At 46.4% G+C, this 137,838-nt stretch overlaps 2 protein-coding genes, 1 long non-coding RNA gene, 1 other non-coding gene and 1 pseudogene across 13 annotated transcripts in view; 1 reads left to right on the forward strand and 4 right to left on the reverse strand.

Annotated features, from left to right (window-relative positions):
• The window catches only part of Tbc1d14 (TBC1 domain family member 14), a 94,447-nt gene extending 75,936 nt beyond the window's left edge, over positions 1–18,511 (reverse strand). The window contains exons 1-3 of one of the 5 annotated variants that reach the window (XM_028882333.2): positions 18,267–18,511; positions 17,127–17,181; positions 2,741–3,479 (exon numbers count right to left, since the gene is read on the reverse strand). In XM_028882333.2, coding sequence (XP_028738166.2) covers positions 2,741–3,479; positions 17,127–17,181; positions 18,267–18,281 — 809 coding nt within the window. In that variant the 5' untranslated portion in view covers positions 18,282–18,511. Of the gene's footprint in view, positions 1–2,740; positions 3,480–5,588; positions 5,843–14,860; positions 14,920–17,126; positions 17,182–18,266 lie in introns of those variants that run through there. The other 4 variants (XM_028882335.2, XM_037208880.1, XM_037208881.1 and 1 more) reach the window with 4 other exon arrangements.
• A 13,316-nt stretch (positions 18,512–31,827) lies between these two features.
• Positions 31,828–99,919, reverse strand: Kiaa0232 (KIAA0232 ortholog). 5 transcript variants are annotated; one of them, XM_028882337.1, is made up of 10 exons: positions 99,763–99,919; positions 77,534–78,030; positions 63,158–63,292; positions 51,240–51,306; positions 50,256–50,337; positions 44,906–48,206; positions 43,614–43,682; positions 39,612–39,720; positions 35,886–35,983; positions 31,828–34,113 (listed from the first exon to the last, which is right to left on the reverse strand). In XM_028882337.1, the coding sequence occupies exons 2-10, from the start codon at positions 77,762–77,764 to the stop codon at positions 33,934–33,936; spliced, it is 4,272 nt and encodes a 1,423-aa protein (XP_028738170.1). In that variant the 5' UTR covers positions 77,765–78,030; positions 99,763–99,919; the 3' UTR covers positions 31,828–33,933. The 5 variants fall into 5 exon arrangements, with proteins under 5 accessions (XP_028738170.1, XP_028738173.1, XP_028738172.1 ...); XM_028882340.1 differs by lacking the exon at positions 43,614–43,682; XM_028882339.1 differs by lacking the exon at positions 43,614–43,682 and having other exon boundaries at positions 39,612–39,759.
• Positions 69,904–70,005, reverse strand: LOC114702094. The gene has a single exon (XR_003735924.1). It is a non-coding gene; the product is annotated as a U6 spliceosomal RNA (small nuclear RNA).
• A 10,046-nt stretch (positions 99,920–109,965) lies between the features above and the next one.
• On the reverse strand, positions 109,966–119,912 carry LOC114702066. Of its 2 annotated transcripts, XR_003735921.2 has the most exons (4): positions 119,369–119,912; positions 118,334–118,438; positions 117,718–117,875; positions 109,966–111,127 (listed from the first exon to the last, which is right to left on the reverse strand). It is a non-coding gene; the product is annotated as an uncharacterized LOC114702066 (long non-coding RNA). The 2 variants fall into 2 exon arrangements; XR_005092268.1 differs by having other exon boundaries at positions 118,334–119,912.
• A 4,176-nt stretch (positions 119,913–124,088) lies between these two features.
• Positions 124,089–124,214, forward strand: LOC114702096 (annotated as a pseudogene).
• Positions 124,215–137,838: the final 13,624 nt, after the last annotated feature.

A 137,838-nucleotide genomic window follows, 5' to 3' on the forward strand; every position in this document is an offset into this window, starting at 1 on the left:
TCACTGAGGTTGTAGAGAGCAGAATGCAGGAGCGTGAGGGGTCAGACAAGGCATAAGATGGTATGGCCTGGCCTGGGATCCCCATAGGATCAGTTCTAGCCCTGGTCCTCCCTGCACAAACACTGTTGCAGTCTATAGTACTCTGAGCACCTGGGCTAGGCTCTGGGCTGCATTCTTGAACATTCTCTGTGCTATACTTACTTGTCCGTGTTCAGTGTGTGTCCCACTGACCCTGTCCCTCAAAGTAACTCGAGGGCGGAGCTCTGCTCTAAGACTTTGAGACCCTAGAAAGGGGAAGGGGCACCACGAGGCTCAGTGCACTGCCATATCACTTTGGTTCATTTGTTTTTATGTCCCACCTGCTTCAGTGTGGCTCCCTATAACAGTGTCAGAGCTGGATAAAGAGAAACAGGCAGGAACCAAGGAATAAGAGGGTCAGAAACTGCAAAATGAAGCTATTTCCCCCAAAGGGGAAGAGGCCTCAACAGACAACTCAACTCGACCTTCTCCCTACAAGACAAAGGTAGTAATAAATCAGGGGACAGCCATGATCACCCCTAACAGCTGATATGTAAAGTCATCTGTGCTGGATAGTTTTATGTCAACTTGACACAAGCTAAAGTCAGCTGAGAGGAGGGAACCTCAATTAAGAAAATGTCTCCATAATATCTAGCTGTAGGGCATTTTCTTAATTAGTGACTGATTGGGGAGGACCTAGCCCATTGTGGGTAGTGCTATCCCTGGGCTGGTGCACCTCCATCTACAAGAAAGTAGGCTGATCGAGTCATGTTAAGCAAGCCAATAAGCAGTAGCCCCACCACCACCACCACCACCATGGCCTCTACATCAGCTCCTGCCTCCAGGATCCTGCCCTATTTGAGTTCCTGTCCTAAATTCCTTCAGTGATGAACAGTGATGTGGAAGTGTAAGCCAAATGAACCCTTTCCTCCCCAACTTGCTTTTGGCCATGGTGTTTCATCACAGCAATAGGAACCCTAACGAAGACATCATCCATGTGTTAGAATCTGCACTAAGCCTTGCACATATTAACCCACTTAATCCCACAACCAATCCTGGGGAAAATGAGCTAGGACAGCAAACACCCTGACGACAGGGATAACAGAGGTGAGTGAAGAGAGCCAATGACACACCAGGCACCCAGTACCCCGTCTCAGTACTCTGCTAGGGATTCAGAAACCTCAGTGAGGGTAAATGATGTTCAAGGTCACATAGCTAGGATGTGACCTGTAAACCAAGCTGGTCCCATTATGCTACATCACCTCCATTTCAAAAACGGTTTGCTAAGAATCCCTGTCTCCTAAGTGACTGAATCCCTGTCTCCTTTCCCCTTTCCCCTCTGAGACTGGTCTGAAGAATCACATAAGGCACTCTGGAAAACTACAAACCCTCGTCCAAGAGAACAGGAACCAGCCAGCTACACAGATGAGATCCCCAGCACGGGATGCCTCAAAAGGACTCTGACACACAAGGGCTCCCGAGGGCTCCTGAAGGCAATCACTGAATACCAAGTTCCGTGACCAGGACTCCACTGGAGGTGCAGGGTACCCACCAGCTGGCACATCACGAACAAAGGTGTCCCCAGAAGACTGCATGACATGTGAAGACCACTCACTCAGGACTGGTCCTAGGCTGATGGGGGACACTCCACATTTGTCTGATGAAGCAACTGGGGAACTCTAGGTTACTACAAGTTCCCAGATCCAGATGTCTCTGGTTGACACCAAGAACTGAAAATTCTAACACTGACTTGCTAGAAACATGTGCTATATGATCCCACCTGCCAAGCTCATGGGCCAAAAGCCTCCAAAGAAAAAAATATGGGGCTGATTATAGTTCTATACATATGATCTGCAGTCTCCACACCCTTATGCAGAGCATCTCACAGTTTCTGTAACTGGTTGGGGTATCCCAAGCCCAGATTATTAACTCACCCGCCTTCGTGACCTAAGATCATGTCTATCACCCTGTGACTCCCAGATGACCTGCCTAGAACAGAACCTTAGACAGACTCTTGCTAAATAAATGCCTAACAACACAAACAAGAAGCAAAAATGGAAGCAACTCTCCTCCCAGGGCTCTAGAGGACACACAGGAAGCCCAATAGGCTTGTTGGGGACCTGGGTGACAAGGGCACTCAAGGAAGGGTGCACATGGCAGGACCAACACAATAAGGATTGTGTGGCTGCACGGTGGCCACGGCACATGCCTCAACAGCGGGGCCAAGGCCAGAACACATGAAAAGGCCCAGGCAGGTGCCCTGGAAGTATGACTGGAGCACTTAGAAATGCCAGCCCCAGTGTCTGCCACTAGGAGAAGTATTAGAAACAGAGTTGCTAATGCTGGTACTACTCTCGACAGCATCCTTTTGTCTGACCCAAGAAACTGAAGTAATTAGTGAATGGCAAAGTAAGGGTAATAACCACCTGTGGGCGACCCCACCCACAAAAGGCAGGAGGCCAAGAAGCAACAAAGAATGTTCAAGTGAGCCAAGGACACAGAAGCAGGAGATGGCAGTGAGAAGCCAGCCAGCTGATTCAGTAGCAGACATGGCCACACACGCTACTCCACGGTACTCTGAGGCACAGGGGAAAGGCACCCCTGTCTGTAGGACACAGCTCTTAATAATGCACAGGAGACACACTACAGTTAGAGCAGGAAGCACAAGGCAACAGGTCTGCATCTGATGCCCTAGCTCTGCTCCAAAGAGCAAAAGTGTTACCTTGTAAAGAAGTGACTGAATGGCTGGAATAGTTTCAATTTCTTCCCCTCCTCAGTCTCAGCAACACAATCCTGCTGCTGTACGTCACTGGTTTCCTTGATGGAGCTCAGAGTGACATCAATAAACTGTGGGTCATCATCATTCTCTAGGGTCACAATGGCGCTGGAATTGCTTGTGACCATGAGGTCCAAGATGTCCTCATTGCTGACCGACAATGTAGTTGACAGCTCTGTGCCGAGACTAGACACACTGCAGACAGAGACATTGTCACTTCGGCTCAGGGCTTTGGAGGTGGGGCTATAGAGTTTCACTGAGTCATAGCCTGTCCTGGGAAATGTAGAAGACTTCCGCACAACTTGCTCCTGTTCACTGCTGGTGAGAGCCGAGGGTGCACAGGACGGCAGGGGGCACGCACTCTGGAAGGCCCGCTCAGGGATGACCTCTGACTCAGACTGCTTTCTCTTCACGTGGACCACACTGCAGGGGACAGGCTCCGGGTTGCCAATCTCCAGGGTAGGAATGCCTGAGTCTACTGACTGAAGGCTGTGTTGATCTTCCAAAGTACCAAGTTTTAGTGTGGGTCCATAGTCAGGCACTGAAAGGGATATGGGTGTCTTAACACTCAGGTGCTGCAGGTCCTGAAGGGAATCTCCTGGCCGACCATCTAGAATGCCCATCAATGCTACACCATTCATAGAGGTGGAAAGGCTTCCATCAGTCATCTTGGTCCAAGAAGAAACTAGAGAAATACAGACATGGAAATTACAAACGGGTATATAAATCCAAAGATACCATTCTTCGGGCATCTTTGGACACACAGCTCCAAAGGTTGGGTTGTCTTGCTAAAAAGGATGCCTTTGAAAGAGTCCTACAAGTTGTGCATGGTAGCACACACTTGTAAAACCAGTGCTGGGAGACTTAGGCATGAAGCTTGTGAATTTGAAACCAGCCTGTGTGATAACCCATGTCAAAAAGAATTAAAGAAAATGTCCTATACATTCAAGTTCTGAGGCCCAGAACAAGAGTTTTGAACACATTCTCACAACATGAACTAGCCAGGCATAACCCACACACAAGATCACCTAGGGAAAGCAACCAGTGTCATCCTCAGGTCCATCACCCCAGTCACATCTCTGGCATCCAGACCAGCAATGGAAGCCCAAGAACTGTGCTGGGTAGGAAGGAAATGTTCTTGTGGGAATACGCTACAATCTGGATCTTGTATGCCCACATGTTGAATGCTTGGTCCCAAGACTGCCGTGCAACAGAGGATGGTGGAGCCTTTAGGAGGATGGATGAAGTTAGATCATTGGAGGTATACCCCTAAAGTTCATATTTAGACCCCAAGCCCTTCCTTTTGATTGCCTTGTTTCCTGGATGCCACGAAGTAATCTGGATTCTTCACCTGCTCCTATTATGACATTGTGTGCTTCCCTGGGCCCAAAGCAACAGGGTCAAAGGACATGGACTGAAGAAATCTCTGAAACAAGCCTTCCATTCTTACAAGTTGTTTATCTCAGACATTCTGTCACTGCGGTACAATGATAACACAGGGGACAAACTATAAATGGGATACCTCTGACCAAAAGATGTGAATTAGGGCTGCGATGGAAATATAGTTCAGCAATGGCACTTGGCTAGATAGACTGAGCAAAGCCATGGGCTCAATCCTAGTCATTAGCTTGGTTTTTATGCTGTCTCACTACTTCGTAAGAGAAAAACGGCAGAGGGAATTACACACACACACACACACACACACACACACACACACACACACACACACACACACACAAACATGCCATCTGCAGCAAGACTGCCCAAGTATACCCCAACTGGCCATACCTTTCCACAGCACTACCATGCTCACTCAAGTCCATGACAGGGCATGCTATTCCTTTACAACAGAAGTCAAGCACTCAGAACAGTTCAAGGACAGACTTAGCTAGAGAGGTAGAATTTGGGGTCAGAAGGGAAGGTCATGCCTAGTTTTAATCGGCTTGGAACAGGCTCCTTAAACTCAGGACAGGAGGCTAGTTCAGTGAAGATATGTTAATAATAGAAAAGCAAAGACCAATGCTTGAGAGAAGAGTCTAAAGCACTGGCCACACACATACCTCAAAAGCCATGTCCAGAGTTCTCTGGCCAAAGAGGCAGGCACAAGCCAGGAGAAAATTTCAGTCTGAGGAACACAGTCCCTAGCACATTGTCAACCCTCACCTGTGAAAGGTTACCTTCTTGTTTTCTTTTAAAATGTCAAAACTAAAGAGATCAGATGGTACACTGTAACCTGACCACAGAGTAGAGCATAAGGACCAGAACTCCAGACTCCGGCCACTCCTGGACTGTAACCCCACTACAGACAACCTTGGGGGTGGGGGGGGGTGGCAGCTGCTACCATCAAACAAGAAGTTGCTGAAGGCTCCAAGGCACAGCAGACACAGCAGTTCATCTGTTAGGGGGGAGCCTAGCTTCTACAAAGAGCCTCCTGCAGCCCTCAGGAAGCCAGTCTCCTTAAGTGCAGCAAGCAAACTGATAAAAACAAAAAGGGGGAAGGGAAGTAATCTCCCCCTCCCAGGAACTGAAGGAGTCAGTCAGACAGAGCAGCGAAGAACAAAAATAGAAGCAGGAGGGAGTGAATGGAAAGGTGAAATTCAGAAATAGACTGAGCCACAGAAAACTACGGACCTGAAAGGAAGGTTCATTTAACTCCAGAGTTGTACTGACTGATAACCCATTTTTCTTACAAGCTAGAACCGCAGTGCACCACACCACAAGAAAAACACAGGCAAATTTAGTTTGTTACAGAAACAAAATCATATACAGGCTGAAAATAAGTTTTTAAACCTACAGACAAAAAGTCGGTTCATTCTCCACAAGGATCTGGACGTCACCTCAGCAGGAGTTGAACACCTTTTCATTTTCATGGCTCGCACTGCCCTGATGTCCACCCTGAGTCCAGCAGCCATGTACGCCTCAAGGACATCGAGCACCATCTCTGTGTTTCCTGCTGTGGGGAAACCTAACCAACTGTTGTTAAGAAACAAGAATCACAGCCTGGCGGTGGTGGCCCACACCTTTAATCCCAGCACTTGGGAGCAGAGGCAGGTGGACTTCTGAGTTCGAGGCCAGCCTGAGATCTACAAAGTGAGTTCCAGGACAGAAAGGACTAAACAAAGAAACCCTGTCTTGAAAGAGAGAGGAATAAGAATCACAAGGGGTTGGGGATTTAGCTCAGTGTTAGAGGCTTGCCTAGCAAGCACAAGGCCCTGGGTTCCTGGTCCTCAGCTTGGAGGGGTGGGGGAGGGAGGGGGGAAGAATCACAAAAAGATTCAAATATATGCCAACTGGAAGTTGCACTCTTTAACTAAAGCAAAAATACAATAAAAAACATTTTATCACATAGTTAAGAGCTAATCTTTGTCAAAGGCAAAGGTTACTAGATATTAAAGTACCATCAGCCTCCAGCAGATCAAATTGGCACAGAGCCTTGGTCAAAAGAGGAAATCTTTACATGCGCAGCTGAAATTCTGACTCTGCCACTTACCAGCTGGGGTGACCTCAGGAGAGGTGCTTAACCTTTCTGAGCCTCAACTTCCGGCCTCCCCAGCAATGAACCTCGGCAATACTATACTACAGGCTGGTCTGAAGACAAAAGGAACAAGAGGTGTGCTGAAGCAGGCCACCTGACCTCACAGGTGCTTGCTCCATAGACATAGATCTTTGTTTTCTAGCCACATCGGGCCAAAGTGCCCCCAAGAGATGCTGTTCAACTGTTAACAAGAGATTCTGCTCCTAGAGTGCACAGAAGTCTGTACCTGGGCAAACATAAGGTACCTACTGCTGCCTGTGGGGTGAGAAGCCATCTCATTCAGACAGCGGCATCGTGTTCATAGAACTGGTTCCAAGGTCCCTCCTCCAAACCTAGTCAAGAAGTGGGGAAGAAAGCAGGGCTCTGAGCTGAGCCAAGGTGTTCCCTGACCCTGAGGCCTCTTACAGGGGGAAAAAAAAAAAGATGAACTCTGAGGCCTCTGGTGATTCATGAAGCCTCGGGAACACAGTGTCAGTCTTTGAGGAAATAAGCCTAAGGGGAAAGAATGCTCCAGCTTGCAACATACTTGTGCTGCCTGGTCTGATGTCGACACACAAACGATAGTTATCTGAAAGGAGGGAATCTAAAATGAGGAAATGCCTCCATAAGATGTAAGGCATTTTCTTAATTAGTGATTGATGCAGGAGGGCCTAGCGCATTGTGGATGATGCCATCCCTGGGCTGGTGGTCCTGGAAAGCAGGCTAAGCAAGCTAGGGGGAGCAGGCCAATAAACAGCACCCCTTCATGGTCTCTTCATCAGCTCCTGCCTCCAGGTTCCTGCCCTGTTTGAGTTCCTGTCCTGATTTCTTCGACAATGAACAGCAATGTGAAAGTGTAAGCCAAATAAACCCTTTCTTCTCCAACTTGCTTTTTGGTCATGATGCTTTGTCACAGCACTAGTAACCCTAATGAAGACAATACTCTAGAAACAACTTCTGCAAAGGGCCAAGGCTACCTGGTCCTTGAGCCCTTTGACCTGGTGCTACCAATGCCATAAAAGCAGAGGTCACACTCCGGGCCTCCCACCTTCTGCCAGTGCCCCAGAAAGGGGAAGGCTGCACAAACAAGGCGCATGCTTTTGAGACGAGGCTGTAGGTGAACTTTGGAAGCTGGCCTACAGCAAGTGGCCTGCCTCCTAGTCACATGCCTTCTAAACTGAGACTGAGCCAGAAATCCCCACACTAAGCAGACTCAAAGGCCCTCCTCTCATCTGTCTTCCCCACCTTTCAACACGCAATCCAACTGGGGCCGCTGTGCGGAGCAAAGAGCTCCAGCCAGCAAGGTCATCGGGGGCTTTGGAATCCAGCAAGGGGTTGAGGCACAGGGAGTTCCCACCAGCCACCTCCCCCCTCTACACAGCTCCCCCAACCCTACCCCCACCCTTGCAAGCCCCTTCAAGAAGCTGTAGAGCTCTTTCTAATGCTCTTCTGCCACACCCTACCTAAAATGATGGGATTCTACAACTATTTTCCTGTTTCTTGCCACCAGATTCCCAGACTTCAGAGCAGGAACAGCTCTACTCACTTCTGGATTTCAGTGTCTGGCCACATGCCTACCATGGATTAAGGATTTTAAAAAGTACGTGCTGAATTAATTACTAACAGCCAAGTCCTCAAGTGGGAAGGTTTCCAGGACGGTCCCATGCGTGCACATTCAACTGAAATCTGGGTTATATCTAAGAAGCATTTAGCAGGAGCAATACAAGTAGGAAAATCCCACTGAGTCTTGGTAACTGGGCAACCCACCCAGTAACACAGGTTACATGCAGATCTGACAGTGGGAACCACCATCCAGAAAGTCAGCAAAAGGAAACAATGTCCCTATGTTCATTTTATGACATCTATGTGAGTAACACCAGAGCCACACAATCTGCCTGCAGCAACCACTCTAGCCTGGGCAGACTCGGGCACTGGCTGAGCCCATCTAGGGAGGAAGAAGCATACTGCCAGAAGAGGCACAAAACGCAGGGTAAACGGTGATTAGTCACCACTTTCCGGACTAGAGAAAAACACACAAGATATGAAGCAGGCATAAGAGGAAGGCTGTTTTTAACCCGCATAGCAAGACCACGTGAGTTTCATATGCTCTGCAGGAAGCAAGGAGGAAACTGCCTGAGCATCTGGAACTGCCCAACTATCACCCCATAGGGCAGTTCTTAGTGTAAGACAAGTGACAAAGAAGAGACTCTACCAGTGATATGGAGAGGGCTATGTGAGACTGTCTAATCCAGAGCAACCATGTGATTTCCTCCTCCCCAAAATCCAAGACTTAGAACATGGCCAGAGTCTTCACCCCCCCCCAAAAAAAAATTCTGAAGCCTAGACCAAATGATTTAGTTTTGTCCTCAAAGAAGAAAATCTCCTCCCTGGTGGCTGCAGAACAGGCCCTAGCACCATTCCTGGGGACCGCCCCTCACATAAAGGATATGGACCCAAGCAGGCCTTTCTGACCCAGCTCCTCTCTGGATGTTCCTGGGGAAAGGGGCTTCCTGGCACCATCAGCAAGGGAACACTGCTGTTCTCTCTGACCATCAAAGGACAGGACAGTACACCCACTTTAGCTGCCACACCTCCCCTCAGCGCAGCTCTATCTGATTTCCAGGTCCTTATTCTAAGGGCAAAGCACCCATGGCTTGTTTCTACTCAGCCATGCCTGGAGTCACATAAATCACAGAGTCAGTACAGGAGAGGAGGATCACACCTTTAAAACTAGCACTCAATGCAGACCAGGCTCTGTTGTAAGCTGAATAGGCCCCATCAAGTCTTCTGTATCTAGCATCCACAGCATTCTTCAGAAAGTCTCATGGGGTCCCCCAGGTTTCACAGGGTTCTGATGAGGCCTTTAGCATCCTCACAGAAGCAGTGGCTCCACCAGACTACATCTCAGCCAAGAACACAATTTGTTCATGACAAACTAGCTCAGGAAAGGCTAGGAGCAAGGTCTAACCCCAAGGAGACCCACAGACAGGAGTGGTGCGTTTGTGTGAATTTCCCTGCACTGCACAGAGCTCCACAGGAACTAAGGAGGCGAGTTTCTCCTTAAGTTCTGACTGGCAGGAAAGACAAAGGGATCAGGAGTCCTAGGTCTCAGGTACCAGAGCATTACCAGTTTACAGGAGCAGCCACCTACCAGAGCCTGCTGGGTGCTCAACCTTCACAGCCATCTACCGAGAGATACACTAGCACACCTCAGCTCAAGACTAAGGGCCAGGGATAAGAAAACAGTATGTTAGGCTACCCTGGATCTGACGCAAGAGTGGGAGCAGCCCCCTGGAAGGCTGTTCCCTCTTTGCACTGCCACTATACAGAATGGAAGTCGATTATAAAAGGTCTTTCTTTTTAGATGGGTTATTGGGGGATGTGGGGGGGAGCGCGCAAAAACAGTCCTAAAACAATTCCCTAAACTCATACATTCCTCTGGAGGGTGAATGGCAACTTACCTGAGGTTCCCACGTTCTGGGTGAACAATTTCATCCATGCATATTTCAGCACAGCAGGCTTCAAAGCTTGTGGCATTAAAATGTTGAGGGTCCCAAAGGTTCCCTCAAAGCTCTAAAGAACAGACTCTTAACTTATACGGGCCACAGGTGCCATGATTAAAAGGCCTAAATGAGATACTTTAAATTAAGGACAGGGAACACATGGAGTGTTCCTTCCTCTCCCAAATGTTTCAGCTACATTTAATGACTTAACAGATGCTTGTGAAGTACTGATGCATCAGGAAGATATGCAGACCCCTTCATAAATACAACATAATTTAACCTCCTTAATTCACTATGTACCCCTGGCTGGCCTGGAGCTCACTAAGTAGACCATGCTGGCCTCAGACTCATATTGATCTGCCTGCTGCTGCCTCCAGAGTCCTGGGAGTAAAGGCGTACGTATTTAATTCTTAACAAAAGAGACCACTCTGAGATGTACATTTGAGGGGCCACATGACCAAGTCACAAATATGCCACGTATGCCATAGACACCGAAATGTAGCAAAGCAAAGCAATTTGCTCAAAGTTGCACAAGGGAAATTGGATTCAGGCCAGGTATGACATCAAAGCCCCACACATGACCTGCTGAAATACTTAAGAATACAAGTCCTGAACTTTGTGATAATCAGTAAACTGAACGCTTAACAACTTTTACCTTTTTTTTTTTTTTTTTGGTTTTTCAAGACGGAGTTCCAGGGTTCCTCTGTATAACAGTCCTGGCTGTCCCGGCACTCACTTTGTAGACTAGGCTGGCCTTGAACTCACTGAGGCCTCTGCCTCTCAAGTGCTGGAATTAAAGGCATGCACCAGCACCACCCAGCTAACTTTTACCATTTTACATGTTAGATTTCAATAGAAATGGATTTTTAAAATTATTTTATATGAATGAGTATTTTGCCTCCATGTATGTCTGCGCACCAGGTGTGTGCGCCTGGTGCCTACTAAGGCCAGAAGAGCACACCGGATTCCCTAGAACTGGAGTGTAGGGAATTGAACCTGGGCCCTCTTTAAGAGCAACAAATGTTCATAAGTGCTGAGCCATCTCTCCAGCCCCCAAAACTTTTTAAAATAGGGACAGCAAGATGGTTCAGTGGGTAAAGGCACTTGCTGCAGATGCCTAGCAACTTGAATTCCATCCCTAGAACCCTCCTAATGGTAGAAAGAGAGAACTGACTCCAGAAGTTGTCCTCCAACCTTTACACACACAGCATGGGCATGCTCAATCACACACACACATCACAGCAAACACAACAATAATAAAAATTTATAAGAGTTTTTAGAATCAGAGAGATGGATCAGTTGGTAAAAGTGCTTGCTGCCAAGCCTAAAGACCTGAGTTCAATCCACGAGACCGTGAATAGAAGAAAACTGACTTAAAAGTTGTCCTCAGACCTATACACACACACACACACACACACACACAAATAAGTAAATGAATGTAATTTTACAAGATAGTTTTAAAGTAAGTAATGTGGGAGGAGCTACAGACTCTGGAGTTGACTTCCTGGATCAAATCCCAGCTCCTCCACTGGCCAGTTGTGTGACCTTGAATTAATTTAACTTTTCATGCCTCAGTTCCACTGCAAAATGAAGTCAATACTGGCCTCTACCTTACCAGGCAATTAGCAAGATTAGGGGAAGAAAGCCACATAATGCCTTTAGAACCATGCCTGGCATGAGCTAAGCCTTAGAAGATCTTGGCTAGTGTTATTCTTCTTGGCACAGAGGTGGACAGCCAACTCAGGTCCACTATTTTAACATCTTTGCATTAGAAAGTCCAGACACAGGGGGCTGGAGAGATAGATCAGCTGTTAAGATCACTGGTTGCTCTTCCAAAAGACCAGGGTTCAATTCCTAGCACCCACACAGCAGCCTACAACTGTCTAACTTGAGTTCCAGAGAATCCAACATCCTCAAACAGATACACATGCAGGCAAAGCACCAACTGCATATAAAAAAAAAAAAAAAGATACAAATAAAGGGAAGGAAGAAAGCCCAGACACAGGCACTCTGTGTGCACAGGGCCTGGCTGCGCAGCGTCTCTCCTCACACATGCTATGTGGCACTGACTGAACTCTGGGCCTCAATTATCCCAAGTAAAAATGAAACTAGTTAAACCGATCTACTTCTGAGAGCTTTCCAGCTCGACAGTCTCAATACTCCTGGCTGAGGACACTTTGTTTATATCCAATCCTAAAGCAAATGTCGGGAGACCATACATACTCAATTTCCTAAACTCTTTTATGTATGTCTATTCTGACAATCCTCTCCAAGGTCTCAGGACCCCACATCATGTGGCAAGTATGCTCAGTGCTGAGGCCGAGAATACGAAAGTTAAGGGTCTCTAAGCCATGGGGAGTCAGACTTTAAGGCAAGGCCCCCTGAAGTCATGTCCTACCGACTGTTAGAGAGGCTTACACAAGGAGAGAACTGGTCCTGGTGGAGGAGGGGAAGCCAAGGTGGGAGACAGGGAACTCACTCTCTGTATAACAGGGCCAGGGCTAACTGAGGGTGCTAAAGAGACACAGATCCCCAGGAGCCAAGGGAGTTGCTGAATGTGAGGAGATGGGCTGAGGGCAGAGTATAAAAACTCTGCTGCCCCCAAAGAAAGCAAGCCTAACTCATGTAAGAGAAGTGCTAAGCAAACACACACCAGGGCCTGCTGGGGCCACTGAGGACAGCAGGGTGAGCAGAGCCTTGTCTTGTGATATGCCAGCCTCCGTCTCTACCTACCTCTGTCTCTCTCACCTCATCTTCCATTGTCACACCTCCTTTTAACGTTCCAGAAGAGTGCACCTGACAACCCTAAGCAGCAGGCATATGCCAGGTTCTCATCACAGCTGGGTCTTATCAGGATCATGGAGTGCAGATCTCAATGGGTCAAACCCATACAACAAAGCAGGCAGTGAAAGAGCTGGGGGAGGGGAGAAGCAGTACCAAACCTGAGACTTAGTTTGGCGCTGGCACAGAAGTGTGTCAAGACTGCTACAAAAGCTAGCCCAGTCCCTTTAACGGAGCTGCCAACAGCCACAAGCAACCCATCCTCCAAAGAAGCCGCCAAGGTGCTAACCTCTTGCAGATGAGGGTGCCGGGGAGAGCCCCCAAACACCAGGACTCCCTCCTCAACCAGCCAACATGAAGTAATCATAGGATAGCCAGGGCCTCCAGAAGTGACAAACTGCAGTAGTACATACAGAATCTTCTAGAACAAAACTTCTAATTCCACCTGGGAGATAAAGGTCCCATCTATAAGACAGAGGCAGTTTTGAGTTTCACTAGGCCCAGTCAGGAGATATCTCTGACATTCCCAACTTCATTGTGGCTCAGCAGTCTGTGCTGGCTAGCACCCTCTAGAAAACTAGCCAAGCCCCTGCAGGGTTGACAAGATCCTGGGGGGGGGGGGTTTAGGGGCAGACATCAGCTTGTTCCTCTAGCCTACCAATCTGCCCAATACTGAGGGTCTCTAGAGAGAAAATGAGTCCTACAGTCCGAGAGTGGAAGATCTGAGAAGGACATAGCCCCGGGAATAGGGGTCTGAGGAGAGTGGGGTCTAGGGTCCCTACCTGGATGACCTTCTGCAGCCCAAGGACCAAGGTAAGGAGGCCCAGGAGGGGAGAGGAAAGAGTGGGTCAGGAGATTTAAGGAAGAGGTTTGGCAGTCTGAGGAGAACTCGGTAGGAGGAGGAAGAAGATATGAATGAATACACCACAAAGGGCTGAGGAGGAAGGACTGAGGAGAACAAAGGTCTGAACAGCTCAGGGGTCCAAGGAGGATTCAGGTTCCTGATGCCCAGGGCAGACTCATTTGCAACCCACAGCCTCAGGCAAGTCAGATGAGCCAGTCACAGCCTCGTGTCTGAGAAAACTTCTCCAAGTTCTGGAAAAGGGGGTCATAGGAGGAAGAAGATTCGAGACACACCAGGGATCCGAGGACCCAATATGAACATGCCAGGGGTCTGAGGAGGCCTAGGCTCTAAAGAGAGGGGTTTGAGGAGGACAGAGATCAGAATACCACAGGGGTCTGAGGAGGACTAAGGGCAGAGATCTAAACACGACAAGAGTCTGAGGAGGACGCTGGCTCCGGACGCTCAGGGCAAGACTCCTCTGTGGCTCACAGCACGGCATCTGGGGAGAAAACTTTTCACTAAGTTGTGGAAAAGGCACAAGTCACGACAGGCTCTGGCCGAGGGCAGTCGCGCGCACACACCAGCCGGACACCAGCCCTCCCACCCGCCCCCCTCTCAGGAGCCTGACCGCTCCTGGCCGCTCCGGGCCACGCAGCAGCAGCAGCAGCAGGTGGCAGCGGCTCTCGCCAGCCCTCCTCAACCTCTCAGCCTGACCCCGCAGAGGCCCTCAGTACCCGAGCTACCGCAGCTCCAACGCCATCTCCGGGCCCGTGGCCCGCAGCCCAGGCCCCGTGGGGCCCGCAACTTGCTGGGCGAGGAAGCTATGGACACCGGAGACGCTCTCGGCGGCAGCAGGTGCTTGCCTGCCAGCCGCCCGCCGCTCAAAGCGGCTGGCACTAGGCCCCGCCCCCGCCCCGCCCCGCGCTCCATAGCCACGCCCCCATCCCGCCTCCGCAGCTCTTCCACCCGGCCTCTGCAACCCAACACCCAACTTCAAACACCCGGCTCGGGGCCTCAAGAGCACCGCCACGCCCCGTGCTCCATAGACACGCCCCGCGAGAGCTCACGAGCCGTGCCCTCCGCTCTTCCGGTCCCGCCGTCCACCCTAGTCACACTCCCTGGGACAGCCGGGTTGCCACGCCCCAGGCTCCCTAGCCACACCCCCACGCTCCCTAGCCACGCCCCCACCAGTCCTCCACCGCTCTTCCGCCCGGGCTCTCGTCCCCCGCCGCGCCTCCGCTGAGCTGAAAGCCAGACGCTCACTGGCACCGCTCCTCCGGCCTACCCAAGCATCCGCCCTGGGTTTCAGGAATTGTGTCCCCGACCTTTTTCTGTCTCCAGGCCCAAGTGGAGGTGCGAGGGAAGCCCTGAGGGAGTCACAGTGTCCACACTGGCACTGCAGAAGCCCGGGCCGGGTCCCTTACCTGGTCAGCTCCGCCCGCGGCCATCTTGGAAGTGGGAAGCAGAGGGAGGGGGAAGAAGCGCATGGGGCTGGGCCAGGCATGGGGAGCCGAACGGCGGAGCGCATCGATGGGGTGCCCCTGTCCAGCAGCTGGGGGCATCTTCGCAAGGCCCACGGGCGTGTGTAAGGGGACACCTGAACCCTGGGTATGGATCTGTGACCTCGGAACGCCTTCACGGCACAGCCTTAGCCACTTCATCTGTGAAACGGGCATTTCTGATCACCGACTCATTGCACTTAGTGCCTAGCGCTGTGTTTCCAAACTTTTGTCTTCACTTTAATATTTTAGTACCCCAAACCCAGCAGGCGGGTGGGTCCTCGGGAGGTGATGAACAGGGTTCATTCGTGTGTTTTGAAAGCTGTGTAATGGACTCGTTTAGGAACTAGACGGGGTCTCACTAGACTGCATCCCACTCTGGGCCTGGGACTCAGTGCCTCTTGAGTGCTAGGATTAAAGGTGTGTGCCACCACATCCAGCTTTATATACAGGTTTTGTTTGTTTTGTTTTTGTTTTTAAGTAGCAAAAACTAGGCAGATACAATTTATGAACAAATCCAATTCATAGGGTAGAAGTCTGCTAAACCTAGAAGGAAGTCAGGTGCCTGTAGAGGACATCTCCCTCCAGGTCACTGAATCCCATTTCGCTTCCTGAAATCTTAGCTCACTGTTTCCTGAGCCTGGAGTACTGTAGAGACATGAGTGTTTGTTGGATTCATACTGAGAGTATATACTCTCATAAGTAATACTCAGAATTACTTATGTTTATTCTAGGGATTGTTAGAGTCTGAGGAATTAGCAAAAACAAATCCCAAAGCCTGACTACAGCTCAGTCTTTAGGAAGGCTTGAACCATCATAGGTCTACAGGAAGAGTAACCTCCCTGCCCTGGCAGACACCTGGAGGCATGCAGGAGGAGATTCATTTGTCTTGGTTACAGTTCTTAGTTCATGCTAGCCTCAAAGTTGCAACCTAGAAAAAGATGACTTTGAACTTCTGATCCTCCTGCCTCTACCTCCCCAGTGCTGGGATTACAGGAATGTCCCACCCCTCCTGCTTTCATTTCATTCATTTCAAAACATTAGGTGATGGTCCAACCCCTGTACAACTTTGTTAAACATCTTTAAATATTTTCGCAAATCTGAATACAGTGCAGAGGAAGCACTTCACAAGACTGAGGCTCAAATGCACGCCATCCCTCGGGATGAAAGAAGACAGAAAGAGGCTAGGGAATAGCTCAGTGCCCTGAGTTCAGCTCCAAACGTGAGCGGGGAGGAGAGGAAGAAACAGCAGACTGAGGTGCCTGGCTATATCTGAGTGTCTTGGGTCAGCTTATGTGTTGTGACTTTTAAACTTCCCCACGACCTGTGCTGGTTCACAAGGAAGCAGTGTTTATATCTCACACAGTCACCTGAGGCCATGAGAATGAGGCTCTCAGCCCATCACTCCAGAGCCCTGAGCTAAGTAAACCCAGCCTTGTGCCCATTAGATGAACAGGAAGACACCTACCCAAGAAGTTTTCAGCCCCATAAGCCTAACAGCACTGGCTGCTATTGGGAATGAGGACCACCCAAGCAGGGAGATGGCTGGATTGTGGAACTTCAGACTGCAGCCATTCTTGGAGCCCAGTGGTGCCTACAGGCTATTTGAAAGTCTTGCTAGACCCCTGGCTTCGCTTTCCTCCCTGGATCATGGCTGTAATTGTTCTTAGCTCCCATTTACAATGGCAGGAGGGTGGAGGCTTAAACAGGCAATCTTTTGGTGGCATGCAGAGAGCTGAGAGACTTGCAACGCATCTCTCAGTATTCGGTGCACAATAGAAATCTGTAAGGTGCTTAAGTTGCTGGCAGTTTTAAGAGAGAACAATGCCAGGTTTTCATCACACCTGTTGGTGCCCTCACAGCTGGACTTAAACACCAACTGGAAAGCAGAGACTTGCCTCAGTACCAACTCACACTCTTAACACATTGGATCAGTATGTCCTCTTGCACAGGAGTCCTTGTGACTCCTCACCTACCAGCCCTAATGGTGAGTCTCAGAGTTTAAAAACCTTGTAATGACAAGGGACCATTGTCCTGTTTCCAGAGTCAGAAACTCTTTGTGGTGCACAGGTTTGCAGTTGGCACCCTCTGTCTGACTTTGCCTCACCCTCACCAACCTGGTGCCAGAACTGGTGTCTCCCTGGGGACTCATCATCACTTCCCATACCTTTGATTTGACCTACGGTCTCACCTTTTGTCATCTGTGCCCAGAAGTGGTCTAGATAAAGCCTCATTGTAACTTGAGTCTGAAACAAAAACCATAGTCAATGGCATTAAGGCGTGTGGTTACTTCTAGCCACCTCCCCCCAAGAACCTGACATGTCCAGCTCCCAGATACAGAGAAAACAACCCTGTCAAGTTGATAGCCCTCCATGCAACAACACCAGAACTACCCCAGGGAAGCTGTTCCACCTCTTCCTCTACTGGCTCTGCTGGAGGTCTCCGGGGCTGCCCCTGTGCATGGTTTCTTCGATGGCTGTAAACCTTTCACTTGTGGACAGAAGTACCAGCTCCTTGGAGACTCTGGCTGGCTAACTCCTCAGATTCTCTCCCCATCCCCTCCCTACCTCCACCTTGGAAAGCACATAGCCTCTCCCTTTCCCACATTGTTTCAAGGATTGAACAAGTCAGAACAGATAAAGCAATGGTCATACATGAAGTGAAATTATCCCATTTTATCAGTTTCCAGCATTCTTGAAACCATCCTCGAACCATCCCACCCACCCTAACAATATAATATGGACAAAGATTGCTGGCCAATCAGCATCGGGGGGAAGAGACCTTGCCAGGGATGACCTCCGTGTGTTCTGGTATCTCTTTAGAGAAGCAGAAATGCCTCAGGATGTCCAGTATCCATAGAAACCATCTCTCTGCACCAGTTGTACATCCAGGACACACAGCCCACAACTGCTTTCATGGAGCTCTTGGGACAGACAGATGCAGCTCTCTGCAATTTGTGGCCACAACCTCTTATAAGGAAAATGGTTATCTAGCCAGATGAAGCTCCAGGAGGGTCCTCATCAGCCCAACAGGCCAACCCTCCGACTTAACAGGGAGAAAGTGGGTCCTGAGAGAAGGATGGAGAATCCTCAGTCAGGTGATGGGTGGTCAGCACTAAAATAACTGTTCTATTAGGACCCTCTAACCTCCCTTCCAAAGATACAGAGATCTCATTTCCTGAATCATACCCACAAACCCCATGAATCCCGCCAATTCATGAGCTGTATGAATGAGTCACATCCACAGCTGTCTTTACCTGGAGTCATCCCTGGCATTGGCTAGCACCTCACCTCTGTGACAGAAGTCAATCTCCACAACCTGCCAAGCTTACCTCAGTGTCCCACATCTTACAGGGGAAGACAGGGCTTGGAGGTGAAGCCACTCAGCCTAGGTGTCACACACAGCTCGATTCTTTTGTCCCCAGGTCCTGCCCAGCCCCATCCTGTCCCCCACACCACTGGCTCCTGACATGGTGTGGTTACAGTAACAACATGTTCACATGCCACACTGGGACTCTGCTGGTTCTCTCCAGCTTCTTCGGTCTGAGGGCCCTTGGACCTTTCTAAAAGCCAATCCTTCCCCTCTCCATTCTGTTGGAATGTTACCTCCTTCACCATGGAGACCACAGTTCCCATTTTTAGGACACACCGCTTAAAATCTGGATGTCTCTGGTTGGTTCTTAAAATTGTTCAAGAAAAAAAGAGGCAGGAATTGCTAGTTGAGCTGGTGGTCAGCAACCTGAGGCAGGCAGAGCGCCAACAGAACAGCATTAGGCAGCCAGAGGGGCCACCGAAACCCACCATACCTCACTGTAAGCAGTGGTACTTGGCCTCTGACACACGGCTTATCAACTAGATTTTCCTTCTTGCTTGTTTGTTTGTTTTGTTTCCTGGGTGTCCTGGAACTCGTTCTGTAGACCAGACTCTGTAGACTAGGCTGGCCTTGAACTCAGGGATCTGTCTTCCTGAGTACTAGATTAAAGGTATGTACCACCATTCCCCCCCCCCACACACACACACAGCCCACCGCCCCCTGCCACCCTTTTTTAAACCAGTGTTAACTAGTTCCTGGCCTGCAAGAGGTTTGAAGCATCACGATTTGGGGGCAAAACCCAGCACAGTCCCATCAAAGAACATGAAGGGGGATTTATGTTTGGGAATCCCTTCCGTTTGCTGACATGTTTAAAGGGGGAATCTTGACAATATCCAATATCACCTGCAAACGCAAGCTCTATTGTAACAAGACCTCACCATAGTGTCATTTACAACAAAGATGGACCCTGTAGATGCCCCACAATACAGGGAGATTTACTAAATGAAGTGACATACACAGCCATCAAGAAAAATTTTAGTGGTGTAGCTGATGAGGAGGTATAGTCTCAAATGGTCTGTGACACTACAGTAGGGTAAGGTGATATATAAAATTGAATGAATACTGCGAATGTAATCTATGAATACCACAAATGTGATTAATATCATGAGTATAAGTAATGAATATCATGAATATAATTTAAAAAATAAATAAATAAATAAAAAAGAGAACATTGTCCTGTAGAAAAAGAAATCACCATGCAGGAGGTCCATTACCAGGGAAGAATGTGGAGAGTCTGTGAGGCAAATGTGGTCAGTGAGGCCCACCAAACACTCTAGGTAAGATATTCTCCATCAGAGACTCAAGAGTCACATTTCCAGTCCCCCATGAAAAGCCCGTCAAGGATGAAAACAGATGTAGAAGACCACAGCCTTTATTCCCGGTCCTACTGGCCAGATCATTCTTAGGACAGTTTGGACACTATAAGACAACACAACCTGAGGCTAAGACATAACTAATTCATCTAAATCTTGCTGTTCAGATTCTACCCTACAAGAAGAACCACAATAAAAAAAGAAAGAAAAGAAAAATTTTAGTGGTATAGCTGATGAGGAGGTATAGTCTCAAATGGTCTGTGACACTACAGAAGGATCACCATGGCTGATAATTTTTTTTAAATGACAAGGTCTCACAGAGCTCAGCCTGGCCTCAAAGTTGCTACCTAGACAGAAATGACTTTTTTTTTTTTTGTTGGTTTTTTGAGACAGGGTTTCTCCATGCAGTTTTGGTGCCTGTCTGGTTCTTGTCCTAGATCTCACTCTGTACACCAGGCTGGCCTGAAACTCACAGAGATCCACCTGGCTCTGCCTTAGCTTCCCAAGTGCTGGGATTAAAGGTGTACACCACCGCTGCCCAGCCAGAGATGACTTTGAATTCCTGGTTCTCCTCCCTCTACCCCCAGTACTGTGGTCCCAGAAGTCTCCCATCACTCCTGCTCCAATTGTGTATTTCTAAATTGAGAGGGCTTTGCCACCAATGCAGAAGAATGAGAAATGTCCGAGGAGATGGTTTGACCCCTGGATAACTCTGTCAAATGTTTGTCAGTATGCTTTGAGAACTCTGAGTACCCACGTGTAACAGTGTAACACCGGACAGAGTGCTGGCCAGACTTTTTCACAAATCTGAATACAGTAAAGAGGAAGGGCTTGCATTTTGAGGCTATGATCAAAGGCTATGAAATACACATCATCCCTAGGGATGGAAGAAGATAGAGAGGCTAAGAGATAACTTGGTGCCGTGAGCTCAGTTCCAAGCACGAGCAGGGAGGAGAGGAAGAAATAGCAGACTGAGGTGCCTGGCCATATCTGAGTGTCTTAGGTCTGCGCTCATGTGTTGTGACTTTTAAACTTGACCCATGACATGGGCTGGCTCACAAGGAAGCAGTGTTTATGTCTCACACAGCTACCTGAGGCCATGAGAATGAGGCTCTCAGCCCATCGAACCAGAGCCCTGAGCTAAGCAAGCCCAGTCCTGTCAGGAGATGAACAGGACAATGTCTACCTCAAAAGATTTCCGCCCTATAAGACCAACAGCACTGGCTGCTATTGGGGGTGAGGGCCATCCAAACAGAGTGACTGCTGGGCTGTGGGACTCCACACTCCAGCCATTCCAGGAGCCCAGTGGTGCCCACAAGCAACTTGGGAGCCTTGATCCAGGCCAGGCAGGCCTGGCTCATAACCCAAGGGCACTCATATCCTGTGCATCCCAAGTAATTGACAGGAAGAATGTCACAACAGAAAGAATGGGTCCCCCTAAAGCCTCCCCTCACGGCCTGGGGCAGGTCAGGGATGGGTGAGAGAGAGGTGCAGCTTGCCTGTGGCCCAGCCTAGTGTTCCCTAGGAAGTGACCATGCTGTAAGCCTGCAGGCTCAAGACTCTAGCTAAGAATGAGGCTCTGTGCCACAGCACACCAAAGTGGAATTTTCCAAACAGCTTTGTTTTTAAAAGCATCACCCAGTTGCCGGCTGCTGCCAACCACAGAGAGTAAAGCCCGATTTAGATGTGTGCTGGAAGCAGGTCTCATGTGGAGCATCGTGGAAGTGAGAAGGTGGGAGGAGACAAAGGCCCAGCTCCCACCACCACCTGAGAGTCCACCCCCGAGGCTTTGTTCACCAGGCCAAATCACCAGACACACCCTCCAGGCTCACAGGGATACTTGGGACTCCTGAGAGGGCGGCAAGAACTCCCTCCTGGGCACACCCTTGCACCTGCTCTCCCCTCCACCTGCTCATACCTTCCCAACCTCCCTCCTCCCCTGAGTCCTCTCTCCTTAAATGATTTCTGCAGGTTGTCACCAGGTGCTGCCACCCTCAGGAAATCAGCCCTGACTCTCCCACCACCTCCCTCCCCTCCAGGAGGGTACCCTCCCAAAGACCCTCTGCCTGCTCTATCTGGCACCTGGTGTGTGTGAAGCCTCATTCATCTTTATACTCACTGATTGAGACAGGAAATTAAGGCTCTCTGGGGGAAACTACGGATGTGTGAATCCAGGGCTCTGGGATTCAGAGGCTTGCAGAGAGTGAACAGGCTGTGGTACTGTTTGTGGAAAATGCCTGGATGAATAGGTGCCTGCCATGTCCTAGGCTGGAATCCTAGCTCTGGGATTTTGTGTGTGACAATGGACAAATTATTTAGACTCCCTGAACCTCAGCTTTCTCTTTTAGAAGGGATGCATTTCCTGTCTCAGTTTGGGAGTGTGGCTTGATATCACCCAGAAGAGGTGGTCAATGGGTGTTGCCATGCTTCATGACCTATCTACCTATTCCATCCTCTTCTCTTTCTCCCCCTCATCCTCAAACCTCTCCTTCAACACACTCACATTATTTTACCTGCCAATAGCCCAGATCCACCCTGCCACCCACACTCATAGCTGGCTCCATCCTATGAAAACAGATGCTAGGGTGCAAATATTCTTGGGGTTCTTCTTGCCTCTTCTCTCTATGGGTGCTGCCCATCAATCCTTGGGTCTCAGGCCTGAGCCAGCTGAAGCCAAGGGCCCTCTGTCCCCAACTCCTCCCATCCACCTCTGTGCCAGGCACTGTGCTTAATACCAGAGATAGGAAAGTGACCAAAGGCCTGGGCTCCTCTCTCCTCTCCACTCTCTCAGAATCTCTAGGCAGCACTGGCCACACTGCCCTCAGGGTTCCATACTTATCTGGGGGGCAAGAGAGAGGAAGTGATCTTTGTGTTTTTAAACAGGTCTTCCCTATGTAACCCAAGACGGACTAGAACTTGCCACCTTCCTACTTCAGCCTCCTGAATGCTGAGTTCATAGGCATGTGCCACTGGGCCTTGTTTTGAGGGAAAATGGAGATCCAGAGGCCAGGCCTTGGAAGGGTGAAGAACAGGCAGCCTGAGGAATAAGATGGGATAGCAGCCAGTGTTCTGGAAGGCCTTCCTTGTGCTTATGTCCTAACAGTATCAGGGAGAGGGGCAGGACAGACCAAGGGGACAGCCCAACTCCTAGAAGCTGCTGCTCCAGTTCCAGCCAACCCATGCCGCCAGAATGTTTCCTGGGCTCACAGCTGTAGCTTTCCTATAGCCCAAGATAACCAAGGGTTCATTGCAGCCCTAAAGCACCCCCGCCCCAGCCTCAGCCAGCCCTGTTCCCACAGCCTGGGCCACCTCCCCACCAGCTCCTGCCTTTGACACCCTTGAGGGGAGGAGGCTTATACCTGGCAGATCCAGTGACTCCTGTGGGGTCTGTGGACCAATGTACTTCCCTGTCTCCCCCACCCCCCACCCCCACCCCCGGCACTGACTCAATTAGAAATACCCACCAAATGACTACATCCTCCTCTTCCTTTAAATTCCAAAAGCAGGAGGCCAGGGAGTGGTGGCACACGCCTCTAATCTCAGGCAGAGGCAGGCAATCTCTGAGTTCAAGACCAGCCTGGTCTACAAAGGGACTTCAAGACAGCCAAGGCTACACAGAGAAACTCAAAAAACAAAACCTCCAAAACAGGGGAAGCTGTGTACCCAAAAGCCACAGCGAGGCCTTCTGGCTTTCTCCCAGGATGTCCCTTTCCTGTCCTCCAGCCTGTACTAGCCATCCCAGGCCCCCAAATAGACGGCCTCTGTATTGTGTCTCCTTGCCTCCACCCGTGGAAAGGGTAAAATAAAATAATGGACGATCTCTTCCTTTAGCTATGAAGTCTCACTTCCAGACACCCCAAGCCCAGGGGGATTAGCCCTCATGAGATCCAAGCATCACCCAATAAACAGAAACTAACCTTACCTTAAAGGGGACCAGAGAAAGTAGACCTAATGTCAAACACAGCCTGGCCTGGGTGCAGGAAGGTAAGAGAAAGAGCCACTTACCTGGCCTCCTCAGGGCCCTAAAAACAAGAGAAGAGGCTGACAGCCCCCAGGAACCTCCTAGCTGGTACCTGGGTTATAATTAATGCCAGCTTCTGCTGTTCAGCTTGCAGCTGTCACATCCACCCCAGGAGGAGAGAAACACACTGAGGCTCCCTCCTAACACCTTCTCTCATCCCTCAGTCCAGCTTCCAGAAAGAGCCGTCGTCAACACACGTGCCAACTGGATACTGCTCAGCTTCCCACGGCAGTGATTACTGAAGGGCCTGCCTCTCCTCTGCAGGACCTGGAGACACCTGAAAGCCATTGGCTTGGCTTCCCACTTCCCACCAGCAGGTGTTAGCACTGCTCCATTAAATAGGCTGTTGTGACACAGAGGTTACCACCTCATACAAGGTCATATAGCCAGAGGGGCAGAACCATGCTGAGTCCAGGGCCAACTTGTGGGACCTTCACAGATGATAGGACCCTTCCTGTTAGGGAAGAAGCACGGGACAAGGGTCATCCCAAGGCCCAGGCCCTCCTGCTCACTAGCTGGTTCTTTTCATGGCTGACATAATGGCTCAGTGGATAAAAGTGCTTGCTGCCAAGCCGGACAACCCAGGCCTTTATCACCGTCCCATCTTCTGATGCCTCACACTGGAGACTGGAGGACTCAGCATATGAGTTCGGAGGGAGGAACACAGATGGAAAAGTTATCGATAAAAATGAAATTGCTTTGTCAATACTAAAGAAATCAAGTCAGGAGATTGTGAAGGAGGGCACCTTACCTGCAGTGTCTTGGAAGAACTATATTACTCAGTTAGCCAGGCAAGCCTCAGTCTACAGGAAGCACAGTGCTGAGTGGACCCACAGCGGTCCATCCAACCCGAGACACTCGTTAGCGTTTCGTTTCTACCTTCCCAGGCCCCTCCTGGCCTCAGTGTCTTTGAATCTCCCTTAGATGCTGTGCACGGTCCCCACGGCAGTGACTGGCTAGCTCAGGCACACAAGATTCTCTGGGGAGTCAACCCCTTACTTAAGGTGGCACATTTACAGCTAGTGGGGGGCGGCAATGGGAGGACCTACATGTAGAGCTGTGGCAGAGGAGTGAGGTCAGATTTGCATGATGGTCCCATCCTCCCATGCAGGTAATGGAGAGGACCAGCTTCTACCTGCCCAGAGCTCTGAAGGGGCAGCATCAATGGAGTCACCTGGGACAGGGTGACCTATATTAAACACATCACTATTTTGCATCTGCACAGGAAGGAAGAAGGAAGGTACCTGCCCTTAAAAAAAAAAAAAAAAAAAAAAAAAAAAAAAAAAAAAAAATGCTCCAGAATACCATGGCAAGGAAAAGGCTTCAAAGGAAGAAAAGTCTCTTGGTCTTTTTGTCTCTCTACCTCTGAATTCCAGTTGTAATACGTTAAAATGCGTCCCTGGACACATTATAATGGAGAACCTCAACTGCACTTACGGCGGAGAGCAGGGAGCTCATGCCCCATGCCGCAGAACCATCTCTGCTCACCTCTGGAGGTTACACGCTTTTACTTTGCCTGAACTCTTTTTTTTTTTTTTTTTGTTTTGTTTTGTTTTGTTTTGTTTTGTTTTTCGAGACAGGGTTTCTCTGTGTAGCTTTGCGCCTTTCCTGGGACTCACTTGGTAGTCCAGGCTGGCCTCGAACTCACAGAGATCCGCCTGGCTCTGCCTCCCGAGTGCTGGGATTAAAGTCGTGTGCCACCACTGCCCGGCTGCCTGAACTCTTCTAGAGCACGTCTCAAGAGTTACCAGTCCACAGGAAACGCCTCTGCTTCTCCCACACAATCCTGAAGTAGGACGGCTCTCCTAAGCACAATCCCAACACTGTCAGCATACCTAAGGACATGGGACAGTCCTTTGCATCTTCTGAGATCCCGGTCACTCTTCTCTTCCCTCCCGCTGCTCCTCCTCCTTAGCCTTTTCCTTCTCTTCTTTTTTCTTCTTTTTGTGGTACTGGAGAACAGGCCCGAACCCTTTTTATTATTGTTAATTATGTGTATGTGTGTGGTTTTGTGCATGTGAGTGCAGATGCCCTCAGGAAGCCAGAGGGGTCAGATACCCTGCAGCTGGAGGTACAGATGATTGTGAGACACCTGATGCAGGAGATGAGAATTGAACTTGGATCCTCTGGGAGAACAGCAAGTACTCTTGACCAGTAAGCCATCCCAGCATTTTGGGGCCATATAATATGACCCCAATATTTTTTATTTTTAAGACTCTCTTCCCCTAAGTTGCCCAAGCAGATTTAAACAGGCATCCTCCTGCCACTCACCTTTCAGTTGTCTCTCCCTCTCTCTCCCTCTCTGGAGACAGGGTCTGTGTCTGTTACTTTTCTATTGCTGCTGTAAAACACCATGACCAGAAGCAATTTAGGGAAGAGTTCGGTTTATGGTTCTAGGAATCCATAATGGCAGGAGGGTGGGGGTGGGGGTGGGGAGCCACAGAAGCAGGCGGCTGGAGCTAAAAACTGAGAGATTGCCTCTCAACCACTCAGGAAGCAAAGAGAGCATAGAGAGGCTATAAACTCCTGAAGCGAACCCCTCAGGACTGTGAAGGCAGGAGCTGTGCAGGGTGCAGCACGCTGGGCCCTGCCTTGCCTGATGGACTGGGTGACTAAGTCCTGTGGGCCTGAATGAGGGGTCTACATTCTCCCCATGAATCCCCACATATCCCCCATGAATGAGAGGGATACAACCCCCCCCTGCTGCTGCCTTCATGGGTCCTGGGGTATTGGCTAGTGCACAACAGAGAATCTGCTAGAACTTTTGTAGGCATTTTCTTCCTCCCTCGCCTGAGCTAAGATTCCCTACTCAACCTTGGAGGCCTGGAAGAGAATGCAAAGGCACTTCACCAGCTGGCCACTCCAACTCATTTCTTGTTTCTTCCCCCCACTGAAGCTGGGAATGTGCAGGACTCAAAAGATTGGATTCTGAGAAACTCCCCACCTCAGGGAACCACACCGATGAGGCAATAGAGAGTGCTGCCAGCATGTAAAGGCTGCAGGGGTGAGGTGGGAGGTGTCGCCGAGATCAGCTCCAGAGTGTGCCCACTGCACCATTCCCATCTCACTGGCACCCCTGCTCTTCCCAGCGGTTGACATGCTACTCACTATCCTGCTACAGGAAAATTTGGGGAGAGTAAACATGACCAGACCTGATGCATCATGCAGCCCTGGGATGTGAGTGCACACAGGAGTGATGGTAACCCTGGGTTTGCAGCTTGCTGTAGAATCTCTCTCATGGTGGTTTGGGATCAGTGACCACAAGGAAGCAGATCCCAAGTGCAGTCACAGATAGTGTCACCAGATGCTTACCAAGAAAGCCTGACTATTCACTCCATAAGCACTTCCCCTCTACTAGCCCATCAGCCTGATGTCGTGGCAGCTCCAGGTTCTTCCAATATCATCTTCTCAGCAGAGGGAGGATACTCATTTGCCATGAAGTCAGCACTGGCCTTTCTGCATTTTCTCAGCAAACAGGAGTCGTCCTGAGCTGCTGCCCTTGAGTTCATAGCCTGTGTTCTTCTGAAGGACAAGCCTGTGTCCACTGCACACAGCAAGGCTCTGAGATCTTAAAGGAGACCTACACCCTAGTTCCCTGCCAGCAACAGTGGGGTGCTTTCCAGCTTGGAGTTCTCTGGTGTGGGGTTACAGCCCTGTGCTTGAGTTGCTAGTCAGCCACCTCAGTTCCCCATTCTCAGAACTTGGGGAACAATGGTGGGCATACAAGTTGGATGTGCTTTGTGCAGCTAGTTAAGTAAGGCACCGGTGGGAACATGGGGTACAGGAAAAGAACACTGCCGGCCTCCTAGGATGAGGGAGTATAAGAAGGGCAGGAAGTGCCTGGAAGCCTACAGAGCCCTGCCAAGGTGAGGTGAAGTTTCTGCTGCAGCGGGCAGCAGCTAGTAGGGCAGGGCTCTTCCCATCATGCCATGCAGGTGACAACAGGGCAGAAGAACGGCTGGAGCACCCCTATGACATGGGCTTCTGGTCTTTGGTTTGTCCTGAAGATCAATATCCTTGGTAGCTTGGGCAAGTGCCTCTCAACTAACCTTCAAGACAGTCTGGAATGGGACATTGTCTCCATCTGTGACAGGGCCAGTAGGGGATATAAGGCCTTCCCCATCCCTGGGGCTCCAAGTGTTACCTGGACTGTGGTACAGGTACCAGGCTGCACCACTCAGTCCCCACAATAGCATGGTGTCCTGGGCTCCTCAGCCTGGCTCCACTGTGCACACTTGCTTCCTGTTGCCTTGACCCCTGCCTTCCAGCCCAGTCATTACTCAGTCAGGAACACCCAGAGGAGCCACTGTGTATGGCCTGTCAGGGCCTGAGTGGGCCAAATCATGGCTGCATGACCTCTGTAGGGCCTGACCCCTGTCAGTCAGCTCTGTGGGTTCCACAGAGACTGAGGGCATAGCTCTTCGGGTGGTTTGGAGTTTCAGACCTCGGAAGTACCCTTGAACAATTGTTACTAGAGAAAACAAGGCAGCGCAAGCGCCTATGGCGCTCTCCTGCTGCCCACTCGTGTGGTAACTTGCCCTCTGCAGTTCTGTTGTTCCCCCTCAAGGAACCAGCAGCCCATCGGAAACAGCCCATTGGTACAGCTCTCTGGGGCAGCGGCATCTTGGTAACTTTCGTGTTTTACTGTGCAGGGTGGATGGACTGGTCTAGGTCTGACAAGAGACTACTACTAGACCTGTGGATACAACGCGGGGCCCACACGAACACGCAGCTCGGGGTGATGGGACCGGACTCTCGGGGTCAAAATCCTTGCAAATGGGCAGGAGACACTTACGGGGATCAAAAAAGGGGCTGTCTGCAGAAATTAGGCCAAGCCCCTCACACACTGCATGAACTGGGTCGAGGCAGTTTGGGCTTGTCAGATACACAGGAGTTGAGGAGTCCAGCTTTGACCTGACCAGGTACAAGACCTTGAGCAAGCAAGCAGCTAGCAGCCTCGGCATGCCTTAGTCTTCTTGGCCTGGAACACTGATCCCCAGCACTAGCTGGTACAATCAGTGCAGTGGAGCAGCCAATGCCTGCCAGCCTGACCATGGGGCAACTAACTATTCTGGAGATGCTCAAGAGCCTGGAGTGCTAGGCAGTGCTGGGCCAGCAGGCCTGCCTGGTCTTGGTGCTTTCAACAGGGCCAACCTGGGCAGGCAGCTGATGAGCAGCTTTCAAGGGCTGGGCCTTACTTTCTAGTCTCAGGCTCCTGGGTAGAAGCAGGTTGCAGGGAGTTGTGATTGGCAACTTACCACATGTCTAGAACTCACCAGGTGATGCTTAAAGTGTCAGAGATGACAGTGTTGGTGGCCACAGCAGTGGTTGGCTGCGTAGACAACAGAGGCGGAGGCCTTTATGCTCTCTCAACACTGGGCCAGGCTGGTCATACCCCTGAGGACAGGTGAAGGCTCACTGCTGCCCAGCACTGTCCCTGCCCTTGCAGGTAGAGCATCTGTCAAGTACCTGGGCTGACAGTCTACAAAGAACCCCACAGAAAGCAGAGTGGGTGGTCAGCACAGCCAGTGGGCACATCTGTGCTCAGGGCAAATCAACAGGGAAAGGGGCTTAGCCATGTCACAGGGTGTGCCTGCTGGACACACAGAAGGATATCATGCTTAGTTCCCCACTGAGCACCTGGGGCACTCCTGAGGAAGACACGGTTGTGATGACTCTAAGCTTGGCCAGAGCTACAGTCCAGAGAAGGCAGTTTAGTAGGAACCCTTCCCACACAAGCCCGGGAAGGAAACAGCCGATGGAGCTGTTTGGTTCACTATCCGAAGACGTCCACAGAGGCATCACTGCAAAGCCAGGGGCTTTGTGAATTGTGTCAGGGTGGCTGAGGAGGAGCTGTGAAAACAGAAGCTGAGTCCTTACTCGGAGGTAGAGGCAGGATGATCAGGAGCTAAGAAGTTCAAGATCAGTGTGGGCTACAGGAGACCCTGCCAAAGATCGAAGGAAACAAAAAGGAATATTCTCTATCCGTCATGAGGAACCTGTTCAATCTTCAGTGGGTCACCCTGTGAAGAGTTTCAGCTCTGACTGCAGACAAGCAGGGATTCTCAAGGTGCAGGGCAGGCTAGACTGTCTGTAGCATTACTGTGCTCACATGGGTACTCAGACCTGGAGACAGGTATCTACAGGATCATGCTTAATTACAGTGAGTTTTGCTTCATGCTTCTTCAGACACTTCTTGTTTACTGTTATTGTATATACATGTACGTGTCAGTGGCCACGTCAGAGGAGCAGCAGGTGGCAACTGACTTTAGGGAGTCAGCCACCAGGCAGTGAAACTTGAATGGGTGAATCTCGGATAGGCAAGGCCAGGAGGGCTTCAGCCCCAGAATGTCTCTTGCTACTGCTGTGCCTTTACATGTCTGCTGCTGCCATTATTCTCTGGTGTCTGGCATGGTGTGAATGGGCATGGAGAGAATTCTACTGCCTTGAATGTAGTGTGATTATCTCAATGGAAATAATCCCATTCTACTGGGAATTTTTTACCTATGGATTATTGTGAAGATGACTTCCTCTTAAGCTGTACTATTTAACTGATTAAATGATTTTATACAATAATAGTGTTAGTTTAAATAGGATTCTGATGATTGAGGGTCTTTAATAAATACAGTAACGGACTATGATAGAGGTTAGCTTAGTGGGAAAACTAATATAGGTAAAAGCAAGATATGGCATTGCCCACCTCCCACCCCAACGAAACAGGAGCTGTGGAGGATAAAAAAATAAAATAAGGAAGTGTCACACAGCTAGAACACATGAGTTTCTCTTGAGGAACCATATAGACTGTGGCTTAGACTAGTGATTAAGAAAAACAATTGAGTCCCAGTAGTCCAGCTAGCTCAGGTTCTTTTAATCTTAATGTTGAGAAATGTGTTCGCCGGTTTCGGTGTGCATCATAGCTGAAACAGAGCTTTAAATATGACTTAAGGTTAGATTGAGATGTTTTTGTTAATAGCTTTGAGGTTTAAAAAAACTTGAGAAACCATCTCAAGTTTAAAAAGGCACATAGTTGAGCGAGGGACTCATTAAGGTCAGGGTATAAGAACAATGATAACCTGGCTATTGCTGGCTGACATACCTTTCTTGCTAGAGTGGGTTGGGGATCAAGGGAGATGATTAATTCCTTGTACCCATTTCTGCCCTCAGCTTCCTGATATAAAAGAAACTGCTGATGAGTGGGTATGCACCCTGAGGATTTAAAACAGAGATGACTGTTTTTCATATGTAAAAGTTTAGGTTTGAAGATTACCTTTTAAGATAAGGAATAAAGTGGCTGATCCATCCTTTGTAACTGCAAAATGCAGCCTGCCAGTAAAAGACCTGACTGAGAAAAAGACCTTGCTTGCTTACACTCTTACTCTATAACAAGTTGCTTGGATATAAATGTATGTGGGTTCTTGGGATAATTTGTTTTTCATCTATAATATGTAGGATATTCAATTATGTAAGGGAAATAGGAAACCTGTTTAACTGTATTCATTATAATCAGGCACTTGAAAAATAGAACGTAACCACGTTGTAATTTTATATGGCCTGAAAGATTTTGTTGGGATATATAAAGGAAAAATAAAGAGAAGAGAGAACAGAGACAAAAGATAGAAAGACCTTAAGAGTGTGTGTGTTTTCCCTTTTTCACAGGCTGATGGACCGTATCCATCAGATACGAAAGTCAAGTTGAGTCATCAGACCGCTGACTCCGTGGCTCTCCAATTCCTGAGCTGCTAGAGGCTGGCCCTCACAGCAGTGGCATGTATTACTGTGTATACATACGTGTGTGACTGCAGTACATGGCACACATTCAGACATCAGCGGACAACTTTGTAGGGTTGTCGGTCCTTTCCACCTTTCTGTGGAGTCTGAGGTTTGCACAGTAAGCAGCACCTTCCCCACTGAGCCTTCCTGCTGACTTCTGTGTCCCATGAACACAGTCCACACGAACATGGGAAGACTTGTCTAACAGGGAGGGACAGGGCCACCCCAACCTGCTGGGGATGTGGGTCAGCTGGCTGCCCAGCAGCCCGTACCTACTTTCTTTCCCAGCTCTGGGGAGTTGCTCTGGGAGGATAACTGCTCTCAGGAGGAAGAGTTCTTTCTAGTTTTCTCTTCCTCTCAGTTAGGAAGAGGCTGCTTTTTCACTTAAAATTGCTATGATAAATAAAAACAACAAACATTTTTGAAATTTTTATTTGGTGTTAACTCCACAAGAAAACAAAACAAACAAAACAAAAAAAAATCAGTTACTCTGGTGTACGTGAAATCAGAACAATACAACCACGGAAAAAAAAATCTCAGCCCAGGAATGGAGCTGATACTTCAGTGCTACGGATATGCAACGCGCTTCATACCACAGTGCGTTTCAGCGTTTGCCAACTTTTTTTAATGCTTTTTTGTGATCATCCATTCATGAAACTAAAACCACACTTCAATTCTGTGCCAAAGCCTCTGAACTTCAGCCACTTAACTACAGAAAGGAACCAAATACAGAATCTATTCATCCCTTTGCCTTTTATGACCCACCGCATCCCCTGTGGGGGGCCTCTCCCCACAGCTGAGGAGGTAGGTGTCTTTGCCACCTGGAGCCCTTTCCTGACGAACACTGGCTGTCCAGGTCATCCAAGTTCACGGTTGAGTATGAAATATTTGGTCATAGCAACAATTTCTAGGGTAATTGTGACTGCATTGATTTTAGGAATTTATAACTTTCAATCCTTTTTGCCTTTGATGATAGGTTATATTTCAGTGCAGATGTTAATCAAATTTTAGGAAGCTCCAGAAGAAAAAAAATACATAAAACTTATCTGATGTCTGTAAATAAATAAGAGCAACATGAAACCTTCCACATGCACACACGCACACACAAGCACTGTAAAGTGTCGGAAGATGTGCTGTATGAAAACAAACCCTAGGGTGGTAAGATGCCCCCAGCCAGCCAGCCAGGCTCCCCATGGTGAGGATGCACAGAACTGCAGTGACTGCACAGCCTCCACGGTATTTCCTGTGTTCCTGAGAAGCAGGCAGCAAACTCAAGTACTCGCAGCAAGGCCTCAGGGGCAGCCCCCCACGTGCCCAGTGCTGCCCCACTTACTGGTGAGGCCCGCTTGGCTACTTCCGAGCGCTCAGCCACTCCCGATGTTCTGGACAAGGTGTTTTACTACACAAGTTGGTTAAGAGAGAAAACTGATTTGGATGTTCAGCTTTGCACACTGCTCCCCCCAGCACTGTGGCAGTGCTGCTCTGAGAGCTCAAAGGGTGATGACACGCCTAGACACAGCTGTGTGAGGCATGCCTGCTGCTTCACCAAGCCACACGGGCGACGATCAGAACAGCATCACACAGGTATGTGGGAAAGTCCTCTACCCACCCCAGCCCACCACAAGCAGAACTTGCCCAGAACATTCTCTCAAACACAAAATGAGATACAAGCTATACTACATCACAGCCACAAGAACAGCTAGCTGCAGCAGCCAAAGATTTCTCTGGGGTAATGAGGTGGCCTCACTGCATGTCAAATGTTTTTAAGTTCATTTGGAGACATCAGTTCAATGTTGTCACCAGAAAATAATTTGTAGGTAAGGTCCTCAACTATGTGCTCGAGAGGCAGCTCAGAGAACCCCATGCACTACAGTAGCAGAACTTAACCCATCCACCCCATGCCTCAAATCCTTGGCTTCTTCAGCTAGCAAGAAAGTCACAAGCCACAGTATCTTCCATGGTACTTTAGGGGAATCCTAAGAGAGAGCACAGTATTCTGTAAGTCTCTAAAGCACACCCTTGTGTTCCTACAGCAATGTCCATGAGATCTTCTGAATGAGCCTGCAGATGAGTCACCATGCTTCCCTCCTCCTTCAGCAAGGCCCCGACCCACTGCAGCAGGGGAGAGGACTGATCTCCTGGCTCAGAGAACAGAGCTAGAGTCTCTGGACGGTGGCGGTTGTCGCCACAGTGCTGACAAGGTGATGGCGACACTGCCGCCAGAGGGAGGCCTGCAGCTGCGATGCAGAAGCTGGACGCGCTAGGACAAGCACATGCACACCCATTCCTTACTGGACAGCACAGTCTAGTCTACTTCAGAGAGCAAGAACTTAACAGCTTAGAAACAAATCTTCAACAGGACAGCTGTCCTCAACGCTAAAATAAGCAAGAAGAGAAAGGTAATCACTGGTGTGGATCAGTTAATCGAAGAAGAAACCTAAGTTGCTGCTTTAGACTAACAGGCCTCCCAGAAGGCAATTTCCCATCACAGCATTTTCAACGACTGGTACTACTCTGCAGGGTCAGAGATGTGTTCGGGAGAAGAGCTCCTCTGTGCTGGGGCCCACCCACTCTCCGCCGGCTTCGGAGCCTGTGTCACCCGTGTCAGAGCTGGCGCTGGAACACATCTTCCTGTGGAGGCCGTTTGGTTTTGTCTCACAACCTCTCTCTCCTGTGCATCTTGCTTCATAAACAGAAGACACCTACAATTCAAGAAACAATTTTCAATACACCAAAAATCAGACACACACACACACACCCCTTCCGCCCAAGGGCTGATTCTATTCATAGGCAGAGATGAGCAGCAATCACTGATATGTCCTATGGAGAGCAACAAAGATGTGAAGTCACACTGTCTAAGAGGAAACCTCTTCTCCCTTGTCCTCGAAGGGTCCAATTCTAATTCTGCATGTCTAGTCACAGGAATATTGTGGCCATATTAGGGTAGGACAAAGGGCCTCCTTAACTCCCAACAGGTCTTTGAATACCTGGCTCGGGACAGCCCATGAAGCTTCACATAGGCTCCCGTGGAAAGCCAGACCTGGTCATGCCCATGGGGCTCACAGTTCCAGCAGACAAGCAAACCAAAGGACACAGCTTCCGATTGTAGACACGAGGATAACTGGGAAGGGCATTCTGGACAGAGTGCTTCAGAAGGTGGCACTCCTGAGCAAAGGCTGGTGCTCGGCATTGCAGTTTTAGCATTACCTAGCATGGTATAGAGCATCTTTTTGTTGTGTTCACAGGAAGGCTGGCATCTGAGGACCCTAGGATACTAGGTGCCAATGGTAGCCTTTTCACCAGTTACAGCAACTAGCAACACTACCCAGCCCATCACAACATCCACCACCAGCGCCGCCCCATCATAGTCCCTGCATTTGAGCCAGAGGAAGAAGCACAGAAAAGCCACGTGAGAGCAAAGCACACAGGCTTCCAGGAGGCTGGATTTCTTCCAACTGCACAGGCTAGGAGCATGAATGAGCCCTACAGCCAGACTGTAGGGACAGACAGCTCATGTCTGTGTTCCACCTCCAGATGCCTCCATTTTCTACTCTGCAAATGGGTAGGCCAAGAATACTTAGTGCACAGGAGTATTTGTGAGGTCACTGTCTCGCTGAATGGAGATGATTATCAAGGACAAGCGGAAGCAAGGACAAGAAAGGCTGTGGCCATTGCTGAGGAGTGGCAGTGGTCTGAACCACGTGGAAAGGATGGTGTAGAGGAAAGAGGTGGATGGAAAGTGGAGGTGAGGTGCATTAACAGGCTGGTAGACACACTGCGTGTAGAGGTGAGAGGAAAAGACAGGTAGAGACAGGTGGTGGGATAGCCATTCCCTGAGGGTGGAAGGCTTATGGGGATGCCTTGCTTGTAGGCTGGGAAACATTAACACAACCTGATAGGTCAGCAGGATTAGCACCACATGGTGCTTCGGAGAATTCTTTCAGTGCTTGAGCTAACTCTGACAACTCCGAGGAGAAAATAAGTTTCCTTCAATTCATTGGTCAAGCTGCCTAACAGTGGAAGGCCTGAGACTGAGCTAAAAGTAGGTCAAGGTCTTGAATGTGCCTTCATGGTACTCACAGGCTTGTGGGGGAGACAGAAGGGTCTGGGATGGCGGGACTCCCCATCCAGAGAGTGCACAGGAGCACAGGAAGGGCAAGGTCTGTCCCACACAGGTTAGAAAAGCACACTGGAAAGAGGAAAATGCTGCCCCAGGATTGAACGAGGAGCAACAGGCTTAGCACAGCATTAAACCCCCTTGTACCAGCAGCGTAGGGAAAGCTGGAGGGGTATCAGGGGCTCTCCATGAAGGTCTGGCAAATGGTTGGGGGTGGGGAGTAGGGTGAGGCAGACCCAAAGGAAAGGCCAAGAGGAGAAAGGCAACACCCACAGATCTGGGGAATTCGGGCCAGGGTGGGTCACAGGACTCCCAAGTTTGTGACTAGAGTGGTAGGGAGGAGGACAGTCCACTTACCCTATTAAAATCTAACAGACGCTCTTCACGACTGGGTGTCTCTTTAGCATCTGGATATTCTTCTATACCATTCTCTCCCTTGGCATTTGTATAACATTCTTAATCATTTTGAATGGAGAAGGGAAAAGAGGGAAAGGGGGAAATTCAATTAAGACAGTTATGAAACACACATCCTTGTTTCACCTCACTGAAAAGCTAGGCCTCCCCACCCTCTGGAGGTTTAAGTTGTCATCAAAAGTACAGTCAGTCAGGAGGAGTATATGGGAAATCACTGATGCCAACGGAAAATTTTCAGCCACAAGTGAGTAATGAATAATAATAAAACCCATCCAGCATAAGCATATTGTACTGTAAAACATTCTCTCAACAATTCAACAAATAAACACACAGACCCATGATGTGATGGTCCTGGGAACACAGGAAAAAGACCAACCAGCGAGGCCTATGCTCTCAAGAATAAGTGTCAAAGAGGAGGGAGACAGACGATGTACCACAGATGTGCTCATGGAACAGGAGCAGGGGTTCCAAACCGGGGCAGCCCAATGAGAAAGCAAAGCAGGTAAACAGCTGGCCTGTTAGAACTCAACACCACGCCCACCAGTCTGTATGTAACTCCTACGCACTGGGGAAAGGAGGTTCATGGTCTTGTTGGCCAAGGCCGCCCACCACAGTCTATATGTAACACCTGTGCACTGGGGAAAGGAGGCTCATGGTCTTGTTGGCCAAGGCCGACAGGCTGCGAAGGCAATGCAGACTGTTAGAGGAATCCAACCACAGCAGGGTCAACTGTGCTTCACCCATGCTGTATACTATTCAGCCACCTGGGGAACTTGGAGAAACCTAGGCCCCAGGAGACTGACTATCAGTACTTCTGAGAAGCTTCCAGATGATTCCTGAGCACAGCTCCCATGCTGAACCTAGTCCTTAGCCTAGCCTCTTGCCCACCAACACTATGAAGAAGTCAACTGTGATGGAGTTACAGAGAAGGATGAAGACTCCAACCAGGCTAATTTGAACCTGGCTCTGACAAGAGCTCAGGAATGCTGCTCCCTTAGCAACCCAGCTCACTGGAGTTACACCACAAATATCAATGGGAGGTTATTGCTATTGTGTGCCCAGAGCTACAGAGGACAAGGCCAGCCTTAATGAGTGTTACACTCCTGGGTACCAAGTACAGACTTTGTTTGCCATGTGGGCACATAACCTAACAGTCCTGGGCATTACTTGAATAACCCTGTCTTTGAGTGACAGGAGTCATAACAGATGCCAGGTTCTGCTCTTTATATGTGACATGACTCAAAGCCCCACACCCTACCTCTACAAAACAGAAGCGATGCCGTCTTCTTAACGGAGGTGCTATGGGAGAAGTAGACAGATACACCAACATCTTTGATGGTCACTAACCCGGAATATGGGTTCTGGGAGGGCTGAGAGGCCACTGCACTCTGATGGAGGGGTCCTCATTTCATCCCATTCATTCTACATACAGACACACACACTGAGGCCAGAAGAGGGACTGTGGCAGGGGAGGTGGCTCCTTTCTGGCTCAGGAAGGCTACTGGATAGAAGGATGTCCACCTCCACACCTTCATACAGAGGGTTGGCAAAGAACCATGCTGAGCTCATCCCATGTTTCTTGTGAAGCTTATAGTGACAGCTACTATTTGCTGAATTACCACTGTGTGTGGGTTACAGTTACAGGCCCTTTGCCTGCTGAAGAGGCATCTTTATTCCTCACAATCATCCCAACAGAGATGGCTTCCTTTTACAAATACAGACGACAGAGCACAGAAAGGCCCAGTAGCTGTGCAGAGGCACTAGGCTCTAGCTCAGCCTTGCTCCCCCAGCCTGGGCCCTTCATCACAGTCTGTGCTGCTCCCCAAAGGGCTCACTCCATACAACCTGGATAATACATGCCAATACCAACTGAGCCTCCAGAGCACAGAATGGCCGCAGTGTGAGTACTGGAGAATGCTGCCAACCCCTCTGTAGTCTCTGCCCCTAGCTGGCCTTGTCCAAACCACACTCCTGTACCATCCCATCTTCTGTTAGTTCAGCAGCCCGTCCTCCTGCCCCGACAGCCCCAGCTGCTGTGCTAGTCTGCATCCTACCCCCCAACCTCACTCAGAAGACACTCACCCAGGACAAGCAGTGTGTCTGCACATCCCCAGAGCAGCACTCTACTCAGAGAGACACACACACAGAAGTGCCTAGCACATAGGCTTTCAGCAGGACACACCCTGTCTCCTTACCAGACTCAACAGGCGGATAGAAAGACTATCCCCAGGGATGCTCAGAGTTCTGGTTGGCCAATGTTCAGAACAGAACATCTTGATTACTAACCATTTCTGATACTAGAACCTTCAGGAATGCCTGGTCCTTTGAAGGGGTGAGTAGCTAGTTGTCTTCTTGCATAACCTCCATGTGAGGCTATAGACCCTTGGCATTTGAACAGAAAGAATGCTTCACACTATCACTGCAAGGGAGCATCACAGGAATCTAACTCACAGTTGTCATTCACAAGACTGGCCATCATTCTTTCTCCACCAAGCTTCTTTATTTTATATACATGTACAAAAGCATTGCATACAGCCATTTACTGGCACCAGCCTAAAGACTGGATATTCAAGATTCAGAGCTGAGTTAGAACTGGGCTCCTACTAATGAACAGAATGAAGCAAACTGAGGAAGTATGAACTCAGTGTTTTAAAATCACCCCCAAAGGAAGTAGCTTCTTTGCTACACAGTGATAATCCTCGCTTCCTCTCCTAGCTCTTTGCAGGGAGGGGCTTCTGAGGCCCAGCTCTGGGGATTTCTGACCTGTACTGTAGCTGCCCCTGCATCTTAAACTCACCTAGCTTGCAAACTCGTCGGTCACTCAGGAGATTGGGTCTATACTCCTAGGGCCCTGGCATTCTCCTTGGCAAATGAGAACTCTCATCACCCTTCTCTCCAGAGTAGTGGTTCTAATGTTGCGACCCTTTAATACAGTTCCTCACGTCACGGTGACCCCCAACCATAAAGTTATTTCATTGCTACTTCATAACTGTAGTTTTGCTGCTGTACTGTAAATATCCTGTTCAACTCCAATGGGGTCATGACCCACAGATTGAGAACCATTGCTCTAGAGCCTCCCCTAACTCCCTGCTGTTGTTGTTCCACCTCAGTGTCAGGGCAGACCACCACCACAAAAATCTCTCCATCCTATTCCCAGTACCTAACTCCCCGGCTCCAGTTTCACCTGTGTTGTTGCTACCAGTCTTTCCGCACACATCTGACCTGAACACCCACCCTTCAAACTGAAATCCTTTCCATGACCACCCTCAACACACAGCAAGCTCAAGGCAGCAGCCAGGCTCCCATATCTGTAGCCTCCTTCCTATCAGACTCTGGCTCAGCTGGCTCAAACTATCTGAGCCCAACGGAACCCTGTTCTTTCAACCTGTCTCCCACTCTGAGGCCGTCTTTGCACAAAGATTGCCTGAGGACTTCCTTCTCTATGGTCATGGTAGCCATATGAATTTCACCAAAGGTCCAAACAAACCATTTATGCTTCTTCTAATGAACTTCTAAACCCTTTCACCAGCCTATGGCTAGGTTTAAGAGCAGAGTCCAGTGCTGGCCATAGGAACGTTTTTGGTGTTTCCTGGACTGTATCCACAGCCAAAGAACCTGTTGCTCTTGGTGAATTAGAAATTTAACACACTGATGACACAGTCTCCTTACCTTCACACTCTGAAGAGGGAAAAAGGGGAGAGTACAAGGCTTTTTCCCACCAGCTCTGCTTTTCTTGATTTCTCGTCACTTCTTGCACATCAGTGTTCAGTACGGGAAACTGTTTAGGTGAAGCCAAACATAGAGCATGTTTATAAACCTTCAGGACAGACGGAAAAATTTAAGCATTACTGTAGGACTACATACTTAGCAATGTTAGGTTGGTGTGTTAAATTCTTTTTTAAGTTTTTTGTTGTTTAGGATAAGACAGAGGGAAAAGGCCAAAATGCTCACTATAAGTAAAGGAAGCCTTAAGTATTTCAAATCCAAGAGGAACAAAAATCTTGACGAAAATCTCTTACAAGACCTAAAACAACAGATGGGAAAGGCTCCCAGACTACTGGAGTGCAACAGTGATAGTGGCCTGAGCCTGAAGTGCTGTGGAGAGAAGGGTTCCACCCTTCCCAGTGGAATGTTTGAGGATGCTCGGACCCTGCCCTCCCTCCTGGGCAGTGAGGACTGGCTACCAGCAGCTGTCACTGGTGACCAACAAGTCCTTGGAGTGCTCATGAACCTCAGAAGACACTTTTGTAGATACATGTATCGTGGTATGCTGGTGGTGCCCCCTTCTTCACTGGACCTGGGGAGCCTGCCACAAGCTCTCCAGGAAAAGTCTGGGCTCTCCATCTTTGTACCTTTCCAAGTCCCTATGCTGTGCTCTCACCAGAATGCTTGTGAACTGTGTACAATTTCAAGACATCATCTGTTCAAGTTCAAAGCCTGAACTGTTTCAGGTGTTTTGTTGTGCTTTGAACTGTAAATTATTTTACGTGTCTAAAATTACTTTATCAAGTAAGTTTTTAAAAATCACATAACAAAATGGGAAATACATTTTAAAGTTTTGTTTTCATTGAACATAACTTTTCAGAAATAGTTCTGTATTAGGAATGGAGGAAAATGGTGCCGTCTCTCAGAGTAGTCATTAACCTTTCTCCTCCCCTGTGGTCTGTCAGTTCTACCAACACCAATGAGTACTGCAGAAGGCCTGCCAAGGCTGAGCGAAATGCAAATGAAGCCAGGGTGTACAGGGTCTGCAGTGAAAGTGGCTGCCAGCACCTGACACCAACTTGTAGCACACGGAGGCCTTCTCTATTCTGGGAGGTTACTTGATGCTGTTTAGGGCAGCAAGCGAGAGTAGCCAGAGTGATCTCCATCATCCCCCGGTACTGAAGAGAGAAGAGGCAACAGGTTGCTACCTGAGTTCCTATCTGTGAGGTTAATTATCTTCTAATCCTCTTGTGAAATGGAAGAGACACAGAGTTAGTCAAGGACAAGGGTGGTGAGGCAAACAGGTGTGACAGGTCAAGACACCACCCAGGCACTGGGGCACACACCAAGACGTGGTCAGATGGGAGAGCACTGGAAGCTTAAGGACAAGACTGTTTTCTTGGTCATCTCTGCACCTCTAGGCAGCGCACTCTGTCTACAGACTACAGAAACTGGCTCCTAGGCTAGTCTGATTCCAGAGCGCATCAGGGTCCTCTCTTCCCCCAGCTGTGGCTCTTGCCAACGTTTGCCATTATTTGAGGAGTCTTTTCTGAACCCTTCCTTTGGGTGCCAATTCCTACGGCCAAGACTCACTGTGTTCTCTTTTACCCTGTAGCAGCCACTCACATTCAACAAGCATGCATTATTTCATGACACCTTTCCACTCAGTTATTCCCAGCTTTTGGGGAACACAACAAACACTACCAAAATTTGCTCATATGAGGCCTGTTTAATGTTTTAACTCAATGAATGCAAAGAATACAGAGAGGTGGAGGCAGGAGGACCACAAACCCAATGTCATCTCTTAGTTACACAGAATGAGTTCAAGGCCAGCCTTGGATGGGGGTAGGGGATGGGAAGCAACGGAAGAACAGAAGAAACTGAAAAAGGGCAGAACAGAGCAGTACCACCCAGAGAAGCTGCACCTGCCCACCTCCAGGTAACATACTCAAAAGGAAGCTTGGGAGAAAGCCTGCCTGGCTTCTTTTTTAACACAGAAAGCTCCATCTAGCACTTCCAATGCACCCAGTGTCTGGTCCAGTGCTCCATTTTCCTTCAAATGGTGTTTACATCCTCACACAGCATTAACCTAGCATGTTTGCTGTTAGCACCCAAGCCTGCAGGAAAACTCCACATAGGCCCTTGACTAATGATTCCAGCACCTGCAACAGTGCTGGGCAGAGGGCACTTCATACATGCTCCATGAATGAATGGGACAATGAAAAGGGCGGGGAGGCACAAACTTCATCCAGAAAGACTGACCACAGATATTCTTAGCAACTCTCAGTTCTTTAGAAGCTGGCAATCAAGAGAAGGGACAAAGACTCCATAGTTCACACTCCCACTAAATAGTCTATTTCTGGTGAAGAGAAAGGTGTTGGGGTTTCCTTTCTTCATGTCATTTTTCATCACTGGGTCACAAATGGCAAAGAAAGATTTCTGTGGACCTCTCTTTTAAAGAAACACAGTGTAAACAAGAGAACATCCACTGGAGACTGGAAGGGCCTGCTCCTGCTCTCTGACCCCATTGTGGGATAGGGTGGGTCTCTTCTTGAAACATAAACATTCCTAGCTATCAGGTGGGGAAATAAGTCTCTCTGGATGTATAGGAGGACAATACTAACAAAACTGGTACAGGAAGTATGTGTGCCACAAGCCAGGATGACCTCTGCTACCTCTCCATCCACAAGACTCACTGACCTTCCAGTGTAACATTCCTGGGACCAAATGAGCTCATCTCCTGAAGGACTGGAAAGTCCTTGAAGATAGGGACTAAGTATCTGGCTTCTTTTCTATGTTCAAAGTTCTTGGCATTAAGTAGGCATCAGAACCCAGAAGAAGAGGACACCCATGCCATACTTCTGTACAAGAGACACATGGGGTACAATTTCCCTCTGTGCTAGTTTTTGCCTTCCACTACAACTAGATGAGCTTCATTCAGTAATCAACACACCTCTGTAGCCCAGATTCTTTACCTGACCTTCTACTCACATGGCCGGCCTCCCACCCTCTGCAACTCCATGTCCAGGTGTGCTCAAAACACCTGCAGTGTCCATACCCTGGGAGGATTCTGGTGAAGTTCCCACAGTCTCCAGGCCTCATTTCCACTGTTCCACCTACCACATCACCCACAACTGCACTGGCCCTGATGTCCCAAAAGATAAGGAACTTGTCAAGTAAACTGGTGAAACCACACAGCGGAACAGTATAGGAGACATAAGAAGGGTGGTTACAATAAAGGCCGTTTCAGTTAAAAGGGAAACATGACCATGTGGAGAATCCTCGTGCTGGGGTTTACCATAACTTAGCACTAATGAGGCTGGTGGGAGGAGTCCTTTTCACTGTGCATATGTCCTCCTTCAACTTCAGATGAACAGCCCATTTCAGTTAAGACAGTGATGTACAAACTGGGTTTCTTGCCTAGACTGAACTTCTTCCCACAACAAGGATGGCACCTCACTCATTGGGGCTCTTCCCTTAGTGATAGGCACATTCAGGCATCCAAATCATGTCTGCCTAGTTTGACTTAACTTTAATAAAACCCTATTCTTTCCATGGTCCTAAACGCGAGCTCTACTGGAAACCCTTTGTTTTCATCCTCTTGCACTGAAACAGAAGGGATCTCAGTGAACTTGAAGTGGTGTGTCCATGTCCTCCAAGAGACCGGCTCTGCTTAGGCAAAGGCATCTCTCAGGAACTCCTCAAAACTGACCTGGTGATTATGATGGGGTAGACAGACAAAGGTCCTAGTCTCAGCCTGGTCCCAAACTGTCCCTTCAAAGCACTCTCCACTCTGTTCCTTAAGTCAGCCTATAAAGAGAGCTCCAATCTGCAGCGATGCTGACAGTATGACAGCATCCACACTCTCAAGATGTCCCCACACATCTGCTGCAAGATAGGACCTCTCAAAAAAAAAAAAAAAAAAAAAACCCAGAATTCTGAGAACACGGAAATACATCAACATACTAGAAAGCGAAGGAATATGGTAGTAGTAGGTGGTATCTTGCTTCTTTCCTCATTTTCTTTCTTCCCAATCTGGAACCAGGTGAAATACAAAGTACATAAAGGAACATTTAAGGAGGAAAAATGGGGGCAACACAACAACACATAAAGGCTAACAACATTGCTGACTTTTCCTTAGCAATTCAGATTTCAGGGATTGAAGGGGATTAAACTCAGCCTTCTATGAACCAAGAAGCATGCTGACTAGAGCAGCAATTCTCAAGTCCCCCTGAGGCTTTTGCAACCACCCAAAGACAAGCAGCTGCCCACCTAGACGCTCTGACTCAAACGGTTAGTGCAGTGCCCAGTCATAGAAGCCAACAATCAAGTACTGGGGGGAAAAGATAAGGAATCCACAAGACATAGAAAATATAAGAAAAGGGAGAAATTAATTCTGACATGAGGTGGGATTGAGGACAGCACAGGACTCAGGGAGGTACCAGTGAAGGAGGTAGATGTGAAGGCCTCACAGGATGGGTGGGAGCCAGTGAGCAGGACAAACGAGAGGATAGACAATACATATCCATCTGTACCAGGTGGTTATGACTTGTGACTGCCTCCAACTCTGCTTAACAACCTGACTCTGGAAAAAAGCCAGGCACTGCTATGCCAACTAATCATCAAATAAAGCGGGCAGGCAGCTCTGCTTTCCCGGGGAACAACTTATTGCTGTGTCAGTTCTGGTACAGTCAATTTAACATCAAGGTACTTCCTAGAAATATACTCAAGGGGTATGACGACTCCATTAACAAAACTGCTGACACTAAGCTCACCCAACAGTTCCCCATAAAACTCCCTGCTCGCAGAGCACTGGGGAAGACGTGTCACTTCACTTGGATCATGGGTTCATTCATACATGAACTACAATACACTTTAAAGAACAGTGTCCAGATATAAGGTATTTTTTATGAAATACACAGCTATAATAAAGCTGACTGACATTCTTTACTCAGAGTTGCAGCTTGGCTCCCCAACTCTGAAAGCTAGAACACTTACACACAGGCCTTATGTTTTACCCACAATGCACACATATTACATAAGAACTTTACATCCTGTGAATTATTATGTATGCCTTTTCCACGCAGAGTCAATTATGTACTGTAAATAGCAAATCCATTTACATCCTTAAATGTAAACTAAGAATTTTAAGTTCTAAAATAATTAATTTCCCAGTAATTCAGCCCTGTTTTTCTTGTCTGATAAGGCTACTCTTCATTAATGTCTGATCAAATCCCTAATTCAATACTGACACATACCTCTTCCAGTTGTCCTGAAGACACTGGATTATCTTCACAAGCAGGGAACTGACAACCTGCTTTGCAACTGCAAAAATCATTGATTTCCTCTTCACATTGTGCCATTATTTTACAGTTTACTGCTGAGCTTTCTAAATTTATTTCCAGAGATTCATTAAAATTACATTCCAAACACTGATTTTGTTTTCCTACTGGCAGAATCCCTGATGCCTCCTCCTGGGAATCCAGTGATGTCTGAGCACTCTTTTCCATTCCAGATTTTTTTAACCTGGGCAGGAACTTCCCAGACTCTAGCTCTGATTTCCCATAGTAGTGGCCTTCCTTCTCTGCATCTTCTTCTAGAGGTTTGAGATCTGCTTGTGGGTCTTCAAATACATCAACTTGAGAAGGAATGGGAATATTTGCTTCATCTCTCTCAGATTCAAATTCTGACTCACTTCCTCCTCCAGGGGATAGTTCAGATGCAGAAATTGGGCGAAAGTGAGTTCGAGGAGAGATTCGTATAGCCCTGTACTGTGTCCTGTCAACACCACATATTCTGGGGTGAAAAACTTCACTGTCTGAATCAGAGCAAAGGATTGATTTCGGCTTAAAACTGGGGCTGAAAGATGCAATCCCTTCTGGTTCAAATGAACACTCTACGTGGAGAACTTGTGAGAATGGATTGCTTAGGTCAAAGGAAGAGAATGAATATTCAAGCCCAGGATCTTCAACTTGAAAGTTACTGCAGGCTCCTAGCAAGTCTTCATGGAAGATGAAAGAAAATCCCTTGTTTAATCCATTTTCCCCACTCTTCGGCATATCGTTCTGTTCAAATGACACAAAGGGCTTCCAGAGCTGCCTGTGACCAGGAGCAAAGCTGTTTCCAGGGGTCATAAAGACATCTGTACCAGCTATTGTCACTACATCAGAAGCTGCACACTGTAACAAACTCCCTTTTGTGTGACCAGGTGGTACAACTGCCCACTCCCCATCGCTGTTGAACGTTTTCAGTTCTCCATAAACTCCTCCAAGAATGAATGTGTTCTCTTTGTCTTGGGCCACATCCCAAGGTTTAGAGGGTGTGGTGTAATCACCGCCATCCACCTTGGACAGCTCACTAGAGACAAATGCTCTTTTCTCCAGGTTCTCCTTCTGTCCCTCCCAGAGATGATACTCTGATCTCTGCACAGCCCTACTAGGCTCCTGAAGGCCTTCCATCTTAGCATCAGTGTCCAAACAGCAGCAGTAGTTATTTACATCTGTGGAAAACAACTCCTCCCCAGTTCTTTCTGTCTCTACTGCAGCCACAGAATTTCTATTTGCCATCTTTGTCCAAATGTCTTTAATAACCCCTGAGCTGTAGCCATCTCCATGTGGACTGCTTTCACTACATGTCTGTGTAGTTTCAAAGTTCTTGTTTTCGGCCTTTTGTTCTAGCTGAATACCACACACAGATTCTAGCTTAGATCTTTTTTTGAAAACTAATGTAGGAATTTCTCCTAAAGTTCTACTGTTTTGCTGGCAAGTTTCATCCTGCAAAAAATCTAGAAGTTCTTCATCTACATAATCTGAAGAGACTCTGGGAACTACATAATTAATATCTTCCGCAGTAAACTGTGTTGATTCTTCAAACTGAATGTTTAGTGTCTCGTTGTCCGAGCGTGCTTCTTCTGAATGGGACCACGGACTACAAGTTCTTGTTGAAAGATTAGAACAGTGTTCGTTTTCTTCAAAGGCACTATTTTTGGTCCATATTAGCAATCTAGACTGTGTTTTCCCCAGTATATTAGCACTAGAATCTGTAGGTTCACTTCCCAAGTTGAGTGTTTCAAAAGAAAATGGTAAAACGGAATTACTGCATTGCACTTCAAATACTGAAAAACAAGAGTTTATACCAGATCCTTCATTAATATTGGAAAAGGGCTCTTGATTGCCAGCAAGCACGTGTGAACTGAGTATCGTGCTATCCAAGATAGGAGAGAGTCTAACTGGAGAGTCTCCTCCAAAACTCTCTCCATCAGCATCACCAGAACTGGATGAACAACACTCCCAAAACTGAGCCAGATTGCCAAGGTCTTGCAGGAAGAAGCCCTCAGCACCCACTGAGCTGGTAGAATCTGTCCATATTGCACGTTCCCCTTGCAACTCCATGCCATCTAACACTATGCAACATTCTGCCTCAAAATCTGTATTCTCCTTGCTTTTTTGTCGAATCATATTCAAAATCCGACTTTCTCCTTGCATTGTTTCTGAGGCACCAGGATCCAACATGGATTGATCAATATCCACTTCATAGAAGTGTGTTAATTCTGATAGATGAATATCATCCAGGTATTTATTGTCCTCTGGTAGAGAACATAATGAGGTCCCAGCGAGGTCAATATCCTCGTTTATAACTGCAGGCATTTCTACAAAATGACCATCAATGAAAGTACCTGCTGCGAGGTATGTTCTATGGATGTTACTGTTGCTGATACACAGACCATGCATGGATTCAGACAAGTCTTCCACTGCCTCTGCTGCCAGAGCACTTGAATCTTCCCTGTTGCGGTATGTGGTTTCTAGCTTGCTTTTTCTACTCAAAGGGACAAAGTACTCAGCAATGGGCTCGGTGTACCACAGTGGCTCTTCCTTGTACTCTTTGTTGTTCCTGCTCTCCACATACAGGTCTTTCACTGCAGTGTTCCCGGGGTCACTCCGCCCTGTCTCCTTTGCTGCTCTTTTACCCCGCTTGCACAGCTGCCTGATGGACCCACTGCTGCTGCTGCTGCTGCTGCTGCTGCTGCTGCTGCCTGCATGGACACTTCTCTCTGCCTTCTCACAATGTTTTAGTGACAGCCTGCTTTGCCCATTTCGCCCTTTTTTGTTTCGAATTTCTCGTGCCTTGTGTCTGACTTTAACATACTTCATGGATGCTTTTAATTCTCCCTGATTACCACTTGAACTTGAGCCTGCTTCACTAGAGCCGGATGACCACGAGCGAGGGCGAATCTTCCCTTCAGGTTTGTGTCGGATCTGCTTTTTGTACAAGGCAGGCTTTTCTTCGATGGTGCCGTTGCTCAGCTTGTTCTCCTTCTCGTGTCTGCTCCTGCTCTGGGCTTTCTCATGCATGGGGATGGCGGCGGCAGTGCTTCTTTCTCTGATGGCTTCACTCTCGCTATTGCAGTCCTTTGGAGAAGATGTATCTGTGCTTGCTGGTGGGGCTGTGGATGATGAAGAGGAGCTAGAGTAAGAACAGGGTTTGGATTTGTTCCACACGGTCATGATCTCTTGCAGGCAAACTGGTTTCTCAGAAAGCGGTGGAAATGCTTCGTAGTACCTGCAAAACAGAGAAAACTCAAAAGCAAGCCACTTTTTACAGTCATCGTCTACACAAAGACAGCAATGCTAACCTAAGAGGCAGCACTTCAGCTGACTAGTGTTAGCATTCACATCATCAACAAAAAACAAAATTACCCAACAGTAAACTGTGCTATGCATTAAAGTCAACCCCATAAATCAAACACTTTAGCCTGCTCAGACTGTGAGAGGCACTATGCAAGTATTATGACAATATGGAAGACAGTGTACTTGTCAAAGCTTCAATTTCAACTAGGAAAAAATGACAAAAACAATGTAATAGGAAGAATGTACTGAGCTAATAGAAAATGTCTGAACTTGAATCTCATCTTGGTCACTTACAATGCTTGTGATGCTAAGCTTATGACATTTTTAGTCTATTATTTCCTCTCTCTAAAATAATGAACATATAACAAACCTCACAAAGTTGTGAACAGTGGAAATAAGTGGTGCTGAAAGCTGCTTAGCAAATAACTCAAGAACAGAAGCTCTGTAGCTACATCCCGAGACAGAACCTGGCTCATCTGCTTACTTTCTATGCACCTTAGGCCTATTACATAATCTGTAGTGGCTCAAAACAGGAGTAAGAGTGTCCATCCAACTCATGAGCAGGAAAGATTCCTACAAGAAATGAGTCAGAACATCACCAAATCCATGTCCTCACTTCTGCTATATTACTAGGGCAATAGCATGGAGCTTGGCATTTAAGAAGGCTCTCAGGAATGGCAGGGATCATCATATTCAAGTGCGCATGAATGAGGATACTGGTGCAATCAGAGATAGGGATCATAGTTGGGTTTAGTGAGCATTGTAAGGTATGAGACCTGAGAAAACATACATGCTGTGTTCCAGGATGGAAGCCTGATTGGGTCATAACCCCTGGACATGCTTAGAAGACCATGGAAAAGGGGGAAATACTTTTGACTTGCTAGAAAAACTGGCAGCCGTTGAAGACTTGAGAGCAGAATGGATCACCAAAGGATGTCCAAAGCTATGCTGGCTCCTGAGTGCACTGTTCTTCCAGAGAAAACACTAAGTGGGGCAAAGGCCATGTTTACAAAGGTGCTGAATGTGACAGTCTGTATTAAAGCTGTATAGTACAAATTATTACAAGCTTTATACATCATTTTATTATTTTAATTAATTTTTATTTATGTGTATGTGTGTGTCTGTGTGAGTGTATATCACATGTATGTAGGATTGCCCAAGGAGGCCACAAGAAAACATTGGATCCCCTGGAGCTGGAGTGACAAGAGGTTGTGAGCCACTTGACATGGGTGCTGAGAACTGAACTCAGGTCCACTGGAGAGCAGCAAGTACTCTTAACTGCTAAATCATCTTTCTAACCCTATACATAATTTTCAACATTCTAGCAGCCACACTAGAAGTCTATGAAGAAACTGGTGAAATTAATTCTAATAACTTATTAGAATATTATCACTTCAACATGTAATTGATACTAAACTGATTAATGTACTGTTTTGTAGTTTTTAAATACTGTTTCTAATCTCTATTGAGAATGTTATTCTTACAACAAAATTAATGCAATTTTTTTTCTTTATTAGAGATTCAAAAGACTAAAATAAAACGCATAAGGAAGTCTGTTTATAATATAGGTTATTTTAACATTCATCACAACAGAAGAGCTAAAGACACAGGAAAGAAGTCTGGTTAGGTCCTGTGTAGAAGAGAGTGGAAACCCAGTTTTCTTGTCTGTGTACAGGAGTGATCATGATTTCTTCTTATCGCTGTCTGAGAGACTGTATGTCAGTTTCCAAGGTGCTGCTACAAGTGGCTTCAGTAACCAGCAGCAGTCCCTTCCCTCCACTTCATAAATCCTGACTATCCCGATACACAGGATCAACTCGACCCCCTTACTTACTTTTTTGCACTCTAAGTACCAGCACCTAAGTGCTCCATTTGTATTCTAAAGGAAGAAACCATACGGGTGACAGAGATGGAAGCCTCACAGCAGGAATGAGTCTGGTTTTAACAAAGCATAGTTCATATCGACCATAGGCTTACATACATTTCCACTTGATCCTTTGCTGTAGGGGACAATTCTGCCTCTGGGGAGGGAGACCCCTCTAACTTTTTGTGAATCTTCTCTTCTGTTATGAAACAAAAATTCAGAAAAATTATCATATTATCCAGTTAAAAAACACTATGCTTTAAAACATTTTTCAAGTAATTTTAATCAGATATGATACAGGCTTTTGTGGCTTAGAGAGAAAACTGCATGACCGTGAGTTTCTTCAATAAACATCAATCTACTGAGTGTACAAAAGGCACTCTCTGGCTAACTCACATAAGCACCAGGCTGCAGGCTGAGTTAGAGTCCTTTATCTCATCACCAAAGCAACATTGGAGGCTCTTAACTGAGAGCCTGACAGTCCCTGTGTATTTATTAATTAGACCAGAAGGAGTGAACATCTGTTCATATTCCAAAAATATTTTCTCACAAAATTCTGAATCATGGCCTTTGTATTGACTCATTTTGATTAATACTAATCTGAAAAGAAAACTTATCATTACAGTTAGATCTGTGACTTTAACATGTAAGTAAGTACGAGCTGTGCTTCAGTGCCAACAAAAACAAAGACTATCCACTTACCTTAGTCCAAGGTATTGCCTTAACTTAAAAACAAGCTCTGCCCTTAGCAGAAGGCTTCAAAAGTGTATATATGCTGCACAGTGACCTTGACAAGGACAGGAACAAGGTCCTAAGTCTAAATGCAGCCTCTTCCTGAGGTTCTGCAGAGCACTTAGGAACCCAAATGATTCAATGAACTTGGCAAGTTGGCCTACCCAAACCACTCAATGAAGACAGAGGTTCCTTCATGTCTGAGAGGGGCACCTGTGGATTACAGCCCTCCTTTGGGAGCAGAGATTTCCCATGTGGCCACTAAGGACACCTCACTGAAGCCTCTTGCAGAGCTAAGGGTGATGAGAAATGCCAGCCTGGCAATACACTCAATACTGAGGGCTGTGGTGGCTTCCCCAGCATGCTCACCTTGCTCACTCTGTAGGTCTTTCAGTCTGCAGCAGAGTTCTTCCACTAAAGTCTCGATTCCAGAGCTCTGTGTGAGAAAGAAGATAGTCAACTGACCATCACGAGCAGAGAAGACAGGCATTTTACATTAATACCAAAGATCACAAGTCTTTCATGTTCCAGAAGGAATACATTATCAATTCTTAAATGAATCCCAGAGTTCAAAAACAGTCCACTTGTAAAGCCAACCTAGTGTAAGCATCTTACTAATGAAGGACATTAAGTGAGACTTACTGATAAAATGTGGCAATATGAATGTAGCTCCCAGAATGGCATCTGTCTTGCACAGTAAGGCAGATCTAAGTGTCCATCATCTGACCAAAGTCAGTCACCCAAAGAAAGAACAGCACCAAGACTCTTTGTAATCCTGGTTTTGTAGAAACTCAACACAAAGACTACAAACCTCCTTAGTCCTCTAGGAGATTACAGCCTATAGAACACAGTAGGTGCTCCTGTCTTTCCTTCCTCTTTCCTTCCCTGTCTTCTCTTTTCTCCTTTAAAGTAAACTCGCACAACTCCAGCAGAAAGCACATAGAGAAGCTCTAGGTTATTTATTTTAAGAGAAAGACACAACTATACTGCTAGAAAGACATGCAAGAGGGCCAGTGAGATGATTCAGCTGATGGTAAAGTGGCATGCCACTAAGCCTGACAACCTGAGTTCAATACCCAGGACCAACTCAGTGCGAGGAGAGAACAGATTCCCACAAGTTCCACAGGCATATGTATACAGAAAGGGAGCAAAAGGATCTGGAACTGAGGATAAAAAATGAGTCCAGCTTCAAAGAAAAATGTGCACTGGAAACAGGCACGGCACATGCTCTTTCACTCATTTCAAATTCTTTTTTTTTTTTTTTTTTTTTTTTTGCAAGAAAAAAATCTATACAATGGATAGAAAAGTGAGAGTTTCTTAAAAACCTTTGTATTTACTCAGGGACAAGCTATGTCTTGTTGGAATCTTGTCTCTTTGAAAGGACACAGCTGGACAGATGCACACAGAAGAGCTGCCTGAGCCTCTGTGCCTCTGCTCTGCGCCTCCAGGGGCTAAAAATAAACCTCACCCATTCGCTGAACTCAAAATGACTCAGCAAAGTATGGCAGATGTTCTAAAGAAAAAAGCCCCCCTTACACAGTTTTAGCTACAAGAAACAGATTACAATTAGGAAAGTAAACTGTAAATATTCATAGTTACTTTCTATCTACAGAGTGCCCCAGTCTTTAAGAAGGAATGGAAAAAAACAGGTCAGAGGACAGCTGCCTTTTACTTACAGCTTTGAAAAGCAAGCAGACAATACGGTCAACAGTGACAGCAGACTGCACAACCCCACCACTGAGGTCTGCTTACCGTAACGGTCAAGGTGTGATGAGGCCGGCACTTACAGTCCATTCTCCAGGGCCCTGAAACTAACACGGGTGTCAGCTGACACGCCGCATACTGTCCTGTACAAGTCTCTGTCACTGCTTGCAAACCTGGAGCTATCTCCAGTGCAGAATATGGAACCTCTGGGGACTGCTTACCAAACTCCTTTCAACCTCTAAAATAGGCTAGCATTTCCCACCCCTGCAGAATGGCCATGACAACCTGTGAGCGAGATATACAAGCTATCATGTAGCTAGTATAAACTACACAGATATACAACTAGCTACACATAAAAGCAATATACATGTAACTATCATCCATTCATAGAGTGTATGAATGTATATGCTCTTATATGTATGAATATACTCATATATAAAATATCTATGTTTTCAAATATAAGAAGCATAAAAAAGTGTCTCACTCCTTATTCTATGTGTATATCAAGCTTTACTGACCAAGTTTCTGTTTTCTTTCCTTAGCTCCTGTGCTATCCTACATGTGTACATACATATACACTAACACACACCACCACACATATTTTTACAGTACTAGAGACTAACCCCACTCTAGTTATTATTTTTGTTAATAACCATTATGCCATCATGGACTCCTAATAGTAAAATGAGAAGCATAAAGGCATCCAAAGCTGCAATCATATCATTGTATGCTGACAAGTATTCTAAAGAGTTCATTTAGGACTGTTACTGAGAAATTTCATTTCCATTTCTACCTACAATATATGATATTAAAATTTTAAGTTATATTTTAGCAATCTATCCTATCCATAGGCATGTTGAAAAATACTTAGCTTAAAGCATGTTAAGAAGGAACAAAGGTTAGGGTATACCTATGTTCTAGAAATCCCACAGGAGTACCTGTGGAGAGAAGATGCCGTGGCTCTCCTGTGATACTCTGCCTGGCCTCTCCTCACTGTGACCATACTCATCCACCAAATGTCCAAAACTTGTGGGAAGTGCTCTGCAGAGCAAGTGCACTCTAAAATGCGCAGTGGAGAGCCATGTGCAGGATGGTCCTGTTTCCAGAGCTGCTTAGAAGGCAGCCCCTGGAAGCATGGCTGGACAGTCACTGGACAATCATGAACTCTCACCCAGTAAACAAGTGATACAAGCAACCCACATGTCAGGCAGGTCACATGGAGAATAAGAACCTGTCCTCCTAGAAGTCACATGGTAGTATCTCTTACTTTTCTGGGAACAGAGTTAAGTTAGATAGATTTGGGCTTGGGGTCTCCACACCTGGCTCTGAATTCCTTCCCGGCCACACACATGGGAATCAAGGGCTAATGCTTATTACTCTAGCTCTCTATACCCACAAATACCTCCAGTTCTCTCTCAACACTCACCTAACAGTGATGTACCTGTCAGAGCCCACCTCACCCAAGCTACTTCAGTATGCATCAGTGTCATTTCTAAATTTTGTATGCTATTCTTTCAAAACTGCCTTTAGTGTTTTGATGATCTGGATTTGGAGGCAGACCTAGAGGCTGAGTTGGAGTACTGCCAGTGTCAGTCCAGTCTGTTCAACTGCAGGGCTCCACAGTCTCCTTGGCTTATTCTGTACCTCAGCTCTCCTCTGCTGGTGGTCAGGTCTGTTACTCTGATGTGAACTGAGGCTGATCACAGCTTACAGCTACTGTACTGCTGCTTTTGGGAGTTTTTTCTTTGTTCCTTGCTTCTCAACCCCACAGCATTCTCAGACATCTCCCATTCTCTCCATGCTTCCTGTGCTTTGGAATTTGAAGCCGTATCTGTCAAGAAGAGGTGGCTGGCCTGGTCTCTTTGTTGTCTGCCTTCTCCATACCCAAAGACTTCATAGCTGCATTTAGCATTTTAAGCTACTCATTCAGAGAGAACTCATTGGACTGAATAGTCCCCAAGTATGAGACAGGTAACCCCAAGCTCTACTGGTAAACACCCAGTATGAAAGCATATTCTTAACTTCCATTTGAACATGGCACAGTGAACTAACTCAAAGAGATCTGGTTCTAAGACAACGGTAAACTATGTGACTCCACATAAGCCACTGACCAACCCCAGCCTCAGTTTCCACATTTGGAAGACCACCTGCAGTAGCTGATTATTGGACTTCCTATACTGGCTGGTCCCTTAACTTCTTCATTCCTCTGTTCTTCCTAGTGCCACAGCTGTATACTCTAAGCCTTCCATTAGGTTTGTTTCATGTTTACTGCCGTGGTTAGAATGAGAGAATGCCTTGTCTCTTATTTGCCCTGTTTTTTTCTGCTGCTGAATCATCCTCCTGTGTGTTTTCTCTCAATGGAGCCCAATACCTCACAGCTTAGACTGTCTTCAGTCTCTCCAGAAGATCAGTGCTAGGGGGCAGCCCCTTACTCAGGTACCACAAGTGAATCATGTTGTTCTCCTTAGCATGCCCTCCCAAAATGAAAACACATTAGTAATGGGGACTGTAGATGTAATTCTTAAACTGTCTTATTAAATAAGAAATGCAGAGCCAAAATGCAGAGTTAAAAGCCCAGAGATCAGAGAGTGGTAGTAGCCATTAAGCAGAAGTCTGGAGTGGTAGCACACGCCCTTAATCCAATCACATGGCAGGCAGAGTCTGTGTGTTCAAGAACACAGCCAGCATGGTGACACACACCTTTAATCCAAGTACCAACCATAGAGACCTGGAGGTCTGTATAGACAGGCAGTGACGAGAAAGTCATGTGGTTGGGATTAGAGCCAATGTGAAGGCAGAACAGAAAGGCAATAAAAATAGACACACAATAAGTAGGTCTCTTTCTCAGGGGAAGGACGGCAGCGGTAAGAAGGTGGTCTTAGCTCTTGGCTACTGCTCTCTGCTGCACACTGCTGGGGTGATGCAGAGAAGACAGATGAGGAAGAAAGGTTCAATCTGGGGCAGCACAGAGCTCAGTGGTATAGTACCTGCCTAGTACATGTGAGCCCTAGGTTCCAGTCCAGCACTCCCTTCCCCACCCCCTCAAAGAGGTTACCAATGCCTGCTCTAAATGATGATAAAATAATACCATCAGCTAAGCATAGTGACACATGCTTGTAATACCAGCCACCAGGAAGACGCCCAGTTTGAGGGTAGCCTGGTCTACACAATGAAATCATTTCTAAAAAATAAAATGAACATAAATCCCAACCAAAAAGCAAAACAAACAACAAAAACCACAATCAAAGCTTACAAAAAGATAACTCTGTTTTGCCTTAGTCTTCAGTATGGAAATGATATGAACGAACCATTATCACTGCGATAAGACATCTACAAAATTCACCCTTGAGAAATGAGAACCTTGAGTTAACAACACAAAAATTAAAAAATTCTTCTATGCTGCCATCAAGAGAAAAAAGAAAGATTTTAACTTGAATTAAGTTCTCTAACATTTCCATTTCCTTATGCCACCTTGTAAACATAGGCAGGTTTGGTTTTCAACACACAGGAAAATATCACATTTGTTACTGGACTATATCTTTCTTTATCTTTCTTTCTTTTTCTTTTCTTTTTTTTTTTTTTTTTTTTTTTTTTTTTTTTTTTTTTTTTTTTTTTTGGTTTGTTCGAGACAGGTTTTCTCTGTATAGTTTTGATACTTGTCCTGGATCTCGCTCTGTAGACCAGGCTGGCCACGAATTCACAGAGATCCGCCTGGCTCTGGCTCTCAGAGCTCGGATTAAAGGCGTGCAGCACCACCACCTGGCCACTGCCCATTTCTTTTCTCTTCAGATATCTGTGTGCCTTCAATAAAAACTAAACTCTGATGATTCAGACCAGAAGCTTGGAAGATTCTGGGCTGAGCTTTTTGGATACTTTCATTAATATGACACTGACCCTTTAATAAGAACAGTCAAGGTTTCAAAGTTTTAAGATGTGGAGTAGACATTTTGCAAAATTGTATTTTGCTTACTTTTTATTTATTTTTGAGGCAGGTGTTATTCTGTAGCCCAGCTGACCTTAGACTCACCAGCTTCCTGCGTCAGCTTCCCAAATGCTATGATTATAGATATGACCCACCATGCCTGGCTAGAGCAGACATTTACATCTATGAAGTGTGACTGGGGAAGGTCACTAATGTGTATGAAAATTACTGTACAGAAAAAAGCTTACATTTCCTCCTGGCCAGGTCCGTAGCTTTTTCCAAATACCATATTCTAAGACTTTAATCTAGTGACCCAATGCCTCAGCATGTAGCCTGGAAAAGGTACCACAAAGACTATATAAGAGCCTCTGGGCTTAGTGGAACACACCTTTAATCCCAGCATTTGGGAGGCAGAAGCAGGTGGAGCCCTGTGAGTTCCAGGATGGCAGAGCTAGGTACACAGTGAAATACTATCTCAAAAAACAAAACATAACACAAACACAGAGATAGGAGGGAGGGAGGGAGGGAGGAAGAGAGAGAGAGAGAGAGGGAGAGAGAGAGAGAGAGAGAGAGAGAGAGAGAGAGAGAGAGAGAGAGAATGAATATACAGGAGGAGAGAAGGAGAGGGAGAGAATATACAGGAGGAGAGGAACAAAATGGAAAGGTTGGAAGATGCATTAGTGAGAGAATATCCTAAAGCTGACAATTACTGATAACTAAGAATGAAAAGGACAGAATGGCTACAAACACAAAATTTTAAACATTTAAAAGAAAGCTGTAAAACAAACATAGAATGGTGCTATTTATGAGACTGAAGAACATGCAAAGTAATCCTAGCAATAAAAGCAAGCATGGGGAGGGAGGGAGAAGAGGGCAAAAGGCTGGAGCTCTGGGACTGCAGGATGACTGTCCTCCTCCTGCTCCCCACACAGGCTTATTTTTATGTTCACTGCTCACTGAACTTGTAGGTTTTTTAGAACATCCTCTCCCACTTGTTTCCTTTCTCAGGTCCTCACTTTTCAACATCCGAAAGATCAGGAATTTCTGCAGAAACCTCAAATTTACACCTTTTCTGGAGAGAAGCTTCCAGGCTACTTAAGCAGTATGAAAGCATTCTACTATTTAAGGCTTCTGAGGCCCACAAGCCACTCAGCCAACCAAACCTGGACATGCAGTCACCTGCATCGCACGCTCTCAGGGAGGTACCCCACACTCTAGTAGTTCATCCCCACCTACTCAGGTGGGTGCCTTCCTGGGATTCCTTTCCCTGGATATAGGAAACTCCACTCCCGAAGGCGCTCAGACCACAGACCGTTGTCGCCACCCCCCCCCAACTGTTTTCTCTACCCTAATGCAATCTGGTCAGCTCTGCCTTCAATCCAGAGTGTGACTAGCCACAGAGTCACTGCAACAGCTGCTGCTTCATTTGCTTTCTCAGACAGTCTCACTGTAGTACCAGATGCTCTCCAACCCATGATCCCCAGTCTCCACATAGGCTCTTCACTGATTTCACTTAGTCTGCCAGCTAGCCAGCCTCATCACTGTCCAGTCTCTAGGCAGCAGTTAGAGCTACAATCATCATTTAATTCATACCATATCATCCTCTTCTCCAAACCCTCCAATCCTTCAGAGGTTCTCCGAAGAAAGTCAAAGACTCTTAGAAAGCCCATCTGGGCCGGGCGGTGGTGGCGCACGCCTTTAATCCCAGCACTTGGGAGGCAGAGGCAGGCAGATCTCTGTGAGTTGGAGGCCAGCCTGGGCTACCAAGAGAGTCCCAGGAAAGGCACAAAACTACACAGAGAAACCCTGTCTCGAAAAATAAAAAAAAAAAAAAAAAAGGAAGAAAGCCCATCTGTAACACGAATCTTAAAAGTTCTTATTAATAAAAACAAACCTGAGCCAGGTGGTGGTGGTGCACACCTTTAACCCCAGCACTCGGGAGGCAAAGCCAGGTGGATCTCTGTGAGTTCGAGGCCAGCCTGGTCTACAGAGCGAGATCCAGGACAGGCACCAAAACTACACAGAGAAACCCTGTCTTCAAAAAGCCAAAAAAACAAAACAAAACAAAAAACCCAAAAACCAAAAACAAACTCGGAGCCAGGTATTGGGGTGAATTCTGAAAGATCAGAAAAGCAGAACAAGCCACAGCTAACCTCACCTGGACAACTCCTCATCAGATCCTATTTCCTCAAACTGGAAGCCTCTGAGTCCTCATCCAAATGGATCTCAGCTGAACTGCTGCTGAAAAGCCTAAAAGTTAAAAAGCCTCTAGTCCCTGGTCTTCATGCCTTATATACCTTTCTGCTTCCTGCCATCACTTCCTGGGATTAAAGGTGTGTGTCACCATGCCTGGCTGTTTCCAGTGTGGCCTTGAACTCACAGAGATCCTGATGGATCTCTGCCCCTGGAATGCTAGGATTAAAGGCGTGTGCTACCACTGCCTAATCTCTAAATTAATACTGTGGATGTATTGGGGTGCACAATGTATCAACCACATTTCCCTTTTTGTTTAAAAAAAAATTATAACTAATATAAGAAAAAGTATATACAATATATACAGTCAAGAATTACATTAACGATGTCTAGTCCATTAGCATTTGACAGATTCAGACAAAAAAAATCCATTATATACAATAACAATGTCCAGTCCAGGGCGACGGTGGCACACGCCTTTAATCCCAGCCCTCTGAGGCAGAGTCAGGAGGATCTCTGTGAGTTCAAGGCCAGCCTGGTCAACAGAACAGATCCAGGACAGGCATCAAAACTACACAGAGAAACCCTGTTGCAAAAAAAAACAATGTCCAGTCCATTAACATTTGACAAATTCAGACAAAAAATTTCATTACTTATTCTATTTAAAACAAGTAGTTCCTTTTACTTATTCTATTTAAAACAAGTAGTTCCTTTTTAAAAGTATATTCAATAACCTACCTTTTTATCTTACCACATCCATAGTCTGTCTTTTTTCTTTTCTGAATAGATTTAAAAATCTACCTTTTATCTTATCATTTCTATATCTTTCCCTTTTTCTGTTCAGAGTAGGTTCAATAATCTACCCTTTTCTATATCCTCTTTTTTCTTTTTCTTTCTTTTTTTTTTTTAAACAAAAACCCGATATCTCATCTCCTTTGGGAATGTGAACATCATGTTTTTAAAATTACTTCCTGCTGTCTGAGGGTGAAGGCATCTTTAGGGAATCCTGAAAAGAAAATTTTGGGGTTTAATTGTCAAGTCCTGAGAGAGTTAGTTGTATCATTTATCCAGTATCTGCATAATGAGAACGTGCAGGGCTTGTCTCAAGTCCTTGTTTGAGTAGTATATGAATCTGGATCATTGTAGCTAGCCGTCTCAAAATTGTCCTGAGTAGTTTGTAGTCCAAGTCCAAAGCAGATCTTTCTATGGTGTTAATCAGCATAATGGCTTTATCACAGTCCATGTGGAATCATCGTTATAGGATCCCATCATCTTTTTGGAGATTTCAAAGTCACTGTTAGGTGTGGTCATGGTTCCCTGCAGAAATTTATTTGTCTGTTTGGTTTTTTGTGCCTCCTCTGTGGTTTAAAGCAATAAATGTATCTGTGGCAGAATCGTGTCTTATAGCCAGTCCCAAGTTTGCAATACAACACCCATCCATATATCCATCCATGCATCTAGGAACAGAAGGCCAGGCTCCAGACAGGGTTGGTTGGGACAGCACTGAAGCTCTGAGTGTTCTTAGTTCCTGGACTTAATGGTTGTGGTCTCACTTCTCACCACATAAAGAAAGCATCCAGACAGACACTTCACACTTTTGAAATGCTCAACAATTCCTTTACAAGCTCCATTCACTTTATCAATCCACTTCTGTGACCGTTTAATCACACCATCTTTCTCTGCTGTCTGTCCATCACCACACTTCATCACAGTAGGGGTGGACACGTGCAGCAGTCATGCTGAGCTGGGGCAGGAAAGGCCATTCTTTACCACATTTATGCTAAAGCAGAAAGCTGGAATTCACAAAGAAAGGAAAGACCCCCAAGTGGGGAGAAAGGCAATAGACGACTTTAGGTCACTGGAGGCAATAGCCTCATTTGTTCATTACAGTTCCTAGTTCAGGGCCCTCCTGGGGCCTTTACACTTTAAGCCCACAGCTTCAGTGAGACATTCCTATATCTCATGCCTATATATACTCTATTTTTCTTAAACTAGATGACTGATGTTCTTGCTTTAAGTAACGCAATGGTACCTACGATAGAGACCCATATATTATGGACTGCATCTGGAAAGTGCCTCAGGGGCTCATATGTGTGAACACACTTCCCTGGCTAGCAATACTACTTTACAAATTTATGGAACTTTTGGAATACGGTGCCTAAGAGCAGGCCTTTAAAGGCTTCTAGACTGGCCAAACCTCTGCTCTAGCTCTCTGCATCCCGATCCTCCAAAAACTAACAAACCACCAGGTGGTGGTGGTGGTGGTGGTGGTGGTGGTGGTGGTGGACGCCTTTAATCCCAGTACTCGGGAGGGAGAGGCAGGAGGATCTCTGTGAGTTTGAGGCCAGCCTGGTCTACAGAGTGAGTTCCAGGACAGGTACCAAAACTACACAGAAAAACCCTGTCTGGAAAAACCAAAAAAAAAACCTAACAACCAAGCCTCAAGTACTCCTGACCCCAGACATTCTACTTCATACCATGCCTTTGCCACCGTGATGGACTGGAATCCCCAAAGCCCTGAACCAAAATAAATACTTCCTTCCTAAAGAAGCTTCTGCCAGTACCCTGGTTACAGCAGAGACATAACTAGAACTACCCAAAGAAGCAGCTTTTAAATTCCTGTCCCCAGTGGATGTGGTGTATGAGCAGCAACTTTGGGCAATTTGGAGTTAAAAAGTCAAAGGGAGGCAGAGGCAGGCGGATCTCTGTGAGTTTGAGGCCAGCCTGGGCTACCAAGTGAGATCCAGGAAAGGTGCAAAGCTACACTGAGAAACCCTGTCTCAAAAAAACCAAAAAAATAAAAATAAAAAATAAAAAGTCAAAGGGAGGGAGGAGAGAAAAAGAGCTAGGAAAAGGATTCCCATGACAGGAGGGGTTCTAAACACTGAATACTCTATCTAGTTCTAAAGAAATTCAATAGTATCTATATTCAGAACTCAGCCTGATAGGCATTCCAAAAGGAGAGAGAGAGAGACAGACAGACAGACACACGGACGGAATGACAGACTGCCTGACTGACCAACTATTCTTGGCTCCAAAGAGCATAGTTAAATTAACAATCCAAATCCAGGGTTACAGGTTGTGACATAGGATGATGCACAAGTATGGCGCTACCCAGCCAGGAAAGCAGGTTTCACAGACAACTGTGAGTTGGCTGAGGACATAGTGAGAGGTGGGGTGAGAGGACTTATGGACTAAGACAAGGACTAACATGGAGCAAGTAAGTATTAAAAGGCACCTTCGACAGATGCAGACAGATGAGTAAATGCCACAGATCACAGATGAAGCAAACTGGCTATCACAGCATAGGACCCTTGGTTCAGGAAGGAAGCCTGGAGGTTGGAACTCTCTCAATTCAACCTTCAATTGTAACGATGTTTAAAAACTGTACCATCTCACCACAAAACCATTTCAAGTAGTTATAATTTCAGAGATTTTGTCATAAGAGTGGGTGACAAAGTAAGAATTGATAGTATTTATTTAAACAGATGTTCACTTTCTAAAGCAAATTTAACGTACAATGTGTTTTATATAAAGAGCTTAAAAAATAAGCTAATTGCCGGGTGGTGGTGGCGCACGCCTTTAATCCCAGCACTCTTTAATCCCAGCACTCGGGAGGCAGAGGCAGGCGGATCTCTGTGAGTTCCAGGCCAGCCTGGGCTACCAAGTGAGTTCCAGGAAAGGCGCAAAGCTACACAGAGAAACCCTGTCTCAAAAAAAAAAAAAAAAAAAAAGCTAATTATCTAAAAAAAAGAAAACAAAAAATATCTGAATCATAAACAAACATGATACTTAAGGCATAAGAAATACTAGCTCACTTCTAGGAAAATATCCAAAATAAGCATACATACAACATAAGGCACCATTTACACAGTATTCCAGATATCAGGACAGAAATCAATGGTAAGTCAACTATCTAGTAAGGACCACTATGCTGTTGGAATATTATTTGATGAAAAGCAATTTAAAAATAACAACAGGATGAAGTTTCTTTTCTTTTTTAAAGACACAGGGTTGGGATATATAGCTCAGTAGCAGAGCTCTCACCGAGCACCCTCAAGGACCTAAGTTGAAAATAACATGTGTATTCATTAATTAGAGTGCTACACGCAAAAATATATTTTATAAAACAAAATGTAAGGCCATGTATGGTGGCTATGCCTTTAATCCCAGTATTCAGGAAGCAGAGAAAGGCAAATCTCTGTGAATTTAAAGCCAGCCTGGACTACATATTAAATTCCACACCAACCAGGACTACATAGTGGGATCCTGTCTCAAAAACAAACAAAAAACAAAAACAAAGCAAACAAAATAAAATCCCAAGACATGAAAAAGTTTATAAAGTAAAACTGTCCACCTCTCAAGAGTGAGATGAAGTTTATTTCCAGGTTGTTTTTGTCATTATTGTTGTATAAATGTCTAAGAGTGCCCCACTGCTCCCCCTAAGCATAAGAAAGCATAAACTTACTTCATCAGAAGCAGAGCGCAGACACTGGACGGCAGCTTGCTTTTTCATCTCCTCTAGCGTTAGATCTGAGCACTTCTTCTTACTCCTTCCCCATTTCTTATAAGCTCCTTTCTCCCAGCCCAAGATGTCATTCTCCTGCAATGAGATTGCACCAGGTTAGATGACTTAAGACTGGAGAATCAGTTTAAGGAGCCCTGCACACAACTGCTTACACATACATTTCCTACCAAATACTCAAGATGAGCACCTTAGAACCCAGCGCTCCCTGGAGTCTGCTTAGATTATTCATTGTAGCAGGATTCTTAAAAGTTCTTATTAATAAAATCAAACCTGAGGCGAGTTATTGGGGTCCATGCTGGTAGATCAGAGAGACAGAACAAGCCACAGCTATCTCGCCTCGCTGGATCCTCAGCTGTTCTTGTCTCCTCAGACTGGAGGCCTCTGAGTCCTCATCCGGAATGGGTCTCAGCTGAATTACTGCTCAAAAGCCTGAATGCTTAACCAGCCAAAACCTTCTAGTTTCTGGTCCTCACGCCTTATATATCTTTTTGCTTTCTATCACCACTCCCTGGGATTAAAGGCTGGCTTTCTGGGATTAAAGGCGTGTGTCACCTTGCTTGGCTATTTCCAATGTGGCCTTGAACTCACAAAGATCCAGAGGGATTTCTATCTCTGGAATGCTAGGATTAAAGGTGTGAGTGCCACCATTTTCTAGCCTTTGTATCTAGTGGCTGTCTGTTCTCTGACCCCAGATAAATTTATTAGAGTACACAATATTTTGGGGAACACAATACCACCATATTTCCTCTCTTTTTGTCTAAAATTAAAAAAGCTTATAACTAATACAAGAAAAACTATCTTCAATAAGTATATGCAATATGCAGTCAAGATTACATTAACAATGTCTAGTCCATTAACATTTGACAGATCCAGACAAAAAACTCCATTATATATATTAACAATGTCCAGTCCAGTAACATCTGATAAACTCAGACCAAAAAAATTTCATTACTTATCTTATTTAAAACAAGTAGTTCCTTTTTAAAAGTAGATTCCATAATCTCCCTTTTTATCTTATCATATCCATATTTTCTCTTTTTTCTTTTCATAATACATTTAGTACTCTACCTTTTGTCATTTTTATAATTGATCTTCTCAAGAACCTGACTACTTGCAGTGGTAAGACATGCCAACTTGCAAACAAGTCAACTCATACTTGTGCATAAACAGTAATGTAACTAAAATGCAATATAAACTATGTACTATACACTAAATGTCTCCTACAGTTTCTGCTTTTCAGTGACTATTCAGGCTATGGTAAGGTCTTACAGCTTATCAGTTAAATGGTTAAATCCTATTTCTCTACCTTACTGTCTAAAGAACATCCAATAGTTATAAAGCATTTTACAGGGTTTGCCAGTTTATTTTCCCTGGCTTATATATGCCAGTACAAAAAATCTAAAGACGGGTGATGATGATGGTGGTGGCGGCGGCGGCGGCGGCGGCGGCGGCGGCGGCGGCTCACGCCTTTAATCCCAGCACTTGGGAGACAGAGGCAGCTGGATCTCTGTGAGTTCAAGGCCAGCCTGGTCTACAGAGTGAGATCTAGGACAGACTCCAAAGCTACACAGAGAAAGCCTGTCTTGAAAAAAAATAAACCCCCCCCCCCAAAAAAAAATGGTTTGGGGATTTAGCTCAGTGGTAGAGTGCTTGCCTAGCAAGTGCAAGGCCCTGGATTCAGACCTCAGCTCCAAAAAGAAAAAAAAAAATCTAAAGACAATTTCAAAAGCAAGAAGGTGGGAGGGGGACATCAGCCACTGTACTGCCACTCAGTAAAAACAAGAAAAACTGAGTGTGCCTCAGTTAGTTTTCCCATGTGCTTTTAAAGCGTACTTATAAAGTCAGTACACAATTTTTTATTGGACCATTACCCACTTTACAAATTCTTTGGCTATACAATAACCCAATGTAAGTTTACTTAACTCTTTCCCTAAAGCAGAAACTTATGGAATTATTTTCCATCACTTTGCTAGTCTGTTTTGCTTGCAAAGTCTTTCATTTGATAAAGTGATGAAAACAGTAGAAAGACAAGATACAAAAAGAATAGACAGGGCAGATAATGACTGAATGAAAGAAGTTACTATTCAGAAGGGCACTGGTCTCAGGAGATAAAGAAAAGCAAATGAAGGACATGGGATATAGAAGGAAAAGAACCACAACTATAAATTTCAACCATCTTTTTAAGAGCAAAATGCAAACCATCATATGCCAACCCAATCTTCACTTTGATCCAAAACACAGAAATGATTCTTATGCTGACAAAATGAGTGGAAGCAGATGGCTCCTGTGTGCTCCTCACACTCAGAACTGTAATAGTCATTTGCTGGCCATGTTTTTAGAACTAAACTAATTTTTTGGGTGAGTGATATTATGCTGTGGGATGGTCTGTATGTCAAATTGCTCTGATTGGTCAATAAATAAAACACTGGCCAGTGGCCAGGCAGGAAGTAGGTGGGACAAGGAGAGAGAATTCTGGGAAGGCTGAGGCAGAGAGAAACTGCCAGCCGCCACCATGACAAGCCGCATGTGAAGACACCAGTAAGCCACAAGCCACGTGGCAAGGTATAGATTTATGGAAATGGATTAATTTAAGATATAAGAACAGTTAGCAAGAAGCCTGCCATGGCCATACAGTTTGTAAGCAGTATAAGTCTCTGTGTTTACTTGGTTGGGTCTGAGCGGCTGTGGGACTGGTGGGTGACAAAGATTTGTCCTGACTGTGGGCAAGGCAGGAAAACTCTAGCTACAATATTATTTCCATTTTCAAAAACAAAAAAACAAACAATGCTGTTGGTCAAATGAGAATGATCAGTTTCCATTTATTGACTGTGTTTAGGTGGACTACATCTGAGACCTAACACTTCTTAACTGTGATATCTTCTGGAGACAGACTGTGTTCTGCAGAACCTTAACAGTGTTGACTCAAAGCTTCTTCAAGACAGAGAAAATGCTCTAAGCTCCTGTGGTTCACACTATATTTAAGGGAAAAAAAATGTGAGGATGGAAAGCTGACTCAGTGGTTAACAGCATTGGTTGCTTTTCTGGAGGACCGGGGTTTGATTCCCAGCACCCACAAGACATCTCACAACTCTCTGTAACTCCACTTCCAAGTGATCCATTACCTTCTTCTGGCTTCTGTGGGCACCGGGAAGCATGTGGTACACAGACATACATGCAGGAAAACATCCATACACATACAACAAAAAATTAGGGGGGGGGCATGCAGGAGGGTCACTTGCAAAAAAAAGAAATGGATGGAGCTTAGTTCTACCTGGGCTGAGATTAGACTCCCTCTTAATGAGCATCCAGACCCTGAAATCTATTACAGCTCAGCAGAGGTGACATGCACTCAGCAGTCTGTGTAAACTGCAAGCTCACAAGGACATACGGTCTTTCTGAAGCACAATTTGACAGTATATGTCATTATGCAAACATCTTAAGCATGTACTTTTGATCCAGTAAGTCTACTTCTGGGAATTCCTGAGAAAATAATCAGTAATGTAAAAGATTTAGCAAAGCTATGGTGACTATATCACTGTCAATAATGGCAAACGAGGAGAGACAAACTAAATGTTAAATAGGAGAACATGGATAAATAAGTCATGATTTATGCAAACACGGGACAGGACAGCGACTAAAGGAATTTGAAGTGGCCTGGCATGGAACACTATGATAATATAGTAGTTAATTACAGTATGAGCTTATTTTACACACACACACTCAAACATCTGATAAATACTGCCGGGTGGCGGCGCACGTCTTTAATCCCAGCACTCAGGAGGCAGAGCCAGGCCGATCTCTGTGAGTTCAAGGCCAGCCTGGTCTACAAAAGCGAGTTCCAGGAAAGGCACAAAGCTACACAGAGAAACCCTGTCTCGAAAAATCAAAAAAAAAAAAAATGCTATGAATACCATCCCAAGAAATAAAACAAGATTTTTATCGTTTATACTGTCTTAAGAATCATACAGCTGGGCGTGGTGGCGCACGCCTTTAATCCCAGCACTTGGGAGGCAGAGGCAGGCGGATCTTTGTGAGTTTGAGGCCAGCCTGGGCTACCAAGTGAGCTCCAGGAAAGGCGCAAAGCTACACAGAGAAACCCTGTCTCCAAAAAACCAAAAAAAAAAAAAAAAAAAAAAAAAAAAAAGAATCATACTCAAAGATTAAAAAAAAAGCTTTACACTCAAAGCTTGGAAGTTGACAGATAAATAAGAGGCAACCTGTGGATCTCTACCTGAACCTGGTACCTGGTAACAGCCTCAGGTTTCCTGCCTGGCAGGTCTTTATGTGTACATGGAGAAAGAGCCATCCTCTTACCAGTGGGTTTTCCCTTTGGCATTAGGCTGCAACACAGAATACAACATAATCTCCAATTGTTGGAGATGTGCAGTCTAGCAGGAAGAAATGAGCCAACCATTCTGGGATGGCAATCACCAAGGAGATGCTGAAGAGGCATGTTCTATTCTTGGTCTGGGAGATAAATAAAGGCTTCCAAGGAGGAATGGTCACTAATGCACACTGTTACACACTGACTAGAAGTCTGGCCACTTGAGAGGACAAATTATGCAGAAGAAACAGTGGGTTTTACAAGGCATAGGAAATATGCTCTGTAAAGAGTCTGACTAAAAATAGTTGAAGGTCAAAAGAATAGATAATTTAAGGAAATAATGTAGAGAAAAAGAAATATTTCTAAATCTTTTACTGGTGAAATTTGAAATCTAATTCAGTAATGAGTCTGTGCCATATATCTATACTACTGAGAATGGGCTTTGTAGGCTGGGGCCGTAGCTGCAGGGCTCTAGAACAGAGGTCCTAGATTCTATCTCTCCACCAAAGATGACTAATTCTTTGGGAGGAGGGTAACATTTGACTGATTAGAGTTCAAAGTTAGCATTTCCTATCTATGAGAACCAACAAGCCAAGTCAGACACAGTCATGAAGGGCTGTGGTCCACATATTCAAAGGCTGAGGCAGGAGGATGAATTGAGCCTAGAAGTTCCAGGCCAGCCTGCATAAAATAATAAGACCACTGAAGGAAAACAAGACAAATTAATCACAAATATTCAGTTGTTAAAGTGAGTTTTTTTTCCTTTTCAGAAAGACACAAATCTGGCAAGATACACATAGGATATGCCATCTTAGAAGCCAGGTATCATGGCATGAATCTGTAATCTCAGTACTTAGGAAGCTGAGGCAGGAGGATCATGAGCTTCAGGCCAGCTTGGACTATATAGTGAGACTGTCTCAGAAACAAAAATAGCACCAGTGACATGGTTCATCAGGTAAAGAAACTTGCTGGTAAACATGACAGCCTGAGTTAGATACCTGGGACCCACAACATGGAAGGACAACCAACTTCTGCAAGTTGTTCTCTGGTTTCCACATATACACTGTGGCATGCTTGCCTCCAAACATACACAAATAAATAAATAATAAATCTAAGTACACACCCACACACATCATGCACACCACCTCTTAAGGTTAGGTGTTAACACTGACATAATTCACACATTGTAAAACTTTTGGCTGGGTGGTAGTGGCACATGCCTTTAATCCCAGCACTCAGGAGGCAGAGCCAGGTGGATCTCTGTGAGTTCAAGGCCAGTCTGGTCTACAGATCGAGATCCAGGACAGGCTCCAAAGCTACACAGAGAAAACTTTTGTTTAATTTTGGTGTTAGGAATGGAACCAGGGTTGTACATACTACCCTTTACTTTTAACATCATTTAGGTTTTTGTTTTGTTTTTGTGTATCCACACGGCTACATAACAGGTATCACTATTTAACTTTAAACACTCCCTTCAACCTAAAAAGGAACTCTGTGCCTATGAGTACTTTCCTTCATACATAGCCCTGCCTATGCAGATGCTAACAACGGAGTTATGTGATGCCTGCCCTTTGGGTTTAGTCTTCCACTTAGCATGTCTCCAACACTCATCCACGATGTAATAACATGGATCAGTGTTTCATTCCTGTTTATGAACAAATTAATACAAACTGTATAGGCGAAGTGTGTTTTATTTACCCATTTAACCACAGATAGATGTTTGAGTTATTTCTATCTTTTGGCTAGCAGCCACACTGCTACGGACACTCAAATACAAGTCTTGGCATAGACACCAATTTTCAATGCTCTTGGTATAGATAGAAGATGAATGGATGGACGGATGTGCTGGACCACATTTGAACTGTTTAATATCTGAAGAATTACTAGACTGTTCTCCAAAGCAGCTGCTATACAATCACAGCAGCATGCCACCAGCATCTGTAACTGTTTTGTATTCTCTACTGTACCCAACCTCTAAGAACAACTGATGCTAAGCCCCTACCTGTGGACTAAATGTCATCTCCATACTGTCTGTGACAAATGTAGCATGGAGCCTTTCTCAGTGCTGAGATAGATGCAAGAGCTCCTAACCCAACTGCCTGCACATCTTTCAGAACATGACTGGCCTCTTCACCTCCATGATGGTGTTACCTGAAATGCCAAAGATTTTTACTTGTAGTAAGGTCTTATTAATTTACATACACTCTGGATTCTTATTCTTTTGCCTCATATTTAAGCAACCACTGCCTAGCCCAAGTTTTTAGCCCTTATATTCAAGTGTCTGGTCCATTGTGAATTAACTTTTCAATATAGTAGGACGCAGAAGTTAAGCTTCATTCTTTATTTTTGTAATAAAGATAATAAAAACATAGAATGTTTTGTGTATTTGCATGCCATCCCTGTGTAGGGGTCATGCTAATCCCTGCATTGTTCCAATTGTATTATATGTGCTGCTGAAATGAACATAGCTTCATTCTCCATTTAGTACCCAGGGGTCCAGGACCATTCGCTGAAAGACTGTTCTTCCTACATTGTTGGAAACCACCTGACCATAGATGAAAGGGTTAATTTCTGGACCTTGGTTCCAGCTCACTGACTTTGACTTCTAGTCATAAGCCAGGACTAAACTGTCTTATCAGAGCCTTGTAGGAAAATCTGAAATTGGGAAGTAAGTCCTCTGAAGTTGCTATCATTTTGTTTGTTGAATTTGGGGCTACTGTGTGTCCCATGAGTTTCTCATATAAATTTCAGGATCAGCATGCCAATCTTTGCAATATAAAGGTGGCTGGGGTTCTGATGATGACTGACGAGTCTCCAGATCAGTCTGGGAAGTACTGCCATTTAAATCATACTGAGTTTGTTCATCATGAACACATTTTCCCATTTATTCAGGTTTTAAGGTTTTTGCACATTTATCACTTTCATACAGAAGTCTCACACTTCTGCTAAATGTACTCCTATCATTTTGTTTTTGAAACTATTGTACATGGAACTGTCTTCATTCCTTCAGGGCACCCTCCCCCGCTACACTTCTTCCTCTCCATTTTCTTGTTGTTTTTATAGTACTGAGGATGAACCCAGGACCTCCACAAACTAGGCAAATGCTCTACTACTGAAATGTACCCCTAGCACCAACTATTGTCCTCCCCCCAATATGGATATTCATCCTTTAACAGGCATCTCTTTTCAATAAGATTATGTCATATTTGACTAGAGGTAGTTTTACTTCTTTCCAGTCTGGATGGTTTTTCTTCTGAACTGTCCTGTTAATGGTCACTCATAGAAAGACCTTATGTATTTTATCTTTGATAATGTCCTCACACAGATACTATCAAATTCTGGCATTAACCAGAAAGCCAGATTTACAAAACTGAATCTTTTCTATTTTTTGTTTTTTGTTTTTCGAGACAGGGTTTCTCTCTGTAGTTTTGTGCCTTTCTTGGAGCTCACTTTGTAGACCAGGCTAGCCTCGAACTCAAAGAGATCCGGCTGCCTCTGTCTCCCGAGTGCTGGGATTAAAGGTGTGCACCACCACCTGGCTTGAATCTTTTCTTGATGGCTGCCTGTTACTACATTGGTGTGCTGTAGAAGCACATTAAGCGGTTTAGTATGATTTATGTCCCAAATATCTGTCAAAAATTTCACTGCATTATAGGCACACAGAGCTATTTACCCTCTGAGTTTTAGGTTCAACTCATTGGGAAATAAAAAACCTGTAACAAAAGCTACATAAAAAATATAGCACATTATATACCTTTTGCATTCTATTCTTTCCACTTATTTCAAGAGATCTCCCACTCTGTACTTTTCTGTTTTGTACAGTATATATTATAAGTATTAACTAACATTTTATTAAAATCACTGAACTAATCATCAGATTTTTAAAACAGTATAGTATAAAAAGACACAAAACACTTGTATTTTGTACTGAATATAAATGTCCCCCACTACTGAGTTCATGCTGAACTGGCCTGAGGGGAAGTCACCCAGCTGCATGTCCAGAAGTAGGGCTGGCCCTTGCTTGGTTTGATTCCAAGCTTCCATGTCCTCGGGCCTTCTCCTCTGCTTCTCTGGCTGCCTCCTCCTTTCAACTTGGGTTTGACCTAGCTCCTCGTAGGGGTAGAGGGGAGTGATACTGGGCATCAAGTTCTCACATACCATGCAGAGCCATGGAGTGTTCGTTTCTGACTGGTCTCAGGCCTCTCTGAGCAGATCCTTGAAGGCGAGCCCTGCCACTTTGCTTTCAGCCACTGAGGGCCTGAAGTGGGTGTAGTGAATGAGCTGGGGAGAGGGGAACGTAGCCTCATTCAGACTCACTGGGCTTCTGTTCTTCAGGAGGTTGTTAACAAGATGTGGGAGGCAGGGGTGGGTGCTTAGCAGCAGACAGCAGTGATACCAGCTGTATTTTAGAATACCATGTTCTTTTTCTTCCTCCAGGTCCCAATCTCCTTTTTGATAGAAGACAGCATGAAGAAGTCAATCAAAGCCCTAACCTTATGTCACCTCACCAGGGTGTCTAGAAAAGCAGCTGCTAATAAATAAACGGTTGCCTGGGGAGCTCTTCTGCCTCATCTGCTTTTGATACTTGATAACTGTGTTCTGCCTTCTAGATTAGGGCTTTGAAAAAATATACTTGATCTTATTCAGTGCCAACCAGTCGACTTTTAGTGGAGCATAGATGATAAAAAGATAATAAGTATGCATCAGTGAGTTTTCTGTTGCCGTGACAAATTACACACACACACACACACACACACACACACACACACACACACACACACCTGAGGAAAGACCTGAAAGGGGGAAAGATTATTTTGGCTCACAGTTTGAGAGATTTCAGATCATGGTGGGCTGGTTTTATTTCTTTCAAAATAGTGTTTCTGTGTGTGGCCCTGCCTGTCCTGGAACTCACTCTGTAAGCCAGGCTGACCTCAAACTGAGTTCTGCCTTAGTGCTGGGATTAAAGGTGTGTGCCACCACTGCCCAGCTGATTTCACTGTTTTTACACTACGTGTCAAGGTAGAAAACATGGTAGAAGAGCATAGCAATGGGAAGCTTCTTACCTCCTACTGTCTGGGAAGCAGAACAGGAAGAATAAGTGCAATGGAGCAGCAGCCAGGGACAAGATATACCCTCAAAAGCACATCCCATTTACCCCCATTCTTGAACTAGTTCCTGCTTCTTCATACCTTTGCCTCACTTCAGGCCCTCAGTGGCTGAAAGCAAAGTAGCAGGGCTTGTCTTCAAGGATCTGCTCAAGAGAGGCACCCTCTGCCTCTACAAGGAGCTAGGTCAAAACCAAGTTGAGCCGGGTGGCGGTGCTACACACCTTTAATCCCAGTACTCGGGAGGCTGAGCCAGGCGGATCTCTGTGAGTTTGAGGCCAGCCTGGTCTACAAGAGCGAGATCCAGGACAGGCTCCAAAACTACACAGAGAAACTCTGTCTCAAAAAAAACCACACACACAAACAAACAAACCCAAGTTGAAAGGAGGAGGCAGCCAAAGAAGCAGAGGAGAAGCCCCAGGGACATGGAAGCTTGGAATCAAACCAAGCAAGGGCCAGCCCTACTTCTGGACGTGCAGCTGGGTGACTTCCCCTCAAGCCAGTTCAGGCTGGACTTTTGGGCACTTCTGAATGGAAACTATGGCAGAATCTAAGATAATCCACTAACCCACTGCTTAGAATACCTGCAGCTAGTAGAAACAGGAAACTCCAAACAAACAAATGGATTTTCACGGCAGCTAATTCACTTCTACTCTCTATATCTTCCCCTAACAGTGGGTGTCTCCTCAGTAGCTCCCTGACTTCAGTAGCCCGAAGTTTGCATCCCCACTACCATGTAGCCCTGCACTGCTGGCTGACAGAATGCACGTTTCTTGTCTCTATTATTAAACTACAAATCCACAGCACAGCAGGTTCTTCCGAATCTTCTCTTGTTTGCTCTCAGCTCACAGCTCCATCACTTGTAACATTCCCCAGCCCATGCATGGGCCCCTGGTGTCCCTGTCTCCAAACTGCCTAACCCAGTGTTTTGTTGCTATGCAAACTGTCAAATGCCTTTTAGGGACCCATCCTTAGTTGTCTTTGTGCCCAATACTGTGTTAGGCATGTATTATGCTATAACATCTAAGTAGAAAATAGAAACTGAATCTTAAAAAAGCAGTATTTATCATCAAATATTTATTTATTCCACAATTTTGTTTTGTTTTGTTTTTTGAAACAGAGTTTCTCTGTGTAGTTTTGGTACCTGTCCTGGATCTCGCTCTATAGACCATGCTGGCCTAGAATTCACAGAGATCGACCTGGCTCTGCCTCCCGAGAGCCGGGATTAAAGGCTTACTGGGATTAAAGGCATGCTGGGATTAAAGGAGTGCTGGGATCAAAGGCATGAGTCACCACCGCCCAGCACAAAAATATTTTTTAACACATTCAAAAAAAAAAAGTAAACAGGCTGGAGAAATGGTTCAATGAGATTAAAAGCCCATTACTGCTCTTCCAAAGGACATGGGCTCTATTCCTAGCACCCACATATAACTCCAATTCCAGAGGATCTGATGTCTCTAACCTCTTCAGGCATCCATACTCATGATGCAAACACACACTCACACATGATTAAAAATAACTTTTTTAAATGTAAACAAAGGAGCTACAGATGTGATTCAGTTGGTTGAGAATTTGCCTAGCATGCAGGAAATCCTGGGTTCAATTACTAGCATAACACAAACTGGGTATGGTGGTGCACAATTGTAATCCTAGGACCTGTAAAATAGAAGTAGGAGAACCAAAGTTCAAGGTCATCCTTGGTTATACAGTGAGCTCAAGGTCAGCCTAGGCTACATAAAGAAGAATAAGTCTCAAAAAGAAAAATAAGTACTTTTGGTGTCCTGGGCAGAATATGGACCCAAGCTCATGCCATCAGCATTAGTACTGATGCTGCTCTGACTTGTACATTCCTCACATACATTTCTCCTTTTTTAACATTTTCCATTAACATTACATGCTCCTACAAAGTAATTCTACACCTGATGGTTAGTTTTGATTTTTTAAAATAATTTAAGTTTATTTTACGTACATTGGTGTGAAGGTGTCAGATCCCCTGGAACTGGAGTTACAAACCGTTGTGAACTCCATGTGGGTGCTGGGAATTGAACCTGGGTCCTCTGGAAGAGCAGTGGGTGCTCTTAACCACTGAGCCATCTCTCCAGCATCGTGGATAGTTTTAATTTGAAATACACATTTGTTTCTGTCACCTTCACAGGTGGTTGACAACTGCAGGGTAGGGATTAAGAGCACTGGCTGCTCTCAAAGAGGATCCCAATTTGGTTCCTGTCACCTACAGTGAGTGGCTCACATACTGCCTGTATCTCTAGCTCAGGGGAATCTAAAATGTCTCCAAGGGCACCTGCACAAACATGTCTACATATACATAAATAAAACATGATGAAAATAAATTGAGCAAAAACAAGACATTTTTTTATTTGACCTTCGTCGTCGTTCCCCACCACTACCACACACACACACACAAGCCAAGGTATCCTTTGCCTTACCAGGGCTAAGTAGAAAAGTATTTTTGGTGACTGGAGAGATGCTCAATGGACAAAGCACTTGCTGTACAAGTGTGAGGACCAGAGCTTGGATCCCCACAACCTATGTAAGAAGCTGGCCAGGCATGGCAGCCAACTATAATCTTAGCACTTGGGAGGCAGACACAGAGAATCCCAGAGGCAGCTCACCAGATTAGCTGGAATTGGCATAATCCAGGTTCAATAGCACTGTCACAATAAATAAAGTGGAGAGTAGTTGAAGAAGATAATCTGATGTCACAGGCCTGTTTGTACTCACACACACTTGAACATACACATACACAATGCCCCCCCTCCCAAATAGTACTTTAGGGCTGTCTATTTGCACATAGATCTTCCTCATAACTCTAGACATAGTGTACTTTTCCCAGCTTTTATTTGTTGTGTCTATAAGCAATAAACCAGAACCTGGAAGGAGAATCCAATTTGGGTGGAAACTCACTGTTTCTTTGATCCCTGATCCCAACTTGTTGCAATGAATAAGAAACCAGAGAACACTTGACCACGTCTGTCAAGAGTCATGTGTATATACACTCTTCTTTGACTACATCTACACTTTACTCTGTACATCGTATAGCACTTGGTACATAAATACCTTGCCTTAGGAAATATATTGCTGTTGACTAAATCTTCTAGATTGAGACTCCTAATAAACAACTCTAAGAAATGAGAAGTTAAAGTCTTACTGAAAACAACCCATCCCCCATGAATTGAAGTAGCTATGAGAAACTGCCTCATTTCTGGAAAGACCATTCTTCTGTGTTTGCAGAGAGAATATCTTACGTGCCTCTCAAGAGTCTATTTTACAATTTCTAGAAAATGACACACAGTGACATCTGGTAAAGTTATGAGCTTGACAGTACTTTTAAGGGTACTGATTTGTCTTATGCACTGTGATTAATATCATTCTTTCAGATATATACAGTATTTATCTTGGAACAGAAGGAAATAGAATAGACATGTGACTAACTTTCCTAACAGTAGAAACCAACATTCAGGGTAGTGGTGTCCAAAGGTGGCAGGTCATAAATGTATTCCCAATGCAGATGAGACACAAAGTCCATGTCAGAATGTAAGCAACAAGGAAAACCTATGAAGTTAACAACTGCACCAGTGATATTCTACTACAATCTTGTTACTGATAGGAGTTTTCAAAAATTCCTCATACTACACAATGATTATTTCTGACTTGGAGTATTTGAAGTCTTAAGAATGTACACCCATGGGACTGGAGAGATGGCTCAGCAGTTAAGGGCACTTGCTGTTCTTGGCAAGAATCCAGGTTTGGTTCCCAGTATCCACATGGTGGCTTACAACTGGGGATCTAAGTTTTTTACCTCCATAGGCACCGGCACACACATGGTGCACATCCATCCACAAAAGCACAACATTTACATGTGACCCCCGGGCAGTGGTGGCGCACCCCTTTAATCCCAGCACTCGGGAGGCAGAGGCAGGAGGATCTCTGTGAGTTCGAGGCCAGCCTGGGCTACCAAGTGAGTTCCAGGAAAGGCGCAAAGCTACACATAGAAACCCTGTCTCGGAAAACCAAAGGGGGAAAAAAAAAAAAACATTTACACGCATAAAATAAAATATTTTAATTCTTAAGAATGTACACATACACTGGGCTGTGGTGGTGCACACCTTTAATACCAGCACTAAGGAGGCAGAGCTAGGCAGATCTCTGTGAGTTCAAGGCCAGCCTGGTCTACAGAGCAAGTTCCAGGACAGGCACCAAAACTACACAGAGAAACCCTATCTCAGAAAAAAAAAAAAAAAAAAAAGAATGTACACATACAGGGTTGGTGAGATGGTTCAACAGGTAAAGGTGCCTGCTGTTAAACCTGACAACCTGAGTTCAATGCCTGGAACCTTCAAGGTAGAACGAGAATCAACTCCTACAAGTTGTCATCTGATCTCCACATGAATGTTGTGGTACATGTGCCCCTCCACCTAAAAAATTAATAAAAGTATATACAAATATCAAGTTAGTACTTGATACCTAAGAGGCAGGCCTAAAGGCACACCTGTGAGGGACTGTCTAGATTAGGGCACCTCTGAGAATGTGTGAGGGATTGTCATGATTGAGCTGATGTGGGAAGAGCCATCTTAATTATGGGCTGCATCATTACCAGAGCAGAGCATCCTGGACTGTAGAGAATGGAGGGCAAGCAGAGCACAAGCATGCATGTATTCATTGCACTCTGGTCTTGACTGGATATGAGACCAGTTCTCTTTAGCTCCTGCAACTGTGACTACCCTGCCATTATGAACCATAATCTGGATTTCTGAGCCAAATAAACTTTCTCCCTTAAACTTCTGTTGCAGTATTTTACCACAAAAATAAAACGTAACTAGACACAGACAGAGCATCAAATGTCACAAAGCACTTAACACACATCAATACCTGTTCCTGAAGGTCGTAGTCATAGCTGTCATGCAGAAGAAGACTGAGGATATACCTCGAATAAATCATGGCATCAATGCCACATTTCTCGAGCTCTTGTCCCAGCCAGGTTTGCACTGGGCCCAATGCATGAAGCAGAGACATGTCAGAAACAGACACGAAGCCTGGATAAGAACTTGAGGCGCTTTCAGATGGCAAACCATCCACAACAACTGTACAGACAGGGTGCATGAACTTAGGTTGCTGACATTCTTAAAACATAAAGCATTTTCTACAGCGGACGTTCTGTTGGTATCCGGAGAGGATTTCACTCCAGCAGAAGGGAGAGGAGCTGGACATGGAGGATAGGCAGTGACCGCGCAGCAGTCAGCTTTCTACAGCACAATTTCCCTCTTCAGGCATGACCAGTGAATCAACACCATGATAGCAACACACACGGAGATGCAATTTTCAACTTTCATTTCACATTGGGGCCAAATGTCAGTCTCTGGCAGAACCTACAGAAATGAAAAAGAAAGGAATGAGTCACGTATAGACACAAAGTTGTGAGACGACTTTTATCTTTATATATTTATTATTTATTTACTTAGGTTTTTCTAGACAGGGTTTCTCTGTGTAGTCCTGGCTGTCCTGAAACTCACTCTGTAGACCAGGCTGGCCTCAACTCAGAGATCCCCTGGCCTCTGCCTCCCAAGTGCTGGGATTACTGGTGTGAGCCACCACTACTCAGTGAGGATGATTTTTAAAAGGAAGGTATTCTTCCTTTTAAAATGTATCTGGTAACTTGAAACAGTGCAAGAGTATTTGGCATTTTAAACTGAGTGACACTGTAAATTTAAAATTTTGGTATCATCTGGAATGAAAACAAGGGTGATCTCTGCTTGTGCCCAGTGATACTAATGATCAATTCTTATCTCAAGAGACTGGACTAGTAAAATGTTGACAGCAAATCACTACTCCACACTTAAATACAATGGAAACAACAGCTAAAGAGTGTCATCAAAACGTTGGTAAAAAACAACCTTTAAATTTAAATTCACAGGTCATTATTATGTATTTAGTATGGCTAAAACTGAGGATGGTAATCAGGGATTCATAAAACTGGAGGTGAAGCAGACCTGTCTTACAACCCCAGGCTATGCTGTCAGACCTGCTGTGGCCTCTCCTAGCTGGACTTCTGACTCAGTGACATTCTTTCTTAATACCATTCCCCTAAACACACTTTCAATATGTCCAGTAATGGGTTTCTTTGTTCATCTTTTGGGTTTGGGTTTTTTAATGCAGAGTCTAGCTATGAAGCCTGCTAGGAAATGAAAACAGGGGAAGCAGCATTGATGAGCCTAGTATGTTCATGAACTTCAGCCACCAAGCATGACTCAGAGCAGGATTTTCAGTGAAAAGTGGACATTCCTTACAATGACGTATGCCTGAGTTTCCCAGGTGTCAATAAAATTTATACAATAAATATATAGAAAACAATTCTAAACCCATTCTACAACTAAGCCATTAGACCAATATGTGTTACTGTTTTGCTATTCTCAAAAATCCTCACTATTATACTGCCTTTATTAAACTATGAAAGGTAATGAAGTTAAAGCGAAGATCTTCTACCCTTTTCATCAGCTGATATTTTCCATAAATCATTTAATAAATGTTTGGTTCCCAGGCAAGATATCAGACAGATCACCAATAAACACATTCAATCCTAGCCCACTTGAAGCAAGCTGACAAGTTACTCAGTGAAAACCAGCCAAGACTGAAGGGACTTGAAACAGCTGAAGGAGAGTGAGAGAATCCAGGCAGCTTGAACTCAGAGAGTTGGAGAAAGGTCTGCACAAAGAAACATCAAAAACTTGCAAAGGTCTGTCCTGGAGTATTTAGCAGAGTATCCATGGGTGTGCCTAAGTAAGGAACTATCCGAGGACAGCGCTGGGGGCACAGAGGTCCTTCTGCTCACAGATAAGCATTAGGGAAACCAGGAATGTTAAACACACAGGGTTGTCTTTTCAAAGGGAAAAATGTATAACCTGTTTGCCGATGGAATGGAGGTGGCTAATAGCCTAGATCAGCGGTTTTCAACCATTCTAAAGCTGTGACTCCCCAATCATAAAATTATTTCACTGCTACTTTATAACTGTAATTTTGCTACCATTATGAATCATAACATCTGATATGTGACCCCTGTGAAAGGGTCCTTTGACACTTCCCCCCTCTGCCCTGTCTCGGTAACCCCTGTGCTATCTGTAGGGCCAGGACATACCTGACTCCCCAAGCTCCCACAACCAGGACTGGGGGTGGCTAATGGTCTAAATAACCTCTATAGTATCTGTATACTGAGACCACATCAGATCCTTTTCTCCAAATTGTACTGTACTTAAATATGCCTACAATAACCTATCCAGTGTCAGACTCTAGATGTTTGAAACAACACTGGCTACTGAGTCATGCTGAGTGGTATTTCCTTCTTGCCACATGCAGATAGTTACTCTGTCAGCTCTGGTGGACACAGAGGCCCCCATAGCACAGGATGAATCCCTGTAAAGGATGATGAGTCAGTACCTGATCCTCAGCAGCAGCAAGCAGTACCTCCTCCAGCCAGGCAACTCACAAACTCAGCAAGTCTGGTCTTTGTATTTGGGAAGAATTAGACATGGTCTAAATACTGATCTGGTCCTGACTAACAAATCTTTTGATGTTTTTTCTTTTTGTTTTTGTTTTTTGTTTTTCGGGGGGGGGGGGGGGGGTGGGTGGTGGTGGTGGTGTATGTCTTGAAACAATCTCATGTAGATCAGGATGGCCTGGCCTTGAACTCATCTTCCAGTCTCCATCTCCTAACTGGGCACCAGCAACCATGTCCGTCCCCGAACAAATCTTAACAGACCCCCAAAGAACCAAACTACTTTCAGTTAACTTTACTGTGGTTTCAGAACAAAACAAGGATATTTATAGGAATTCAAAAACACCAGAACCTAAGAAGATAAAATTTACAATGTCTGACAACTATTCAAAATAGGAGACAAAAATGAGAGGAAAAAAATTCACTTACATATACTAAAAACTTACATGTACGTGCACACACACAAATACACACACACCTATGTATTTGAATAATTAAATTTCAAAATTGATAGAAATTAAATGAGCAAGACATTCAAGCAACTCCAAGCATATGAAACATGAGGAGAATGACTCAGCACAATAAAATACATCTGTAACCAACAGAAAAATCCTAAAGCAACCAGAGTAAAACAGAAACATTAAGTGTGCAAAGAGGTACATAGCATCCTGTTCTGGTAGGAAACAATGTAAGTGAGCAGGTAATGGGGCAAGACTTAAAACACCAAAGCACCCATCAACCTAGTACTCCATACTTACAGAGCTATCTTTCACAGTCAAGGTGAAAAAGACTTTTTCAGACATGTGAAAACGGAAGGAACTTATTCCCAACAAACCTGCCCTACAGGAAATATGAAAAGTCCTTTAGGCAGAAGTAAAATTATTCCAGCCAAAATGTGAATCCACTTAAATAAACAACAACTGCCACAAATGCCAACTACATCTGTCTCATTAAATATCTTTAGGGCCAACAAGATGGCTAAGTAGGTAAAGGCACTTGCCATCCAAGCCAGGAGATCTAAATTCCATCCCTGAAACCCACATGGTAAATGAAGAGAATTGACTCCTACAAGTTGTCTCTAATCTCCACATGCATTGTGGCACACATGCATATGTGTACACTCACACACAAACAAACATGCAATAAACTTTTAGATATTTTTTAACATCTAAAAATTAAGTATCTTGCTGAGCATGGTGGCACACGCCTTTAGTCCCAATACTCAGGAGGGAGAGGCAGGTGGATCTCTGTGAGTTCATAGCCAGCCTGGGCTGTTACACAGAGAAACCCTGTCTTGAAAAGTTCTCCTGTTTACATGGCAAACACTCACCTCCGAGCCCACAGTATCTTTATGGCATGCTAATACAGACAACTGAACTGTTCCTAGACTCTCTCGTGTTCCAGTGTAGCCATTCACGGAGCAGCAAGGAGGAGACAGCTTTGAGACCCTGGCTACTGTGACGGTCAGTACACTTGCTTTGGGAGATGCCTACTAGCACCAGAGTATTTCTTCTTGCTCCTTTACCTTGTATACTTTTTGTAAGTTTTAAAAAAGAGTTTCTTAACTAAGAACACACAATGGGAGCACCTGAAAGCTTAGCATATCATTATATCACATATTAAACACAGCATGCAAATGTTTTGCCTCCTTCCCAGCAGCACCATCATACCATACAGCTCTAGAGTGCCACTGCACTACCCAGGTTAAAATAGTTTCTTGGGCTGAGTATGGTAGACTATATTAGAAATGTAGTGTCCTGGAGGCTAGGTAGGAGAATCTAGAGTTTGAGGCCAGCCGGACTGAGACAGTCAAAAACAACAAAAAGGTCGGTCAGTCTGTCATACTAAGCCACACTTCAAGGCCCAAATACTACATCCATCTGATGATTACTGTGAGAATATGGGACATTCACACTGCCTAGAAGTTTTACTGGACACTGACTTTGACTCACTCCTGCAAATCACAATGCTGAACTAATAAAGACTTGTTACCTTTTCAACAGTTTACAAGCCCCTCTTCCATGAAGACAACAGAAATCATGCTTCACAGCACTAAATTCCAACAGGTCAAATTACTCTACAGCTCAGTGTATTTGTGGATGGTTCAATGACAAGGTCAGACTGTATGGGACAGCAAGAACAAATGAAGCTCACTGACAATGTAAAGAAGTCAGATGACCAGGGTAACCAACCAGGAAAAAGGGTTCAATTAAAATAGGTACAAAATAGGCAAAGAAAGAAAGAGAGAGAGAGAGAGAGAGAGAGAGAGAGAGAGAGAGAAAGAAAGAAAGAAAGAAAGAAAGAAAGAAAGAAAGAAAGAAAGAAAGAAAGAAAGAAAGAAAGAAAGAAAGAGGGAGAGAGGGAGGGAGGGAGGGAGGGAGGGAGGGAGGGAGGGAGGAAGGAAGGAAGGAAGGAAGGAAGGAAGGAAGGAAGGAAGGAAGGAAGGAAGGAAGGAAGGAAGGAAGGAAGAGGTACACAATGCTGCAGAGGCACAACCCCTAATGCCACATGTTCATCTAGCTTTGGCAGGGATACACAAGGCCATCATCATTAAGTGTGATCCACCTGGGACACAGGTAACAAAATAGTCACCACCCGGAACCCAACTAATCCAGGGACTGAAAAAATCAAGTTCTGTGCCAAAGTATGCCCTGATGCTCTGAAAGCTGCTTCTTGGATGAGAGCTACCTATCATCATTCGTCAGTTAAAGCATAGTTAGTCAAAGTGGCCTCACTTTAACAGGAACAGGCATCACCAGCCACAAGGACTTCGAGGGACAAAATAAGAGGATATTAGTAGAAAACATTTAACATTGTTAAAAAGTAGCACTCTAGGAGTTACAGAGATGGCTCAGAGGTTAAGAGCACTGACTGCTCTTCTAGGGGGCCCAGGACTCAATTCCCAGCACCCACATAGCAGTTTACAACTGCCTGTAACTCTACTTCCAGGAGATCCTACACCCTCACACAGACATACACCAGTCAATGCTCATAAAATAAAAATAATAAATTATTTTTAAAATTAGCACTCTAGTTAGATAGGGGAAGTTTTAGTAGCACAAATGAATTAAAACTGTAAAAGAGAAGTGATTCATAAAAGAGAAAAGATAATTATTCTTAGAAAGGTTTCAAACAGTATAAATACTGTTGAAATGCTACTGCCACCAGCAGTGGGAATCTAGCCTCCTGCTTCCATTACTCCTCCAGACCATCATCTCTGCCAGCACACAGGCAATTATCATCTTTAGCACACTGAGCCTATGACATCCTTTCAGACTACTTCGGGCTTCTGGTGTAGGTTTCATCACAAACAAGACTGCAAGGCTTTCAGCAGAAACTGTGACACACTCCATGTCCTACTTAGCAGAATGCTTACACCTTAGCAGGTGATCAAAACTGTATTGAACTAATGATTTCCTAAATCCAAATATGGAGAATAAACTCTGAAAAGAGAAGTTTAGGAAATAACAACACAGCAGCATTGTGGAGAAAACCCCTCTGGTTACACTGTCAGTTTTACTAGTATGAGTTTAGGACTGTCATCCAGGATTCTAACTCACTGTTTACCACCCCACATGTATCACAGGTCCACTGCCAGGTCCCGTGCTAATACTGGCAACACAAAGACAACAGCCCAAGGTTTTTCCCCTCAGCATTTTCCAAACTCTTCCAGGAGGCTTAGGTTTCACTCCTGGGTATGCCAACTTCCACTTTCCAGTGAATCACACAGCCACTCTCTTCCATCTCATAGGATATTTCTTCAGTACATGGTCCAGTCTAACTGTGTTTTAACTGGTCCTTCCTCACTACAAAGAGGATGCTGTTTGTTAACACATGCTCAAAGGTTTTTATTACTTGCAATTTTTATTCCCATAATTATTTAACTTGGGTATCTATGGGACTTTCAAACAAAGAATAGATAGATGAATGAATGGATGGAGAGATGGCTCAGTAGGTAAAGGCACTTGCCACCAAGCCTTATGATGACCTGAGTTCAATCCCCAGGCCCTACATAGTGGAGGGAGGGAGCTGACTCTCTCAAGTTGTCCTCTCACCTCCACATGTATGCCTATACAAACATATACACATATATAAATAAATATACTTTTGAAATATAAATACATAGAAATGGAGAAGGGAGAAGGAAAAGAAACAGAAGAGAACAAAGGTAAGGATATCTGAAATCCTAAGATTCTGGCTTTCAGAAACTACTTTTTTTGGATCTGGAAATTCTATGGAGTGTCTGCCCAGCAAGCATGAAGTGCACAACATGAAGCAGTTACACACTTAGAAGCAAGCCTTCCTTGCTACCCCCAACCCCAGCATACTCTTTGCCTAGCAAACATCAAGTGTGCCCATGTATGAAACAGTTACACACTTGTAAATACACCTTGCACACAATTTGAAGCAGATACTTCTCATTCTCTTTAGGAGGGGCCCAGCCTCCAAAGCCTATGTATAATCAAAAGAAGAACCATGAAGAATCTACAACCCAAACTAAAACTAGCACTGAAAACAGAAAGAAGGGCTAACTGCTGATCCTGTCAACTTGCTTCCTGTATGTATCTGAAAAAATTAAACATAAATGGACAGTTCTCTAGACCTAGTTTTCTGCCCTATTCTAGCAATGTGTCAAGTCTTAGGAAATGAATAAAGCTTATTTTTAAGATAATATAATTTAAAAAAAAAAACTAGTTTAGAACCACATTCTTTTTATGCCAACAGGAAGAGCATAAAGATCAAGCAGCTCCATCTTTACTAATCAAGTAGCAGAAGCAAACTGATGATCTATACTAGGAAGCACAGCCTCCCCACTGGCAATTAAAATTCTTTTCATATCACAGGACTATTCTTAGATTACTACCTGATACTAACTTAGTAACTACCTTTATAAAATGGAAGTGCTCAGCCCTAGATGGGGTAGTTCTATCAAGTTTCTCCTCCCTCAAGGCATGGGGAATATCATAAAAGGGAATGGGAAGACTGTAAGAGCTAGATGAGAAGTGCTGTGGTAGGACATGGACACAGCACAAGTGAACTCACTGTAGCTATAGAAGAACACGCCACCACGGTCAGTCAGCACTCCAACAAGCAGCACTAATTGGATTCAATGGGGATACAAAAATAAATAAAAGGAGAAGAAGGGAAGGGGAATGGACTGTCTTAGGAGGTGTCTGGAAAGAGTAGAAAGGGGAGTTGAGGTGGATATAATCAAAACACATTGTATATAAGTATGAACTTGTCAAAAATAAATAAAAGGATTGCTTTTGTTTTGTTTTGAGATAGTGTTTCACTATGTAGACCTAGTTGGCCTGGAACTCACCACGTAGACCAGGCTAGCCTCAAACTCAGAGATCCGCCTGGCTCTGCCCCCGCAAGAACCAAGTTTTTATAGGAGTCAAGCACAGCTGAAAATAGTACCATCGACAGATAGGGAATATGTGTGAGGAGCCAATAAAGGGGAGTTTCCCATCCAATCTGGGCCAATTCTCTATCACCCCTCAACTGTCAAACACGCCCAGATGTGAAAGCTTTGATGGGTGTCTACTAATGTCCCTGGTTTGAAAAGCCATGTACAGAAGAAAACCTTGTGCACCTTCTCACTTTACAATAACTAGTGTAGATGCTCAGTTCACTTAGATGTCATAGGTGCGGAGTACTTCAGCGGGGCTACAAAATGAGTTTATATACTTAAAAAAAATGCTCCTTTTCCCTAGCAGGGGCAAACTTCATATTCAACAGTTTACAAAATTAAAAACTTGGGCTGGAGAGATGGCTCAGAGGTTAAGAGCACTGGCTGTTCTTCCAGAGGTCATGAGTTCAATTCCCAGCAACCACATGGTGGCTCACAACCATCCATAATGAGATCTGGTGCCCTCTCCTGACATGCAGGTGTATATGCAGACAGAACATTGTATACATAATAAATAAATAAATCTTTTAAAAAAAAAAAATCCCAAGAAAAAAAAAACAAAGTTCAGTGAGATGGAATCCTAAAAGATCTGTTGAAAAAATACTGAATGAAAATCAAATTAGAGCCGGGCGGTGGTGGCGCACGCCTTTAATCCCAGCACTCGGGAGGCAGAGCCAGGCGGATCGCTGTGAGTTCGAGGCCAGCCTGGGCTACCAAGTGAGTCCCAGGAAAGGCGCAAAACTACACAGAGAAACCCTGTCTCGAAAAACCAAAAAAAAAAAAAAAAAAAAAAAATCAAATTAGGGCAGGTGAGATGGCTCAGCAAGTAAAGGTGTTTGCTGAAGCCTGGCTACCTAAGTTATATATATATATATATAAAACCATATAAATGTGGAAGGAGAGAACTCCACAAAACTGTCCTCTGACCCTCACACACACACACACACACACCCCAAGGCACATGCATCCACACATATACACATTACACATAATAATAATAATAAATAATAATAATAAAATTGCCTTTAATTTTAAAACATGAAATTGATGAAAATTATTGAAAAATAAACAACTAAAATTTATAAAATTAAAACTTGAATTAGGAGAGATTAGAACTTCACTCTAAAATATGCATTTAAAAATTTCTAATCTGTGAATAACAACACATGCCTTTAATCCCAGCACTCAGGAGGCAGAGACAGGTGGATCTTTGTGAGTTCAAGGCCAGCCTTGGTCTACAGAGTGAGTTCTGAGCCAGTCAGAGCTATATAGCGAGACATTGTCTCAAATAATTTTTTTTTTCCTAAGCAAGTTTACCTAGAACAAACAAAAGAAGGTTTTCAGAATGTCTGTTACTGCAAAACATGATGAAACCTGTGGAGAGAATTGGCATGTAGGTGAAAGACTGCACCTTTCAGACCTGAGCAGAAAAGGACAACTGTCCAGTACATTGACAATGAAGGAGCAGGGCAGGAATAGAAGAACCCACCAGACAGACCTACCACCAGTCTGCTGGCTGGAAGTGAGGGACTGGAGAGCTAACTTCTTGCAATTGGGGTAACTAGCCAAGCAGTTCTTGCCATGCAAATGAAGGCAAAATTTTGATTGGCCAGTATTGAAAGCTGTCATTCAAATTAATTCATTTGGTTGTTCCTGGTGATCAAAGGTACCACAATTTTTTTCTCAGGACACTTTCTGGACCAGTCTTGTATTATGGAAATTGCTCCTTAGGGACCTGTTATCTTTCTGCTTTCTCAGACATGAATATTTCTCCACAAAACTTACCCTGTCAAAGCTGAAAAACATTTTATCATGTAAAATATTAGCTCATAGCATGCATATAATTTTTGAATATGAAACTGTGGCTTGTCAAAGTGTCTAAGTATAAAACTTCTACAGCTGTGAACTGTAAAATGTATTAAACCTACATACATGCAGGCAAAAACACTCATTCACATAAAATAAAATAAGATAAAATAAAATAAAGAATAGCTTTATGCACTGGAGAGATGACTTAGTAGTTAAGAGAACTTGCTGGTCTTCCAGGGGACTCAGTTCAGTTCTCAGTACCAACATGAGGCAGCTCACAGCCCCCTGTAATCCCAGCTCAGAGGCTGGGCACTGGCACATGTGTGACAGACACACATTATGCACACACTCAAATAAAATAGCAAATCTTTTATTTAAAGAAAAAAAGAGTAAGCTTTCTAACAGCTATTAATACCCGAGACTACATTATGGCAAGCTACGCTGCAGTGGAAGCCTCAGAAAGGTGGAGCTAGCTACCGGTCCTCTCCACCATAAGGAAATGTACCCATCACTCTCATCAATGGGACTACCTACCTTAACCATGAACCTCCAAACACAGTGAGCCAAATAAATCTCTTTTCTTTGCAAACAAGCCACCTCAATACTTCATTAAAGCAATGAAAGAACTGACTAATACACACACAATATCCTTTAACAAAATGAACTTCAACTTTAAGCTTATCCTAACATTCCTTCAGAATCCTAGCAAAAGAATGCAACAAAAACATAAAGACAGGTGTAGTTGCATGTCTGTCACTGCAGCAACTTGGGAGGATGAGGCAATAAAAACTCAAGTCTGGGGTTATAAATGAAGAAACACACACACACACACACACACACACACACACACACCAAAAGCTGTAGTCAGACTCAATTTTGAAATAGTGATGCATTGGCAATTACTCCAAAGCCAAAGGTGCTTTGGAAAAATACAGTTGAATTAGAAATAGACTCCAGGATGAAAGGAAAACAAATCTCTTCCTACTCATTTAAACACCTTTGTCCCAATTACAAAGGACTAACACACACACACACACACACACACACACACACAGAGAGAGAGAGAGAGGGGGGGGGATCTGAAAGTATACTGTGGCATAGTTCTTTTCACTCATTTACCCTCATGTGTTTTACATCCATAGAACGAACTGACTCATGTTAAGTATTTACTTGGCCACACCCCCATACTCAACACCCCCCCACCCCCCACCCCCGCCACATCCCACGTTCTTAGAACTCATTCATTCACTACTCAGGCTAGAAACATGCACACACAGAGAAGATTCTCAAGCATTCTGTATTCACTGCCCCAATGCCTTTATTTGTAACAGACACTAGCAATACAGCAAGTTCATCTGCTGAGACAATACTATCATTCCCAAATCACTGGAGCAGATTTTAAGAGATTAGCAATACACAAGTTCCAATGATTAAGGAAAGAGATAAACATAAAATAACCAATACAAGAAACTACCACTAATAGGCTACTCCAGGGAAGGAGATCCATGTAATATCAGAACCAAAAGGTAATTACTTTTAAAGATTTAATCAGTAAAGCGCACAAACTTAAATAGCATCATCAGCATTTAAAGTGTCAACATTCAAACACAATTCCTCACCTATCTGCTCCCACTACAAAGGAGGCTGGGATGCTGATAAGACAAAAGAGACAGAATGGTATGGACAAAGCTTAGCAACAGGGGAGAAACTTGGAGGTTTCAACAGCTACCCCAAATACATTTTGAAAGATTAAAGTGAAAAACAGCAGGTAATGTCTAACAATTCTAATTTTCCACTAGCCTACCTAAGCCATATACAAAAACATGTTACCTACAAACTTCTTCATTTTCAAGATAGTTTAAGATTAAATCTGTGCAAAAGCCCACTCCAGCTCATCCCTAAGCAAATAAAGTAATGCAGGTATAAATGAAGAGATAAGTTCTACTTTATATACATGTGTTAGAATTAAATCTGTGAGCACTGTCATAATAAAGTAGTGCAAGCAAAGCCAGGCAGTGGTGGTGCACACCTTTAATCCCAGCACTCAGGAGGCAGAGGCAGGTGAATCTCTGTGAGTTCAAGGCCAGCCTCGTCTATATGTTGAGGGCCAGAACAACGTACAGAGACCCTGTCTCAAAAAAAAAAAAAAAAAAAAAGTATAAACAATCAATCAATTCACTTAATACTATGATTCGAATCTGGAATATCCCCTTTAGACTCTTATTTTAATTGCTTGGCTCCCAGGTGGTGGCATAATTTTGGGAGGCTTTAGAAATTTTGGCAAGTGGGACCTAGTTGGAGGACTAGGTCATAGGAGAAGGAGACCTAGCTCCTTGAGGGTATATTATCTGTAACCATCCTATCTCACCATGGGTTTCATCATCCACCATGATGTGAACAGCCTTTGCCACATGCTTCCATAGACACTCCCCAGCCATGGCTTCCTGACCTGAAAAACTGAACCATAAGCCAAAATCACCTTTTTCTCCTGTAATCTGTCTCTGTTGGGCATTTGGTCACAATCAATGAAAAGTGGATACAGAAAAATGATACCAAAAGAAGGGTTTACTGAGACTAAATATGTCCAAGTAGCCTCTGGAAATGATTTGTGGGAAAATTTTAAAAAGAATTCATAGAAATGGGATAGAGAAGCTACAGAATGCTAAAAGACCATCATATATGATTCTGGTGGGGCCCAGGGACTTCTGTGGAAGGCTGAGTTTAAAACAAATTGACTAGAAGTTGAAGAAATGGCTCAGTGGTTAAAAACACTGGTTGTTCTTCCAGAGGTCTCTAGTTCAATTCCTAGCACCCACAGGGCAGCTCAAAAATGCCTGGAACCCCAGTTCCAGAGGATCAAACACCTATTTCTGGCTTACCTTGGGTACTGTTCACACCTGATACACAAACATACATGCAAGAAAGAAAAAAAAAAACTCATACACATAATATAAAAATAAAGGTTACAAAAGCAAAAAAAAAAAAAAAAAAAAGCTAATAGGCTAATTACTGTGGCAGAGGAGCATCTGGGCTACAGTACTGTTGTTGCTGGAGACTTCTAGCCAGGTTTACAGTGACAACTCACAGCAAACAGAGGATTTAACAAATGTGAATTCTGCACAGAATAGGATTGGAGGCTGAAGACAAAAAGTGTGTGGTTATTAGAGACCAGACGCCAAGAGGGCTGCCATTGGATACTGGGAAACTGGCCAAACTCACCTATGACAGGTTGCAGGGGAATACAATTATAAATTCCTATAAAAGATCTTCCTTTGATGGGAGCTGCCTAGGGGAATGTTTTCCCAGGTCCAGCCATCTAAGCACTCAAAACCCTGCTACAGCTGTGCTCTAAATAAGCCTGGTTACTGACTAAACTGGAGGCAAGCTATATGATGGATACTAGTTTTGCAGGTATGCATAATGCTTACAGTTACAGATATATAGAGGCTTCTACCCAGATTTGTTAGGAAGGTCAAGCAATTTGGAGCAAGATCAGATTCCTTGTGAGATCATGCATAAAAGTTGTGAAGGGTGGGCGCTAAGTCATAACAGACACCAAGATATTGGAGATGCCAGGAGCATAGAACATCTGCTAAAGAAAGATACCAAATGGAACCAGTAGAGAGATCATGTGGAGTAGGATGGCAAGGCCAAAGGGACAGAACTATCCAGGTCACTGAAGCTCACCACCTGCCCTGGGAGCTACAGGACTTACTGTTTGCCAACCTGGGTTTCAACTTTGCTTTGGTCCACCCTTCCTTGCTACTCCATCTCCTCCCTTTAGAATGGTAATGTTTGTATGTCATGGCACACAAAAGTCTGTGACTTCACTTTGACTTTATAAGGTGTTAAGTACTTTTCTCACTGTTGTGACAAAGTCTCTGACAGAAGCATCTTAAGGAGGACTTGCAGCAACTCACAGCAGGGACAGCATGGCTGCAGTATAAGGCAGCCAGTCACATATTGTCTGCAGACAGGAAACTGAGAGATGAATGATGGTGCTCAGCTGGCTTCCATTTTATCCAGCCCCAGACCTCAACCTGTGGGACAGCACCACCCACATTCAGAATGGGTCTTTCCTCCTAAGTTAAACTTCTATGAAAACACTCTCACAGATATGTCCAGACATTTTTTTCTAAGTAATTCTAAATCTAGTCAAGCTGACAATGGAAATTAACCATCACAAATGGAATGGATGACAGCTAAGAGACTACTTTGAATCTTATCGACTTCTTTTTGTAAGTTTTTTATTTTTTGAAATTACAGTATAATTATACCATTTCTCCCCTTCCCTTTCCTCCCTCCAAACCTTCCCAGGCACTCCCTTGTTGTCTCTCAAATTCAGTCTTTTTTTGTCTTTAATTGTTTATATATGTGTAACATATGTTATATTTATATATATATATATATATATACACAAATATATAAACAAATACATGTATTTTTTTCCTAAATATATAAATACAACCTGTTCAATCCATATAATGTTACCTGTGTGTCTATGGTCTCAGGGCTGACCATTTGGCACCAGACTTTGAACAATGTCAAAACTGTTAAGAAGTTGAATTTGAATTAAATGCATAAGAGATGGCCATGAGCCTTGGAACATCAAAAGCCAAATGTAAGAATCTGAATAGGAAATATCCCCCACTGGCTCAAGTTCTGAATGTTTGGTCCCTAACTACTTAAGGACTAGACACTTCAGGAGGTAGAACTAGCTGAAGGAAGAAGGTCACCTGGGGAGGAATGGCTGGGATTACATTATCCCTGCCCATTTCCTGTCTCTCTTTCTGCTTGCTGGTTTGCTGTGATATGAACAGCCTCTACCATATGCCCCTGCCACCATGAAGTGAAGTGTTCCCACATGCTGTCCCCAGATGGACTAAAATCCTATGAAACCATGAGCCCCAAATCACTGAAGTTGTTTCCATCAGGTACCATGGCAACAGTAACACCAAAGTAACTAAGGCACCAAGCTCTAGTGTTTTCTACACCTGTTCAAATGAGCTAAAAGCTGCACTTACTGACACATCTGCTATATACTGGGCCCTGCATTAAGTCACAAAATTCTCCTCAAAAGCTACTTTGACCTAAGTCCTTTTCTTCTGAAATCAGTGATTCTGAGTTAATTCAGTCAAACATTGAATGAGTACTGTGCAAAAAGATTATACTGCACACTAGAAGGAATCATCAAATAAGAGTCCCTTCTCTTTCCTCAAGAAATTAAAAATCCAGGAGATGCCTCCATGCAGAACCAAAGTAAAAAAACACACAAAACCCTAAAATGTCATAAGTAAACATCAACAACAAAACAACTTGAGGGACTAGACTAGAGAGATGGTTCAGCAGTTAAGAGCACTTACTGCTCTTGTAGAGGACCCAGGTTTACTCTCCAGCACACACACTGAACAGCTTGCAACTGCCTCTACCTCCAGTTCCAAGGAATTTGGCCTCCACAGACACCTGCACACATGAGGTGCATGCACACCCCAATGTGCACATAAAATAAATTATAATAATAGTTAAATGGAAAGAAATTCAGGTATCAGGCAAACACTGTATGAGAGAATAAAGAGTTAATTCTGAAAATCAGGTTACAGAAGTACAAAGAATATGCCAGCAAAGTCTTCAAGATTTCAAGCATGATGGGTGGAAAGAACAAACACAGGAACTGGACAATCATGAGGTAGCCAGCAATTTTGTGCCAAGATAAAAGGTGCTGTGGCTTGAATCTGAAATGTTCCCCACAGGCACACGTGCTCAACACTTGGTCTTCCGCAGGTTAGTGGCACTTTACTGGGAAACGCTGGAAATCTTAAGAGGCAAGGTTTAGCTGGAGGAATAGGACTCTTTGATAGAACTTAAGGACACCTTATCTGTCCATCTCTTGTCGCCCATTTCCTCTCTGCTTCTCTTCCTCTCTCTTCCTGGCTGTCAGGAGGTGAGGAACTTTGCTCCCCCAAAGTCCTTCCACCATGAGGGTACTACTGAAACCACAAACCAACACAAACCTTTCCCCCACTTAAGTTGTGCATGTCAGATATTTTGTCACGATGATCAAAGTCGAACACAGAAAACTGGTCCCAGAGAAGTGAGGTCATTGCTGACTGCTGCTGATGTGCATTGGAAGCCTTTGACCTAGTCTTACAGGAGGAATATGAAAAACTTTAGAAAAACAAACCAAAGCCAAGAAAGCTATCAGCAGAGTTTAATGGACAATTTTGGTAGGAGCTCAGAAGACCAGAAGCCACTAGGAATGTGAACGATAAAGACAGGTTTCAGATGGAAGCAAAGACTGCTGGAAACTAGACTAGAGACTGTATGTGCTACAATGTAACAAAAACATGTCTAAACTTTATCCATTTCCCAAAACTCCAAATGGTGACAGGCTGAGTTTACAAGTAACCCATTAGAAATTCCAAAGTAGCTGGGCATTCCAGCTGTGGATGAGTTTTGCTAACAGCTCCTAAAATTTATATTAAGAAAAAAACAAAACAGATTGAAAAGCTTGCAACATGGTCAGAGAAGCAGTCATTGGTAAAGCTGAAGCCAAAGAAGTGTGACTACTGAAGAAATTAGGACTATCATAAGAGAGCCAAGGATTAGAACCAAGGCAAAAGGTGTCTTCAGGGCATCTCAGAAAGTGGCCAGGCCCCCACATCACAGGTTCAAGGGTAGTAAAACATAAAACAATTTGGAATAATTCCCTCTTGAGAAGAGAGAGCTTTAAGAACACCAAGACTAAACAAGGCCAAGGCTACCTGGGAAGCTTTTTCCCCACAATTTGTTTTACTGTGTTTGGCCACCCAGGACTCTTGAGGCTGCTGTAACTATGGGAGCCTGGCTACTACTGCAGCTGGCAGCAAATCTTGGCACTACTAAGTGATGCTGGGTTAGCAGGCAAGCAAAGTACACTTAAGGGCCATAGAGGCTTCCACCCAGATTTCAAAGAAAAGTTTAAGAGGTCAGGAAATGTGTGATAAGATTAGGGTCCCTGCACTATGACAGCCCAAAGATGGCAATGAGTGGAGCCAACCCAAGAGAGGTCATATGGGCTACATGCAAACAGCAAAGCCAAAGGGCAGGGCTGTCCAAGCCCACTGGAGCTCACAACACACTTTAGATGACAGCCATGTAGCAACAAGATTTAAAGTTTGCCCTGTTGGGTTATGATCTGGCTTTGGTCCAATCCTCACTGGCTATTCTGTTATGCTTTTTATAATGGAAATGTTTACTCTGTGTCCTTATGTATGTAATTTTATTTTTTATTTTACTGGGACTCATAGCTAAGAGACTGCCTCAAGTCTCAGAAGAGACTTTGGACTTGGGACTTTTGAACAATGTTGAAATATAACACACTGGGGACTCCTGAGATAAATACATTTCACATTATGAGGTGCCCATGAACCTTTGGGGACTGGGGTGGAATGTTACGGATCTGAAGTGTGCCCCTCAGTCTCATTTGAACATTTGGTCTCCAGCTGAGGGCACTATTTTCGAAGGTGCTGAAAACATTACAAGGTAAGACTTAGCAGAAATAAGTAGGTCACTGGAAACAGGTCCTTAGGGTATCTGTCTTTGGCCCCATCTGTCTGTCTTTCACTGCTTCCTGACTTCTATCTGGTTGAGATCTTCCAGCCACCATGCCCTGCATGATAAGACTGAAAGCTCAGAAACAATGAGCTAAAATAGTTTCCCTCCCAGAGCTTTTTATACCAGGTGTTCTGGGAGCTGCCTAACCTATGAGGTAACAAGAAGACATACAATTTCAGATCTAATTAAAAGAATAAGTACAGGTGGCAATGCTTTTAGAGTGTATTCTTAACCCTTTCAACACTGTCTCTTAGCCAAGGGAAGAGAATGTACATTCTTCTCTAAGGACCAGTGATAGTTCGGAAGGTGGGGTAGGGGGACCAGGGAGGAAAGAGATCAAGGAAGATTGATTTAAAAAATGCATAGACTCCCCCCAAAAAATGCTGAGCTGTGGTGGTGCACGCCTTGGAGGCAGAGACAAGTGGATCTCTGAGTTCAAGGTCAGCCTGGTCTACAGAGCAAGTTCCAGGAGAGCCAGGAATGTTACACAGAGAAACCCTGTCTCAAAAAAACAAAACAAAACAAAAAATGCATAGAGGAGCAGGGGATGTAATTTAGTTGGCAGAATATTTGTCTAGAATGCATGATGCTCTGGGTTTAATCCTAAGTGCGCGCGCTCACGCACACAAACACACATACACACACACACAAACACTCAGGAAAAAAGGAGGGGAACAGGAACAAATGCAGACCTGGTAAAAATTTGGTACCTGGGGCTAAGGAAATGGTTCAGCAGTAAAGAATATTTACTGCCCTTTGAGAGGACTGGAGTTCAGTTTTCAGCTCCCAAGTAAGGTAGACCATAACTGCCTGTACCTCTGGCTCCAGAGAAATCCAACACAGTCTTCTGGCCTCCCAGGAAAGCATATGCACACACATACATATAAATAAAAATAAATCTTTCTTTTAAAAAGCTGGTCATCAAAAAAGCCCCCAGGGGGCCCCCAGCTGGATCAGGCCTTCTGAAAAGGTGAGACAGTTGATTGGCTTGATCAGTTTGGGAGGCAACTAGGCAGTGGGACCAAGTCCTGTGCTCATTGCATGAGTTGGCTGTTTGAAACCTGGAGCTTATGCAGGGACACTTGGCTCAGTCTGGGAGGAAGGGACTGGACCTGCCTGGACTGAGTCTATCAGGTTGATCTCAGTCCTTGGAGGAGGCTTTGCCCTGGAGGAGGTGGGAATGGGGGGTGGGCTAGGGGTAAGGGGAGGGGGTGGGAGGGGGGAGAATAGGGGAACCCATGGCTGATATGTAGAACTGAATGGTATTATAAAATTTAAAAAAAAAAGCCCCCAGGGCCAGCAAGATGGCTCAGTAGATAAAGGCATTTGTCAAGCAAGCGTAGAAACCTGAGTTCAGCGGGCGGTAGTGGCGCATGCCTTTAATCCCAGCACTCGGGAGGCAGAGGCAGGCGGATCTCTGTGAGTTCGAGGCCAGTCTGGTCTACAGAGTGAGATCCAGGAAAGGCACAAAGCGACACGGAGAAACCCTATCTCAAAAAACCAAAAAAAGAAAAGAAACCTGAGTTCATTTCCAAGAACCCAGCTCACTACAAAGCAAAAGACATGGGATGATACTTCTTGATCCACAGAAAGACTGAAGGTTAAGAGATTCCATGGTGACCCAGGAAGCAACAGAGGAGCCAGAATGTAACTTGAGTCTTTCCAAGCCGGTACTAATGGGTTAATGAGTAAGTCTTCTTGAAAGCAATAATATTTTCTATTAAATCCCCCCCACCCCACCCGAGCAAAAAAAAAAAAAATTTAAGAAAAATCATGTCATCTACCAAGAGAAGAGTTACCCTTCATACAGGGGAATGTTTTCAGCTTGGACTCTGGTTCCCCTACCCACAACATGGGGCAGAATACAGTCACTTTGCAGATTCTGAGCGTTCAGAAACAGATGGCAAAACTGACTGCTTCACTCAGGACATAATTATGTGAGAAGCCAAAAACAACTGCACAGAAATCTTTTAAAGAGTAACTACCTTCGACACGGTAAAACTGCATTTCTAACACTTTAATTGGTGTTAATGTTTTATTAAAATTACTTATAATATTAGTATGCTCAAAACTGGCAGACTTTTATTTAGTAAACACTGGCACATTTCCATATGTTTAAAGGCCCCAACAAGATGTTAGGAGGAGCATGATAGCCAGAATTTAATGTCTTCTGGCCTCCAAGAGAAGGAAGCATATGCACACACATGGACAATAATGGAAGGAAAACTAGAAGACAAGACCTACAGCAAGGAAGAATTAATTCTGAAGGACTTCCAAAGGCTCCAGAGAGGATATAGTATCTTCTAAGAACTTTTAAAAACCAGAGAAAGTGTAAGTTGGGGGCACTCAGATCAGAAGAGAGTTATACATCAAGAAAGTCTGACACTGGCATGTTCAGAGCAGCAGCAGATTTAGCAAGATAATGTAGAAGGGGGTTGGCCAGGACGCCAGGGGCTGAACAGCAATGGGCCACCAACCACTCTGTTGGTGTGTATAACTGCATTCAAAGCCCCAAATCACAGGTACTTACTTAGAAACTTGCAGGGCCAGAGGCTGACATGCGTTTGGGAAAGAGAATCCGGGAAGCCAGGCAAAGTAGAGAGGAAGCAATAGCGGCCTGAAGACAAGTGACTGCTTTCAGCCAGCAGGGGAATCTGAGGACTTAGAAATACCAGCATTTTAAGAGCTTGAGTGTGGATGAAATTACTTCACATCATCCCTCTCTGGTTATCTATCCTGCAAGACAGGTATCAGCATTCTTCCCATTTCACAGATGACAAAACTGGCTCAGAGGCCATTAACTGCTCCGAGTCAAATGACATAAATCAGGGGCAAAGCTCAGGCTCAGTACATTTCCACACAATGAGGAATAACAAGTTCTCTGCTCTTAAAGAGCCCTAGGATAAAATCAGGCACAGAGGGAAGATACATGACCACCGGGGACAAGTTAAACACCTTTTTAGTTTCTTAAATGTTCCTAATCTGTGTATCAAATAAACTGATCATCCTTTAAACAGATTTGCCTTGTGTTGCCATGTTAAAGCCTTATGTTCAAAGAACAATACATGTATCTCCACAACACTCAATAAGAGCAAAACTCGACTCTTGATATTTCACTGGCTAAGGCGGCACTTAAGTGAAAATAGGCTCATGAAAAACCCTGTTACACTCCAATTGAAGCCCTATTTTATGTTAAGTTCTGAGAATTTAATCCTGAGCTTCACCTGGGCTACCTCCCCAGCCCTAACTACTTTTTAAATGATTAAACATGTGTGACTGGCTCAGCCAGGAAAGTGCTTGCCACACAAGCTCAAGGTCTCAAGTTCGGACCTCCAGGTACTTTACGGTGCATGCATTGTAATCCCAGAGCTGAGCAGCCCCAGATGGGAGGATCCTTGAAGTTACTAGCCACCCAATCCAGCCCAACTGGTGTGCTCAGGGTTCAGTGAGAGACCCTGTCTGTGGAGCTGAAGGTTGGTGACACATGACTTTAATCCCAGCATTTCCGAGGCAGAGGCAGGCAGATCTCGAGATTTCTTGTCTCAAAATATAAGGTGTAGAGCAACTGAAGACACCTGATATTGATCCCTTGCCTCCACAAGTACACACGTGTACACACACACACACACACACACACACATGCACCCAAACACATGAATATATACATAACTACAATTAATTATTTGGATAAAAGATGATCATGGGGAACTACGATAAAAGTACATTATATATAAATATGCATGAACTTGTGAAAGAATAAAAATTTAAAGTACATTATTTGACAAGAACAGCAATTGAATCCAGAATAACAAGTATTAATTACAAGGAGCCTCCATGGGTATTTCAAAGGCACAGTTCCAGAATGGTTTTTTGTCATAAAGATCCTGAGACCTAGTTAAGAATGGTTCAGCCCAAAATATCTGCGGGCGAATATTTGACCTTCAGAATGCAGAGTGACAGATTTTTTTTTTCCATCCCTTTAAATCTGAAGTCTCTAAAACCGACACGGTGTCGTCCAAAGGGTCCTATACGGATAGCATAAATCCTGCGTGGGGTTTTCGGTGTACAGTCTTTTCCATGGCATCACCTGTTCTCCAAACTGCTCGTCCCCATCTCCTCAGCAATCCTCTCCCACCGTTTCTTTGGCAAGGCAAGACTCAGAAATGCAAAATGCATTGTCAGTTACTTGGGCAACGAGGCAATGTCTGCGATGCAGGTGATGAGAACCAAGAACCCCATTTAAGTAAATGACTCAAGAGTCGCATGTCCCCCCTCCTCCCCAGCTTATCTCCATCCCACTTTTTCTTGGTTGAACCTTTAAGGTTTGTCTAGGGAAGGGCAAACACTGAGGGGAGGGGCTGCCAGGTTCGGGGGTCTGCTCCCTAGAGCTCACCCTGCCTGGCCTCTACGCAGTGCTCTCAGCCTGATTCTGGGCCGGCGGGAGACGCCGGGAGCTCCGCGGACGCCGGCCGGAAGCCGGGCCGCGAGGGTCGGGGCGGCGGCGCGCTCAGGCCGGCGACTCGGGGGGGACTGTCATTTCTGCCCTCGGCCGTCACCTTCGCCGACCCCGCGCCATAGGCCCGCGCGCCCGCCACTCACCGCGCCGCGCCCGCCCCCGGCCGCCGAAGGACAAAGCTGAGGGCGCGGGGCGAGGCTCGGCCGCTGTCCCTCAGGCCGGGCCGCCTCAGCCCGTCGCGGCCCATTGTGCGCACTCATCGCACGCCGCCCGCGGGTCCCCGGGCCCGGCGCCTCTCGAGCTAGTCACCCGCCACGGCCCCCCTCCCGGCCCCAGCCTACCTGCCAAGACTGCCGGGCGGGAGCCTCTCCTTGCGCTCCGAGGGCTGCAGGCGGCTGCCGAGCGCCGGGTGGCCCTGGCCTGCGCCTTACGTAAAGCGGCAGCGGCAGCGGCGGCGGCGGCGGCGGCAGCGGCGGCGGCGGCCCCAGCGCCAGGCGGCGGAGGGCGGGAGGCGGCGCGCGGCAGCGGCTCTGCTGCGTTACCTGGCAACGGCCTCAGCGCCCCGCCAGTCAGCGCCGCGTTCCATATCCTTCCGCCCAGGCGCCGGGATTACATCAGCGCGCCGGGGCGCCGCCCTCGTGCCGTGGGTGGGGGGAAGCAGGAGGCGCAGAGGGCACGAGGCTGACCTGGGGATCTGAGACTTTGAAGCTTTACCAGGTTTTGAAAGCCGGCGCCTGGGTCGATGACTCCCGCCGGGGCTCTCAGACCAGGCTTAGCAGGGAGCCCCCACTTAACGCGCTACCCTTTAGCGCGCTTCACCTGTCCACGCCCCCTCCTCACCGCGTCCTGGAATGGCTGGAGTGGGTGGCTTAACATAAAGACTTCAATTAAAAAAAGTGACATGGCTTTTTCATGTTATTATTAAGTAGGCAAAAAATAAAAGGCCTTCTGGAAGATTCGGAAGTGGGAGCCAAAAATGTGCACTAACCTTTTAGTCAAAGTCTCTTCCCTCCTACTCACCTTCCCTAAATGTGACTCCTAGGCTCTTCTAGAAAAGCAGATATAGATGTCAGAGGTACCAGGAAGGAAAGCCTGGGATGTGACTTCTGTACAAAGGAAAGAACAGGTCCAGAAGAGCAGTGACCTGCGCAGTCATGTGTTCATTGAACTGACTGAGCATCCCCAGACACAAGTCCCTGCTCTTGGGTTCAGAGCCTGAGACCCAAAGTTCCCATACTCAGCTCATAGCTTGTGGGTGGAGCAGAGAACTGGAACTACTTTTCTGCTAAGGTAGGCTGGACTCTGTATGTAAACCGGGGACAGGAACCTAAAAGAACCCTGCTTTCATAGAATCCACGCTGTTTCTGCAAACACCTTTTCACTCTCCCCCAAGAACCCCAGGGTAAAGCTTTACTGGCCCGTTTCACTGGTAAGAAGTGAGGCTCAGAAGAGGCTGGCAGTGAATGAATGGGGTCTCTGGATGGAGGCAGAATTTGAGCCCAGGCCCCTGGCTATGATATCGAGGGTCTCTTCCTTTTTGCCCAATTCTTTCCCTTCATCAGCTTGCTCCCAGTTTTGTTGCCTCGGGGGTTCATCTCAGGTGAGCCACAAACCACAGTATATTTAGTACACATCCTTTGGTTACCTGTTCTAGGCCTGGCTCATGGCTGGGCAGCCAGTCGAACTCCATAACACGGGGAGTCAGTGGAAAATCCAGGACCATGTGGGAGCAAAGGTGGGAATAAACAGCGTTGGGAATCTTCTGGAGCAGTGAAACATTTCCCAAAATATGGAGAAATTGCACACATTTTTGGTACATTCATAAAATTACTGTCACTTAGCCTGTACCTTATGTAAAGGCATACTGGTAGTACAGAAGTTTCAAAATAGCAACAATGTATCTCAACTATCTGAAAGGAAAGAAAACACAGCCACTTTGTAGCTACATCATTTTTTGACTATTTTCTGTGTGTATGTGTTCGTGGGATTTTGGTGGGCAAGCACATGTGGAGGCTAGAGGGTAACATCAGTAATTTTTAATCACTCTCAACCTCATACTTTTAGATATATTTATTGGTGTGTATGCACATGCTCAGCCGCAGTGTGGGGTCAGAGGACAGCCCTCAGGAGTTAGTTTCTTTCCTTCCACCATGGGAATTCCAGGGATCAAACTTAGGTTCTCAGGCTTGGCAGCAAACTCTTTTATCCAGAGCCATCTCTTATCAGCCCACTATTTTTTTTTTAACTTTGAGACATGGCCTCTCCTTGAACCTGGAGCTCATTGGTTCAGCTAGACTGGCTGGCCAGCCAGCTCCAGGGGTCCTCTTGTGCTCACTCCCCAGTGCTATGATTAAAGGTGTGTGCCCCTTAGGCCAGGTGTGGTGGCACATGTCTTCGATCCCAGCACTTGGGAGGCAGAGGCAGGCGGATCTCTGAGTTCAAAGCTAGTGTGTTCTACATAGTGGGTTCCAGGACACCTAGAGCTACATAGTGAGACCCTGTCTCAAAACAAACAAAAAAGAAACACAAAAGAAAAAGGTGTGCACCCCTATTCCCATTTATTTTTAAGTGTGAGTGCTGGGGACCCAAACTTAGCTTCTCATACTTACATGCAGATGCTTTTACTAACTGTGCTGTCTCCCCAATCCCCCAACTTTATTTTTGTTACTGAATCACAGGATGATTTTTCGTAAACCACAGACTACTAGAACTTCCTAAGGTTTTAGTAAGAATTTCGTAAAAGAAAAAATTCATAGTGAGTAGGGATTAGCTTGGATGAGGAGGATTTGGAGGCAGTGGAGAGGTTCACAAAGGACTGGAAGTGGTTTCCTTAATGAAATAACCCCTGTGATTCAGATCGTATTGGTCAAAAGCTCCAGAAGGCATTTGGACTCCAGCTTCAGGACCTTTGCACTTGCTGACGCTTTGCACAGGCTCTCCAGATCTTTGCTTAGCTGGCTCCTTCCTTTTCCAGGGTCAGGTGTGTCAACCATCCAGCTATACTTTCCCTGGTGCCCAGTTTATAGCAGTCTACCTTCCCAGTCTTGTGTTGTTTCTCGGCTTCCAGTTCTTATCAATACTTGAGAGTATCTTATTTGTGAATTTGTTTTCCCATCAAGACCCCTTTTCCGGGAGAGCAGTGTCCTTGTCCATGGGGTTCATTTCTGCAATCTGGCCTTCTGTGTCCTTCCATTTGCCACTCTGTACACCATCTTCCTTCAAGTATCTGGGTACAGATCAGCAGAGGTAAACTCAGGATAACTGCAGCTCTGGTGCCATGGCTGTGGTCTCCAGGGAACACAAAGGAGGCCAGAGGCCTCTGGCTGAAACAAAGTGGCAGAGAAAGAGGCAGTAAAGAGGCAGTGGCAGAGGCTCCTCATTCACCATGTTGTGCAAAAAACTATCATAGTTGCTCTCTCGATGTGTGTGTGTGTGTGTGTGTGTGTGTGTGTGAGAGAGAGAGAGAGAGAGAGAGAGAGAGAGAGAGAGAGAGAGAGAAACAGAGAGTCAGAGACAGAGAGACAGAGAGAGATCATTTCACCTCTCCAGGTTCAAGAGCACCTACCACTGGACCTGTCCCCTGCACAAGGACACATCAGTGATGGGTGAAGATGACTGCCCCACACACACACACACCATTTGACTCAGATATTCTCAGCTCTAGTGGGGATCCTAGAGGGCACCTGCTGAAGCCGAGTTTGTCACATATATGCCTGGAGAACAACAGGCTGGAGTTGCAGGGTGATTTGTGGCATTCAATAGCACACTGGTGGGTTGAAGGCAGGACAAGCCTCGTAAGATTGAGGATCTTCTCTACCGAATCTCACTGACTGAGCCTCAGCTTCCCCATTTATACTGCGAGGTACTTAGGAAGGAAGATTTCAAAGGCCCACCCTGCCCTCTTTTCTTTGTAACACTTTAGAAATGAGTTTTTAAGTGAAGCAACACTGATTAAGGGAAATGTATTCAACACTTCCCCATAACCAACATGAATGATACCCACATTGTTACACACACCATCCTGTACTCTACCTTTGCAACCAAAGGGGTTCTCCACCCTTTGCAGCTACAGGCTGAGGCTCCAGAGAGGTTTGTAGCTTTTGTTGGGCCACACAGTGAGTAAGCAGTCACTGAGTAACATCCCAGCCCTGTCCCTGTTATATGGTTCATACCATTTCATAAGAATCTACCCTAAGTGATGATGCCCACACGTGTTTCCATGGTCTGCCTCAGGCCAAGCACCCTCATGTAGGGCACCTAACCATTCAACTCAGCTCAGACACATAAGTCCAAGTGTCCATGGTCTTCAGATCTTTTCCCCTTTTTCTCCCTATTTATTTGTTTACAGGTACTGGGCATTGGCCCTAATCCCTCATGTATGCTAGGCAAATGCTCTACCACTGACATGCATCTTGAACTTTCTCTCTATCCTTTATTTTGAGATAGAGTCATACAAAATTGCCCAGACTGGCCTTGTACTCAGTCTGTAGCCTAGGCAGACCTTGAACTTGGGATCCTCCTGCATTAGCCTTCTAAGTAGCTGGAATTCCATGAGTGTGTCACTATAGCTGGTTGGAGACTTCTTTCAGCCTCCCCAAGGCTATTCCCTTCCTAACATTCCCCTTCTCAGTGGCCCTGCGTTCCTCCAAATGGCGCAAACCCTATTCCAGGGCTTCGGTCAAGGCCTAGCCTCTGCTGTGGCCTCCTGATTCTAACTGCTTAGTTTCCTGGGCCTTTGATTCTCTAGTACATTGTGATGGTGCTATGTGAGAGGTATGACACCTCCCCCCATAGACTTATGCATTTGAATGCTTGGCCCATAGGGAGTGGCACTTTTAGGAGGTATGTTGGAGTCTGTGTGGCCCTGTGGAGGTGGGCTTTGAGGTCTCAAGCTACACCCAGTGTGGTACACAGTTTTTCCTTCTGCTACCCACGGATCAAGCTGTAGGACTCTCAGCACCATGCCTGCCTGCACACTGCCATGTGCTGCCATAATGATAATGAACTAAACCTCTGAAACTGTAAGCCAGCCCCAGTTAAATGCCTTCCTTTATAAGAGTTGCCGTGGTCAGCCGGGCGGTGGTGGCGCACGCCTTTAATCCCAGCACTCGGGAGGCAGAGGCAGGCGGATCTCTGTGAGTTCGAGGCCAGCCTGGTCTCCAAAGTGAGTTCCAGGAAAGGCGCAAAGCTGCACAGAGAAACCCTGTCTCAAAATATCAAAAAAAAAAAAAAAAAAAAAAAAAGTTGCCGTGGTCATGGTGTCTCTTCACAGAAAAAAAAAGAAAAAACCCTAACTAAGACATACGTGAAGGGACAGAGGAGTCATAGTCCTGTCCTTCACCTGTACTGGAGCCAAACCCAGCCAAAAGTGTGCCCTGTTCTGTAGACACTAAGTTGTCAGTAAGTGTCAAGTCCCCTCATTGTCCTCCCAAACTTCTTCCAAGGACTATCTAGTTCCGACTCTTCCAACTCACTCAAGAGAGAGAGCTTTTAACAGTGAGGTCAGCAACTGTCCATCTCAAAGGTAGGCTAGCATGGAGGAGAAGCATGGGACTGGGTAGAAGCCAGGCCCCGCTTGTCTAAGCTCACTACCATCCTCATCTTTAAAATGTTCGCAGTGATGGTATCAGGCATCATGGTTTGCTGACAAAGGAAACGATCCTCATACAGGGTCTAAAACAGTACCCTGTCCACAGTGAACCAAACACCAGCATCAGCACCCCCAGGCTCCTAGCGCTCTGATCCTACCTTGCCTTTGATGCTTCCTCTTCCCCTGTCCCTTTCTACACCACTGCTTTACTCCACCCCACATGACCCCAGGGCTGATGAAAGTAGCTTCCGAATCTGTAGCCTGCCACAGAAGCCAGGCCACTGTGGAGGAGGCTGCTCCAGCAGGGCCCCTGAGTGACCTCGTTGGAAAAGATAGAGTAGCCATCCGCCCTCTACAGAACTGTTCCTAAGCTCAGCAAGGCAGGGAGAAGATGATGTAGAGAAGCAGGTCCTTGCGCCGGAGCTGGGCTGGACCTGGACCCCTCTTATTGACCTCCAAGCCTGGAGCTAGACAAGTTAGTGGCGCCTTCTTTCCAGGGTACTGGGGGGAGAGGGGGTGCTATATAAGTCAGGATGTCACCATTGTAACCTCTTCTTTCTTCCAACCACAAGGTGCCAATACGTGACTCCCTTACCTCAACACTCCTCCCAGCCCCACTACAGACCCGGCACCCAGGGGCCCAGAGGCAAACCCTTTGAGGACTGTCCTCATCCTCATTAATGGAATCTGCAAAGACAAACTTTCCAAATGGGGGTTCACACAGAGGTCATAGGGGTGAGGCTTCCATGTATCTGTCTGAAGACACAGTTCTAGCCGTGACACCCATGATGTTCCTGGCAATTCCCATTGCTCAATCCCATCTCATTCAGTTCTCCCAGGAAAGGAGGGACTACCATCATCTTTGTTTTTCAGGCGAGGAAACAGAGGCTTAGAGAACTGACAGTTGTCCCACCAAGTCACAGCCCAGCTGGTATGTGCCAGGACTGGGAAACAAAGTGAAGTGATCACAACTTCCCTCTGTTCAACAGTGTGGGGCACTCAGCGTTAGGCTCTTAGCAGGTAATTGATAAACACAGCAACAGTGTGTCCATGGGACCCTTAATCTTAGCTGGAGAGGACTATTCAGAGTTAAGTTGCAATGTTACCAACTGTGGGAAATGCTATAAAAAGAAACAAATGAGGAATCTATTTAGCGGTACTGTCAGCAAAAAGATCCTTGAGAGCAGGACGTTTGATTCAGGCTAGAAGGAGAAAGATACTTCTTCCTGGGGCTGAGGAGACAGACAGAAGCCTGTTTGTCATGCAGGAGGACCTGAGTTTGATCCCCTACCCCCAACCCCATGACTCCCGAGGAACTACATCGTTCAGTCACCATAGGCTTACACACACAATACACAAACACAAAAAGAAGAAAAAAAAAAGGGAGGAGAGAGGGAGGAAGAGCACCAACTCTTTCCAATCAGGAAGGGATGACAGACTGTAGGGACTAAATATATCAGACTCCAGGAAAAGCAAGGACAAGGTCCTGATTTAGGACAGGGCAGAGTGCACTGAGAAACTGAAAGCGACAGGGCACAGCTGGGGGAGTCCAGGTGATTTTGATGAGGTGTGATATCTATCCATGTACAGAGCACAGATAAGCCAGGCCTTTGTACCAAGGCACGGAGTTCAGAGTTCGCTAAAACGCTGATGGGAAATGTGTGTAAATTCACTGTGGATAATTCCTCTTTCTATTCACCAGTTTTGATTGTGCTTATGCTGAGTTCAGATCACACTGAGGATGTTCTTGACTCTAGGTCACAGCCCAGTGTGAAGATGTCCTTTAGGTAAGGCCATGATTCAGGAATGAATGTTGTCAGAATCTTAAATGGTCTTATAAAAACCCAAACCAGATATTGGGGTAAATTCTGAAAGATCAGAGAGACAAAGGAACAAGCCACCGCCACATCTGACCTCTAGGACTCCTCAGCCTGTAAAAGCTTTTAGTTCCTGTATCCTCATGCCTTATATACCTTTCTTTACCCAGCCATCACTTCCTTCTTAGTGTTGGGATTAAAGGCATGTGACTCCCATGTACTGGGATTAAAAGTGTGTGCCACGACCGTCTGGCTCTGTTTCTCTCCAGCCAGACAGCGGTGGTACATGCCTTTAATCCCAGCACTCAGGAAGCAGAGCCAGGAGGATCTCTGTGAGTTTGAGGCCAGCTTGGTCTACAGATCGAGATCCAGGACAGGCACCAAAACTACACAGAGAAACCCTGTCTCAAACAAAACAAAAAGGTGTGTGCCACCACTGCCTGGCATCTATGTTTAATCTAGTGGCTTGTTCTGTTCTCTGATCTTGAGGCAAATTTATCAGGGTACACAATATATCACTACAAATGAACCCCAGGCTGTCTGAAGAGCTGTGTCACAGGAAAAGGGACTAGCCCTTGCTGAGAGATGCCAGTTGTGTCCCTTTCAGGATTTCTGCCTCCTCCTTGGTGTGCTCCCAGAACCTCTGAAGGAGGGAGATGAGAACATTCCCTCTAGTGACCTGCTCTTCATCCCTAACAATGTCCTCGACATGGGAAGTCTGTTTATATAGTGCCAAGAGCCACATCTGGCTGCAGCTGTTAAATCTCAAGTAGTCACCAAGCCTTAGTTTCTCCATCTTCCAACTAAGACTGTTACACACTTGGAGCAGAAAGTGTTTCAATAACTAGAGCTTCATGCCAAAATCACCCTCCAGGAGGCCAGTCAGTCTCCAGACTGCTTTGTGGTGGATCCTTGCATTGAGCACCTGCCATATACACTGTATAGTGACTGTGCTAAGAACTTCTTCTTATAGGACCAACAAGAGCGCTCCACAGGGGCTGATGGAAAGATGGCTCAGTGGTTGAGAGAACTTACCACTTTTGCAGAGGAATGAATTCAGTTCCCCACACCCATATTAATCTGCTCACAACCACCTGTAACTCCAGTTCCATGCATGTGGTGCACAGAAACTCATTCAGGCATGCATGCACATAAATAAAAAAATAAATAAAAATAAATAAATAGGTAGATAGATAGATAGATAGATAGATAGATAGATAGATAGATAGATAGATATTTTAAGAAGAAATGATGGTAAGGTTGGATAGAGGCATTTGCCATGTAAGCTTAACAACCTGAGTTTCATCCCAGGAACCCATGGAAAGGTGAAAGGAGAGAACAGACTTCACAAAATTGTCCTCTGACCTCCACTTTGGTCTGTGGCACACATGCATGTACACTCATGTATGTGTCAAGTACACACAAACACACACACACACACACACACACACACACACACACACAGACTAATGATTTGTTGTTTCGAGACATGGTTTCTTTGTATAGCCCTGGCTGTCCTAGAACTTGCTTTGTAGACCAGGCTGGCCTTGAACTCAGAGATCTGTAGACAGAGTTTTCCTGTCCCACAATGCTCTCAAATCATCACTCAGAGGCTTAATATAAATTATAAATGCTTGGCCGATAGCTCAAGTTTGTTACTAGCTAACTCTTACACTTAAATTAAACCATATTTTTTATCTATGCTTTGCCACATGGCTCATGACTTGTTACCTCATTTTCTCCATGTCCTGCTTCCTTGGCAGCTGGCTGGCATCTCCCTGACTCCATCCTTCTTCATCTCAGTATCCTCAGTTTGATTGTCCCACCTAACTTTATCCTACCTTGCTATCAGCTAATCAGCTTCTTTATTAACCAATGAGAGCAATACACATTCACAGTGTACAGAAGGATTATTCCACAGCAGAGCTCTGCCTGCCTCTGCCTCCCAAGTTCTAGAATTAAAGGTGTGCACCACCACCACCCAGTAAAACAAAGATTTTTAAAAAAGAATTTCTATGTATATTGTTTCATTACAACTTTACCTATCATCCCCAAGGCCTTTTTAAGCTTTCTAAGCCAGGCATGGAGGTTGCACTTTAATTCCAGCTACTTGAGAAGCTAAGGCAAGAGGACCGAGAGTTCAAGGCTACTCTGAGAGTATTAGCATGACCCTGTCTCAAAATAAAAATAAACACCAGACACGTTGGCTCACACTTGTAATCCTAGTGTTCAAGAGGCAGAGGCAGGAGGATTGCAGTAAGTTTGAGGCCAGCCTTGGCTACATAGCAAGACCCTATCTCAAAATAGTAGTAGTAATAATAATAATAATAATAATAATAATAATAATAATAATAAATCAAAACTTTAAAGGGTCTGGAAGCCAGTTATAGTAAGTGGCTCATACCTGTAATCTCAGCACTAGGGAGACTGAGGCAGGACATAAGTTTGAAGCCAACTTAAGCTATACAGTGAGTTCCAGGTTAGCCTTGGCTGTAGAGTGAGACCCTTTTCCAAAGAAAAGAAAGAGATTGTCAGTAGATGGGCAGAGTGCTTGTGTAACATGAACAAAGCCTTTGGTCTGCTCCCTAGCACCAAACAAACAGGGTATGGTGGTACTCAGAAGGTAGAAGTAGGGGGATATGAAGTTGAAGGCCATCCTTGGCTTACATCCTTGAGGCCAGTTGGACAATTTGAGACTCTATCTCAAAAGCAAAAGCTAGAGTTGTAGCAGTAGCCTGCAAGGCTAGCATCTACAAATTCCTGAGTTCCAGTCATGTTCTCCCTTCCAGTGATCTCTCCAATTCAAATACCCATGAATGTCCAGAGAACACCAAGAGTACCCTCAAGAGTGGTGAGAGACTATGAAAGATATTGTAGGTGAGACCTGGGTAACACTTCCCTAGGGTCTGTGATAGACTCTGTGGCACCATACATGGTCTGGACAAGAGTATCTCTGAAGATTCCTACCACTGTGCCATCTTTTCTCTATGGGCTTGAAGGATGACTTGGACACATTCATGGTGCCAGATCCTGGGGGAGGCAAAGAGGGTGGTAGTTACTCAGGGAGTGCCACGCGTTTACAGCCCTGCTTGGGCTGTAAAGCATCGACACTAACAGCTAATAATGCTCTGGTCTTTATAGGGGAAGTGCATGTAATTGATGTTTATTAAAATGGACATAATATTTATGTTTACATACCATAATTATTTCAGACCGATGACAGTTCAGGAAGTTGTCTCTTCCAGGAAGAAGTGACTTGAGGTAAAAAGACAAGATCCCCCCTCCCCCACCCAGGTAGACCATCTGGTATAATGCCTGCCCAGCACAAGCCCTTAGTCTAAAGCAATTGATTACACTTCTCAGGGGAGCTGGATGGGGTGACTGACACTTCATGTTCTCTCAGCAAACACCGGAAGACCTCAATGATAAGGACAGCCACCACCCTGCCTCCCCTGGCTGACCAGAGGCACCTTTTCCACCAACTCATAAAAGCTTCCACAGCCTCGTGGTCCCCTCAGGGTTCCTAGCCTTGAACAGGAACTCGACACATTCCAAACCACTGATGTGGATTGGATATGGCTAACTCTGGTGCTTTACGTGCTGAAATCCCGGGTTCTAGTGTGGTGCTGTGGAACTGACAGAACCCTGAGGAGGTGAGGTCTTCAGGGAGGTGGTTAGGTCATTGCAGCCTTGCTCCAGGAAGGGATTTTCAAAGTTCTCACTGATTCCCACAAGACATTCTATATTCACTCAGTGGCCATCCCCCCTCACTTCCAGACTGGGCTAAGAGTATTTAATTCCTTCACCTGTGCTCAGAATGGGCCTGGGATTCCTGGTCCAGTGTCTTCTCACCTTCCAGGAGCTTGTTCCACCCTTGTTCAGTGCCGCCTGCCTCCGTCACATTGCCTGTCTCTTCCTTCATCTAATCTGTTCTTGTCCACTCAGTTGTCCGCCTCTTATCCTCCCAAACAGGATGTAGCCCCAAGGCAGCGCTGCGTATACAGCAGATCCTCAGCAAACATTTGCTGAATTCATTGGTGTCCGTAACTCATTTCCACTCCTTTGCCAGTGGGATCTCCAGGAGATGACAGTCCCAGAATCCAGCAGAGGACGGCAGGGATAGACTCTTTGGAAGGGCTTATTTCACAGAGCTTGTCCTTGCGGTTCATCCAGGGGAGTGCTTCAGAGTCTCCCTCCTTCTTCCAAGCTGAATTAGTATCCCGATGGAGTTAACCCGTAGTTCGCACTTCATTTCTCCATTCAGCTGTCTGTGGGCTCCTGGTAGATTTGCACTTTGGGCTATTTGGGAATAAAGAGACAGTGATTCTTTGCTTCTTGGCCTCATTCCTTATTCGCAGAGCAGCTTCTATGTCTCCGGCACTTAAAGACTCACTTTGCCTGCTGCCTGCTTCACCAGCCACCGGGGCCTCAAGACACAGCGCCACCAGCACGTGCTGAGCGCTCACTCACTCAGCCCGTGCCAGAGCAGCTGCTGCCCACCACAGAGGAGTTACAGGACCCAGTGCACAGGACCCCAGAGTGCCACTGTGGGCCGTGGTTTTAGTAGAGAGAGTGACCTTGGCCAAGGGTGTACAGCCAGGAAGTGGTAGATCAGGACAAAGGACTCAGAGTCCAGCTGTTCAACGTTGTTTTGTCCGCATGATGGGGCTTCTCGACTCCACAGGGCTTTTTTCCTCACAGTCTCTTCCCTCGGTGGAGCTTCCCTCAGCAGGAATCCTCCTGTCCAGAGAGCTTCTTCCTCCCTCCTCCATGGGGCCTCTCCCCAAACTGGGCCTCTGCCCACACAGGGCTGCTCTCCTTCACAGGGCCTCTCCCCTCCACAGGACCTCTCCCCTTCACAGGGCCTCTCCCTCCACAGGGCCTCTCCTCTCCACAGACCCTCTCCCCTCCACAGGCCTCTCCCCTCCACAGGGCCTCTCTCCTTCATAGGGCCTCTCCCCTCTGCAGACCCTCTCCCCTCCACAGACCCTCTCCCCTCCACAGACCCTCTCCCCTCCACAGACCCTCTCCCCTCCACAGACCCTCTCCCCTCCACAGACCCTCTCCCTCCACAGACCCTCTCCCCTCCACAGACCCTCTCCCCTCCACAGGCCTCTCCCCTCCACAGGCCTCTCCCCTCCACAGGCCTCTCCCCTCCACAGGCCTCTCCCCTCCACAGGCCTCTCCCTCCACAGGCCTCTCCCCTCCACAGACCCTCTCCCCTCCACAGGCCTCTCCCTCCACAGGCCTCTCCCCTCCACAGACCCTCTCCCCTCCACAGACCCTCTCCCTCCACAGGCCCTCTCCTCTCCACAGGCCCTCTCCCCTCCACAGGCCCTCTCCCCTCCACAGACCCTCTCCCCTCCACAGGCCTCTCCCCTCCACAGACCCTCTCCCCTCCACAGACCCTCTCCCCTCCACAGACCCTCTCCCTCCACAGGCCTCTCCCCTCCACAGGGCCTCTCCCTCCACAGACCCTCTCCCCTCCACAGGGCCTCTCCCTCCACAGACCCTCTCCCCTCCACAGGGCCTCTCCCTCCACAGACCCTCTCCCCTCCACAGGGCCTCTCCCTCCACAGACCCTCTCCCCTCCACAGGCCTCTCCCCTCCGCAGACCCTCTCCCCTCCACAGGCCTCTCCCTCCACAGGCCTCTCCCCTCCACAGACCCTCTCCCCTCCACAGGGCCTCTCCTCTCCACAGGCCCTCTCCCTCCACAGACCCTCTCCCTCCACAGACCTTCTCCCCTCCACAGGCCTCTCCCTCCACAGGCCTCTCCCCTCCACAGTGCCTCTCTCCTCCACAGACCCTCTCCCCTCCACAGGGGGTTTATTTTCCACAGGATTTCTCTCATCCAGAGAATTTTTTTCCCCTTCCAAAGTACCTCTCCCTACATAGAGTCTTTCTCCTCAGGGGCACCGCTCCCCTTCACAGGGCTTCCTCCTTCCACAAGGCATCTCCCTTCACAGGACTTCTATCTTGTTCAGGATTTCTCCCTGAACATCTGTCTCCAAAGGCTTCTCCCCCTTCACAGGGCTTCTCCCTACACAAAGCCTTTCTCCTCCACAGAGCCTCTCTCTTTACTAGGCCCCTCTCCACAGGGCCTCACCACAGGGCCTCTCCCCTCTCCTCACAGGGCCTCTCTCCACAGGGCTACTCCCATCCAGAATGCAATGCACTCACGAGGCTCACACCATGGCGCCTGTTCCACGGGCTTGTCCCAAGTGTTCACAGTGGTGAGAAATGGGCCACAGCACAGACTCATCCTACGTTCCCAGGGGAGAAGATGAAGAAAGTACCGAGTTGTTCCCCTTAGCGACTAAACAGTGCCCAGCCCCTGAGGAGTGGGTGTTCCTTAGTTGCTCTATTGGAAAACAAAAGCAAACCATGGGAGAAGTATACAAAGGCTCTACTTCACATCTCTTTTGAAGACATGATAAAAAGAATACACCCTGGAGCCCTCTCGGCTTCGCTCAGCAGGTAAAGGCGCTCACCGCCAGCCAAGCCTGAGGACCTGAGTTTGATCCTTTGATGGGAAGAGAGAGCTGCCTCTTACAGGTCATCCTCTGACATCCACTCTCCAACTGTGCTATGTGCCCTCCGCAAATCCATAAAATGTAATAGAATTATTTTTAAATGCATGCTCAAGAAGAGGACCAAACCTTATTCTCAGGAAATCCACTCAATTTAAGACCAAAAACCACCAGCATCTATTATCTCATTCATTTCCAAAGTCGAATGGAACAAAAGACCGGCAGTGACACACGGCGCCCTGGCCTTGAGAAAGAAACTGCATATAGTTGCCATGGCCACACCCAATGATGGCTTGATTCACAGCATCCCAGAGACCATCAGATTCTGCCTGGAAACCTTCTGGCCTCACTGCCCCGTGGGCTGGCACAAGCCCTGTCCTTTCCCCTCATTTTGAGGTGCGCAGAAAAGCCCTCTCCCAAATGTCAGTCCCCTGGACAGCGCCAAGTGTTACTAGGAGTGAGCCCGCTTGGAGAGAGCAGTCAGTCAGCTGGTACTTCGCATTCAGGAAACAAAACAAGCTTCTTTTGTCCCTAGGAGGACTGACAGACAGCTCAGGGGACTGCAGAGCCTGGGTCTCCGCACTGGAGAAGGCAGGAGAGCCAGAGCTAAGTCAGCTCTCTGTGTGATGTAACACTCTGGTTTCTTGAGTACCTACAGTGTGGAAAGGGATTTGCACCCAACAACTCTCTGGCCTGCTGAGGGATCCCTAGGGCCCTCACCTTTTGTAAGATGAGGGAGCAGACTCTGAAACAGACCGGCAAGTTGCTCAAAGGCATAAAAGCAAGAAAGTGACAGAGGCAGGATTGGAACCTAGGCCTGTCTGCGAAGATTGGTTGCTTCTATTTGCATTACATACTGACAATTCCTGGAAACCACAGTAATCAGCATTCCAGAACTAAAGTCTAGATTCCTGCCACACACTCCCTAAGGACTCTTGATGATGACTGGCCATAGGAGATGCTTACCCATCACCTGACAGTCCTTCACTCACCAATGATCATTCTTTGTTCATTTGGAGCAAAGGCCAATCTCAAACCCAAAGGGGAAGCTTTTCAGCCTCCTTCCCTGCACCCTCTTCTGCCCTTCAGTTACCTTGTTTGTAAGGAGATGATGGGCTCTCATTCTGATTCTTACAGCTCCCCCCATCTTAGTTACCTTTCTATTGCCATGACAAAAACACTGTGACCAAGGCAACTTATAAAAGGAAGCAGTTATTCGGGGGTTTGCTTACAGTTTTAGAGAGCGAGTCCACAGCCATCATGCCAGGAATCATGGCAGCAGGTAGGCAGCCATGGCACCAGAGCAGTAGCTGAGAGCTTGCATCCTTACTCACAAGTAGGAGCAGAAGGCAAAATGGGAATGGTGGGGGCTTTTGAAATCTCAAAGCCCACCCTTAGTGACACATCTCCTTCAACAAAGCCACACCTCCTAATCCTTCCCAAACAGTTCCACCAACTGGGGGCCAAGTATTCAAATATATGAGCTTTTGGTGGAAGGGTTGTTCTCATTCAAACCACCACACTCCCTTTGCAGTCACCCCTACCCACAAATTAAAGTCTGCACTGCTTGAAGTCACTGGTTCCCTTGTCTTTCTTTCCTTCTTGCTGAACTTCCATTTGATTGTCTGTACAGGGAGTTGGCACATAGGCTCTCCAACAAAGGTCCCCCAATTCTGTTCCCCTCACCCTCATTTCCCCCTCTGATTCTTGTACCCACCTATCTCCCTGAGTGACTCAAAGGGACAATCATTCTATTGCAATCTATACACCCTGCCATCAGTTGTTCTGACTTTGTGTGAGTTTTGAGATTTCCTTTCCTTCTTGGAAATTCTTTTTCTGAAATTTACCAGGGAGACTTCTCGGAAACCCCAGTAATGGATGGAAAGCTTCTCCTAGATGGAACTGTGGTCTTCCTTGAGGGGTCCATTAGAGACATCTCTGTTCTCCAGAAGGTCTTGCTGAACCAAACCATTGGTTAGAGGATAGATCTCTTCTTTTAGGCCTGTTTTCTGCCTGGAAGAATTTCCTTCCTCACCCCTCCTCACAGCCATGGGCCAGCAATTCTCTAACTGCCTAGAGGCTTTGGGGCATGTCCCCGCCAAATCTTTCCATTTCAGCTGTCCTGGCAACAGTATACATCATGGCTACAACTGGTCAGAGGGCAACATGTTTGACTTTCAGATTTAAAAGGACCTTGCATTAACGCGGTGGAATATGGTCCAAACTTGCCTGCATTCCAGCCTTTATCTGGCTGGTCCTGCTTCCACCCTTCTGCTCCCCTGCTCTGCCCCTCGGGTCCTTTTTTTCCATCAGTCTCCTAGACCTGGTCCTCCTAATTTGCCCTGCTCGCATTCTTTCTCACCCCACACAACTGCCTTCTCTGTAACTGTATGTGGCTTTCCAAAGCCTGCCATGAAGACCTATGCCTCCAAGAAAGGCTCTTTTCTGAGCCAGCTGCATAACAGCAGCTGCCCTGCGTAGCTTTCCTCCCTAGCAAAACCTGCTTCCTAACCCACCTCCCTGCCCTCCCAGTCCCAGCTTCTCCAGGGTCCACCCAGGTTCTCTTTCTTTGGCAAAATTCTATGTTCCTCCCAGCGCAGCATGGCAGGGCACTTATGATTCAGTCATCTTTCCTTTATGTATGGTGTCAGGCCTGTACCCACCCACAGGTTTGTCAGCCTAGGAACCAGCCATTACTGTTCTCATTGGAAAACCTCACATGCCTAACCCAAATTCCCTGCTCTAATCAGATAAGGAGTCTCGGATTCTCTGAGTGCTCTGACTTCTTCTCCCACTCTGGTATGTGAGTGGCTTGTGTCCTTGTGTCCAGCACTCACCTCCCCTCTGAAAGCATCTTTGCCCAACCTCCCCATTTCTTTCGGCTTCCCCATCCTCTACACTCACCCACCGCCACCCACCAAGCCCACCCAACTCTGCAGTGGCAATCCCCTTCCACAGTGGGCTCCTGGACCAGACCTGCCTTCTGGGGGGAAAAAAACACCCACCCCAACTCCACCTGCAGTTCCCCCAGACTCTGAGACCAAGGCAAGTCCTAAATTCTCAGCCCTTCTAAACACGGTAAGTCCATCTTCAGCCATCTTGCTGTCTCGGTGAGAGGACTCGGGGACTCCCCTCAATGCGGAGCCTTAGTTACATTCTTTATTGCTACTAATAAATTGTGACTCCCTCCAGCCTAAAGAGAAAGGGCTGTACTTTATACTTTGTAAATCCTGCAATGTTTACAAGATACTTAACTTTTTCGGGTTGTTCCTTAGTGACAATAATTAACTGATCTTGAATCTGATAAGATCACAAGTAAGAACAATTTTAGATCTTTCTGAAATGAATAAATAAATGTGTGTTTACCCAGACACCCTACCTTAATTAAACCATTTTGGGGGCGTCTATATTTAAACCCTTCTAAGTTAGGACACCTGTCTCCTTCATCTTCTGTCTTAGCTTCTTTAAAACATAACCATTTTACGATGTTTATAGCAAATATACCATTTCTAGACTACAGTTAGGCTAAACCATCAGCAAGCAACATCTGTGTCACCAAAACTTCGATGATGAGTGTAGAGAGTTAAAATGTTACAGGTCCAAAGTCAAAATTGTCCTGGACTATCTTAATACTTTTTAAATAGCCAATCTATTACCCTTCCATGTTTAGGACAACATTTTGTGACCAAAGCTCAAAAACTATTAAAGGTGATTAACTTTAAAGAAATCTGCTACAGCCCTCTCAAAATCTATACTTATTCTCTGATGCTTTTCCTACAGCCTCCTCTAAAGGAAAAATTTAAATTACTATAGACACCCCCTCCCTGATACCGGCTCTGTCATTAACTCTTCTATTTATCCTTTGTCCCCTCAGAGTTCCTGCCCATCTGTCTACAGCTGTGCCTCCCCTCACCCTCATGGTCCCTTTTTTCCTCACTAACCTCATGTTCTATTGAGGTTCTGGGAGCCCCTCCAGGTTTAGTCCTACCGTGGGGATTCTGGCACCCTCCCAGAGCTCTAACTCTCCTCTTTACCAGCCTCTTTACCTTATTTCTGGGGTTCTGGTCCCTCCTTTTTGGGCTCTGGACCTAACCAGAACCTCTGCTCTTCCTTCCCTTTACCCTGAGAAGCATCTGGATTCTTCTGGACCCCATTCACTGTTCACTATGCTTATCTATGGGTTCACTCGTTTCCAGACGTAAACTGAGGCGCACAGAGATGCTTTTCTGCCCTCTCGTCACATTTCTGGACCCACTTGACTTACCGAAAAACCACTTTCTCCCAATGGGCACTACTCCGTCATGTTCATCTAAGCCCCCCACCCCACCTCCACCCCAGCTGCCTTGTTCTATACTTACAGATGTTTCCTGGGTGTCTCTATTGTCATGTAATGAGGTCCATTTATTTCCCATGTCAGATTAAGGAGGGGACACCGGACCCCATGACTCCTGGGGGGTTAGACTTTTTCTTGAGATGGCTGGATGTTTTTCCAAAACAGAAAAGAAAGCTGGAACACCTAAGCAAATCGTGAAAGCTTTGCTAAGGTCAAAGTTCAATCAAGACTCTATTTAAATTAATAGTTCTCTTAAGTTATTGATCTGTTCTTGGTAACACAAGTACAGACTCAAAAAACAAAAGACTTGGTGGCACATGCTTTTAATCCCAGCACTCATGAGGCAGAGGCAGGCAGATCTCTTCAAGTTTAAGGCCAACCTGGTCTACAGAGTGAGTTCCAGGACAGCCAGGACTACACAGAGAAACCTGTCTAGAAAACAAACAAATTAAAAAAAATTCCAAAAAAACCCCAAAATTTATTCTACTTAAAATTCGCCATCTAAGCTTTATCTCTACATTACACAGTAGTTAAAAGCACGAGATGAGTGTAGCTGACTTTCTGGGGTTTCAACAACTATATTCAGAGACCTATACTAAAGTAGACAGAGGAATTAAAATGGACAACAATTTACCCCTTACCTCCCAAGATCAGGTAGGTCCCAGGTTAGCCCTGTTGAGTTACCCGTCATCTTGTTCAGGAAGACCACGGAGACCTCCACCACGTGGACTTTACTAGTACCCATTCTACAAAGAGAAAGGCCAACATCAAGGAGACATTTTCCTCCGAGTTTCCAACCAAAGCCATGGCCCAGCAGGGCCTTGACTAACCCTTACACAGAGGAAACAACCAGGAACAGGAAAGCCCGAGGCAGAGGCTCCGCTCCAGCCCCGGTGGCCCCAAGGACCAGACCCTCAGCTGGCCCTGATAGGAGAGGGGAAGTGATTTTGGCCACCTGCACAGTTTTAAACACCCAGCAGGAAAGTACAACCAAAGTTAAAGCAATTGAAAACAATATAAAGCAAATTAACAATGGAAAGGCTTTACCGGCCTCCATATGGGCCGCTGACATGCTGGGTGGGAATAGTCACAGCCACCCAAGCTATAATTAAGTTAAAGGAGTCTCTTATTTTTCCTGACACACTGCTCTCTGTTCATATTATTTCTGATAATCCTGCGCTTATCTCCTTTGCTTCATAAGGTCTAATAACTCCACTAAACACCACCAGCCCATTGGTGAACAGCTGGAAACCTGGATGTCATAGTAAAAATAGGTTTAATATGTTATAACCTAGATCTAGTAATCTCTGGACCTCGTGTACTCAACTACTGTCTTAATTTTATCTGCTCTCATTTACAGTCCATCGACACTCAGGTAGTCCAGAGACAACCTAACGCCATCTGTCAGGGTTTCGTTGATCGAAGGTGAATCAGCAAGAATGGAGACCCTAAAGATCTCTTCTCCCCCTTTGTCAACCAGGCGCAGTCATACTGACTGGAATATCCCTCTCCTGAGTGATTTCAGAGAATCAACTCTCCCGGGGAGAATGTTCAGCAACTAGACTGATATCAGAAGGCTTGGAGGCCATTGTGGGAGGACTTCTCCCTCTCACAGCTTCCTCCTTCAAATGCCCATGTGTAAACTGACCCAAAAGCCTCCTGAGGAGGTTGCTGACCTCATCCAACCGGAAGGAGCTGCATGGACATCTGCCCTCCTTCTCCACCTCTCTGTGGAAACAAGAGTCAGAAATGCCTGCCATTTGAAAAGTTCTTCCATTTTGGTTATATAGTGACAGATTTTCTCAGTAACTAGCATTCCAGAACTAAAGCCTAGATTCCTGCCACACACACACACACCCTGCATACTCTTGGTGACTGGGGTCCATAGGAGATATTTGCTCATCACCTGATATTCTCTCATTCACTGCTCACAATTATCTGTTCATTCCGTAGCTAACAAAGGCTGATCCCAGGGCCAAAAAAAGCTTCTCAGCCTCCTTCCCAGCATCTCCATCTGCCCTGCACTACCTCATTTGTAAGAGGACGGCGGGCTCTAGTTCTTATAGCTACAGAGACCCCACTCTGCACCTCTTAAGTAGCTCAGTCTATTGTCTGTCTTGCTGACCCCTTCACTGATCTGCAGAGACCTTTTGAGCCCAAGATAAGGTATCTTAGCTTGAGGCCCTCAGAAGCCGACCACTGAACAAGTATGTGTTGAAAAAAAAAAAAAAAAAAAAGCATGCAAGTACCCAGAATCATGACACCGACCCCCACCCCACCCCGTCCCCCACCCCCACTCCCCACCCTCTCCCTTTCCCACCCCCAGGAACTCAGGTGGCAAAAGGGAGGTATCCAGTGGAGGTTAAGATAACTGGATCTTGGGATGATGCGGTCATATCACACCCCCTGCACCTTAACCTCCCTTGGCTCCCCACTGCCCCATAGTCCTGAAACTCTTGGCTCCCAGCCAGGACCTATGCAGCCTGCCCACTGGCCCCATGTGGCCCCAGCCGCTGGCTTTCCTCTCCAGGGCCACGTTTGTCACTCTGTTCAGCCTTAGCCACTTCCTGGAAGGCCCCAGCACCTCGGCCTAACTACTGTTTTCTCCAACGTGACTCTTCTGGAAGCTTTCACGTTGGGAGGAGGGAGCGGGTGAGAGGTCTCACACAAATCTTTCTGCGGCTCAGGAGTTTTTGCCTCTCCCTGTAGGCGGGGCCCTGCCCGCTGGGCTTTGCCTTCTGGGGCCCAGCGTAGGGCCTGGCACCCAGGACCTCTCAGGGCAGGCCAAAGAGAGTCATGCGAAAGGCATGCGCTCTGTCCACAGCCCAGCCACTGGCCTCTCTCCCTGGCTATTTTTATTTCGTCCCCCCCTGCAGAGCTGAGGCCCACGGGGCAAGTTCTCCAACGCAGCCTGTGAAACCTGCGACGCAGATCCAGGACACTAGGGTCACGCCTCCCTGAGGCCAGTGGGCGGGGCCCTGCGGCTCCTCCTCTCCAGCAGAGCCCTCCAGGGACAGCGTCATCAGGGAGCCACTCACTCAGGATCCAAGTCCCTGCTTTGTCACCCCAAACCAATCATGTCACCTTTCTCTGTCAAATGCGTGGAGATCAAGCTCCCTGGCAGGTCACGTTAAAGGTCAAATGATAAATCGCTAAGGCTAATATTTATTTACTTACTTGTTTACTTGTGTGTGAGAATAAATATACAGTGTATGTGTGTGGTATAGGTATGTGGGGGTGGGGGGCTGCACAGGGAGAATGTCAGGTGTCCTGCTCTGCCACCATCTGCCTTATTCCCTTGAAATACTGTCACCAAACCTGCAGCTAGGCTAGTGAACTTGCAAGCCCTGGGGATCCTCCTGTCTCCTCCCCCCACAGTCCTGGGTTTGCAAGCAAGCCAGATGGTGACAGGCTTTTTACAGGGAGCTGAGGATCTGAAGTTAGGCTTTCATGTTTGCCCAGAAAATGTTCTTACCGGCCATCTCTCCAACATCTACTAAGGCTAGTCTTAATATAGGTATTGGATCTAGAACAGAGACACAGAGTCATCTGATGCAAAATTCAAAATCCAACAAAAGGCCTCTGCTCAGCACTAACCCAGCGTGACCCCACTAGATCCTAGGTGGTTGTCCTTTCTGAAGTCAGCCAATGTTCTCTCTAGTAAGACGGGGGTGCAGACACAGACTTACACACACATGACTGCCGTGGAACACCTGGGCTGTGCTACATAGCAGGTGTTCACATGCCTTCTGCATATGGCAGGTGTTCACATACCTTCTTCACATGGCAGGTGTTCACGTGCCTTCTGCACATGGCAGGTGTTCACATGTCTTCTGCACATGGCAGGTGTTCACGTGCCTTCTGCACATGGCAGGTGTTCACATGACTTCTGCACATGGCAGGTGTTCACATGCCTTCTGCACATAACATGTGTTCACGTGCCTTCTGCATATGGCAGGTGTTCACATACCTTCTGCACATGGCAGGTGTTCACATGCCTTCTGCACATGGCAGGTGTTCACATACCTTCTGCACATGGCAGGTGTTCACATACTTTCTGCACATGGCAGGTGTTCACATGCCTTCTGCACATGGCAGGTGTTCACATGCCTTCTGCACATAGCAGGTGTTCACATACCTTCTGCACATGGCAGGTGTTCACATGCCTTCTGCACATGGCAGGTGTTCACATGCCTTCTGCACATAGCAGGTGTTCACATGTCTTCTGCACATGGCAGGTGTTCACATGCCTTCTGCACATGGCAGGTATTCACATACCTTCTGCATATAGTAGGTATTCAGAGATGGTTGTGTTTATGTGGTATCCTACCATCATTCATAATTAAGGGATAATAAAACTTTTCCAAGAATCAGCAGCCAAACAAAACTCTCCTCAACATCCTGAAATTCACCCCCATTTTATTGATAAGAAAAACAAGGTCAGAGAGGCCAGGTAACTCGCCTCAACTCACTTAACTGGTTGGTGGTGGAATTAGGAGTCCTCTCTGGTTTTGGAATCCAAAGCCTGTGCTTGGAGCCACTTGACTCCATTCCTGTGGCCCCTGGGAGGACCTCATTCCAGGAAGTGTGTGGTAGCTAGTCTCCACAATCACTGCTGAGCACAACACTGGCCATGAGCCATCCCAGTGAGGGCCCTTCATCTTTTGAACAATCACTGGTCATAATGTGTAAGTCCATCACCCAGCTTACCCATGAGCCTGGCTTCCTTCTGGAGGCACCAGGCCCTGGATAGAAGGAACCTCCACTAGGCAGAGGCACTCTACCTCTCACAGTGCCCCATATCCAGAGGGAGAGGGATCTTGTCCTGTGACCCGCTGTGAGGAACACAGCCTGCCCTGCCCTTCCCTGTCCCAGGATAGGGTGGCACTCTGGAGCATTGCCAGGCAGGGTCCTGTTTCTGGGACTGGCAGCTGAGCATGCTTGTGAAAGATGTTGTAACTCACCCGGGAACTGGGAAGGGAGGCACCCTTATCTTCCACTTCGTAGATGAAGAAACAGAGGCCCAGGAATGTGGAGGTGGCCTGCCTTGGAGCCAGAATCCCTGGGTTCAAAGCCCAGCTCCATGGGTCACCAGCTCTGTGACCTAAAGACAAGTTACTTAAGCGTTTGATTCTCGGTTTGCTCATTGCAAAAGGGGCAGTGGTTAGGAGCTGCCCCTTGGGATTATTTGGAAAAAAATAATGAACTTCCAAGAAAGGGTCCTTCTATGGAGAAGACAGCAGTGTGGAACAGTAGCTCCCAAGAATGGCTGGCCACCGCCAGCTGGCTGACTCTACTCTCTGCCCATCACCCTGGGTAAGCTGTACCAGATGCAATCAAACACCATTGCCCATGCAGAGCCAGCCTGGCTGAAGGTGCCCAAGACAGTGCTCTGTCCTAAGGGAGACCAAACCAGGGAGACTGTCATCAACACCACTTTTTTGGCTTCTGGAAATGAGTGTGCTCACTTGGGCACCAACTGGGCTGTATTGATACACAGCTCCATTTGCCCGGGCTGAGTGCAAGCTAGAGAGGCCAGAGGGGAGGGGAGCACACAGAGAGGCTGCAGGTGCCCCGGACAGTGACCTTCCTGACACCCTCAGGCATGATCATATCCTGTGAGAAGGCAGAGCTCCCAGAGAGCACCTCTACCTACTGTGAAGGGTTAATGCTCTTGCCCAGGACCCAGTGGCTATTCTAGGTGGTTGGTTTGCAAGGAGCCAGGGTTTGCTTAGCAGAGAATGTCATTCATGGTCAATTCCCCAAGGCAGATTCAAATTCTAGTTAAGAGTTTGTGGTAGGTGCCTGTCTCCCTGGGAATTAAGATCTCTTTTAAGGGGTTTGGAGAAATTTCTGCAAAGAGGCTGGGGCGTGGCTCACAGGAAAGAGGGCTGCAGTGCCACATAGACCAGTCTCTGTCACTTGTCACCTGTGGTAGTCTCATCTGCAAATCTGTCATGGACACAGTGAGTGAGGCAGTAGGAAAAGGGTGTGGCAGGGCTGGACAGTGACTCAGTGGGACACATTCATAAGGCACTGTGTTCGGTCCTCAGTACCACAGTAAAGAAAGAAAAAGAAAAGGGAGACAAGCTAAGTTCGGTGGTTTGTGCTTGTAACCTTAACACTCGGGAGGCTGAGGCTGGAAGACCATCATGAATTCCAGACCAGCTTGGACTGCATAGTGAGTGAGCTCCAGGCCAGCTACGGTTACAGAGTAAGATCTTGTCTTTTAAAGGGATTGGGGGGCAGAGCGTCAGACTAAAAGCTATGAATATATTTCTTCTTAGAGGTGGTCTTGTAATGTCTTCCCCACTAGGCACAGCTAGCTTCTTATTTCTACTACAGTGATAGAGTGACTTCCTAGGAAACCAGAGCATCAGCAGCCCTTCAGATGATCTGCAACCAGTGAAGGCAGCCGGGTTCTTCACCTCTGGCAATATGCAGTGGCAGCAAGCAACCTCCTTGGTAGCTTTTGCAGTCTGTGGCTTGTGTGGGATGACTGGGGTGATCTTGAGGGTAGGCTTTTCTGGTGGATGTCCGTGTTTCTCCTCTCACTCTGTCTCAATCTTCACAGGGATGTGGGATACCTTTGGGAAGCCATGGGGCACAGTGGCCAGAGTTCATGTTAGCTGGGTCCTCATGTCCATCTGCCCTGAGCTGCAGGGACAGGTTCAAGGTCCCAGGATAGGTCTTCAGAAAGTTCTCATTATAAAGAAGGGGGCTTCACCGGGTTTAGTGCCAGTGAGTTAAAGGCATGGAGCCGATAAGAAGCTCATGTCTATGGGTCAAATATAGGCCCTAGCTGTGGCTCCCTGGGCAGGTGCCGGCCCTCCCAGCTGTGGCTCCCTGGGCAGGTGCTGGCCTTCCCATCTGTGGCTCCCTGGACAGGTGCCAGCCCTCCCAGCTGTGGCTTCCTGGACAGGTGCTGGCCCTTCCAGCTGTGGCTCCCTGGACAGGTGCCAGCGCTGCGCTCCTGAAAACACCCTCTGTGCTGAGTTCCCCACCACACCAACTATGGCCACTAGTAAGTCTTACATCTGGTGTAAACAACAATAACAAAACAAAACGGACACTCAACTCGGAATGAAGAGTAGAGCTTTCATATGTCCCTGGGACCTCCCAGACTGGGACTCTGGGTGACCTCTCCAGGGTGTCTGTGTACACTGGCTGTGTGGAGTCGAGTCCAAGCTATGGCCACCCAAGCCAGTGTGGATCAAGCCCAGCAGAAGTGAGAGGTACTCAGTAGGTGGCCTGAGAGACAGAGCTAAACCCTAACTCACCGTGCCTGTGGGTGTGTGCAGGCTCTCTCCCAAAGCACCTTCTTTTTTGGGGGGGCGGGACTTCACTCATCCCCCTGGAAGTGACATCTAAGCTGCACAATAAAGGCTCGGTGTCTTCTCTAGTGTCTTTCATAATGCTCTCTTTTTCACCCAGATCTGGGGTTTGGAACCCCAGAAGCAGCCAAGACAGAAGTTCCATAACCGGGGAAAGGTCCCTAGAGGCAGGCCAAGCATCTGGAAGGTGGGGGTGGCCTGGCCAGGGTGCCTTTAAGATATGAACTGAGAGCCTTGGGGGACCGATGACCCGAGTCTGCAGCCCTCAGCCATTTAAGGAAGGCCGGCTTCTTCAAGGACAGACGCACAGGAGAAGCCTGAAGTCTGCAATGCGCCCAGGATCACGTAGGAGAGTGGACCATGACTGAGACAGCCTGAACCTTGAACTGTGTTCACATTTGTCCCCAACTGACTGTGCTTGGGTCCTGTCGGATTGGCCAGAGCAGGTATCCTTGGGGCTAGGGGTGAGGTGAGAGCTACAGGCAGCAGGAACAGGGACTCCCCGGGGAAGAGTAGGTGAGAGTGGAAGGCCAGAAGTGGCGTGGTTGCCTGTGGGAGGGAAGAGAGAATACGTGCTTGTAGGGCTGAGACAGAGCTAGCCACGAACAGCTGTCAGCTTCCTGTGGGTCCCCATGGCCTCCCATCGGGCCCCCACAGGGGCTCCCATAGAGCTCTCCAGACACCTCAGGGAAAGGGGTCCCAGCTGGGCTCTGTGCCCGGGCTGGAATTCTAGAGCCTGGATAAGCTACTCCTTCCCACGAGCTGAGGAGAGAATGGGCCCCCAACTCTTGTGCCCTGAAGGATTCTTGGACTGGCAGAGGCAGTTGAGCAGCCTAGGTAGCCTCCAAGAAGGCAATGGAAATGGGGTCCTGGGGAAATTGCTCCTGCAGGGACATCAAAGACAGAGGGAATGATCCCCTCCCTTTGGGGAGGGGTAGGCTAGTCTATGTGTCAAGCTGGCCAGGCTACGGCCCTACTTACTCAGCCGTGACTATAGACATTGCTTGATGGCATTCTGCAGATGTAGTTTGTAGCTACTGTCCATAATTATGTAAAGAAGAGTGTCCTTGTAGACCTCACCCAAGCAATTGAAGGCCTGAGGAGCAAAACAGACACTTCCTCAGGGAGACTTACCTAAGGAAAGAAGAATCCTGCCTCAGAGTCTGCAGCTTGCTGGCCTGCCTTGCAGATCCCAGAATGGCGCACCCAGCCATGGTCCTGCAAGTCTGTTCCTTTACATACACTTCCCTCTGCCGAGAAGGAGCCTGACTGACATCAGGAGAAAGCCTCCTGCTGACTCCACATTCCTCTGCTCAGTTACTACTTTCTAGAACTGAATATGGAGACCCAGAGATTGTAAATAACATTTAAAATATGGTTCTTTACATTCTTATCCAAGGCCTTGCTCTTGTACATGGAAGCAGGGAGGGAGGACCCTGAGAGATGCTGGAGGAACTCTGAGCCAGGCTTACTGGGGTAGAAGAGCTGGGCAAGAGAGAGAAGCAGACGTAGTTCCACACAAGGGTCTAGAATGCAGTATACACTTTAGACAGCATCCACAAGTGTGCTTTGAAGATTGGTCAGGCCTGGGGAAATGACTCAGTCAGTAAATTGAGTCCTGTGTAAGTGTGAAGACCAGCACGTAAAACCCAGGAGCAGCAGTGTGTACCCATGATCCTAGCCCCAGAGAAGTGGAAACAAGGGGATTGATGGGGCTCTCTGGCCAGACAGTCTACCTGAATCGGGGAGCTCTGGATTTAGTGAGAGAGCCTGTCTCAAAATAGGTAAGGTAGAGAACAGTTGAAGAGAATACCCTCTGGCCTACACATACGTAAATGCATGAATGTATACCCAGACATGCTGTGGGATGGTCTGTATGTCAAATTACTCTGATTGGTCAATAAATAAAACACTGTTGGCCAGTGGCTAGGCAGGAAGTATAGGCAGGACTAACAGAGAGGAGAAAAGAAAGAACAGGAAGGCAGAAGGAGTCACTGCCAGCTGCCGCCATGACAAGCAGCATGTGAAGATGCCGGTAAGCCATGAGTCACGTGGCAAGGTATAGATGTATAGAAATGGATTAATTTAAACTATAAGAACAGTTAGCAAGAAGCCTGCCACGGCCATACAGTTTGTAAGCAATATAAGCCTCTGTGTTTACTTGGTTGGGTCTGAGCGGTTGTGGGACTGGAGGGTGACAGAGATTTGTCCTGACTGTGGGCAAGGCAGGAAAACTCTAGCTACACAGACACACATGTGCACCTGCATACACATGAGCACGTACACACACACACACACACACACACACACACACACACACACACACTGGTGGGATGTGGGATTGGCCTGGGCCAGGCAGAGTAGAGTGGAGGCCAATCACAAGCAGGGTTCCCTACAGCTCACAAGGGCTTCCTGGCTGCCATTAGCTCGTCCTTCCATTTCATAGGCATAGATGGTGATGTCAGAGAGCAACCAAGGGAAGAGACAAATGACCAAGTGGCCCCTCCACCAGGCACAGGTGCACACCTCCATAAGACCAAGGGACTGCTCAGTTAAGAATGGAGAAGCTCAGGCTCAAAGGTGGGACCTCCTGAGGCCCTAGACCAGTGTGCATCTTCCTCTGTCGTCATCGCCCTCCTCTCCTCTCCCTCCTCCCTCCCTCTCTCCACCCATCTCATCCCCCCTTTTCTTCCTCCCCTATTTCTCCTCTTCCTTTTTCTCTCAGCCTTCCTTTTTGCGAATAGTTAGACTAGATGAAAAGCAAACAAAACAGTTAATGTGGACTGGAGAGACGGCTCAGCTGCTTGGAACAGGTACAGCTTTTCCTGGGGACCCTAGTTCCGTTCCTAACACCCACGTCAGGCGGCTCACAACTGCCTGTAACTCCAGTGCCCGGGGGATCCAATGCCTCTGACTTCTTTAGGCACCCGCACTGATAGATGTACACACACACACACACACACACACACACACACACACGCACACGCACACGCGCACACACACACACACAATTACATGCAAAACTAAATTAAAAAAAAAACAGCTTGTGTGCTTATCAGACTTATAACAACTCTTCCAACCAAGAGACAGGACAATCTCATCGCCCAAAATATTCCTTGAAATCTCTTCCCCTCAACCCTTCCAAAGCAAGTGCCGTTCTGATCCTGTCTCCATGGATTCCATTTGCTTTTGGCCTATCTTGAATTTCATATACATGGATGCACACTGGCCTTTTCCTTTTCTTCTTATCCATTCATTCATTTGTTCCTTCACTCTTTCATTCATTTTGCTTCCATTGTAAGACGGTGTGAGAATAGAAGTACACATGAGGAACGCCTGTGCTCAGGCTCCGCGGGCTGTGGGCACAGCTTTTCTGTACCCTCTTCCCCCTGTGGAGCTGGCGGCCATGTGTTCCCGTTGCCTGGAATTTCATTTCACAGCCCTTGGCACACTTGGGAAAACTGAAATCACTAGCGTGTTGTGCTACCTTCCACACCTGTGCCCCTCGGGCAGACAGTTTGAGGCAATGCTAGGTGAGTTGGGCGCACACTGTGTTCCCAGGAGAACTCGCTCATCACGCCCATGTTTGGCGCATGTGTTGAACCAGGGGCTGTGGGAGAAAGCATGCAGAGTCTGAAGGAGGGCTGTGCATGTGCAAGGGGCAAGAAGGGGCTATGGGCCAGTGGTGAGGGCATGCAAGTGGGGAAGGAAAGGGGAAGTCGGGTGGAGCTGACAGCTAGTGGAGGTCAGGGTCCAAGGATGGCTTGGTGGAGATCGGCTGACTCCACATCTTCTCTGTGTGAGCCCTTGAGCTCTTCACAGGAGTGTCCCAAGGAAAGCATCTGCCGAGGCTTGGTTTATAGACCCTGGAGCTCTGCACCAGTTAGCCATCCACTCCTCACAGAAACAACCACTGAAAGTTCAAGATCAAGGTGCCGGCAACCCCATCATCTGCAAAGTCCTGTTTTCTGGTGCAGGGGGCACTTTCTCCTTGTGTCTCTATGTGGTTGGAAGGAGCCTGTGGCTCTCTGGGATCTTATTTATTTATTTGAAGACAGGATATCATATATCCCAGGCTGGTTTCAAATTCTCTGTATGGTAGAGGGTGACCTTGAACACCTGATCCTCCTGCCTCCGTCTCCCTAGTGCTGGGATTAAAGAGGCATGTTTAAACACCACACCTAATTTTTGTTTTTTATTTATTTTTAATTAATTATTTGTGTGTGTGTGAGAGAGAGAGAAAGGGATGGAGAGAACATGAGCATATGAAGGTCAGAGGAAAACTTGAAGAATTCAACTCTTTTCTTCTACCACATGGGCTCCAGAGATCCAACCTAGGCTGTCAGGCTTTGAGGCAAGCACCTTTACCTGCTGAGCCATCTGTCAGCCCCATACAGTGCTGAGGCTAGATCTCAGGACTTTGTGCATGCTAAGCAAGCACTCTACTGACTGAGCTACATCCTTTATCAAAAGTGCCAAAGCCATGAGTGAACGTCATGTCTTACGCATCTGGGGGCCCACTCCCACACACACCTGCTATGTCCCCTCCAGAGCAAGGATACAGTGTGTGAGTCTGGGGGTGACAAACGGTCAGCCTGAATCAGGACACTGTGTAGTTAGTTCAGGGCTCACAGGACAGGCCCCCTCTGTCTTCTGGCATTGCCATTGCAAGTCACCACCACCAAAGGCAGGGGTTCTACACTCAACTCAATGCAAGGTGCACCAAGGACAGCAGGGACATGATTCAAAACCACCACAGGTAGGTAAGAGTGCACAAGGCTCCAGGTTCAGTTCTTAATGCCACAGAAATAAAATGATCACAGCACACATTCATCTGTGCAGTGAGTATCTGTAGTTCAGTGAGGGCTGCCTCGGAGCCAGACACTGCTGAGTCCACATGGATAATCTGATATAAAGAATTATGTTTTCAGCCGGGCGTGGTGGCGCACGCCTTTAATCCCAGCACTCGGGAGGCAGAGGCAGGAGGATCTCTGTGAGTTCGAGGCCAGCCTGGTCTACCAAGTGAGTTCCAGGAAAGGCGCAAAGCTACACAAAGAAACCCTGTCTCGAAAAAACCAAAAAAAAAAAAAAAAAAGAATTATGTTTTCATAGAAATGTAAAAGGGAACCCATACAAGCAAAAAGTCCCAGGGCTGAGCTGCTGGTTGGGGGCCCTGTGTCCACATGCCTTCTAAAGCACCACCCTCCAGATGCTGAACCTTGCCTAGTCCTGATGGCATGCTCCCTCATTTGGCCTCTGAGCTCCTCTGGACCCGCTGTTCTACCTCTGCAAACTGAAGTCTGAGCATGACTGGGGCTGCTCCTGCATTCCTCCTCACGGATGCCAGGCTTGGCTTGCACACAGCCTCTGGACCCAGCACATTCCTGTGGGAAAAGAGGGTCCATGTGAGCCTCTTGTTCCTCTCCAAGGTGTGACATGAGCAGCCACCAGGTATGAGAACAGAGTTGTTTTTGTCCTCAGCCTGCCAGGAGTCACCTCCCCTCAGAAGCTAACAACAATGTCCCTTTAGAGCTGCATGCTGGAGGTGACCAGGTTCTCTGTTCTGAGGGATGTTCAGAGTGATAAAAATGGGAGAAGGGGTTGAATGTGGGGTGCACAGCTCACCCATGGACTGCTGGATAGGAACACAGAGCTGGCGCTCTGTGGGAATGGACATGGGAGGAGAACATTGCCAGGAACATGGGACACTAATCATCAATAATCCTGGCTCCTCATTTTGCAAATGGCACATTGGAGTCTGAAGACAGGAAGGGCTCTTCTGAGGTCACTCACGTGCATTATGAGCTATGCTGCTGCAGACCTGGCCTGATCTACTCCCAGGACCCTGCCCTGTGGTCAGCTGTCCTTCCATACTGCAAGCTCGGCTCATGATGGTTCAGAGCAGGGGCTGAAAGGGTAGGAACTATGGTTGGGGGCAAGAGGATAGGAGATAAACACTGGTCACACACAGGATACCTCTGCCGGGCCAGCATTCTAGATCTCATCTCATTCTAACATCCCCGAGGATGGGCAGATGCAGAGTGGGTCCTTGGGGTCCCTCACCTCCAGAACATGAGTCTGCCAGTGTGTGGTATGAGGCTGGAGTGAAGCTGAGAAGAAATAAGGCTGGAGGCCCAGTCGGGGCCAGACACCACCAGGTCCTAGCTCAAAAATGCTTCACCTGGGGGATGACTTGAGCCTCAGGCTGTGTGGTATCCCTAGTGATATTAAGCAGAGAAACTTGAAGTCAGGCTTTGGAGGGAGAGGAGGAAGTAGGAGAAGCAGGCAGAAGGCTGGTCCAGTGGTCTAACAGAGACGTGATGAGGGGCTCAGCCAGACAGGTATAAATTATGAGGGCTCTCCACCCCTCAAGAGCTTGGGGAGCCAAAGTTGTCAGGACATCAGGACTCTAAAGACATTCTTTTCAAAGAAAATCAAGAGCCTTTCTCCCCAAATCCCTTCATCATTTTAGGAGCAAAATTTGAACTTACTCATTTTAGGGCATGGGTGAGGTTTGCTGCTGGCAAAATGTTCACAGAAAACAACCAGCTAAGTGCAGCTGGGAGGCTGAGGTCAGCCTGCTCCGGACAGGCCAGGTTTCTGTGGTTCTGAGTGACCATCAGCTGACCTCAGACTTTCCAGCAGGCAAGCTGGCAGTCCAGCAGGCTACAGGTTACAGACTGGGTGCTCCCCCTGGGGTCTGTTCACAAAGGCCACACTCCAACCCAGGTAAGATTGGAGCCTCTTCCCAATTCTTGCTGCCTAGTTTGTGTGTTTGGAAGGGTACTGAAGGCTCCAGAGAGGAGGTGGCATTGTGTTGGTAAGGCTACCCAAAAGGGACACCCTATCCACCTCTGGGAGAGAATCATCAGCCACAAATGTCATGATTTTGGAGTGTCTATCGGTGCAGGGCACAGGCTTGAAGTATGTCTGTACACTTAGATACTTTATCCTCACGAGGTCCTGGGAGTTCGGAGCCATTGGAAAGCAAGCCAGGCTGGCAGACTCGAAGCCATGCTACTGTACACACAGGCTTCAGGCTGCAAGGGGCTGACTTGAGACCCTGTTCTGATGCTGCCAGTCCTGAGGTCTAAGGTAAGTCTGTCTTCTTCCCTGTCTCTGACCCTCAGTTTTCTCGTCTGTGGGGTCAGTTTGCAGAACTGCCTCACAGGACCTCTGGGGCAGAGGCATTTTGCCTGGAGGACCCCGCTACCATCAGGAGAATTTGTACCTGAGATTGAGAGACTGAGATCTTAGTTTTGAAGTGACAGATAAGGAGACACAGGAGGGCAAACCACATGTCTTTTGTGGTTTTTCTGGTTGGCTCTGCTTAGGGCGCTGCCTAGAATTTTACACACCCAGCTGGCATTTCCAGCTGCCACTCGGGGCCAGAAGGACCTTTCCTCCCCATTCCCAAGTGACACGGCATCTGTACAATGACTGAAGGCCATCTGGACAGTATCCAGGTAGGCCTTTTGGAGACAGTTTTAGAGAGTGGGAGGGTAGTCCTAAGGAAGTCCGGGGTGTGGTCTGATTGGACCACAGAGACTAGCCCAACCACCTACTCTGTGATCTCAGGCAAGCTAGTTAACTAAACCTCTCCGAGCCTCATTCCTTCAGTCAGGGGAGATCTGGGGTGACTCAGACAGGCCCTTCCCTGCAGCTCTCTCTGAGTTTTATGAGAGAAGTGGGCAGGGAGACAGTGACAGGAAGTGTGAGCCCTTAAGTAGGTACCTGTGGGGTGGGAGGTGGGGGAGGGGGGGAGGGGAAGGGGAGCGGCAGTTAAGGGGAGATTAAGACTCATAGTCCTCTTCTATTCTATTGGGAACTCGGAAGAGCTTGGGTTTTTGTTTCAGAGGTTAATTGACTTTAAATTAAGATTTTGTTGGCCGGGCGGTGGTGGCGCACGCCTTTAATCCCAGCACTCGGGAGGCAGAGCCAGGCTGATCTCTGTGAGTTCGAGGCCAGCCTGGGCTACCAAGTGAGTCCCAGGAAAGGTGCAAAGCTACACAGAGAAACCCTATCTCCAAAAACCAAAAACCAAAAACCAAAAAAAAAAAAAAAAAGATTCTCTTATAAGAGCATGGTGGAAATACTTCAGAAAACACCAGTTTCCAGTGAAAACCCTCTTTCCCCGGAGGACTTGGTTGTTTTTCACAACCTCTCAGTGTGAGCTTCTGGAAGTATCTGAGAGTATGGAAGCACAGGTGGGCAAGCAAGAGTTGGAATAGCTGGTTGTGGTGGCACATGCCAGTAGGATTTGCTGAAGGAGGCAAAGGCAGGAGGATCACGAGTTCGAGGCCAGCCTCTGCTACACATTTTAGCTGGGCAGTGGTGGTGCACACCTTTAACCCCAGCACTCAAGAGGCAGAGGCAGGCGGATCTCTGTGAGTTTGAGGCTAGCCTGGTCTACAGAATGAGTTCCAAGAGAGCTGGAGCTACACAGAGAAACCCTGTCTTGAAAAACCAAAAAATAAATAAAAATAAAAAAAGGGTTGGAATAAGTGATAATAGCGGCTGCCTGCTGAATGGTTACACACTGTGCTCATTCCCTGAGCTATGGCCTCAGACATATCTCTAATCCAGGTGACCCCTGAAGGTATATTGGAACTGCCAAGCATGAGAGGAGATGAGAGCAATAGTCCCTGGTACCTTCTCCCAGCATGCCCAGCTCCACACCACACACTTGGAGTTCCTATCCTTCTAAACCTTCCTGTGACTGTTACCTGTGGTTTTGGCTGTGGAAACCGGGGCTCACAGGAGCAAAGCTGGCTTTGGATGCTATTCTGTGTTGTGATGGCCCCCACAGGACTCAGGAGCCTGAAGGACTGCTGAGTCCTGGTTTCTGGAGGCGTGCAGGCAAGATTAACCATAACTCATGCAGGAGGTGATGTGGAAATCACAGGCCAAAGAATCACCCAGCCTCTGCCCTTGGGACTCTCTGGCAGCAATCCTGAACTGTAATGTCAGCCCCTGCCCACACAGGTGGTGATATGGGTGGCCATGTAGGCACCTTTGACCTGGTGATCTTTAACTTGATGACTCAGCCTGGGAGCTGTGGCACCATGATGAGCCACACTCTGATCTTTCTTTTCTCTTTTTGTAGATTGAAATTAACTGGGGCATGGTAGGGCACGTGTGTAATCCCAGCACTTAAGAGGTAGAGGCAGGAGGATCACTGTGAGTTCAATAGTAGCCTGGGCTATGTATTGAGACTCATTTGTTGTTGTTTACATTGAGGTAAAATCCACACCACAGATATTTAGCTATCTAAAGTGTCAGTTCTGTGACATTTATCCACCTACAACATTGTGTAATTGTCACCTTTATGTACTTCTAAAAAGTGTCCCTCTCTCCAAAGGAGACCTCACACCTATTTATTTATTTTTATTTTCCAAGTGCTGGGGATGGAACCCAGACATGCCTGGCAAGCACTCTACAGGTAAGCCCCCACCCCAGCTAGAACTCCATGCCTACCACACGGCCACCCGATTCTCCCCTCTGTCCATCCCTATGTAGATGTAATTTTTTTTTTTTTTGTTTTTTTGTTTTTTTGTTTTTCGAGACAGGGTTTCTCTGTGTAGTTTTGCGCCTTTCCTGGAGCTCACTTGGTAGCCCAGGCTGGCCTCGAACTCACAGAGATCCGCCTGGCTCTGCCTCCCGAGTGCTGGGATTAAAGGCGTGTGCCACCAGCGCCCGGCCGTCATAGATGTACTTCTAAATGGTTTTATTAAATAAGAAACACAGAGCCAAATAAAGAGTTAAAAGCCCAGAGATCTAGCAGTAGCCAAGAGCTAAGGCCACCTTATCTTACCCCTCGCGGCCGTCCTTCCCCTAAGAGAGAGACCTTCTTCCTGTGTCCTGTCTTTTTATTGACTTTCTGTTCTGTCTTCTCATTGGTCCTAAACCCAACCACATGACTTCCTCGTCACTGCCTGTCTATACAGACCTCCAGGTCTCTGTGGTTCGTACTGAGATTAAAGGTTCGGGTGATCGCTTGGCTATGTCCTTGAACACACAGAGATTCTGCCTGCCATGTGATCTGATTAAGGGCATGTGCCACCCCCGCCGGACTTCTGCTAAATGGCAACTTTATTTATTAACATACAAATAAAATCACATTTCAGCACAAATAAAATATCACCATATCCCTACTCACTGCTGAGCGGCCCCATCCCTACTGGGTTCCTGAAGGAGTCTCATGGTGCAGTGTTCAGTCTCTGGTGGCTGGCATTTCTCATTGAACCTGTTTTGAAGGCCAACAGGCTTCGTAGCAGGCGCCTACACATTGCTTCTTTCCATGGCTACTGAGATCCCACTCGGTGGGGGTCCTCTGCCTTTCCCATCCGCTGCTGTTGGGGGAACAACACGCTGACCTTTCTCACTGCCCTCTGGTAAAAGTCTCTCCACATCAGCCACCCGAGGCTTACAATATAAAGTCTTTATCTAATGCGTGGTTCTCATCCTTGTGTCCATGAGGTGTTGACTGCACAAGGTAGCATTTACTGAGCACTTACTGCATACTGGTCTTAGTGTTTTATCTATTTTCACTCACTGCTATCTTTGTCCATTCCTAGTCCCTCCAGTAGCTGGAGTGGGCCTCACGTGATCCGTTCCAGACAGGAAACAGGGTCAGCTGAGGAGTTATCTATCGAGGAGGACTTGAAGCCTGGCCAGCCTGGGACTGACTCATGTCACACACGCCCCTGGTCCACGCCCATGTCTGGATGTGTGCAGACTTCACCCTGGGCTGGGTACAGTGGAAACTTTCACTTTCTTTTCCCTGGAGCTTTGTCGGCTTCACCTTTCAGTCATTGGCTCGTTTTCACAATGACCCATCGGAAACAGAAAACATAACTCCAGAGTCAGAAGTGAAGTGAGAAAGACTGCCAGTGAGTTCCGTGAAAAGCTAGATTTTTAACCAGTTCATGTGGCAAGACCACCCAGAGGGCCGTCCACCACCAGGGGGACAGGGTTCCTTCGGCTGACAGGAAGACTACGGGTTAAATTTGTTATAGTTTGGCTTTTCCACTTTTATTCTTCTTTGCTTGTTTTTTTTTTTCTTGTTTTTGTTTTTGTTTTGTTTTGTTTTTTGTTTTTTAGTTTTTGAGACAGGGTCTCACTGTGTAGCCCTAGCTGGCCTGCTATGTAGACCAAGCTGGCCTCAAATTTACTACAATCCTCCTGCCTCTGCCCCTCCAGTGCTGGGTTTAGAGGCATGTACCGTCATACCTTACCTCTACTTTCACTCCTAAGGTGAACAAGAACCTTCTGTACATTCATACAGGAAGTCTAACTTCCCAGCTCACACCCTTGACCTTGGACCCGGCTGGCAGGTGAACCCGAACCCTATGCAAGTCAGGAACCCAGGGGCTCACACTGAAAACTGTCTGATGAGATAGTCCTTAGGATCTCTCTGACACAGGCGGGTGCCTCCCCTCCCCAGCCTACCCCAGCAACCCTCTGAGCCACAAGGAGAAAGTAAACCATGCCTGACGTAGCGTTAGCACAGAGTCTGCATATGGAATCACATCAGGGCTTCCAACCTCAGGCCTCCAGCAGGCCACTGTGCACGGGCGTCCCAGTCTGGACCCCACAGCTCTTCTGGTGCTGTCCACCTGCTCCCCCAACTCTTTGCTTATGCTCCACCTTCTACCCAGAGCTCTGTCACCAGCCTCTGGGCACAATCAGCCGTGCACAGGGGCACGAACAGTCCCAGGAGACAGCAGCAGGCGCAGGGTGCTGGCCCTGGCTACAGTGTGGAAGGTGCTTCTGGGCCTTTGTTTGGGGTGGTCCTCACCACCCCCACCCCCATGAGGCAGAATTGCCAACTTCCCTCATCTTGCCTGCTTTCCTCAGTTAAAAGGGGCCTGGCATGCAGCATTAGAAAATACTCAGGGGATGGTTGCTGCTGCTATCCCTAGGCTAAAATGGAGACCTCTGAGGCTCAGAGAGGTCAAGCGGCTTATCTAAGGGCATGCAGCCCCCGGGAGGCCTGACCTGCACAGTCATCCCCCATGCTAACCCTCCACACTCTGCTTCTGCTTCCCAGTGGGAGCCAATCCTCAAGGACATGCAGAGGGCTCCTTGTGAAGGAGCCATCTGTGCATGGTGAGTCGACCACGGCACCAGATGGCCGGTCTTCTAACCTGGGTCTGCCGTGTACTCTCAGTGTGATCTTGGGCACGTTTCCTGACCCCTCTGTGCCCATTTCCTCCTTCCTGGCATGACTACCAAGAGGAGGAAGTGAGCCATACCCCTCCGCAGCCCACCCGATACCTGCTGGCAAAATAAAACCAGGGTTTCTTGGGTCTCCGCTGAGCCGCTGGAGAGAGCCAGCTGCCGATAGCCCATCTTGGCGGAGGCAGTGGCTTCTGGGGTGGCTGAGGGTAGTTGGTTATCCTCCTTAATTTAGGAGTGGCTGTGGGACACTCTGGTTGGACACATTCCCTCTGTTTTACAAACATCCTGAGTTACAGCGCCCCTGTTACCACTTGCCCTTACTGAAAGTGACCCCCTTGTTGCTTAAATTTCCTCCCCAGGGGAAGCATAAAATCACATCTACCCTTCCTCCCTAGGTCCCAACAACAACAACAACAACAAAAAAAAAAAAAAAAAAAAAAAAACCTAAGGCACAGTTCTGCCAGTGTTCACCCTAGGGAAGTAATGGATGTATTGGGCTTCCTTATAGAGCCTAGGTGGGGTTACTGTAGGGTGTGGACATTCCTCCCCCAACCTGCTGCCCCTGAAAAGTGTTATTCAAATGAGATGAGAGCTTCTGCACAGCCCTATAAACGAAGGCCTCACTCTAG

The sequence above is a fragment of the Peromyscus leucopus genome, chromosome 10, assembly GCF_004664715.2.
Source record: "Peromyscus leucopus breed LL Stock chromosome 10, UCI_PerLeu_2.1, whole genome shotgun sequence".
NCBI classification, from domain to species: domain Eukaryota; kingdom Metazoa; phylum Chordata; class Mammalia; order Rodentia; family Cricetidae; genus Peromyscus; species Peromyscus leucopus.

Coding starts and splice junctions, on each gene's coding strand:
- Kiaa0232 (XM_028882337.1), bottom strand. CDS start 77,764: ATGCACCCTGTCTGTACAGTTGTTGTGGATGGTTTGCCATCTGAAAGC. Junction 51,307..63,157: donor TGCGCTCTGCTTCTGATGAA/GTAAGTTTATGC, acceptor TTTCTCACACAG/AGCTCTGGAATCGAGACTTT. Junction 43,683..44,905: donor CTTCAGGACAACTGGAAGAG/GTATGTGTCAGT, acceptor ACCTGGTTCCAG/ATTGGGAAGAAAGAAAATGA.